The following is a 121,896-nucleotide window of genomic DNA, read 5'->3' as shown; positions in this document are numbered from 1 at the left end:
ATTAAAAGCCCCTTAGAAAAAGTTTGAGAGAAAACTCTTCCATGCGGGTCTGAGGCACACGTGATGCTACAAAGAAGAGGAAGTCCTGCAACTCCCTCACCACGTGGGCACCTCAGGAATGAACAAAACTCAGTGATTTTCCTCAAGGCACGGCTTATGCTTTTTGCTGCTTGCCCCTCTATCCTCTGACTTCCCCTCCCTCTCAGCCTAAACAAGAGAAAGTCATAACGATATGGTCCAAAAACAATCGGCAAGAGGGTTGCGAGTATTTTTCTTTTCACCTGGATGCATGCTCTTAAGAAAGAAAAATTCAGGATTAACAAGTTGCAACCAGAGTCACGCTGCCCAACTACAAGTCTGATTTCATACTTTTCTGATGAATTGATGAAGAGGCTAAAACATACTAAAATTTCATATGGCCCCCCTTCCTGCTTTTTCTGGTATTATTAATTAATTAAAATAAATTTCTAGATATAAAAGGAGAATGGTTAAAAATAATCAAACTTTCTGACATTACCTAAAATATGCTTTCTAACATTATGGCATAGGCATTAAAGTGTTGACAGACCATTCAGAAAAGAATTAACTTGGTTTTCAGCAAGAGTAGAACGTGAGAACTGATGATGAAGCATTGATTTTCTTTTCTTATAAACTTGCACCTTGTGTTTCAAAAGCATTAGCTTTGTTTTGCAGGAGAATTGAATCTTCTCTATGATTTCTCTGTAGTAACGTGGGTAGGATAATGGTGGCTGCTTTGGGCTCAGCCTTGGTGTAAAACACTTCTGCCAGTGCAGAGACTTATAGAGTAAGTGGACGTGGGGTATCTGTACCCTGAATAATTGCTGTATGCAATCTACACTCTCTTAAGTCTAATTGGTAGACTAGAAAGCATTTTTTATAATTATTCCATGTGGAATAGTCTTGCCATAAAGATTTTAAACCTCATAATCCCTTCCTGGAAACTTGTCTGGTATCTAGAACATCAAAGCAATAATTAGACTCTTTACTCTTAATGTAAACAATTTATAAAATGAATGATGAAGCATAATAAAAAAAAGCTTATGTAAAGTTTATGTAATTTAAAAATAAGTAAAATGGGGACCTCCCTGGTGGCACAGTGGTTAAGAATCCGCCTGCCAATATAGGGAACATGGGTTTGAGCCCTAGTCTGGGAAGATCGCACATGCTGCGGAGCAACTAAGCCCATATGCCACAACTACTGAGCCTGCGCTCTAGAGCCCGCGAGCCACAGCTACTGAGCCCGTGAGCCACAACTACTGAAGCCTGGACGCCTAGAGCCCGTGCTCTGCAACAAGAGAAGCCACCGCAATGAGAAGCCCGCACACCTCAACAAAGAGTAGCTCCTGCCTGCCGCAACTAGAGAAAAGCCCGCACGCAGCAACGAAGATCCAGCGCAGCCAAAAATTAATTAATTAATTTAAAAAAAGAAGTAAAATGAATGAACTTATATCTACCACCCAGCTTGAGAAATAGAACAAATAGAGCATTAACAACGTCTTGAAGTCACCTGTGTGTCCATCCCCAATCCCAGCCCCCAGTAGGCACCATCAAACATTACCCTGAGTTTTGTGTTTATCAGTTCCTTGCTTTTCTTTGCAATTTTACCACTTATGTATGTATCTCAAACATGTGTGTAATTCTGTGAGTTTTTAATTTTATATAAAAGAAATCATACTTTTCTCCTGGTGACTTGTTTTCCTTAATGTGTTTATGAGATTCATTCATGTGGGTGTGTGTAGCTCCAGTTAATCTATTTCTGACAGTTCTATAAATAGAAATGTTATTCTTTCTCCTATTGATCAACATTTGGATTATTTCCAAAATTTTGCTGTTATAAATGATGTTATTAACAGCCTTACATATGTATCTTGGACAGTAATTGCCAGGTTATAGGGCATAAATGTCTTAGCTTTGCTAGATAATGCTCCAGTTGTTTTTTAATTTGGTTTCCAGCAGCTTATAGGAGTTTCTGTTCTTCCATAGCCTCACCAAGACTTGATATTGTCATACCCTTTTTTTTCTTTTTTTTTTTTTTTTGCGGTACGCGGGCCTCTCACTGTTGTGGCCTCTCCCGTTGCGGAGCACAGGCTCCGGACGCTCAGGTTCAGCAGCCATGGCTCACGGGCCCAGCCGCTCCGCGGCATGTGGGATCCTCCCGGACCGGGGCACGAACCCGTGTCCCCTGCATCGGCAGGCGGACTCTCAACCACTGCGCCACCAGGGAAGCCCAATATAACATTCTTAACATATATATACCTAATATAGAAGCACCTAAATATTAACAGACATAAAAGGAGAAATTGCCATAAATACATACATATAGACAAATAATTACCATATAGTTTAAGGGCAATAATAGAAGCAGGAACAAGGGTAAAGTCACGTAGAGGAGAGAGTGATTAACTGAGAACTCAGGGTTTTAGGGGAAGGTATCACAGAAGAAGGAAGTGTCCAAACTGGTTTTTAAATGATGAGTAGAAAATTTCCAACCAGAGGAAACAGGCTGGGCAAAAGCCCGGAGGTTACAATGAGTTCAGTGATTCATTATTGCTGGAACTCTAAGCACAAAGGGGAAGCATGAAGAGAGATGAGGCTCCAGAGAAAGTCCAAGGTCAGATCACAAAGGGTACCCTATGGCTTATCAAGGAGTTTGAGCTTTATTCTACAAGCAATAGGAGGCCCTTTAAGTATGGGGACATGATCAAATCTAGGTTTCAGGAATACTACCTTCAAGCTGTTGTGGAATTTAGGTTGCTAGCTGTATAGTGGGTACTAGGGTTGGCTTGATTGATAGTAACCCAAAATGACACTACTTTAAAACGCTATGTCCAGAGATCCAGTTCAAGGCTAGTATGGCATCAAAGTCCCCATGGTGTCAAAGACTCAGACTCTTTTTATATTGTTGCTCTCATGTGTGGCCCCAATCTAATGTCTAAGATGGCAGTATCCACAATACAGGCAGCAAACTTAAGTAGGGACACAGTAAAAGAGGGCAAACCGTGCCCACCAACTGCCTTCTTAAGAAGATTCCCAGAAACTGCCACATGACCCTTCTACTTACCTCGCATTGGCCAGAGCTTAGTCACATGGTCACACCCAGCTGCAAGGTAGTCAGGACAGTGTAGCAGAAAAAAACAGAAATGCAGGCAACTGGCAGGTTTTGCCACTGAGAAATAAGACATGGAAGCAAGGAGTTGGGGGTGGCAATAAAGAGACTACTGCAGTATTGCAGTGAGAAAGAATAGGGACTGTGCTTGTGAAGATGAAGCGTGAAGGCAAGATCCGAGAGCTGTTTGGGGAGCAGATCGTTTAAGAGTTGGTGATCTAGTGAATGGGGTGATGGCTCTTGGTTTCTGGCTTGAGTGATCGAGTAGCTAGAAGTATCACCGTGGGGAATTTTCACCATCATAAAACAGATAGAAGAAGAAATAAAACAAAATGAGAAACAAAAAGCAAAATAGTTTGGATTTGACTTAAAAGCAAAAGGGGAGATACAAGTATCCAAATAACATAGGATGCTGGGCATTTCCTTCCATTCAAGACAGTGGGATAGGAAAACTTCCAGACCTAACTGACACAAGGACTGAGGGCAAGTGAGTTCATCCTCTGGACCTTAATTTTCTCATCTGTAAAATAAGAAAGTTTCACTAGATAATGTCTAAGTTCTCATCAGCTGTAAAACTATTTGATTCACTAATCAAGCCAATCACCTGTGCTAACCATCAGGATGAAGTACACAACCTTGCGTCACTCCAGTCCATGCATTCCTTGCCAATGGAGAAAAGAAACTGAGGCAATATCTTAAAGTTCAAGTAAACACAATTTCCTGTGTAATTGTTTCACATCTCTTTTCAACCTGGCTGTTGGAAACCTAGTTTAGTGCAGTGTGGTAACTTTGGCAAATTTACAAAATCTCTCATTAAGGTGGAGGTGGTTTTGCAAATTTCATTTCAAGATCACTTTAGAAGGTTTTACTTGGGGGAAAAGGATTACTTTTCCTATTATGTGCATAAGTCTACATGTGGTAGCCTAAAATATCTCCCTTGAGTTAAGAAGTATTTTCCCTTTTGGTTGGTCAAGTACACATTGTTCCACCTACTACAAAGGATTAAAATGACTTGTTTCATCACAGAGCAAAGTAATGGCCACAGCATGTTATTTTTGGCAGAAAGAACACTTTGTAATTGCTAATTTCCTATATCCAAATTCAGCTGAAGATTGCAGCCTGAGTCTACGGTACTTTGCAAGTCTTAACAAGCGGGACCCAAGGATGCTACCAGGCTTTGTAAAATGCCAGTGAATCTAGACTAGCAGGGAGTTTGCTAAGGATGAGCCTTTAGAAAGGAATGTTCAAACCCAAGACCCCAAATGCCTTATGGAGATGTGCAAGAGTCTGCAGGACACAACTAGTAGACTCAGATGTTTGCTTTGGCCGGTGTCTCTCTTCTCATCTTCATTGCGTTCTGTGCCTACAGGCAGCTGTCCTCAAGGTCAGACTCTTTTTTAAAAAAATCAGCAACTTAAATGAGAACCAGTAGTGTTTTCAGCAGGTATAATCCATTTTCCTTGGAAAGTGTTTCAACTGCTATTTCTTTTGATACAAAAAAGTTTGGAAATCTGATATAAATATAATATTTTTGAACTCATCTCTTAGCACCAAATTTACATTCCTCGGCCAAAGAAAAATATTCTGTACTGAATAAGTATTAGATCTCAGTCTACTGTGAAAACACACATTTTCTAAGTGGCCAAAAGAAAACAAATGCTAATAAAACTATGATGATATAATCAACTTTGAAGCCACAGTTTTATATCCCTCTGGTTCCCAAATAATCTTCAACCCTGTCAGTTGTATTTTTTAATTAATTATTCTTTGCACTTGAAAAACAGACCTTAAAATGCAAATGTCTTTACTCTTTACCAAAGCACTACATTTAGGCCCATTTTCAGGATATGGGACCTGGAGTTCGGGGTTACAGCTGATACCACCGAAATACTGCATACCTGATTAGGTTTATAAAATATCTTAAATTATGTAAAATCTGTGAATTCTCAAAATCCCAAACACTGTGTAGGACTTTTGCCAACCAAAAACTTGAGATGTGTGCAAGAGCCACTGTGCTATTTGGCAAAAAGAACAGGCTCGTGTAACCACTGAGCAATACTCAAGGCCAGGGGTTCCCAAGCCCCAGGCCACGGACTGATACCAGTTCGTGGCCTGTTAGGAACTGGGCCGCACAGCAGGAGGTGAGCAGCAGGCAAGCAAGCGAAGCTTCACCTGTATTTACAGCCGCTCCCCATTGCTCGCATTAGCGCCTGAGCTCCGCCTCCTGTCAGATCAGCAGCTGCATTAGATTCTCATAGGAGCACGAACCCTGCTGTGAACTGCGCATGCGAGGGATCTAGGTTGCGCGCTCCTTGTGAGAATCTAATGCCTGATGATCTGAGGTGGAGCTGAGGCGGTGATGCTAGCGCTGGGGAGCGGCTGCAAATACAGGTTATCATTAGCAGAGAGGTCTGACTGCACAGAGACCACAATAAATCAACTGCTTGCAGACTCATATCAGAACCCTATCAGTGAGTGGCAGGTGACAGTTAAGCTGCATCTGGTGGCAGGCTTTCAGTCAGAATCTGACACGTATTTCAGTCCGTGCGTGGCCCACCCATTATTTTATTTACTACTTCCATCCGTGCCTCTTTCCCACACTGCGCACTTGTCTCAGTCACAGTTTTGGTAAGCCCACAAGCTAACCCTAGCCAAAATGAGTAAAAAACAAATGTTGCTGGAGAGCTTCTTTGAAAAGGGGAAAGACCTAATGATGAGACAGCAGAAGACTCTAAGACCGCCAACAAAAAGAAAGCTGCATTTAAAAGAAAATACCAAGAGTCCTACTTAAATTACGGGTTCCTTGCAACAGGTGATTCACATTCTCCAAGCCCACTTTGTACAATGTGTGGTGACCCGCTATCCGATGAAGCCAGGAAACATTCAAAACTGCTTCACCACATGGAGACCAAGCACCCTGCATTAAAAGACAAGCCTTTGGAGTTTTTCAAAAGAAAAAAAAATGAACATGAAGAACAGAAGGAATTATTGAAGGCCACCACTTCATCAAATGTGTCTGCACTGAGAGCGTCATTCTTAGTGGCTAACCGCATTGCTAAAGCTAAGAAGCCCTTTACTATTTGATCCTGCCTGCTGCTAAGGACATTTGCCGTGAACTTTTAGGAGAGGCTGCAGTTCAAAAGGTGGCACATGCTCCTCTCTCGGCTAGCACCATAACTAGACAAATTGATGAAATAGCAGAGGATACTGAGCCACAATTTTTAGAGAGGATTCATGAGTCACCGAGGTCCTCAATCCAGGTTGATGAGCCTACCGATGTTGACAACAAGGCAACAATGCTTGTTTTGTGCAATATATTTTTCAGGAGGACGTGCATGAGGATATGTTATGTGCACTGTTGTTGCCAACCAACACTACAGCTGCAGAACTATTCAAGTCTGAATGATACATAACAGGAAAACTGAATTGGTCACTTTGTGTCGGTATATGCACAGACGGAGCGGCTGCCGTGACTGGATGGCTTTCTGGTTTCACTACTCAGGTCAAAGAGGTCGCTTCTGAATGTGAGTCTACGCACTGTGTCATCCGTAGGGAAATTCTGGCTACCCGAAAAATGTCACCTGAACTTAACAGTGTTTTGCAGGATGTGATTAAAATTATCAACCACATTAAAGTACATGCCCTTAACCCACATCTGTTCACGCAGCTCTGTGAGGAGATGGGTGCAGAGCACACACGTCTTGTCTGATACACAGAAGTGAGATGGCTTTCTAAAGGTAGATCACTGGCCAGAGTTTCTGAGTTATGAAAGCCGCTCCAGAGATTTCTTTTAGAAAAACAGTCACCGCTGGAAGCACATTTCAGTGACACAGAATGGGTCGCAAAACTTGCTTACTTGTGTGACATATTCAACCTGCTCAACGAACTCAATCTGTCATTTCAGGGGAGAACGACAACTGTGTTCAAGTCGGCAGATAAAGTGGCTGCATTCAAAGCCAAACTGGAATGATGGGGGCGACGAGTAAATACTGGGATTTTTGACATGTTTCAAACATTAGCAGAGATTTTGAAAGAGACTGAGCCAGGGCCTTCTTTCTCTCAGCTGGTGCATGTTTACCTATCTCAGCTTTCAAAAGAGTTTGAGCATTACTTCTTAACCGCAAAAGACACCCGAACTGGGAAGGAATGGATCCACGACCCATTTGTGAATAATCGACTTTGTCTGTGCTAGAAGAGGATCAACTGCTTGAGATCGCAAATGACGGTGGCCTTAAAGGCATGTCTGAGACAACTTCAAATCTCCATACGTTCTGGATTGAAGTCAAGGTGGAATATCCTGAGATTGCCACAAAAGCACTGAGGAGCCTGCTTCCGTTTCCAACATCCTATCTTTATGAAGCAGGGTTTTCTGCAGTGACGGCGACCAAAGCGAGATCACGGAGTAGACTGAACATAAGCAGCACACTTCGGCTGTCACGGTCTCCCATCCCCCCCAGATGGACCATCTAGTTGAAGGAAAACAAGCTCAGGGCTCCCACTGATTCTGCATGATGGTGAGTTGTATAATTATTTCATTATATATTACAGTGTAATAAGACTAGAAGTAAAGTGCACAATAAATGTAATGCGCTTGAATCATCCCTAAACCATACCCCCACCCCCACCCCCCGCCGTCCGTGGAAAAATTGTCTTCCGTGAAACCGGTCCCTGGTGCCAAAAAGGTTGGGGACCCTTGCTCAAGGCCAAGCTTGTCCGTCCCTAGCAAGATGACCTTGGGTAAACCAGTTAGCCTCTCTCACACAATTAATTTCTGATTGTTTCAGTTCTTTAAGTGAGAAAGATCATGAATATGTTGCATATGTTAGATAGATAGTCTATCTATCCAATCTATATCTATGTATCATCTATCTATCATCTATCTATCATCTATCTATCAAGCGTCTATCTATCAATCAGTAAACTAGCAGCTTAATTCCTGTAGTTGCTGAAGCCTAAATCCCAGGAGCCATCTTGTCTCTTCACCTCTCACAGCTCACTTCAAATCTACCACTGAATTCTGCCAGCATTTCCTTCAGAATGTACCCAGAATCTGACCTTGTCTCATCGCCTTCATTGCACATTGTTGAGCCCAGCACCACGCGCTCTCCTTCGATGATGGCATTCTTTTTTTTTTCTTTTTTTTCTTTTAGCTCCTTCAAGCTATTTTCAATACAGAAGCCAACGTGGGCTTTTTAAAGCAGAAGTCAGATTGTTACCGTGTCTAAGCTTATACTGCTCGTCACGTGACAGGCCAATAATCGAGAGACGAGTTGTTGGGACAAGGAATAGTGACTTTATTTGGAAACCAAGCAAACTGAGAAGATGGCGGGCTCGTGCCCCAAAGAACCACCTTGCCTGAGTTAGTTAGAATTCAGTCTCCTTTTATGCTAAAAGGGGAGGGAGTAAAGTCAAACACTTCCTGGTTCCCATATGGTTCCCGAAGGATGTGTTCATTTCTTCGTTCCTGCAGTCATTCACAGGTGGGCCTGGTGAGGATGTTTCCTGTGAGCTAAACAAAGGTATTTTAGCTTAATGCTCATTACCTGAGAAGTAGGGTTCCCAGAGATGGACCATTAGGTATAATTTAATCTTACAGGCAACATCCCTTTAGTGATTAACTTGTAATAGAATACAAATGTTCTTCCCTATTACAAGATCCTGTCAGTCCTTGGCTCAGTGACCCATCAGACCCTGAGGATCTGGACTCTCCATCAGTCTCACTCCTCTCCCATCACTCTCTAACCCCTCCCCCCCCGCCTCTGGTCCCTCTGCCCCAGCCTCACCAGCCTCTTGCCAGACAGCCCTTGCCTCAGATCTCTGTATTGTTGCTTCCTCTGCCAGCAGAGCCTGGTTTACTAACCCAAGTTTGAGTTAATAAGGACAAAATATTAACATTGAATCACTGGGAATGAAAAAGGTATAGTAAATCTAGAGCACATTTAAGAGTGAGATATTATAAAACTCAGTGACAAATTGAAGCAAGGGGATTAAAAAGGGTAAAAATAAATCTACGTTCCTATATTAACTAAAGATATTTAAAAATATCTTTTTTTATTATTATAAATTATATTATTAAATGTTATATTATTAATTAATTAATGTTATATTATTAAATAACATTATATATTATGTAACATAACGTTTTTCAGGTATGGAATTAGTATGCATTTCAAAGTCAGCATTTCAAAGTATCTTCTAACTCTAAAATTCTATAATTAACCAGTACTAAAAAATAATTATGTAAATCAAATACAGATATGCTTTCCCACATAACTGTGCTTATAGAATATTGATGCAGTCTTAATTAAATACCAGATTTAGGTTACTGTATGTAAGAAAAAAATTTTTCAGCTATGTGGTCTTATGAGAAGTATTTTTCTACTTCCAGAAATAATTTACTGAGAACCAATGAACTTTTAATTTTCTTGCCTAGTGAGATCTCATTTTGAGCATTCCACCTTTCTCTTGAGAGACTGGATGTGTGTGTGTGTGTGTGTGTGTGTGTGTGTGTTTAATGAATTCACTAGTTCATCCACAAGCCAAAAAATTTAAATGGGTCACCAATTTGGGGCAACTCAGCTACCTATTATTTCTTGTATGCATAAAGCAAGACTGGTATTTTTAAAAAAAGGAACTTGTATTTCAACCTACGTGGATCAGATAAAGAAAGGCTCTCCCTGCCTGTCCCATGACCCAATGCCAAGGAAAAAAAAAGTGTTTAAATAGTTCTAACTTCTTAATAGCCTATCCAGAGAGCAAGGCTTCTGCCTTTGCATCATGCTGCAGTTTCTTTAAAGCAGTATGTGCACAGCACGTTAGAGGAGCACTTGTTAAAAATGCAGATGCTTGAGCCTCATCCCAGACCTTCTGAAAGGGATCTCTAATGCTGGAGCAGGAATCTGCTCCCCTAGTTAACTTACATATGTTAAAATTTGAAGATTACTGCATGAGCACCTAATGAGCATTGCTTGAGGATTCTAAGTCAATATATAGAAAATATTCCCTTAACATATTAGGCATATGTTTTGTGCTAGGCACTAGGCACTGTTAAGAGCACTGGGTATACAGCTGTTGTTATATTTATTGTTATTATTATTGTTATATAGCAGCTTTATTCAGAGGTCGTTTATATACAGTACAGTTCACTCATTTAAAGTGTGCTGTTTAACGGTTTGCAGTATATTCAGAGTTGTGCAACCATCCCAACAAATAATTTTAGAACATTTTAATCATTCTCAAAAGAATCTCCATACCCTTTAGCTATAACCCCTCACCTCCCCAGCCCAAGGCAAAAACTAATCTAGCTTCTGTCTCTATGGATATGCGGTAAACATTTGTGTACAAGTTTTTGTGTTGACATATTCTCTTAGGTTCTTACATAGAGTGGAATTGCTGGGTCAAATTGCAACTCTATGTGTAACTTTTAGAGCAACTGCCAAACTGTTTTCCAAGGTAGCTGCACCATTTTACATTCCTACCAGCAATGTTTGAGGATTCTGATTTCTCTACATTCTCACCAACACTTCTTATTATCTGTCTTTTTGATAATAGTCATTCTAATATGTATGAAGTGGTATTGATTTGAATTTCCGCCATGACTATGTCAAGCATCGCTTCATGTGCTTATTGCCCACTTGTATATATTCTTTGGGGAAATGCCTATTCAGATCCTTTGCCAGTTTTTTAAATTGAGTTATTTATCTTTTTGTTATTGAGTTGTAAGTATTCTTCCATATAGTCTAGATAGTCCCTTATCAGATATATGATCTGCAAATATTTCCTACCATTCTGTGGATTTTTTCATTTTCTTGATAATGTCCTTTATTACACAAAAGTTTTTAATTTTGATGAATTCCAATTGATTTTTTCTTTTGTTGCTCATGCTTTTGGTGTCGTATCTAATCATCTGTTTCCAAATCTGAAGTCATGGAGATTTACTCCTGTATTTTCTTCTAAGAGTATTATAGTTTCAGCTCTTACTTAGATTTTTGATCATTTGAACTAATTTTTGTATATGGTTTGAAGTAGGAATCCAACTTTATTCCACTGCATGTGAATGTCCAGTTGTTCCAGCACCATTGGTTGAAAAGATTATTCTTTCCCTCATTGAATAGTTTTAGCACCCTGTAAAAAGTCAATTGACCATAGATGTGAGAGTGTATTTCTGGATTCTCAACTCTATTCCACTGATCTATATATCCATTCGTATGCCAGTACCATACTGCCTTGACTATGGTGGCTTTATAGTAAGTTTTAAAATCAGGAAGTGTGAGTCCTTCAACTTTGTTTTTCTTTTAAAAGATACTTTGGCTATTCTGGGCTCCTTGAGTTTCCACATGAATTTTAAGTCAGCATGTCAATTTCTATAAAGAAGCTAGGTAGGATTCTGATAGAGATTATGCTAAATTTGTAGATCATTTAGGGGAGTATAGCCATCTTAACAATGTTAAGCCTTCCAATCTATAAACATAAGATGTCTTTCTATTTATTGAGATCTTATTTAATTTCTTTCAACAATTTTTTATAGTTTTCTAATGCTATTGTAAATGGAATTTTTCTTAATTTTATTTTTAATTGCTCATACAAGTATATAGGAATAAAATTGACTTTTGCATATTGATTTGTATTGTGCAACCTTGCTGAACTTCTTTATTCTAATATTTTTTTAGCAGATTCTTTAGGATTTTCCATATATAATATCATGTCATTTGCTAATAGAGATAGTTTTACTTCTTCATTTCCAGTTTGGATGCCTTTTATTTCTTTTGCTTGCCTGATTGCCCTGGACAGTACTTCTAGTACAATGTTGAATAGGCAAGAGTGGACATCCTTCTTTTATGGAGATCTGACCTTAGGGGGAAAGCTTTCAGTTTTCCCCATTAAGTATGACTTAAAAACAAAAAACACAAACAAATATAAAAAGAGTCTTACCCTTATGGAGTTTACAGTCTAATAGAGGAAACAGATAAGAATCAAGTATTTGCAAACTCTCTCCTTTTGGGCTTTTGTGGAGGTTTCATTACATATGCATGATTGATTAAATCATTGGCCATTGGAGATTGAACTCAATCTCCAGCCCCTACCACATACCCAGAGGTCTGAGGGGTGGGAATGGGAGTTCTAACCTGCTAATCACACAGATGGCTCCCCTGGCAACCAGCCCCCATCCTTAGGTGGGGTCCAAAAGCCACCTCATTAACATAACAAAAGACATGTTGATCACTATCATAACTTAGGCAATTCCAAGGGTTTTAGGAGTCAGTTCTGATTATACTGCTGAGAAATGACCATATGGCTGGTGTTATGTACTAGGGGTAAATTAAAGGCCAAAGACAGCTTTCTCTTTGTCAAAACAGGAACTACTATTTTTTTGTCCCTAAAGCATCTGGTTTTAAAACATCTGAATTCATCTCCAATGGAGGAATCTCTTTTGCTGATGAAATATGAGGAGCAACTAGGCAGTGCAGTTGGTTAGTCAGTTGTCAAGATTGGTAATGTAATCATAGTTATTTTATTTCTCTGACCCTCTGAACCTATTAGGACTAGGAAGGATCATTCTGAGACAAAGAAAATTTGAATACCTCTAAGTCACAAAATTTAGTAGAAAACAAAAATTGTCCCAAATTTATCACTCTTTTGATTAAATTCTATTATTCTAGGCATCTACTTGTAACATGGAAAATTGACAGATAGGAATAATTGATATTAAAAAGCATTAAATCTAGGTTAGAAAATCTGTTGACTTTTATTTTCCCCTGACCTCTTTCCCTCTCTTGAAGGAGTGGTCTTCTATAATTTAATCCTGATTCAGGACCCTTCCACAGTAAGTAAGATTTACTTTTAAGTCTTCAGATAATGCTACATTTATATACAGCATCTTTTTCAGCTCTGAATTTGGAGAAATTCCAAAGTCTATGTATATCTGTAGATTCCCAAGAGGTAAACCACAAAGCCAAAGGAGCTTAGTTCAAAGAATAAGGAGGGCAAGTAACCTGAGGTCTCTGTGCCAACAATATCCACTACTTTGGCCCAAACTTCTCAATTATAGGACCTAGGTTGGGGCAGGAAGAAGGAGCAAGGACCCTAAGAAATTTTTCAGAATTATGCAGATTTTTCTTTAGTTCATACCTGTTTCTTGCTGAAGCTGACAATGAGATTATTCTTAATTATAGAATCTTTTAAGTAAGTGAGTGTTGTGATTTTTTTATAGGTTCCTGAGCAATAGTGTCATTTGGAGACAGGCCTCCCTAAAGTGAATTATGCCTTTGTATGCAATCTACTGATGAACAGGTATGAAAATAACAGCTGATTTAAGTTAATTGTTAAATTGTAGAATGATAAGTTTGAAAGTAAGCTTTGCACATCAACTTGACCATCTTCTGTTGATACAGATATATAGACTGGGCTATTTAGATCTGAATAAATTGTGAAGCAGACAGTACTTAAAGGTGAAGGGAGGAAACCACCAAGTTTTTTGGCCGCTCTAGCATCCTTATTAAGTCTTGAAAAACGTGGAGCTAACATATAATCTCCTTTTCCTCAGTAAGGAAACATTTCATATTTGTTGGCTACGGGGCCCATGATGCCAGGGTTTTTATATCTTCACATGGACAAGGAGGGATAAAAGTAGGGTAGCCAAAGAGATCGGGGGAAATAAAAATAAACACATTATCCAACCTAGATTTAATCCTTTTTAATATCAATTATTCCTATCTGTCAATTTTCCATGTTAGAAGTAGATGCCTAGGATAATAGAATTTAATCAAAAGAGTTTCGAACAATTTTTGTTTTCTACTAAACTTTGTGACTTAGAGGTATTCAACATTTCTTTGTCTCAGAATCACCCTTCCTAGCTCTAATAGGTTCAGAGGTCAGAGAAATAAAATAACTATGATTACATTACCAACCTTGACAGTTGACTTACCAACTGCACTACCTAGTTGCTCCTCATATTTCATCAGCAAAAGAGATGCCTCCATTGGAAATGAATTCAGATGTTTCAAAACCAGATTCTTTAGGGATAAAAAAAATATATTGTAGTTCCTGTTTTGACAAAGAGAAAGCTGTCTTTGGCCTTTAATTTACCCCTAGTACATAACACCAGCCATATGATTATTTCTCAGCTGCATAATCAGAACTGGGTCAGTAACAGGCATGTCGTCCATCGTGATAGCTTATGTACAGCTTCTCTGGGATGCTACCAGGGAAACTGTACCCCATATGCCTTTTCTTGCTCTTTTTCTGGTTGGAGAGGTTGGTATTCAAAATAGAAAATGTATCTACTAACTTAAATTAGTTCCAAGGAGACCAAAGTTCACTGTTCATGCCGGATTATATCCCATGTCCTTAAATACATGATCTCACTTAGTTCTTGTAACAACTTTGTAAAGGAGGTATCTATTTTCTGTTTTTGAAGAAGAGGAAATAGATCTCGGTTAAGTAGCTAACCAAAGTCACATAGTTTTTGAGAGACAGTTCTCAATTCAGTTTGAGGTTTGTCTGATTCCAAAGGCCAGGCTTTTCCAACCTAGTTTCAAGAAGGAAAAGTCCCGAGGGTACCCAAACCACTTGTTATAACTGGCCCCCGAACATATCAAATCCATAGTGTAACTTCGATCATAAAAGAGGTTGATGATCATTTGGGTATAAATCAGGCAAACTTCATAGTTATTAAGATAAAAGTAATCTATTTTTCAACGAATTACTATAAAGACTAACTGTCTACATATTATTAATCTCACCAAGCATACAGGGCACATCTGTGGTATTATGCCAGTCCCTGGAGATATGAGGATAAATAAGATAGCCCATACCCTTTATATCACAGCGTCATGATAGAGATAGATCTGAAATAATGTCTATAATCAGGAGTGTCATTCAAGATGTTTACTAACTATACTGAAAAAGCACCAAGTAATCAGAATAAACACTGGCTATCTATAGCTAGTATGGCTGAAGTGCATACTTATTGCCTATCAGCTTTGCCTTTAATAATGTAATTGATACTCAAATAGAGAAATGTAGAGCATAGATGGAGAGGGATGGAAGGCAGGGATGAAAGTGGTCATGTACAACTACAAATGATCTGAACCTTGAAGGATAAGTGGGAGTTTCCATTGGACAAAAGAGGACAGGACATTTTAGGCAGAGGAAACAGCTATAATAAACAAAGGCTGCATATGAGGTATCTAAAACAGTGAAATTTATAGAATCAGAGTGGAATAGTGGTTGCCAGGGCTGGGGAGAGGGGGATGGGGAGTTACTAATCAACAAGCATAAAGTTTCAGTTAAACAAAATGGGTGTGCTCTCAAGATCTGCTGTACAACGTTGTACCTATAGTCAACAATTGTTGACTCTATTGTACACTTAATTTGTTAAGAGGGTCGATCTCATGGTAAGTGTTATCACAATAAAATAAAATTAAAGATAAATAAATAAACAAGCAAACAAACCAAGGATGGGCAGCACTGAAAAATATCTAGTAACCTGCTGTGGTTAGATTATGGGGCTTGTGGGGAGTAATGGCTAGAGATGATGGTGGAGAGTCATTTAGGCCAAATCATGAACTAAGCTAAGGATTTTTTTACTTTCTTCCCTGGGCATCAGAGAATTCAAACAATTACATCTCTGCTTCAGACAGTTTTGGTGATATTGTAGAGAATATACTAGAGGGAGACCATTTAGAGGCTATTTCAACAGTTTAGGGGAAATGGGATGTGAGTCTATAATGGTATTGTTGCAAAGAGAAGGGGATGGAGACGAGAGACATTTTTGACTATCTGCAATGGCTGCTTGAGTATATACTGAGGTGGAGAAGAAACAATCAAGGAGCCCAAAGCACTTGGCTTGAGCAATGTTACTGATTTTACTTGCGATAGTACGGGCAGATGGAGATAATATCTCCAGTATGTTTGGAAAGTGAGCAAGATAATTATCTTGGTTCTGTACATAGCATGTCATGTGGAACACCCAGACGGTGAAATGAAATAGGCAATTGGAAATACAGATGACGGACAGTACCTGTTCTACACCACATGGATGGATATCCATATATATCCATATATATGTGCATATGCATATTTTTTTAACTTAATAGATGACTCACAGCCTAAGGAGGAAACACTTTAAAACTAAGATATGTAGCTTTATGGTGTGAGTCAATTTATAAATCGCATATCATAATTTATAAATATCAAAAGTATTCAAAAACTAAGTTTGGCTTATTTGGATATCTCATTGAGCTGACAAGTCCAAGGTTAGATCTTGATTACCTGACAAGTGAGTTTGATTAGCAAATATTCCTGAGACAAGTCTTTGAAAAGCCTTTTTACTATTTTGCTCTAGTGAATTTCAAGATTGCGTGTTGTCATATAGTAACAGATGGCACATAAAACTCCAGTACTAAAAAAAAAAAAAAAACCTCCAGTACTAACTCAGCAAATGACAACCACGGGAATTACTCAATATTGATGCATGGTCTGAATCAGCTCTAGTCTACTCCAATGGTAGTGAGTCTTCATTGGAGTATTAAACAGCTTCCTCCTTTACATGGTTTGGCATTAAACCAATTCACATATACATGTAATAGGTTGTGTGATTAGTATTTCTAGTCATACGGAAAGCGTATTCTATTTGTATTTGGTTACCTGTCCTCACGAGGCTCCCCAAGGAAAAAAACTACAGAGCTGAGTAGTTTGTTTTTGGCACATTCTCACCTACCAGTGTCACTGCTTTCCCAACCTTTAGGCACCTAAGTCCTCAAACTTACTGTGCTTGCCCAAAGGCACCACTAAAGTATTTCACTCAAACCTGCCCTTTCCATGTGCCTGGACCACCTTTCCTCATCCTCTCTGGTGTCATTTAAACTCCCATTTAAGGAAAAATCATGTTTTAGGGATTTAGGTTTATTCACAGTAGTATAAAAATGATCAGCTAATCGTCCCAGTATGTGTGTGTGTGTGTGTGTGTGTGTGTGTACATGCACACATGTACACAGGTGTGGCCCATGCTGTAAAATGTCTGCTTGCATAAATGACCTGCTTCCTGTTGGGCTCTGTGAGATGGGGGAAGGAAGACAACTAAGCAGGTGGACAATCAGGCAGGTGAACAAAGCAAGAAGCCTCTCAGCGGAGTGAAGTTGAGGCCCTAGTGGGTAGAAGGAGTCAGTTCACTGGGACTAGAGAATGGGTTTTCACCATCCCCTCCCCAACCCCAAATAGTCTCCCACCATGGGCTTTATAAGACAGGACAATGAGACCAGCACAGACCCTGAAATGCCCTACCCTCTCGGAATCTATTTTCTGAATGCAGGGGTACTTCCTAATGGGTCTCTGGAAGAGAAGCAATTAGTCCTGGTCAAAATGTCAAAGAAAGAGAGGTTTGGTTTTACTTTCTATCTCCTTCACTGAGTTATTTGCAGACCTTCTCAATACTTAATGGAAACAATGTATTACATCAATTCTACGATGATATTTTTTCACAATTTAACGCCTCTGAAATTGAGATGCATCGTATGATCAATGGCAGTCTATGACATTGGTGTTGCCTGGATTGAATTTCTTATATAATTTACTTCCAACAGTTACCTAGGGCCACTACCAACCTGAGACCACTTTAAATTTAACTATCTTCCTGAGTTCTTTTTACAATACATTGGTGGTGTGAATGCAGACCTCATACCTATGTGAGTAATGGCTATGGTTCAAAATCTCAGGGGAGAGTTTTCTTTTCTCTCTTACCAGGCTAAGTTTGAAAAATTCAAGTTGTCCCTTGGGGATCCCAGCTTTATGCCAGGGTCTTTTATTAGATTCGCTATCTTGGATTTTTTTCTTAGTGGTAGATAAAATAATGGTATATCTTATAGCCAAAAGAATTGAAGAAATTTGATATTGGAATTGAAAAGGTTCACCAGGGACAAACATTCTTCCCAGTTTCTGACCTATGAACAGCAACATTGCCTTCTTCAGATCTTCACTTGTCTTTCAGAGCTGCCAACACCTCCCAGAAAGAACCGGGTAATCACCCTCCGGATGAATGATTCACTGTGCAATTTGTAGGTATAATGGGATTTGTTAATTTGTAATTTCATCAAGATGTAATTTGTGAGTAAAAATGGTGATAAAGCTATAATTACCACTGTGGTGAATCCGTTCATTGCTTTTACAGATATTTATAAGGTATCTATTCTATCCACTGGAGAAGGAGCAAAGATGCCCAAGAAATGGCCCCTGACCTCGGGGAGCTTAGAGCCTATTATGATTGGATAAGGCATGTGCTAAACAACTGTAATGTAATGTAATGTATGTAATGTAATGTAATGTATGTAATGTAATGTAATGTAGAATGTGATAATGCCATGGGGAAGAAATGGAAAACCTATCCCATGGATATTCAGGAGAGAAAGAAATCATTTTTAGTTTGGGAGAATGAAAAAATACTTTATGGAAGATATGGGTAATAAATATTAAGAATAAAAATAATGACCATTTATTATTTTATTAAAAATAATAACCATTTAAAATGCTTTACTTACATTATTTTATGTAGTCGTCTATGAAATAGATGTTAATTCCATTTTACGGCTGAGAAAACTAGTTTTGAAGACTGAACAGATTTTTAGAGGCAGAAGCAGTGTTGGGAAGGGTGATACTTATCAGTGGGAATAGTCAGAACAAAGGTATGGATGGGGGAAAGCCAGGGGCACATACAAAGATACTACATAAATCAATTTGATTGGAGCATCAGATGAGTAAAGGCAAGTGATAAGAGAGATAAAACTGAGTATTTTGTTTTAGCTGGGTAATGGAGGAATCGATGAGAGTTGTCATGGAGGTAGAATAAAATAAACTCATAGGTGATTTATTGAATTCTAACAAAGTAGGAATATTTGTCAAAGATGAGGAAGTGATCCAGAGATTGAGTGTCTGGGTGAAAGTAATACTAGGAGAAGAAACAGTGAGCACAAGAGAATACGGGACATCAAGGTCCTGTCCCAATGAGTTCAATTATAAATGTCCTAATACTGTCTGTGCCAATAGAGTAAGAGCTTAGGGGGGAGGGCTAAGCAAGGTGGGGGATGTAAGCAGTGGTGGTAGGGTTTATAAAGTCCTGAACATCAAGGCTAATGTCCATGGAAGGATAATCTTAACCAGAGTGCTTCAAACTCAAATCCGGTTCAGGGAGGTACCATGATGTACCAAAAGTGATCCTCATAGCATGGACCTTGGTGACTCATGAAGTAGGTGAAGACTGACTCTCATCAGGGAAGACTTTCAGTGCCCAATGAGAGAAGCTGAGAGCAAAACTGAGCCACAAGGAAAAGGACTGATTTATGCTAAAAGGGTTGATTAAAGCCACTTCTGCCCCACTTCTAGTTACCAATTTCCTAGTGTACAAGGTTGACCTTTAACGAGGATACTCTGCATTCTAACATCTGGTAAACTGGCATAAAAATTGGACATCAGAGACCTAAGCAGAAGGACCAGCCAAAAAGCCTTCTGGCTGGGGCTTGTGGTCTTTCAATGAAAGACTGAAATGTTATGCTCTCCACCTATTTACGGATCTGTTAATTTCAAAGCACCCTGACCTCAGGCACGAGGAAGTCAAGAATTACATTATTTCTAGACCTTGTTTGTTCACAGGGAAGGTAGCTGTTTTCTCCTGCCATCCTGAGTTCTCATTAATTCTAGGACTGGGTTGAGCTCTATTTCCATGCGGGAGGTCCTTAAAAATTAGGGACAACTGAGTAGGGTTGGAAAAATCTGAAACTTGCAGTAGGCAGTTGAAATTGCTGGATTAGTTTAAGAGGAGAGCATAAACTAGAGATTTTAGAGTCGTAAAGATACAATGGTTGCAGATATATATAAAAAAAAGGTGAAATTGTTGAAGGAAATAGGAAAGGGAAAAAGCAAAGAGAGGGAGGGCCAAAGACTGACACAAGGTGATCCTCTGAACTTGGAGAAAAAGAGGAGGAAGGGGAGTTGGACAAGAATTTGGAGGAAAAGAGGCCAAGAGAGAATGACATCATATAGAAACAGAGCAGGATTAAAGCCGTTAGATGGGTCTACTAGGAGGTCATTGTGATCCCTAAGAGCAGGCATGATTTATCCATGAAGGAACAAATCATATCACAGTGGATTTAACGTGAGTAAGCAGTAAGGAAATGAAAGCAATATAGCTTTTTCCCCCAAGAGATATTTGGCTGTGGAAGGAAAGAGGGAGGGAGGGAGAAATATGCTAGCATAGTAGCTCAGAGTTGAGAGAAGTTTTTCTTTTTGATTTTCAAATCTTTGAAATTTTGTCTTTGAAAATAATTTTCTCAAATTTTCATTGTCTTACTGCTTCTATTTCATGCCATGGGATTAGATTCATAGGGTCCTGGATTCAGTCCCTGCTGCCATGTACTAGCTTTACCTTTTCCATTAAGCACAAGCTGTATGATTTTGACAAGTTACTTAATCATACATGTTTCATGTGCAGATGAACCGTTTCACTTTGTTTACTTTGTGATCCTTCTTCCCGGGAGAAGATCTGAATAAATCAGTTGTCATCATTCAGTACAGAACAATACTTCTTTGGTGGGCCAAATGGCCCACCAAAACCTTCTCAGAGGCGCTAAAATATGTGTACAAGGTTTTTACAAGAAAAACGATGATGAATCTAGAATAGTAATACCACCTTATACGTGTATTATTCTTTATACATTTACAAAGACCTTTCACAGGTATTTTCTTATTAAATTTGCATAACACACCGTGAAAGAAGGAGGAGAAGAGTGAAGTAGCCATAAAAAAGCTGATAATGAGGCCAAATAAAAATTGCCAAGTAACAAAATAAATTTGAATCTCATCTTAAATTTGTCATAGACCAGGCTATAGGACCAGCTCTTTTGTCTAAGCACAATACTAAAGAGAATATTTCTTTTATTGACTGACGACACCAATATAGCAAATAGATGAACTAAAAGACATAGAAATATTTTATTTAAACAATATGAGGATAAGGATTTAATAAGGGCTGCCCAGGTAATTTGGACTAATTCTCCTACTGAAAACAAATAGAAAAGCTGAGAAAATGTAACAGAACTAAAGACACCAGAAAACTATCAAGTCAGTCAAGCATCATGATTCCAAGACCCAGAAGAATGAAAAGACCCAGAAAGATAACCCATCTTTACAGCCATATTTGCCCTAAATTTGTCAGGTTATTTAGGAAGAATTGGTTCAGAAAATGAACAGAGATTTTACAGATTTATGGATATGGCGGACAAAAGTTGAAGTTCAAGGTCCAACAAAGAGTAGAAGCACTGGTAACACCTCCCTCCAGACTTCTGGTTGGAACCTTGAAAGTCAAACCGTTGGAACCTTAAAAGTCAAACCCTAGGGGTAAGAATAAACCAGACACAGATTGGCCTTCACAGAAACTGAAACCCAGCTTCAAATTGTCTTAACCCCTGACTGAACTGATTTAGTTAATATGGACTTTCTAGTTTCCCTAGCTGCCTAATAGATACTCTCTAAAGGAATGTATCACCTTAGGCCTAAATTACATCTATAATTTTTTCATAAACTATGTTTGTTACTCAATGAAAAATACTCAAGGGCTTCCGTGGTAGCACAGTGGTTAAGAATCCGTCTGCCAATGCAGGGGACACGGGTTTGAGCCCTAGTCCGGGAAGATCCCACATGCCGCGGAGCAAGTAAGCCCACAAGCCACAACTACTGAGCCCGTGTGCCACAACTACTGAAGCCCACCTGCCTAGAGCCCATGCTCCGCAACAAGAGAAGCCACTGCAATGAGAAGACCACGTACCACAACAAAGAGTAGACCCCTCTTGCCGCAGCTAGGAAAAGCCTGCGTGCAGCAACGAAGACCCAATGCAGCCAAAAATAAATAAAATAAATAAATTTATTTAAAAAAAAATAAGTATACTCAAAAATATGAGGAAACAAGACAGGTGCCTGAACACAGCCAGAAATAATAGATATAAGGAACTTATTCTACTCAATAGCAAAAAATATATATATAAAATAATCTGGTAAAAATAATGGACAAAGGACCTGAATAAACATTTTCCCAAAGAAGACATACAGATGGCCAATAGGTACATGAAGAGGTGCTCAACATCACTAATTATCAGACAAATGCAAATCAAAATCACAATGAGATGTCACCTCACACCGGCTAGGATGACTTTCATCAAAAAGACAAGCAATAACAAGTGTTGGTGAAGATGTAGGGAAAAGGGAATCCTTGTGCACTTCTGGTAGAAATGTAAAATACAGACAAAATTTGCAAAAAAATGATGAATTTTCATATACTTCTCTCTGCAATTTTTATAATCAGTAGGGAAAATTGGTAAGGATAAAAATAATTTGAATAACACAATTATTGCAGTTAGTCTAACTGAGACATAAAAAACACTGTACTCAGCAAATTCAAAGCATGCGCTCTTTTCAAAAATACAGAAACATTTCTACAAAAATGGACCGTATCTTGCCATGAGGTAAACTCAACAAAATTTCAAAGAGCTTAAATTATTCAGAGTATGTACTCTGAGCACAGAGGAATTTAGTTAAAAATCACTAACAAAAAAATAACCTGAAAATCTTCATATGTTTGGAAATTAAGCAATAGAGATCTAAAAGATTATGTAAATTTTAAAAATATATTTAAAGAAATGTTAATTAAAATACTACATAGTAAAATTTATGGAATAAAGCTAAAGCCATGCTTAGTGGGAAATGCCATTAAGCCTTAACTGCCTATATTAGAAAATAAAAATAGGCTGTAAAGTAATTCTCTAAATAGCCATCTCAAGTATTCACAAAAATAATAGCAAACTGAACCCAAAGAAAGTTTTAGAACGTATAATAAAAAGGATCAAAAGCCAGTGCTTGGTTCTTTAAAAAGACTGATTAAATTAACAAAGAGGAAAATATATAGAAGAGGCAAATAACCAATATCAGTAATGAAAAGGGAGAAAACATCACAGACTCCTTTTGAAAAAATTTTGGTAAAAGCACAGCCTACCAGAAATCAACAAAGAAGAAACAGAAAATATAATCAGTCCTAAAACTGTAATTGAATTTTTCAAACTAAAATTGAATTTTAAAACTGCCCAGAAAGTAAAGTCCAGAACCAGAATGTTTCACCAGTAAATTCTGCCCCAGATATAAAGAAGTAATAATGCCAATCTTGCACAATTTCTTCCAGATAATGGAAAAAGAGAAAACACTTACCAACTTGTTTTATGAAACCAGCATGATCTTTCATTCTTTCTTTTTTTTTTTTTTACGAGGTAATGGCTATAATTCCCTGTGCTATTCAATATATTTTTGTTGCTTATCTATTTTATACACAGCAGTTTTTATCTCTATATCCCATCCCCCTAACTTGCCCCTTCCTCTTCCCTCTCCCCACCAGTAACCACTAGTTTTTTTCCTGTATCTGTGAGTCTGTTTTCTGTTTTACTACATACATTCATTTGTATTATTTTTTAGATTCCACATATAAATAATATCATACACTATTTGTCTTTCTCTGTCTTTTTTCACTAAGCACAATATTCTCCACATCCATGCATATTGCTGCAAATGACAGAATTTCATTTTTTTATGGCTGAGTAATATTCTATTGTGTATATATACCACATCTTCTTTATCCATTCATCTGTTCCTGGACACTCGAGTTACTTCCATATCTTGGCTATTGTAAATAGTGCTGCTATGAACATTGGGGTGCATATATCCTTAGAAATCAATATTTTCATTTTTTTCCAGATATGTACCCAGGAGTGGAATTGCTGGATCATATGGTAGTTCTATTTTTAGTTTTTTGACCATAACGTTTTCCACAGTGGCTGCACCAATTTACATTCCCACCAACAGTGTACAAGTGTTCCCTTTTCTCCACATCCTTCCCAACATTTCTTATCTGTAAACATTTTGATGATAACCATTCTGACAGGTGTGAGGCAATAGCTCATTGTTGATTTGATTTGCATTTCTCTAATAATTAGCAATGTTGAACATCTTTTCACGGGACTGTTAGCCATCTCTATGTGTTCTTTGGGAAAATATCTATTCAGGTCTTCTGCCCATTCCCTTATTGTGTTATTTGTTTTTTTGACATTGAATTGTATGAGCTGTTTATATATTTTGGATATAAACACCTTGTTGGTTGTCATCTGTGAATATTTTCTCCCATTCTGTAGGTTGTATTTTCATTTTGTTGATGGCTTCCTTTGCTGTGCAAAAGCTTTTAAGTTTAATTAGGTTCCATTTATTTATTTTTGCTTTTATTTCAGAGCCCAGCATAATCTTCATACCCAAACCTGACAAGAATATTACCAGAAAGCAAGATTAGAGATAATCCATTCTTTCCAAATTGATCTGTAGATTCAGTGCAATCCCAAACAAAATATAAGCTGGTATTTTTTTTTAATTGACAAGATGATTCTAAAAATTCACATGGAAATCAAAGAACCTAGAATAGTCATGATAGTATTGAACAAATTTTTTGAAAGACCCATATACTATACTGTAAAATTACCCTAATTATGACAGTACAGTAATGGCACAAGGATAGACAAATAAATTAATAGAACATAATAGAGACCCAAACACATATGGCCACATGATTTACAACTGAGGTACTATTGTCTTTCAATGGGAGGAATGCTGTCTTCTCAGTAAAGAGTGCAGGGTCTACTGGATAACTCTGTGAATAAAAGAACTAAACCTTGAATCCTTCTGCGTATTATGCACAATAATTAATTTAAGGTGGTTCATAAATATTAAAGGTTCAAAAGTAAAACTTGCAGGAGAAAAAATAGTCTAATATTTCCATGGCCTCAATTTAAATAAATATTTCTTACATAGAACACAAAGTCATTAAGAGAAAAGATTGATAAATTGGACTTCATTAAAATCAAGAATCTCTAGTCATAAAATGCACCTTTCAGAGAGTAAAAAGACAAATTACAATCTGAGAGAATATATTTGTAATACATAAATCCAGCAAAGAACTTTGATCTGGATTAAATAAAGAACTCCCATAAATCCAAAAACAAAAGGAAAAGAAAAACATACACACACATTCTTACATACAAATAGAAGCAAGAAACTCCTGAAATATCCAGTAATTAATATAATTATTGAGCCATTAGGAACAAGTAAATGGCTAGATAATGCATACTGAGAATATATTCTACTCCTTGGCCTGGTTCACAGCCCTCCCTGATCTGGTCTCCCCTATCTATCTGACTCTACCTAGGACTGCACACCCAGGCCATCTCTCTGCCTCAGCCATTAATATGCCTACCCCATGTCTACCCCTGGATTTTGATGCTCGCCAGAAAAGTACATTCAACACTGTCTAGTCACAACAGACAATTAATATGTATTTGTTGAGTGAACACCTGCATGAAAATATAAGATAATAAATGCCTTCCTTCCTGTTCTCTGCTTTTCCAAATCCTGTCTATCCTTTGAGGTCCACACATATCTCATCTCTTCTGTGAAGTCTTTTCTAACCACAACAGCAAAAGTACTAATTCTTCCCTGAGTTCTTCTAGTTCTTAACAGAACTATCCTTTGATTTTTATCACATTCTGTCATGCATTATTTTTTCATATTCACAGATACTACTGCCCCATCAAAACAATAAATTTCAGAAGAGCAAGGAACATGGCTGTCACCTATTTATATCATTATAGAGTGTTTGTCCAATAGTCTTTTTTTTTTTTTTGCGGTACGCGGGCCTCTCACTGTTGTGGCCTCTCCCGTTGCGGAGCACAGGCTCCGGACGCGCAGGCTCAGCGGCCACGGCTCACGGGACCAGCCGCTGCGCGGCATGTGGGATCTTGCCGGACCGGGGCACGAACCTGCGTCCCCTGCATCGGCAGGCGGACTCTCAACCACTGCACCACCAGGGTAGCCCTGTCCAATAGTCTTTTAAACAGTGGTGCTCTGTATTTTTCAGAGAATGATGGAGTATAATGATGAAGAATACAATCTCTAGAGTCAGACAGACCTGAACTCTGGCCCCGGTTCTGCCACTTCATAGCTGTGTGACTCTGGGCAGTTATCTGACTCTATAAGTGTCAGTTTCATCATCTGTGAAAGACGGATAATTACACATCCTTAAAAGGATGAAATGAAATAATATACACAGAGTACTTAACACAAATAGGAAATATATGTTAAATGATAGCTAGTAGTAGTAGTATTCACTCTTGATTATGGCTCTGAATTGTAAAAGCATTTACTCAGAAAATAAGGGAGAAACAAACATGAACACAGAACAATAACAACAAAACTAAGGATAATAGAACAGCCAATGAAAATCTCCAGTGTATAAAAATGTCCAGCTTGTCTTTCTTCTCCTACAAACTAATCTACATGTGGCCAAAGGTTAGAGAGTTCCGTTCCCTCACACTGCATGAATTTTCTCGTTCCATCTCAGATGTCTGGTTTCTCGCCTCTTTCTAACAGGCAGGGTCTCAAACAAATGACACAGGGTAACTTCAGGTACAGTATTATCCACCCTGATAATTTATTTTCTGTTCCTAGTGAAGGTTAGAGGTGTCCTTTTCTTGCAAAAGACATAACGTGAACCTCGGGGTCCTTAATATCCTTAGGAGCCTCTCAATTTCTTCTGTTCTCTCATTTGCACATGAGGAGAAAAGCTGCTAGCCAACTTTAATTTACCAGTTTAAATTTGCTTGTACTTCAAACTGTCGGGAGAATAATGAAAGCAGCTTCATTTATGTAGACAGAACTATCAGGGGGGGTCTCAAGAGTAACGAATCCACCCTTAGTGAACTGTACCCCTCATTGCCACCTATTGCCATCATCAGTCATGAATAATGCTGGCAGTAACTACAACTGATCAAATTTGTTACGTGTGCCCTAACCAGGGAAGAAGGGTTGAGGCCCCTCCTTGCCTGGGTGTGCTTCCACAGTGAGCTGAGCCAGGCTCCATTCAGTCTTATATTTGTGCCTGGTGCCATGGGTAGGGCTCACATTCAGGCTTCTAATAACTCTCTTTCATACTCCTTTAATCCACTGCTGCTCGTACTTGTTCCCACGGGGCACTAGTGTTCCATAAGCTGTAGAGAGGGAGCGTTCGACTGTAATATTGAGTAATGATCGCCTTTACCCTGTGTGCAAAAGAAAAAAAGTTAATGGATCGCATGTTCTCAATTGAAATTGTTCTCCAATCCTTTTTTACAAGTCTTTGGCTCCAGACACCACTTTTCTGCTTAAGGTTGCCAGTCGATGAGAGAAGAAACTGAAACTGCAAATTCATATCCATAGGAAAACTCAAAACCAATCGTTTATTCTTGGCTCAACAGTTTGTTGGGTGTTTTATTTTGTTTTAAAATGTGTGAGCCGGTGGTTATGAGTTTACATGGTATCCAAATAATATGAAGTGCATTTCTTGTTGCTAGTAAAAATATATAAAAACGGTGTGTAGATGAAGTAAAAAATATATTGATTTGTATTTTTTTAAGTATTTTACAGGAAAATGGGGTTCTGCAAATAAGAGCGTATGTTCTGGATCTCTGCCTTTCTGAAAAAGTCTGAGATGCCCTGTCTTAGAATAAGTATTTTATTCCTCTAAAGAACATGTGTAGAAATGATTCGTGGATAAAGGCTGAGCCTCAGTACATGTACCCTGTGTGTGAAGTAACCATGCAGTTATTTATGAACCATTGCTAAAACTGGTACGTATGTCTGAGGATTCAAACCACTGTTTGACGTTTAGTATCACGTATGCAGACGTTCTTAGTGCTGTTTGGCAATAGAATTTTGTGATTGGGAAGGGCCATGAAGGTATTTGAGCAAGCAATCTGAAACTCGAACCTCCCAATAAGTGGTCCTTTATCCTCTCTGTGAACACGTCCTGTAGGACCTTCACATGACCCTGACGTCAAGGTGAAATAATAGCATCTCTGTTCAAGGCTGTGTTATTTACACGTGGTTCTGTGTGAAGGAAATGAAGAAATACAGTATATTTTTAGACTAGTAAGATGCTTCACAATAGGAATTTATACTATAATATGGGTGCAAATGTGAAACTGTATTCCTATATATACAAACTCTTTGAATCTTAGTGGAACATGTCATGTTTTAAATTGTAATCTTCAATTGCATATTACTCAGTTTGGAAATTTCCACCCATGGCCTGAGAGAGGAAGAAAATTCTCTTTATATATACAACCTTCATTCACACAAGACATTTTATTTATATTACTGATTTAATTTAAAAAATCCCCTACTGTGCAAATGTTCTCCATATGTGGAGACAGAGGTCCAGGATGCATAAAGCCAGTTCTTTGTGTTTTTCAACTTTTAAAAAATTATGGACATATAATATTTTGGGGTTTTTTTTGATTACTGAATATGTTGGTATTTTGCCACTTTTAATTTTTTCTTAATCAAGGTAAAAGCTCATAATATAAAACTCAGTTTTCATCATCTTATTTTGCCCTATATCTACTCTTATGGGGCTTCAATTTCTCATGCAAAATTCTGGTGTTCTCCCAATAGAGGATAAGGCCAAAGAGAAATGACACAGGGTCCGGAAGTTGGGAGAGAGTGATTTGAGACCAGTGCAAAGAGAAAGAAAGGGACAAAGCTGGTTCGGGAGTAGGTAAATGGTTAGGCAGTTACCATGGAAGGAGCTAGGAAGACATTGGACAGGAATTACAGCAGAGAAACAGGGAGTATAGTGAAGGGGATTTTTTTTTTTTTTTCTTTCGCTACGCGGGCCTCTCACCGCTGCGGCCTCTCCCGTCGCGGAGCACAGGCTCCGGACGCGCAGGCTCAGCGGCCATGGCTCACGGGCCCAGCTGTTCCGCGGCATGTGGGATCCTCCTTGACCGGGGCACGAACCCAGGTGCCCTGACGAACCCGTGTACCCTACATCGACAAGCGGACTCTCAACCACTGCGCCACCCGGGAAGCCCCTTTTTTTTTTTTTGCGGTACGCGGGCCTCTCACTGTCGTGGCATCTCCCGTTGCGGAGCACAGGCTCCGGACGCGCAGGCTCAGCGGCCATGGCTCACGGGCCCAGCCGCTCCGCGGCATGTGGGATCCTCCCTGACCGGGGCATGAGCCCGTGACCCCTGCATCAGCAGGCGGTCTCTCAACCACTGAGCCACCAGGGAAGCCCCCTTTTTTTTGCGGTACGCAGGCTTCTCACTGTCGTGGCATCTCCCGTTGCGGAGCACAGGCTCCGGACGCGCAGGCTCAGCGGCCGTGGCTCACGGGCCCAGCCGCTCCGTGGCATGTGGGATCTTCCCAGACCGGGGCACGAACCCGTGTCCCCTGCATCGGCAGGCGGGCCCTCAACCACTGCGCCACCAGGGAAGCCCGTGAAGGGGATTTTGTAACAAATGGATGTGAGACCAAATCCCGGCTCTGCCATGTATTGACCATATAACCTTGGAAGAGGTATTCACCTCTCTGAACTTCCACTTCCTCATTTGGGAAAATGGGGAGACTCCCATCTTCCAGAGCTGTGGTAAAAGAACCTGTGTGAAGGCTACTGAACCTCATAAACAGTAAGTGTTTCTGCTTTTCTGCTCTCTGCTTTTCTGCTTTCAGCTCTATCTTGTTTTTTTGTTTTTTTTTTTTTTTCTTTAGCAGTACGCAGGCCTCTCACCGCTGCGGCCTCTCCCGTTGCGGAGCACAGACCCGGACGCGCAGGCTCAGCGGCCATGGCTCACGGGCCCAGCCGCTCCGCGGCATGTGGGATCTTCCCGGACCGGGGCACGAACCCGCGTCCCCCGCATCGGCAGGCAGACTCCCAACCACTGCGCCACCAGGGAAGCCCGGGAAGCCCCCTTAGCTCTATCTTAACTCTGTCCTTCCTGAATTAGAGACAGCCATGAAGATGATGCTATCAATGTGTGGAGTCTACACATTCCCAAATGATCCTCCGTTTTTTTTTTTAAAGAAGATGTTGGGGGTAGGAGTTTATTAATTTATTTATTTTTGCTGTGTTGGGTCTTCGTTTCTGTGCGAGGGCTTCCTCTAGTTGTGGCAAGTGGGGGCCACTCCTCATTGCGGTGCGCAGGCCTCTCACTGTCGTGGCCTTTCTTGTTGCAGAGCACAGGCTCCAGACGCGCAGGCTCAGTAGTTGTGGCTCTCGGGCGTACTTGCTCCACGGCATGTAGGATCCTCCCAGACCAGGGCTCGAACCCGCGGCCCTTTGCATCAGCAGGCAGATTCTCACTGCGCCACCAGGGAAGCCCTGATCCTCCCTTTTTACAACAGAGAATTTCAAACATTTATAGAAAAAATAAACATGATGTATAACAAACCTCCAGTACCCATTATCTAGCTTCAACTATTACAAGTCAATTCCATCATTTTTTCATCCACAACTCCATCCACTCCCTACCCTCTGTATTATTTTGAAGCAAATCTAGACATCGTATCATTTTATCTCTAAATGTTTCAGTATGTATTTCTAAACAACAAGGAATCTTGTTTAAAAAATACAATCATAATACCGTAATACACCTTAAATATTTAACATTTATTCCTAATATCATTGAATATCCAGAGTACTTAAATTTCCAATGTCACGCATGTTTTACAGTTTGCTTGAATTAGGTTATAAATTATATCCACAAATGACAAAGGGTGTCTTTTAAATCTCTTGATCTATTAGCTAACGTGCTTTTCTGTTCTCTGTATTTTATGTAAGTTAGAGGATTCATCAGATTCAGGTTGATTTTGTTATTGTTGCTACGGTTATTACCTATATCAGATAAGTTATAACAGCCACATGAATACACCGAGTGGTATTGCCATTGATGATGTAATTTTTCCAAACTGATGAAAAATTATTGGAAAAGGTCTGAACAAACCAATCTATAATCTTCCCTCAATGTAAGTAATTGTGTACAAAATAATTAAAAGTGTACAAAAATATTTTGCATTTATATGTAATATGGAGCTAGGCTTTAGGCTCAAATAATTATAAACTATTTTTCATCTACATGAATGTCTGGCAAGTCATGTGGTATGTGGGAAAATTCTTTGCCAAGTAGGATTATCTGCCACATTTCAGAAAATCTAGCATTTCTGGATCCTGTCTGCTAAATGCCAGTTAGCACCCCAGCAAATCTTTATGACTACTATTAATGTCCCTTCATATTTACAAAATTCCCCCTATGATTCACTTCAACTCCTTTTGAAAACCACTGGCTTAGTTTGAGAAGCAGTAAAAGAGGAAATTGATTTTAATTGCATATATGCTCTAATTTGGAGAAGGGAAATAAGGAAAATATCCTGTGTGGGAAATAACTATTGAAACGTTCACAATTTCAAAGCTTTTCAAAGTTTTTCTCAGTTGACAGAATTTTGTTTCTCCAAACTATGCTGGAAAATATGGATAGGTGCTCTGATAAAACAAATGAGGTCATAATGACATCATGCTAACATATGTGGTTCAAGTACAGAAATTTTTACAGCTAGGAAACCATCCAGACAGGTAGATTTAGGGAAACTGGGACAGTGGCACGAAATAATAAATCCATTTTTAATTCTTTTCTAAACATAAGTATAAATTTATAAATCTCTTTATGCTGTATTTATGCAATTGGCCTATAATACTGATAAGGAATTTCTCTTTATCTCTGAGATGAAGAAAATAGTCAAATGTTTACTCTCCTCTCGTTTACTTGCCTCATTATGTGATATACTTCTTGCCTTTTTCTTTTATTAAAAGTTACTTTATTCATTGTCATTTGTATTTAAATACTGTTCATCATTCCAAGATGGAAGCCATTTTCCTTTTTTTTTAAGATATACATCTATATATTTTATGGGTTTTTTTGAACATCTTTATTGGAGTATAATTGCTTTACAATGGTGTGTTAGTTTCTGCTTTATAACAAAGTGAATCAGCCATACATACACATATATCCCCATATCTCCTCCCTCTTGCGTCTCCCTCCCACCCTGCCTATCCCACCCCTCTAGGTGATCACAAAGCACCGAGCTGATCTCCCTGTGCTACGTGGCTGTTTCCCACTAGCTATCAATTTTACATTTGGTAGTGTATATATGTCCATGCCACTCTCTCACTTCGTCCCGGCTTACCCTTCCCCCTCCCCGTGTCCTCAAGTCCATTCTCTAGTAGGTCTGCGTCTTTACTCCTGTCCTGCCCTTAGGTTCTTCATGACCATTTTTTTTTTTTTTAGATTCCATATATATGTGTTAGCATATGGTATTTGTTTTTCTCTAAGTGACTTACTTCACTCTGTATTACAGACTCTAGGTTCATCCACTTCACTACAAATAACTCGATTTCGTTTCTTTTTATGGCTGAGTAATATTCCATTGTATATGTATGCCACACCTTCTTTATCCATTCATCTGTCGATGGACACTTAGGTTGCTTCCATGTCCTGGCTATTGTAAATATAGCTGCAATGAACATTGTGGTACATGACTCTTTTTGAGTTATGGTTTTCTCAGGGTATATGCCCAGTAGAGGGATTGCTGTGTCATATGGTAGATCTATTTTTAGTTTTTTGGAAGCCATTTTCTAATCTAAATTGGAAGATATTTTATCATTATTCCTTGAAGTGGGAATTATTTGTTCATAGTAACTTGCTGGTTCCTGGTGCACAGTAGATGCTTATTTAAATATTTATTGAATGAACTTACTCATCCAGTAATCATCATCATTCTATATCTTATTACTCTGTACAATCATTTACTTTCATACGGGTTAATTTTATTCCCATGCCATTATTATCATGACACATTGTGTGGATCTTTTACTCAAGATAGAATCTGAATTAAGTGATTTCTTCTAAATCATATTGCTGGTGTAACTAGAAGAATTTAGAACTCCTGGCTTTGATTTCACTGTTTCTACCAATAGGTTTCTTTTCGCCTTAAAATATACAAGTTTTCTGTTCCTGCTGCCTAGCTGTTGCCATGTGCTCAAAGAGCATTTGTCAAAACAAAACAAACAAAAAGACAAAAAACAGTGATTAACTCCCCCAATATTTGCATACTAGCCTTAATCCTAAGAAATCCAAAATAGGATATCAAACATTTTGATGGCACAGTTTGTCTGGTAGGATAAACAGCTCTCTTAAAAGCAAGTTACTCTTATTTGATGTCTGCAAACTGCAAAGCAGGTGCAGCATTAACATAGTAATTGTTCAGAGACTGGAACTTTGTAACTATGGAGACATTACTTCACAGTGTTCTAGCAGGCTGTGTTGGCCAGATGTGAAAGTTGTAATCATAAAGGTAGCATTGCTGGCTTACTGCGCTGCCTCTTGAGTTGCTTCCAGTGAGTGCTACACACCTTCATCTTGATTTGTTTAATATTTTTAGCCAATATCAGTATTGGCTATATCAGTATTGGCTATATCAGTGCTTACATATTCATATTAGATTCCTGGTTCTGGCCCCAGCTTGGTTAAGAAATCATGAAGTCTGGCAGGTGCTTTAAGGTAGTTAGATTAACAAGTGAGGTCACTCAAAAAAGAAAATCTGCCTTGAAACTCAGCTCTATTCACTGACTAATGTCATGATTTGTTTTCCCAGAAAAGAAAAGAGACTTCTCTTCCAGCCAAGATGAAAGACACACAAGCCACTCAGGAAATTTTGGCGGTCCTGCAGAGTGAAGTCCATGAGCAGGAAGATAAAATGGAAAATCAAGCACAGTAAGAAAGGCACAAATGAGTTTTAGAAGTTGAGGTTGGAGTATTTGACCTCTTTGTTTCAAAACAGCTTATAAAAAGTTAGAACTAGAATCGAGTCTACAAATTTCCTAAAATTAATTAATGATAACATACAATTTCCCCAACCACTGTTTTATAAGGTATAGTCTTTGAGTAATGAAAAAATTCACCTAGACAGATCTCCATCATATCAGACCTGGTTGAGATTCCGAAGCTCATATCTAGCATGTTAATTGTTTCTTTAAGGTAATTGGCAGACAGTTTCTTTAAAACTACTTTATTAACCTGGGGACAGAGAACTGCTAGAGAATTTTGGTTTGGGAAATGTCCGTGAGGATGTTAAATAAAAGCTACAACTCTCTTTTTACTACTAATGTAAATCATTCTATCAAATAAAGCATTAGCATTGGTTTTCCAATGTTTTCTAGAAAATGATCTCTAATATTGAATATATACAGTTTAAGGCTAATGTTACTTTAGATCTAGATGCCCTGTGTTTACTGATCAGTTCAAGTCTATTTTTTTTTTTTTTTTTTTTTGCGGTACGCGGGCCTCTCACTGTTGTGGCCTCTCCCGTTGCGGAGCACAGGCTCCGGACGCACAGGTTCAGCGGCCATGGGTCACGGGCCCAGCCGCTCCACGGCATGTGGGATCTTCCCGGACCGGGGCACGAACCTGTGTCCCCTGCATTGGCAGGCGGACTCTCAACCACTGCGCCTCCGGGGAAGCCCTCAAGTCTATTTTTTTTAAGTGTTTTTATTAGTTATCTGTTTTACACATATTAGTGTATATATGTCAATCCCAATCTCCCAATTCATCCCACCACCATCACAATCCCCACCCCCCGCTTTCCCCCCTGGGTGTCCATGCATTTGTTCTCTACATCTGTGTTTCTATTTCTGCCTTGCAAACCAGTTCATCTGTACCATTTTTCTAGATTCCACATATATGCGTTAATATACGATATTTGTTTTTCTCTTTATGACTTACTTCACTCTATATGACAGTCTCTAGGTCCAACCACGTCTCTACAAATGACTGAATTTCATTCCTTTTTATGGCTGAGTAATATTCTATTGTATATGTGTGCCACATCTTCTTTATCCATTCATCTGTCGATGGGCATTTAGGTTGTTTCCATGACCTAACTATTGTAAATAGTTGTGCATTGAACATTGGGGTGCATATGTCTTTTTGAATTATGGTTTTCTCTGGGTATATGCCCAGTAGTGGGATTGCTGGGTCGTATGGTAATTATAATTTTAGTTTTTTAAGGAACCTCCATACTGTTCTCCATAGTGGCTGTATCAGTTTACATTCCCACCAACAGTGCAAGAGTGTTCCCTTTTCTCCACACCCTCTCCAGCATTTGTGGTTTGTAAATTTTCTGGTGATACCCATTCTAACCAGTGTGAGGTGATACCTCATTGTAGTTCTGATTTGCATTTCTCTAATAATTAGTGATGTTGAGCAGCTTTTCATGTGCCTATTGGCCATCTGTATGTCTTCTTTGGAGAAATGTCTATTTAGGCCTTCTGTCCATTTTTTGACTGGGTTGTTTGTTGTTTTTAATATTGGGCTCCATGAGCTGTTTATATATTTTGGAGATTAATCCTCTGTCTGTTGATACGTTTGCAAATATTTTCTCCCACTCTGAGGGTTGGCTTTTCATCTTGTTTATAGTTTCCTTTGCTGTCCAAAAGCTTTTAAGTTTCATTAGGTCCCATTTGTTTATTTTTGTTTTCATTTCCATTACTCTAGGACGTGGGTCAAAAAAGATGTTGGTGTGATTTATGTCAAAGACTGTTCTTCCTATGTTGTCCTCTAAGAGTTTTATAGTGTCTGATCTTACATTTAGGTCTTTAATCCATTTGGAGTTTGTTTTGTGTATGGTGTTAGGGAGTGTTATAACTGCATTCTTTTACATGTAACTGTCCAGTTTTCCCAGCAGCACTTATTGAAGAGACCATCTTTTCTCCATTGTATATCCTTGCCTCTTTGTCATAGATTAGTTGACCATAGGTGTATGGGTTTATCTCTGGGTTTTCTACCCTGTTCTATTGATCTCTATTTGTGTTTTTCTGCCAGTACCATATTGTCTTGATTACTGTAGCTTTGTAGTATAGTCTGAAGTCAGGGAGACTGATACTTCCAGCTCCATTTTTTTTTTTCTCAAGATTGCTTTAGCTATATGGGGTCTTTTGTGTCTAGAAGATGTTTTGTTCTAGTTCTGTAAAAAATGCCAGTGGTAATTTGATAGGGATTGCATTGACTCTGAAGATTGCTTTGGGTAGTATAGTCATTTTCACTATATTGATCCTTCCAATCCACGAACATGGTATATCTCCATATGTTTGTGTAATCTTTGGTTTTATCATCAGTGCCTTATAATTTTCTGAGAACAGGTCTTTTACTGCCTTAGGTAGGTTTATTCCTAGGTATCTTATTCTTTTTGTAGCAATGGTGAATGGGATTGTTTCCTTAATTTCTCTTTCTGATCTTTCGTTGTTAGTGTATAGGAATGCAAGATATTTCTGTGCATTAATTTTGTATCCTGCAACTTTACCAAATTCATTGATTAGCCTAGTAGTTTTCTGGTGGCATCTTTAGGATACTATGTATATAGTATCATGTCATCTGCAAACAGTGACAGTTTTACTTCTTCTTTTCCAGTTTGTATTATTTCCTTTTCCCCTCTGATTTCCATGGCTAGGACTTCCAAAACTATGTTGAATAATAGTGGCAAAAGTGGATGCCCTTGTGTTGTTCCTGATCTTAGAGAAAATGCTTTCAGTTTTTCACCATTGAGAATGATGTTTGCTGTGGGTTTGTCATAAATGGCCTTTATTATATTGAGGTAGGTTCCCTCTATGCAAACTTTCTGGAGAGTTTTTATCATAAATCGGTGTTGAATTTTGTCAAAAGCTTATTCTGCATCTATGGAGATGATCATATGGTTTTTATTCTTCGATTTGTTAATATGGTGTATCACATTGATTCATTTGAGTATATTGAAGGATGCTTGCCTCCCTTGGATAAATACCACTTGACCATGGTGGATGATCCTGTTAATGTGTCATTGGACTCTGTTTGCTACTATTTTGCTGAGGATTTTTGCATCTATATTCATCAGTGATATTGGTCTGTAATTTTCTTTTTTGTAGTATATTTGTCTGGTTTCGGTATCAGAGTGATGGTGGCCTTGTAGAATGAGTTTGGGAGTGTTCCTTCTTCTGCAAATTTTGGAAGAGTTTGAGAAGCATTGGTGTTAGCTCTTCTCTAAATGTTTGACAGAATTCACCTGTGAAGCCATCTGGTACTGGACTTTGGTTTGTTGGAAGATTTTTAATCACAGTTTCAATTTCATTACTTGTGATTTGTCTGTTCATATTTTTTATTTCTTCCTGGTTCAGTCTTGGAAAGTTATACCTTTCTAAGAATTTGTCCGTTTCTTCCAGGTTGTCCATTTTATTGGCATAGAGTTGCTTGTCATAGTCTTGTATGATATTTTGTATTTATGTGGTGTCTGTTGTAACTTCTTATAATTTCTAATTTTATTGGTTTCAGTCCTATCCCTCTGTTTCTTCATGAGTCTGGCTAAAGTTTTATCAATCTTGTTTATCTTCTCAGAGAACCAGCTTTTAGTTTTATTGATCTTTGCTATTGTTTTCTTTGTTTCTATTTCACTTATTTCTGCTCTGATCTTTATGATTTCTTTCCTTCTACTAACTTTGAGTTTTGTTTGTTCTTCTTTCTCTAGTTCCTTTAGGTGTAAGTTCAGATTGTTTATTTGAGATGTTTCTTGTTTCTTGAGGTAGGCTTTTATTGCTATAAACTTCCCTGTTAGAACTGCTTTTGCTGCATCCCATAGGTTTTGGATCATCGTGTTTTCGTTGTCATTTGTCTCTAGGTATTTTTTGATTTCCTTTTTGATTTCTTCAGTGATCTCTTGGTTATTTAGTAATGTATTGTTTAGCCTCCATGTGTTTGTGTTTTTTATGTTTTTTCCCTGTAATTGATTTCTAATCTCATAGCATTTTGGTTGGAAAAGATGCTTGATATGATTTCAATTTTCTTAAATTTACCGAGGCTTGATTTGTGACCCAAGATGTGATTTATCCTGGAGAATGTTCCATGTGCACTTGAGAAGAAAGTGTCATCTGCTGTTTTTGGATGGAATGTCCTATAAATATCAATTAAATCTATCTGGTTTATTGTGTCATTTACAGCTTGTGTTTCCTTATTAAGTTTCTGTTTGGATGATCTGTCCACTGGTGTAATGAGGTGTTAAAGTCCCCCACTATTATTGTGTTACTGTCAATTTCTTCTTTTATAGCTGGTAGAGTTTGCCTTATGTATTAGGGTGCTCCTATGTTGGGTACATATATATTTATAACTTTTATATCTACTTCTTGGATTGATCCCTTGATCATTATGTGTGTCCTTCCTTGTCTCTTGTAACATTCTTTATTTTAAAGTCTATTTTATCTGATACGAGTATTGCTACTCCAGCTTTCTTTTGATTTCCATTTGCATGGAATATCTTTATCCATCCCCTCAATTTCAGTCTGTATGTGTCCCTAGGTCTGAAGTGGGTCTCTTGTAGACAGCATATAGATGGGTCTTGGTTTTGTATCCATTCAGCAAGCCTGTGTCTTTTGGTTGGAACATTTAATCCATTCATATTTAAGGTAATTATCGCTATGTATGTTCCTATTACCATTTTCTTAATTGTTTTGGGTTTCTTTTTGTAGGTCCTTTTCTTCTCTTGTGTTTCCCACTTAGAGAAGTTCCTTTAGCATTTGTTGTAGAGCTGGTTTGGTGGTGCTGAATTCTCTTAGCTTTTGCTTGTTTGTAAAGCTTTTGATTTCTCTATCAAGTCTGAATTGAGATCCTTTCTGGGTATAGTAATCTTGGTTGTAAGTTCTTCCCTTTCATCACCTTAAATATATCATGCCACTCCCTTCTGGCTTGCAGAGTTTCTGCTGATAAATCACCTATTAACCTTATGGGTGTTCCCTTGTATGTTATTTGTCATTTTTCCCTTGTTGCTTTTAATAATTTTTCTTTGTCTTTAAATTTTGTCAGTTTGATTACTATGTGTCTCAGCATGTTTCTCCTTGGCTTTATCCTGCCTCAGACTCTCTGTGCTTCCTGGACTTGGGTGGTTATTTCTTTTCCCATGTTAGGGAAGTTTTCGACTATAATCTCTTCAAGTATTTTCTTGGTTCCTTTCTCTCTCTCTTCTCTTTCTGGGACCCCTATAATGTGAATTTTGGTGCATTTAATGTTGTCCCAGAGGTCTCTTACACTGTCTTCATTTCTTTTCATTCTTTTTTCTTTATTCTGTTCCTCAGCAGTGAATTCCACCATTCTGTCCTCCAGGTCACTTATCCATTTTTCTGCCTCAGTTATTCTGCTATTGTTTACTTCTAGTGTATTTTTCATTTCAGTTATTGTATTGTTCATCTCTCTTTGTTCTTTAATTCTTCTAGGTGTTTGTTCTTTAATTCGTCTAGGTCTTTGTTAAACATTTCTTGCATCTTCTCAATCTTTGCCTCCATTCTTTTCTGAGGTCCTGGATCTTCTCACTATCATTATTCTGAATTGTTTTTCTGCCAGGTTGCCTATCTCCACTTCATTTAGCTGTTTTTCTGGGGTTTTATCTTGTTCCTTCATCTGGTCCATAGCCCTCTGCCTTTTCATCTTGTCTATCTTTCTGTGAATGTGGTTTTTGTTCCACAGGCTGCAGAACTGTAGTTCTTCTTGCTTTTGCTGTCTTCTCTCTGGTGGATGAGGCTATCTAAGAGGCTTGTGCAAGTTTCCTCATGGGAAGGACTGGTGGTGGGTAGAGCTGGGTGTTGCTCTGGTGGGCAGAGCTCAGTAAAATTTTAATCCCCTTGTCTGCTGATGGGTAGGGCTGTTGGTTCCCTTCCTGTTGGTTGTTTGGCCTGAGGCGATCCAGCACTGGAGCCTACCCAGGCTCTTTGGTGTGGCTAATGGTGGACTCTGGGAGGGCTCATGCCAAGGAGTACTTCCCAGAACTTCTGCTGCCAGTGTCCTTGTCCCCACGGTGAGCCACAGCCAACCCCTGCCTCTGCAGTACACCCTCCAACACTAGCAGGTTGGTCTGCTTCAGTCTCCTATGGGGTCACTTCTCCTTCTCCCTGGGCCCTGATGTGTACAGTACTTTGTGTGTGTCCTCCAAGAGTGGAGTCTCTGTTTCCCACAGTCCTGTCCAAGTCCTGCAATCAAATCCCACTAGCCTTCAATGTCTGATTCTCTGGGAATTCCTCCTCCCATTGCCAGACCCCCAGGTTGGGAAGCCTGATTTGGTGCTCAGAGCCTTCACTCCAGTGGATGGACTCCTGTGGTGTAATTGTTCTGCAGTCTGTGAGTCATCCACCCAGCAGTCATGGGATTTGATTTTATTGTGATTGGGCCACTCCTACCATCTCATTGTGGCTTCTCCTTTGTCTTTGGATGTGGGGTATCTTTTTTGTTGAGTTCCAGTGTCTTCCTGTCGATGATTTTTCAGCAGTTAGTTATGATTCCAGTGCTCTCGCAAGAGGGAGTGAGCTCACGTCCTTCTACTCTGCCATCTTGAACCAATCTCCCTCAAGTCTATTTTTTAAATATTTGTTCTTAGAGGTCATCTGAGAAATAACTGTTGTCAGTATTACCAATGCAGCGTTGAAATAACATTGAAATGCTGGAATTGAACTTTTATAACTGCCTCTGGTTTAGTGCTAATCAATTACAGAGGGAGCAAAATACCAAGTAAGGGCTTGGAAAATTCCACATGGGAAAGGGAAACCTCACTAAGCACTAGGAAGAAAATCTCTCGTCTTCCAAAAGGAGTCTAATAGGTGGGTGAGTGCAGGGCTCAGACAATGGGCTACATCACGCTCATCTCTTCCTGAAATGTTTCAGCTCTTCCAACGGTGTGTGCTGCCATTAGAAATTTCTTATTCAACTACAAAAACAAGAATCCCCTGTGGCCCTAAACTGAAGTTCTTTGATCACAGCATTTGCAAAGGCTTATTGGGAATCTTTTGTGGAATTAAATTTATTTGGAAATGCTATTGTTTTACCAGTGGAAGAAAAAAATTCAGAGCTTATAAAATGAACATGCTGAAAAGATGTAGCCAGTTGTCTGTAATGAAACCCAGATGTACGGAACTTTGAAAGAGAAAGGTCCTTTTCCTGCTTATTCTAGACAGTGTCAGGGAAAAATTATGTCATATGATCTGTATCAGTTTAGACAGAGATGAAATATTTGTCCTTTGACAATAGACCTCTGTAGTCTCCTTTTCGTTACCACCACAGTCATTCTCAAGAGCATATCTTCATGGGTTAGAGGTTTTTGACAAAGATGAGTGGTTGGGTAGTCGGTAGAATGGCACGTGCTCAAGCTTGATAAGCTCTGGGCTAATAATAATGCCATTTCCAAAGCCAATGCCATTTAATTATTTTTAAAAATTGCCTGAGATATCTGTGCCTTGTGAGAGGCACACTTAGAGAATTCTGATTTTGAATACAGAGCTCTCCAGATATAATATTTCTGATGGAGGAACTTACAAAGTATAGGACAAAACGATTGTGAATACCTCCTGGTAAACAAAGAGATTGAGAGTAACATCAGCAAGATGGCAGATTAGGAAGCTTCAGGCCCTTGTTCCGTTATGGAAAGATTTGGAAAAACAAAAACAAAGAACAGAAGACTGGCTAAAATAACATTATAGGAACTCTGGAAAACAAAGAGATCAAAATAGAGACAGTGCTTGGAGGCAGAACACTTAGTTCCTGACTTATAGTGGATAGACGTTTGGCCCCCAGGAAGGCAGGGCTTGGGCTGGCCAAGTGTCTGGTTTTTCAGAGAGCTAAAGGGTTGGACCCCAGGACTTTGTTCACAATTCAAGCATTAAACACACACACATTCACACACACATGGATTGCTTTGAAGTTACTGAGAAGAGCCTCAATGTGGCTCATAAAATGCAGTTGTCATAAGCCTTTTCATGAGCTACTCCGTGAGAATATTGTTTTACTTGTAAAATAAGTGTACTGTAGTTTAGGGATTTTGTTTAAATGCTTGCACACTATACTTTTACATTTATAAAAAAGAAAGAAAGGAAAATCTTTATTCATATAGTAGGATTTACTTACAAAAATAATACTTGGAAAGTAAGTCTTTCTTCTCCCTCTTTTGTGCTAGTCCCTTCAGCATTCACACATACACATACACAGATACACACAAACATACACATGTGAGCTGTATTTATAGTTATTAATTTGTAAAGTGCATTTGAAAGCACACATTAACTCTAGAATCTTTATAAATACAGGAAAATTAGTTAAGCAGCAGGAGAAATTAAAGGAAAAAGTATAGTAAACCATTACATATTAAACAGGAATGATAATCATGTTTTTCATGTTAATGGAAAGGGGAAATATAATAAGTGATAAAAGTGGGATATAAATGGTTTATAGAGTCTCAATTTTGAGTGAAAGAAATGCATTAGGGCTTCCCTGGTGGCGCACTGGTTGGGAGTCCTCCTGCCGATGCAGGGGACACGGGTTCGTGCCCCGGTCTGGGAAGATCACACATGCCGCGGAGCGGCTGGGCCCGTGAGCCATGGCCGCTGAGCCTGCGCGTCCAGAGCCTGTGCTCCGCAATGGGAGAGGCCACAACAGTGAGAGGCCCGTGTACTGAAAAAAAAACAAAAACAATGCATTAAAAGGCCTGGAAGGAAAAAATATTGAATCACTATGTTGTATACCTGAAATTAATATAATTTTGTAAATCACTATATTTCAATAAAAAAAATTTATTAAAAAAATTTAATAAAATATAAAAAGCATGGCAGGAAATGGTAAAATTTTTAGTTGGTGGAATATAGTAATTTTTATTTTCTTCTTTCAGCATTTACACTTTTGAAAAACTGTCTGAAGTAGGAGTTTATTGATTTTTAAATAGAAAAGAGAAAAGCATGACTTGACACTAAAGTGTTTTATTTAGATTGTTAAAACTAGAAATATAAGACGTTCTTGCACTTGTGTTAGATGCATAATATCTTTGAAAAGCAAAACCCTGAGTAATAATGATAATTAATGCTTCTTGTGCTCACAGTCTATCATTTTGACTTTCTCACTTTGTTTATTATACTAATTTTTGTACACAGAATTGAAGACACACGTGACAATCTCCCAAAGACACAGCGATCTTTAGTACATTTTTTTCCAACGTCAATGGATTCAGATACCACTACACTGCCATGTTCATGGTCATTATCCAATGAAATACCTCTCAGTTACTATCTGTCCAGCCCTCAGGTTAGTGGAGTAACTTTTTCAACAACTGGACCAAAGCCTCTTAAACCTGATCTAGTGAGCCATTCCCAATCAGAAGACAGCTTGGGTAAGCAAAACATGTACCAAGTTTTTTAGACTACTTTTAAAGCATATAGTTCAATAGAGTCTTTATGTGCCTAGAAGCCAGAATGATGTTTTATTATTTGTCTCCAATAATACTAATTTCTTAATGTCATATGCAGAATAACTTGACTCTGCCCATCATTGATTCTAGCACTGGAGTCATATTCAAGTCACGTAAACATATGTGGCCAAGTACATCATCTCTGTGATTAAAGTATCTTGAGTTATCATAATAATTCATAGGTTGACCACTTAGATGCTCTAGAATTGCTAAATGATTAAAAATACTAATGTATAGCATTAACTGCTCTTCCTCTGAATGCTACCAGAAAGATTAACAATGTCTTATGTATGTTATGCTTTAGGAGACTATGGCTTAAGTAAGGAAAGACGGGTAGATAAGAGAAAGAAGAAACATAAAGTAGGTAATAAAATGGTGGAGAGAAAAGGGAAAAACAATAAAGAATTTGGAGGAGAGGAAAATGAAAACGGCAGTAAAGTTTTGACAGTTGCCAACAATGCACTCAGCAGTGCTCACACTATGAGGTGTATGTTCCTCACCATGTTTAGGGAACTCTGAGGGTATGTTATCAAGGTTTACTGAAAAGACCACTGCCCTTGGAAACAGAGGACCTAGGTTCAAACCCCCTTTCTAGTCCCAATAACATGGGACATTAAGTAAGGTATTTAGCATCTCTGAGTCCCATTTTCCACACCTACAAAATGGGGATTAAAATATCAACTTCACAGGGCTATCCTAAGAATTAAATGAGATATTTATGAAAATCACCTAGCACATAGTAAGTGTGCTCAATAAAATTAGTTGTGAATCCGAATGTATCTGTAAGTACCTTCTCATAGAATGGGCTAGATTTGGGGTCTGTATTACCAGTCAACTAACAAGTTTCAAAATTGTTAACACGAATACACCCATGACTACCTGATGTCTTCATTTTCCTCTACCATTCTGTGGGCATTTACAGCCTTGCTCCTTCCTATCTACATTTCATTTTGTTCCTGGTATTTTCCTAAGCCTTTGACACAGTGTTATATAGGATTTTGATCTACTGCCATTATTGTCATATTCCCTGTGTTTCATTGTTTGTATGCTTAAGATACATTTTTTGAAGAAGCCTCCTAAATTCACAATGACCTTTAGCGATGACCAAAATCTATATGCTTAAAAGTGAAAATACACATTTTATATCTAAGGAGGTAATATTTCTCATCCTTTGGCACTGTATCATCATGGTATATGTTCTATATTTGAGTTGAACTGTGAAAGCTCCTAGTATTTGGGGGGGGGGGTAACAGATATACTGGTTTCGCCTTGCAAGATGAGAGTTGTGCTGGGATGAAGTCTTCTTCAGTTACTGTAGGTTCTGACTCTGTAGATAGATGGCTGAGTCTACCAAGACTTGTTGCATTTGGTTCATTTCATTTCTAGATGAGATAGTAACTGGAACTAAAATCAATGTGTCTTCTTTCCTTTTAGAATACAAAGATTTTCATCCCTCAGGATGAGCTATTAAGGATGCTATACATTCTCGTCCCCCAAAGGAATTTAAAGATTAAGGAAATACTTACTTGAATGGGAATGAACTAACTTAATTCCAAATATTTCTTCTAAACAAAATACTCTGAGGAATCCTCTTTAGGAATTATATGTTTATTTTTTTCCACTTTTCACATTGCTTTGGCTTTGTTAAAGACATAAGAAGATAAAGCACACTCTAGATTGTCTTAATCCTTTGATGATTTTGGATTCAGGGTCACATTGACCAAAGTCCCTGTGCTACAATAATAGCTATCATTTATTGAGTACCTGCTAAATGCCAGATACTGTGCTAGACACTTACCTATATTATCTTCAATTCTCACATCGTCTCACACAAAGTAGTATTATCCTTATTTTATTTTCAGGAAAACTGAGAATTGGAAGGTTTAAATCATTTGGCTTAGTAAGTGACAGAGCTGGGGTACAGATGTGTCTAAATCCAAGACACATTGCTCTATCTATTTCATCATGATGCCTGTCTGTACTGTTACTCTCTCTTTGCAGATACATAATTAGATTTATCCAGCATATTCTTTCTATGCAAAGTCTTGAAACTTATTTTGTATTTGAATCTTACTACTGAGAATTTTAAAAGAGTAAGAGGTTACAAGAATCTGATTAAGCATTATTTTATCTTTTTAATAAAGTATTTTAGTTAATTAGAGGAAATTTAAGTCTTTACCTGGCAAAATACAAACCATTGGTAGGAAAGGACTCATTTGAGACTTTAATTTATGAGTAGCAATTTGGGGAGAAAAGCTAATACAAAATAGAATAAAGTTGTACTTACATATAATGTACCAAATTTGAGAGACTCAAATGTTTTACCTACTCAAAAACTTATGATGCTCGTAGTACAACTTAATCAGTTAAATTGTAATTATGCTGATGATACAATTGATAGTTTAAGATAACTGCAATAATCTCTAGGAATTGAGTGTCACTAAAAATAATCACTTACTGGTTATTTTATAGACTGGTTTAAAGCTTCGAACTATCCTCACTTAGTTTGACTGTGACAGTAAAATGTATAAAGAATATCATTTTGTAGAAGCAAAGAATAAAGATAGTAGCTTTGGTTTCTTTTAATCTTTTATTTACTTCTCTCTCTATTGTTTCCTTCTTTGGTTTCTTCGAAAGGACTCAACAACTTCAGACTTCCAAAGAGACACACTATGCCGGTGCTTGCTTCTCAGCCAGCTGTGACTGGGGAAGGGGAGGATTATTTCCTATCTTTGTTTGGTGATTCAGAGAAACTTGTCGTGCACTCATTCCACACCAAGAAAACTTGGAAGCACTTTTCTATGATTCTTGAAGAAGTGGGCCAATCTAGATCCAGGTAAATACTCTATTTGAATTATTTAATATCTTCTATTGGGGTAGGAGTAATAAATTAGTAGGAAATAAAGTTCTAAACTGTTGTTAGATCCATGATCTCATCTAAAACCCTAAGCAATCCATTAAAATATAACTGTTTCATATTCTGGTCAGTTAAAAGGAATCAATATAACTTTCTAGGGAACCAAACAAGGAAAGTTAATTCTTCAAAGATGCCAGAGAAAACAGCACTACATAAGGCTTACCAATAAAGTTAACTCAGTTATTCAAGAAAATTTTCATTATTGGCAAATCAATCAGATGGATTTAGAATCCTTTTCTATCTGTCTTGAGTTCAAGGCAGAAGGAAAAAATGGACTTATAACTTACTGATCCATTTTTATGGTTATTAGTATCTGTAGAAAGAAAGAATTGATCAGGAAGAAAGTTGATATTAGAACTAAAATAAGAGCTGACACATCTATGCATTTACTTAACCCTGCTTTTCTCGTAGCACAAACAACAGATTAAATTGTGAATTTTTAGTAATAAACACGCATTTTAAAAAATTTTTATTGAAGTATAGTTGATTTGCAATGTCATGTTAATTTCAGGTATACGGCAGAGTGACTCAGTTATACATATATATACTTTCTTTTTCATATTCTTTCCATTATGATTTATCACAGGATACTGAATATAGTTCCCTGTGCTCTACAGTACAACCTTGTTGTTTATCCATCCTATGTATACTAGTTTGCATCTGCTAATCCCAAACTCCCAATCCTTCCCTCCCCCACCCCTCCTCCCCCTTGGCAACCAAAAGTCTGTTCCCTATGTCTGTGAATTCGTTTATGTTTCATAGATACGTTCATTTGTGTCATACTTTAGATTCCACATATAAGTGATACCATATGGTATTTATCTTTCTCTTTCTGACTTACTTCACTTAGTATGATAATCTCTCAGTCCATCCATGTTGCTGCATATGGCATTATTTCATTCTTTTTTTATGGCTGATGTATAGATAGATAGATAGATAAATAGATACCCCACATCTTCTATATCCATTCATCTGTCAATGGACATTTAGGTTGTTTCCATGCCTTGGCTATTGTAAATAGTGCTGCTATGAACATTGGGGTGCATGTTTCTCTTTGAATTATAGTTTTGTCTGGATATATGCCCAGGAGTGGGATTGCTGGATCATATGGCAACTCTATTTTTATTTTTTTGAGGTATCTCCATACTGTTTTCCATAATGGCTGCACCAATTTACATTCCCACCAACAGTGTGTGAGGGTTCCCTTTTCTTCACACCCTCTCCAACATTTATTATTTGTAGACTTTTTAGTTATGGCCATTCTGACCGGTGTGAGGTGGTACCTCACTGCAGTTTTGATTTGCATTTCTCTAATAATTAGTGATGATGAGCATCTTTTCGTGTGCCTTTTGGCATCTATATGTCTTCTTTGGACAAATGTATATTTACGTCTTCTGCCCATTAGTGATAAGCATATGTTGATAGAGGGTGTTTGAGGACTAAAAGAAGTTGTTAGCCAAAGTTAAGGGTCAAACATAAAGGAAACCTTTTCCCCCTTATGTCAGATTTCCTAAAATCAACCACTTTTGCCACTTAATTGTAGTGAATACCCAAGTGTTCTCTCAACCATCTAAAAGCACTTCATCAAATTATTCATACAGTACTTACCATGTTAAAAATGATGACTTATTTTCAGCAAAACTTCAAAAAAAACTTATGAATATGGTTTTAAGAAACTTTACTCAAGCAGATCATGAAGACCTTCAGGTAAGGATCAAGAGAGAAGGAAGTAAAGTGATAAGGCATTCAGAGGATAGCTTTCTTCCCAGCAGAGATGGTCTGGGAAGATTTTGTGAAGGAGTTATCATGGAAAACATCTTGGAAAGATAAGTACATTTTGGATATGCAAATTTGGAGTCTCTGAGAATATTCTAGACCATTGGTTTTCAACTCTACCCACAAAATTGAATCACCTGGGGATTGTCCTGACTCTACACCAGACTCTTTGAATCAAAATTTCTAGTGGAATTGGGCATCGTATTTTGGTTTTTTGGTTTTTGTTTTAAATGCCATGGAAATTCTAATGCACAGCCAGGGCTGAACAAAGGAGCAGCATAAACAAAATGAAGGAGGCAGAAAAGCTAAGATCAGATATGAGTATAAGCATGGCTGTACTGAGCAGTGCATGAAGAGGTATAACAGGGTTGTAGGCGTCAGGGTTGGAGACAGATCACAGTGAGCATTGAACACCAGACTATGTAGACTTCACTATGGGCAATGGGAAGCAATGGGAAAGTTTCAAACAAAGGATTGACAGGATTCTGATTCAGAATACTTGATCTGTGGCAATGAATATATGAATGAATGCTGGATTTTGTCAAATGCCTTTTATACATCTGTTGAGATGATCATATGATTTTTTATTTCTTAAATGTTAAAGTAACCCCGCACTCTTAGAATAAACCTCCCTTGGTCAGAATGTTTATCTTTTTCATATATTGTTGAATTCAATTGGCTAAAATTTTGTTTCAGATTTTTGCATCTATGTTTGTGAAGAATACTGGCCTGTAGTTTTCTTTACCTGTTAATATCTTTGTCTGCCCTGGTATCAGGGTAATACTCAACTCATTAAATGAGTTGGGATATATTCCCTCCTCCTTTACTTTCTAGAAGAGTTTGTGTAGAAGTAATATTATTTTTTCCTTAAATATTTTATAGAATTCATCAGTGAAGCCATCTGGGCCTGGAGTTATTTTGTGAGAAGGTTTTTACCTACAGATTTTACTTCTTTAAAATAGATGTCAAGATAGTCCAGTTACCTATTTCTTCTTGAGTGAACTTGAGTAGTTTGTGTCTTTCAAGGAATTTGTCCATTTCATCTAAGTTGTCAGATTTATTGTTGTAAAATTATACATAATATTCCCTTGTTATCCTTTCATGTATCTATAGAATCTGTAGTGATGTCACATTTCTTATTGCTGATAATGACCATATGTGTCTTCTCTCTTTTTCCTGATAAATCTTGCTGAAGAGTTATCAATTTTGTTGAGCTTCAAAGAATCAGTGTTTCATTTAATTGATTTTCTCTAATTTTTTTGCTTTGGTTTTCTATTCATAGATTTCCATTCTGATCTGTATTCCCTTTCTTCTGCCTACTTCAGGTTTCTTTTTTTTTTTTTTCTAGTTTCTCAAGGTGGAAGTTGAGATCATTGATTTGAAAACATTTTCTCTTCTAATACAAGCATTTAGTACTGTAAAATTTCCCCTAACTACAGCTTTTAGTGGAATCCCACAAATTTTGATGTGTTTTATTTTCATTTTCATTCACTTCAAAATAACTTTTTTTTAAAATTTAAGTAGAGTTGATTTACAATATTTTGTTAGTTTCAGGTGTGTAGCATAGTGATTCATTTTTTATATATTCCATTATAGATTATTACAAGATAGTGAATTCCTTGTGTTATACAGTAAATTTTTGTTGCTTATGTATTTTAGGTGTAGTAGTCTGTATCTGTTAATCCCATACTCCTAACTTGTCCCTCCCCTGCCCTCCCTCTCCCCTTGATAACCATAAGTTTGTTTTCTATATCTGTGAGTCTCTTTCTGTTTTGTATATAGATTCATTTGTATTATTTTTTAGATCCCACATGTGATATATTATTTGTCTTTCTCTGACTTACTTCACTAAGTATAAAATTCTCTTGGTCCATCCATGTTGCTGCCAATGGCAATATTTCATTCATTTTTATGCCTGAGTAATATTCCATTGTGTGTATGTATATATATATATATATATATATATATATATGTGTATATATATATATATATATATATATATACCACATCTTCATTATCCACTCCTCTGTTGATGGACACTTGGGTTGTTTCCATCCCTTGGCTATTGTAAATAGTACTACTGTGAACATTGGGGTGCATGTATCTTTTCAAATTTGAGTTTCCACATTTTCCAGATATATGCCCAGGAGTGGGATTGCTGGATCATATGGTAGCTCTAATTTTAGTTTTGAAGGAACCTCTGTACTGTCTTCCATAGTGGCTGCACCAATTTACATTCCCACCAACAGCAGGAGGGTTTTATTTTCTCCACACCCTCTCCATCATTTATTATTTGTAGACTTTTTAATGATAGCCATTCTGACAGGTGTGAGGTGATTCCCCATTGTGGTTTTGATTTGCATTTCTCTAATAATTAGCAATGTTGAGCATCTTTTCATGTGTCTTCTTTGGAAAAATGTCTGTTTAGGTCTTCGCCCATTTTTGGATGTAGTTTTTTGTTTCTTCACTATTGAGTTGTATGAGCTGCTTATACATTTTGGATATTAACCCCCTGTTGGTTGCATCATTTGCAATTGTTTTCCCCCATTCCATAGGTTGTCTTTTCATTTTGTTGATGGTTTCCTTTGCTGTGTAAAAGCTTTTAAGTTTGGTTATGTCCCATTTGTTTACTTTTGCTTTTATTTCTTTTACCTTGGGCGACTGATCTAAGAAAATATTGCTACAACCTATGTTAAATTATGTTCTGCCTATGTTCTCTTCTAGGAGTTATATGGTGTCATGTCTTACATTTAGGTCTTTAAACAATTTTGACTTTACTTTTGCATATGGTGTGAGGAAATGTTCTAATTTCATTGATTTACATCCAGCTTTAGCTGTCCAGCTTTCCCAACACCACTTGTTGAAGAGATGGTCATTTCTCCATTGTATATTCTTATTTCCTTTGTCGTACATTAATTGATAATAGGTGTGTGGGTTTATTTCTGGGCTCTCTATCTTGTTGCATTGATCCATAAGTCTGTTTTTGTGCCAATACCACAGTGGTTTTTTTGTTGTTTTTTTTTTTGTTTTTTTTTTTTTGTTTTTTTTGCATACGCGGGCCTCTCACTGTTGTGGCCTCTCCCGTTGCGGAGCACAGGCTCCGGACGCGCAGGCTCAGCGGCCATGGCTCACGGACCCAGCCGCTCCGCGGCATGTGGGATCTTCCCAGACCGGGGCACAAACCCGTGTCCCCTGCATCGGCAGGCGGACTCTCAACCACTGCGCCACCAGGGAAGCCCAATACCACAGTTTTGATTACTGCAGTTTTGTAGTACAGTCCAAAGTGTGGAAGAGTTACACTTCCAGCTTTTGTTCTTTTTCCTCAGTATTGCTTTGGCAATTCTGGGTTTTTTGTGATTCCATATAAATTTTAGGATATTTGCTCTGGTTCTGAAAAAAATGTCACAGTATTTTGATAGCAATTGCATTAAATCTGTAAATTGCTTTGGGTACTATGGCCATTTTAACAATATTAATTCTTCCAATCCAAAAACATGATATATCTTTCCATTTCTTTGAACCATCTGCACTTTCCTTTGTCACTGTGTTATAGTTTTCAGCATATAGGTCTTTTACCTCCTTGGTTAAGTTTATTCCTAAGTATTTTATTCTTTTTGATGAGATTTGAAATAAGATTTTTAAATTTCTCTGTTACTTTATTATTAGTGTATAAAAATGCAAGAAATTTCTTTATATTAATCTTGTATCCTGCTACCTTGCTGAATTCATTTATTAGTTCTAATAGTTTTTGTGTGGAGACTCCATATAGAGTATAATGTCATCTGCAATACTGACAGTTTTACCTTCTTCCCTTTCAATTTTTCTTGTCTGATTGCTGTGGTGTTGAACATCACTTGAAGAGGTGTTTTTATGTGGGAACATCCCTGTGTAGACTTTGTGTGTCCAGCATTTTTGGTGTGAGGACTGCTTTTGATATGGACATTTGCCATGTCTTTCCTAAAGGTGTGCTGGCCATTATCCCCTTGATAGGGGTGTGGTTGCTGTTGTAGTGGGTAGAGCCTGTGTAGGTTGTGAGGCTGGACTTACTCTCTGCTCCATGGCTGTTGCTGCCCTGTCAGGAGCAGGGTCTACTTCCCAGTTGTTGGAGCAGAAGCCCTGAGGATCAGGTTCAATCAGACTCTGTTGCCCTTGAGTGCACACCCTGCCCCAAAGGAGGTGATTGCGGAAGCAATGAGGTCTGTGCAGTCACAGAGGACCTATGCACCGCTTGTGTAGGTGTCCACGGTTCTGATCAGAAGCAGCACCAAGGTCACTTACCTTTCTTTGTTGTGTTTGTCCTAAATCTAGTGCAAAGCTGTGATGTGAAGTAGGCTGGGGCTGGGGGTTGAGGTATTGTGGCTGCAGGAATTGAGGTGGTTCAGCTGCTGCCTGAGATCTGGGCTGCCTCTGTGGCAGTCTTCTTCCAGGACCCAGATCTAGTGCTAAGCTGCAGTATGGAGTGGGCAGAGCCCGGGGCACTCTCACTGGGAGAGCTGCTGTGTACTCCTGAGTGTGCTGACAGTGGCCACCGCTGCTCCACCCAGAACACACTCCAGGCTCTCCTTGCTATCTCTGCATAGCTAGATTGAGTCCTCTCCCAGGGACAGTCTGCCCAAGATTCAGCACTTAGCTGTGGCATCAAAATAGTTTCTAGTTTCCATTTTTATTTCTTCTTTGATCCTTGAGTAATAAGAAGTCTATTATTTAGCTCCCAAATATTTTACAGATTTTTCCAGTTCTGGTGATTTTCCAGATATCTTTTGTTATTGATTTCTAAGTCAGTTTCATAGTGGTCAAAGAACATAATTTATATGACTTGAGTCCTTTTAAATGTATTGAGACTTGCTTTATAGCAGATATTGTCTATCCTGGTAAATGTTTTGGTAAATATATTTATTGTTGGGTGGAGTGTTTTGTAAATATTGATCAGGTCAAACTGATTGATGGTGTTAAGTCTATTGTCTTTTTTGTTGATTTTATGTCCATCAATTATTGAAAAAGGGGTGTTAAAATTTCCAACTATAATTGTGGATTTACTGATTTCTTCTTGCAGTTCTATCAGTTTTAGTTTCATGTATTTTGAAGCCCTGTTTTTAGGTGTATAAACATTTAGGATTGTTATATCTTCCAATATAGAATTGATGTCTATATCATTATGAAATAAACTTCTTTATCCATGGCATTATTCTTTGCTCAGAAATCTACTATGTCTAATATCAACATAGGCATTCCAGCTTTCTTTTACTGGTGTTAGCATGGTATATCTTTTTTTATCCTTTTACTTTTAGCCTATTTGTGTCTTTATATTTAATATTATGTTTTGTATCAATAGGTAGCATGCAGTAGGCTTGCTCTTTCATCTTCTGACAATCTCTGTCTTTTAATTTGGGCATTTAAACAATTTAGATTTAAAGTAATTTTTAATATGGTTGATTAATTCTATTATCTTGTTATTCATTTTCTATTTGTCCCAACTGTTCTGTTCTCTTTTTCTTCTTTTTCTGTCTTCTTTGAAATTAATCATTATTTATATTCCATTTTATCTCCATTGTTGGCTGATTAGCTATAACTCTTTTATTTTAGGGGTTCCTTCCAGGTTTATAGGATACATCTTGAGCCTATTACAGACTACCCTCATGTTATATTTTACCACTTCACAAATAGTATAAGAGCCTTAGAATACTATAATTTCATTTCTCTTTTCCCAGCCATTGTGCTTCTGCTGTCACATATTTTATTTCTACATATGGTGTAAATCCCATACTCCATAGTTATTTTGGCTTAAATAATCAATTTCTAAAAGAAATTTAAATGATAAGAAAAATATTATATATTTACCCTTATGTATTTTCACTGCTTTTCTTTGCTTTTTAGTTCTTTTTGTTTGTTTGTTTTGTTTATTTTTTGATCTATAAATTATATTTCCATCCATTTTAATTATGCTAGTACCTGAAAAGAACTTCCTTTAACATTTTTTGTAGTATGGATCTGCTTATAACCATTTCTTCTTTCACTTTTTTTAGACAGTTTTATTGAGATATCATTGACATACTTGCATATATTTAAGGCATACAACTTTTTTTTATCTTTTGGGGGTTTTTATTGAGATATAATTGATAAACAACATTGTGTAACTTACATAATGATGATTTGATACTCATATGTATTGTGAAATGATTACCATAATAAAATTAGTTAACACATCCTTCACATAATTACCTTATTTTTTTTTTCTGGTGAGAACATTTAAGGTCCACTGTCTTAGCAATTTTCAAGTATATAATACCATATTTTTAACTATAGTCACCATGCTGTTCATAAGATTCCCAGAACTTATTCATCTTATAACTGGAAGTTTTTATCCTTTGACCAATATTTCCCCCATTTCCCCTACCTTCTATCCCCTGACAAACACTGTTCTAATTTCTGTTTATATGAATTCAGCTTTTTAAAATTCCACATATAAGTGAGACCATACAGTATTTGTCTTTCTCTGTCTGATTTATTTCACTTAGCATAATGTGCTCAACATCCATCCATGTTGTCACAAATGGCAGGTCGTCCTTCATTTTATGGCTGAATAATACTCCATTATATATGTGTGTGTGTGTGTGTGTGTGTGTGTATATATATATATATATATATATACAGCTGACTCTTGAACAACACAGTTATGAACTGCATGGGTTCACTTATAGGTGGATTTTTTTCAATTAATACTCCAGTACTACATGATCTGTGTTTGGCTGAATCTGTGGATGTGGAATCATGGATATGGAGGGCCAACTATAAAGTTATATGCTGATTTTTCCACTGTGTGGGTGGTCGGCACCCCTAACCCCTGCACTGTTCAATAATCAACTGTATTTATAAAATAAATACCACATTCACTTTATCCATTCACTTGTCAATGGACACTTTGTTTCTGTATCTTGGCTATTGTGAATAATGCTGCAATGAACATGGTGGTGCAGATAACTCAACAAATGGTAATTTTATTTCCTTCAAATACCTGGAAGTGGGATTGCTGGATCATATGGTAGTTCTATTTTTAATTTTTTGAAGAGCCTCCACACTGTTTTCCATAGCACTGCATCAATTTACATTCCCACCAACAGTGCACAGGGTTCCCTTTTCTCTATATCTTCGCCAATACTTATTGTTGTCTCTTTGATAACAGCTATTCTTACAGGTGTGAGGTGATATCTCATTGTGGTTTTGATTGCGTTTCCCTGTGATTAGTGATGTTAAGCCCCTTTTTATGTACCTGTTGGCCATTCACATATCTTCTTTGGGAAAATGTCTATTCAGGTCCTTTCCCATTTTTTATTTGCATTATTTGATATTTTGCTATTGAGTTGTGTGAGTTCCTTATATATTTTAGATATTAACCCCTTATCAAATATATGATTTGCAAATATTTTTTCCCATTTTGTAGGTTGCCTTTTCATTTTGTTGATTGTTTCCTTTGCTGTGCAGGAGCTTTTTAAATTGAGGTAATCCCATTTTTCTATATTTGCTTTTCTCACCTGTGCTTTTGGTGTGTTAGCTAAGAAATTATTGTCAAGACGAATGTCAAGAAGGTTTTCCCCCATATTTTCTTATAGGAGTTTTATGGTTTTGAGTCTTACCTTTAAGTCTTTAACCCACTTTGAGTTGATTTTTGTGTATGGTGTGTGATAGAGGTCCAATTTCATTTTTTGCATGTGGATATCCACTTTTCCAGCATTTATTAAAGAGACCATCCTTTCCCCATCTTGGCACTCCTGTTGAAGAGCAGTAGACCATAAATGTGTGGGTTTGTTTCTGGGTTCTCTATTCTGTTCCATTGGTCTATATGTCTTTTTTAATGCTGGTACCACACTGTTTTAGTTACTTTAGCTTTATAATATAATTTGAAGTCAGGAAGTGTCATACTTCCAGCTTTGTTCTTGCTCAAGAATGCTTTGGCTATTTGGGGTCTTTTGTAGTTTCACATAAATTTTAGGATTTTTTTTTTTTACAGCTTCTGTTTAAAAATGCCATTGGGATTTTGATTGGGATTGCATTGAATCTCTAAAGCACTTTGACTGGTATGAACATTTTGACAACATTACTTCTTCCAATCCATGAACATGGAATGTCTTTCCATTTATTTGTGTCTTTTTAAATTTCCTTCACCAGTGTTTTGTAGTTTTCAGTGTATAAATCTTTCATTTTTTTGGTTAAGTTATTGCCTAAGTATTTTGTTCTTTTGTTGCTAATGTAAATGGGATCGTTTTCTTAATTTCCCTTTTGGTTAGTTCATCGTTAGCGTACAGAAATGCCACTGATTTTTGTATGTTGATTTTCGCATCCTACAATTTACTGAATTTGTTTTGTGGTGTTCTTAGGGTTTTTTACCTATATGATCATGTCATCTGCAAACAGAGATAATTCACTTATTCCCTTCTAATTTGGCACCTTCTATTTCTTTTTCTTTCCTGATTGCTCTGGGTAGGACTTCCAGTACTAAGGTGAATAGCAGTGGTGAGAATAGGCATCCTTGCCTTGTTGTGGATCTTACAGGAAGTTTTTCCTCATTGATTGTGTTAGCTGTGGGCTTTTCATATATGTCCTTTATTGTGCTGAGGTATGTTCTTTCTTTACCTATTTTTTGAGAGTTTTTATAGTGAAAAGATGTTGAATTTTGTCAAATGCTTTTTCTGAATCTGATTAAAAAGTGTGATCATGTGGTCTTTGTCTTTCCTTGTGTTAATGGCAACTATAAACACAGGTGCCAGTTTTCATAGATAATGTTAGGTAGATGCATATTGGAAGAACTGAAATGCTAAAGATAAGTTTAATAAACTTTAGAGTAGCAAAAATCTAAAGTAAGATAAGTAAGGTAGCATGGAGCTATCAAGTAGACTCCAACAACTGGAGAAATCAGAGCTTAAATAATGAAAAATTGTCATTTTTAAAGAAGTGATATAGCCATTTGTCTTTTCAATCTCTATAAATCAAGACCATGCAAAGGCTACTGACAGAATGATTGGTACATCACTCTACACTCTCAGCCAGTCACAACTTAGAGGTTTCAAGTCATTTTCCTACTAAGGAAAAATGGGAAGGCTTACAGGGAAGAAAAAAAAGATGACTACAGAAGGTTGTGTGATAGCAGATTAACAGCCCTGGCTCAGTGAATTTCCATGTATTATGTGAAGTATTTTCCTGTAACTTTTGGCCTTATGTCAAAAGGAAGGCAAATGAAGTGGCTAGCCCTGATATGGACAATGGTATTTTTTCTTTCAGACAAGCTAATTTATTCTACTTATATGCATAAAATAAAAAATTTAACATGAATGAATAAACGTTTCACTTGAATAATGAAATGTTTTTGAAAAGCAACTGTACATATCCAATTACATATATGATAACAAAGAGATAACTGAGCTATTCTAGAGTCTTATCTGGTTAAAAGAAAAACTTAAACTACTGCTCATCTTCCCAGGCAGAAAAAGCAAGTCTCAAAAACAAAAAGGAATTCTGTCAAAAAATAAAAACATCCCACAGAGAATTCAGTAACACTAGAATGAGGATGACATAGAGAAATTCTAGGGCTATTAAATAAGAGTAAAAATGTTATATCTACAATTTAGTAAGAACCATAACAGTAATGTAAAAGAAAGGAACAGGTATATACATTGCTCAAAAGTGAACCTCTCTACAAAACAGCCAACCTCATACAATGTAGTATGGGTATAAAGTGAGGCCACTGAAGGCAGTTTGGTAGTGTAGATCAAGTTTTCATAGATTGGGACTTACCTGGTGGCACAGTGGTTAAGACTCCACACTCCCAATGCAGGGGACCCCAGTTCGATCCCTGGCCAGGGAACTAGATCCCACATGCATGCTGCAACTAAGAGTTCTCATGCCACAACTAAGGAGCCATGTGCCATAACTAAGGAGCCAGTGAGCTGCAACTAAGGAGCCCATGAACCACAACTAAGGAGCCCACTTGCCACAACTAAGATCCAGCACAACCAAAAAAATAAATAAATACATAAAGATTTCATAGATTTTACATCTTATATTCTCACAAGTCCTCTTCTAGGAGAGGAAACTCAGAGTGATAACCTGACATTTGGAGCCACTTTTCTCCTCAAAACAGTTGTCAATTTGAAAGCAGCAGCTAAGAGGCTGAGAAGTTATTCAGAGATTTTGGCAGTCTCACGGGACTGGGTGAATAAAAATTGGCTTGATTCAGGGCCTGTCAAGAAGGAGGGTCACTGATAAACACCCCAGGCTTTCAGTTGTAACTTCAAAGGTACACACAGTATTAAGGCTATCTTCAAAATAAACCAGCCTAATTGGGGCCAAAGCCTAGCATCAAATTATTTCACACCCTGATTGGATTAAAGTGGTTTCTCCCCAATGTAGATGGCTGCCAGAAGTTAAAGTAAATCCTCTCTGGATCAAGAAAAAGTTATACATAGCTTTAAATTACCTCTGCAATGTTTAATCTATCATACTAGGCACTAAGTCAAAAATAACAAGGCATACAAACAATAAAAGTTGACCCAAAACTAAGATTAAAAATGGACAATAAAAACAGGCCTAGGTGATCCAGATATTATGGTTATCTGACAGGGATTTTTAAATAACTTTGACTAAAATAGTCAAGGAATTAAATGACAAGAAAAATTTTTAGCATAGAACTGGAAACTAAAAATAAAAGAATTAGTAGGAAATTCTAGAAAAAAAATCCAATAACAGAAATTACTATTTCAAAAGCAGATGAGTTTAACAATATATTTGATGCAACAGAAGAGAGAATTATTGAACCGGAACATTCTCAGAAGAAAACATCCAGGCTGAATTATAGAGAGCAAAGAGATTAGAAAAAACAAGCGTAAGGAAAAATTAGGGCAAGATTTTTAAAAACCTAAATGCTTGTAATTGAAGTCACTAAGGAGAGTAGAGAAGGACTGAGGTAGAACAGTATTGGTGGAAATACTGGCAGAGAATTTTCCCAAAAATGAAATACATCAAGCCACAGGTACAAACAACACTACCAACTCCCAGCAAGAGAAAACATAGGGGTAAAAAAAAACAAACAAAACCTTAGGTACAATGTAGAAAAACTTCTAAAACAGAAGGAAGGAAAATCTTAGTCAGCCAGAGAAAAAGGACACTTACCTTCAGAGGAACAGCAAAAAGATTGGTAGCTGGTTTATCAACAGAAAAATAGAAAACAGAAAACTCTGGAATAAATCTCCGGTGAGGGCACTGAGACCAAAACTGCAGGCAATATTTTTAGCACTGTGATTCTACAATTCATAAGAAGTGTATGTTAGTTTTCTCTTGCTGTCATAGGAAGTTATTGCCAACATAATAACTTAACATGGATAATACCCACTTATTACCACACAGTTCTTTCAAAGATTTCTGTATATATTTAAATACTATACTATAAATCCATCATAAAAATGTAAAACAACCCTATAGAAATGGACTAAATTATATGAAAGACAATTTTCAAAAGAAAACTGAGTAGCCAATAAGTAGCTTACTCAACTGCACTATAAACAGGGAAAATCAAGTTAAAATAACAATGAGATATTTTGTACCCAAGATATTAAGTATTAAGAAGTCTGAAAATTTCAAGTGTTGTGGAACAAGAAGAAGGAATAGCGCATGCATAGGCAATGGGTGAAGCATGCAATGACATGAATTATCACAAGTCTTGTGAGAAATTCTTGTGGTTTTGCAATTTAAGCAAAGATAGGAAGTAGGGAAAAAAAGAAATTAAAGAGGCTGATAGATTACGTAGGGCCTTGTTTCCATGCTGTGACATTGGTGTTTTCCCTAGAAAGAAATGGTCAGACTTTGAAGGATTTATCCTTGTACAAAGATTGCTCTGGAAGCAAAATCTTGATCGGTTAGGAGGGAGCGAGACTGGAGAAACCAGTTAAGACACTGTTACACTGTGACACAGAGGCGATGAGAGCCTAATGAAGACAGCAGCAATAGGGATGGAGAGAAGGCACTGTATACAGAAGATACTAAAGAGTAATATTAATAGAACATCATCACAGATAAGGCAAGAAGGATAAAAGAGCAGGAAAGTAATAGAAGTTTCAGGCGTGGCCAACAGGATAAATGATGATGAAATTTCCTGGAATAGGTTTTCTGCTTTTCTAAAATGATGAATTCATTTTGGGGCATGTTGATTTAGAGGTATCTTTGGGGTCTTTCTTTCTATGGGGTCAGTTGTTTCTATGGGTCTGGAGCTCAGCAGGAAAAGGATTTAGATTTAGCAGTCATCAGTGTATTAATGGTTGCTGAAAGCCCTATTTGTGGGTGATATCATGTATATAGAGTGTGATGGGAATAAAAGAGGGTTAAGGGCAGAATCCCAGGGATTCACGTCTGAGAAATGGATGAAGGAAGAGAAATCTGAAAAAGAGACTATAAAGGAGCAACCGGACTGGCAGAAGAAAAACAGTGGACTTGGGGAAACAAGGAGAGAAGGACCTATCTGGCAGAGGCAGGTATCACAGAGACATTAAGACAAAGACTGAGTGGTGGGAATGTAAATTGAATCACTATGGAAAACAGTATGGAAGTCCCTCAAAAAATTAAAAACAGAGCTATCATATAATCCAGCAATTCCACTTTTGTGTATTTATCTGAAGAAAGCAAAACCTCTAATTCAAAAAGATATATGCACCACCATATTCATTGCAGCATTATTTACAATAGCCAAGATATGGGAACGACCTAAGTGTCCATCAATGGATGATTGGTAAATAAAATGTGGTATAAATATAAAATGCAATATTATTCAGCCATAAAAAAAGAATTAAATCTTGCCATTTGCAACAACATGGATGGACCTTGAAGGCATTGTGCTAAGTAAAATAAGTCAGAGAAAGACAAATACCATATGATCTCACTTATCAATGAAATCTAAAAAAAAAAAAAAAACTCATCGATACAGAGAACAGATTGGTTGCCAGAAGCAAGAGGTGAGGAGTGGGCAAAATGGGAGAAGGGGGTCAAAAAGTACAGATTTCCATTTATAAAATAAATAAGTCATTGGGATGTAAGGTACAGAATGAAGACCACAGTTACTAATACTGTATTGTATTGAAAGTTGTTACGAGAGTAGATCTTAACAGTTTTCCTCACAAGAAAAAATAATTGTAACTATATATGGTGATCAGTGTTGTTAACTAGATTTATTGTGGTGATCATTTTGCCTTATATACAAATACTGAATCATTATGTTGTACACCCCAAACTAATACAATTGTTATATGTCAGTTATACCTCTATTTAAAAAAAGACAAAGACTGAAAAGTTACCACTCAATTTACTAATTGATGACCAATTTAAGAGGGCCTTAATCATCTTGGTCTAAGGCAGAAATATATGGTCGTGGGTTGAGGGAGTGAATAAGAGATGAAGAACTCATGCCATAGTCTTTCCAAAAGCTCGGTTGTGATGGCAGTAGGAAGTGGAAGCCAGAGGAGGATTGTGTTTTTCTTTTTTAAGGTTATAGCACTTGGAAGATATGTACATATTTGGGGGAAAGAGGCAGTCTAGAGGGAGAGGTTGGTGTGAAAGGAGAATGGGACTGAAACACCAAAGCAGCAGCAGGAGGTGGTAAGCAGAGTTTCACTTTAGATGGGAGAAGGGTTCCTCTTGCACTGAAACGAGGTGGCTAGAACGAAGAGGTCAGTGTGGGCATGGGTGAACGTGCTTCTAAGTGGAAAGCAGGAAAACACACTTCTTTCTGATGGCTCTATTTTCTTAGTGAGATCATTTTCTGACAATAAAACTGGAGATGTGAGGCAGGGATTTGAATGTTGTTGAGGGAATGACAGAAGGTGCTGGCTCAGCTCATGAAGAACACAGTTTGCTGCCAATCACTAAGGGCCCACATGTGGCTGGAGACCACTAATTCACTTGGTGGCAGCAGTCTATACTCTGTGTGTGTGTGTGTGTGTGTGTGTGTGTGTGTGTGTATCTTCTAGCAGTGCTCAACCACCAGGGTGTATACAAAATTTAAACAATTTGAATGGTTGGATCAAACTTCTCTGAGATTTTACTCGTTGAAAAAGAAGAACAGGAACTGACATTTATTGAGAGAACTTGGACATGGCAGTTAATCTCTCTAAACCTCAGTTTCCTTTTCTATAAAGTTGGACTAAAAATAGTACCTGTCTCACTGGGTTGTTGTGAGAATTAAATGGGATAATAGAGTTTTTTTCAAATTTTTTATGGTGAACTTCAATAAGAAATATGTAGCCTTTTGTGAGAATTAAATAAGTAACTACCAGTCCACAATGCCTTTACCAAAACATTTGGAGACTTACATGTTTCCAAATTCAGAATTTGGAGGATTTTAAGAAAGTAATATGGTGACTAGAACACATATTACATAACACCCCGATAGGGCTTGGAGAAGTATCCAAAATCAAACAGTAATCTTTCCACAGCCAAATTTATGAATAGTTACACAAATCATGAATGAAGACAGTAACTAGCCTCTCCTCAGTTTCAGGTCAGGTTTTGCCACCAAAGGAATTCAGGTCAGATTTTGCTTCAAGTGTGTTTTTTTAAGAATCTTTTGGTTTTTCAGATATGTTTGCATTTCGGAATTATAGATATGAAATCATAGATTTATTGATAATATCTTAAAAGTGCCTGGCACATCATAAGTATTGGTTCCTATTATTGGTAGGGGTATATTTCATTTTTAAAATTATGTCCCTAACCCACCAAAGGGATTTCATGGCTTATTGGGTTGGCCAAAAGTTTCATTCGTTTTTTCTCTGTAAGATGACTCTAGTAGCACTTAATTGTCTTTAACTTCATTCAAAACAATTTTGTTAGATTGTATGTGACAGCTGTTAAGCATGCATTTAAAAAAAGACATCAAAATTGGTGAATTTTTGTGTGGCCATTTTAATATTGAAGATGGAAGAAAAAAAGCAACATTTTCGGCATATTATGCTTTATTATTTCAAGAAAAGTAAAAATGCAACCCACACGCAAAAAAAGATTTGTGCAATGTATGGAGAAGTTGCTGTGACTGATCGAATGTGTCAAAAGTGGTTTGCAAAACTTTGTGGTGGAGATTTCTCGCTGGACAATGCTCCATGGTCAGGTAGACCAGTTGAAGTTGATACTGATCAAATCGAGACATTAACTGACAGCAGTCAACGTTATACCATGCGGGAGATAGCCGACATACTCAAAATATCCAAATCAAACATTGAAAATCATTTGCACCAGCTTAGTTATGTCAATCGCTTTGATGTTTGGGTTCCACATAAGTTAAGCAAAAAAAACCTTCTTGACTGTATTTCCACATACGATTCTCTACTGAAATGTAATGAAAACGTTCCGCTTTTTAAACAAATTGTGATGGGCAATGAAAAGTGGATACTGTACAATAATGTGGAATGGAAGAAATCGTGGGGCAAGCGAAATGAACCACCACCAACCACACCAAAGGCGGGTCTTCATCCAAAGAAGGTGATGTTGTGTATATGGTGGGATTGGAGGGGAGTCCTTTATTATGAGCTCCTTCCAGAAAACCAAACGATTAATTCTAACAAGTACTGCTCCCAGTTAGACCAACTGAAAGCAGCACTCAACGAAAAGCGTCCAGAATTAGTCAACAGAAAACACATAAGCTTCCATCAGGATAAGGCAAGACCACATGTTTCTTTGATGACCAGGCAAAAACTGTTACAGCTTGGCTGGGAAGTTCTGATTCATCTGCCATATTCACCAAACATTGCACCTTCGGATTTCCATTTATTTGGGTCTTTACAAAATTCTCTTACTGAAAATTTTCAATTCCCGGAAGACTGTAAAAGGCACCTGGACAAGTTCTTTGCTCAGAAAGATCAAAAGTTTTGGGAAGATGGAATTACGAAGTTGCCTGAAAAATGGCAGAAGGTAGTGGAATAAAAGGATGAATATGCTGTTCAATAAAGTTGTTGGTGCAAATGAAAAATGTGTCTTTTATTTTTACTTAAAAACAGAAGGCACTTTTTGGCCAACCCAATACTTATAGGTTGTGACCCACACTCTGAAAAATGCTGATATATAAATGTTTAACCTGGTCCTTGATACATACTAAGCTCTCGAAATGTTAGAAGGGGAAAAAATACCATCTTATATGTGTATGTTTTAAGTTTGCAGAGTTCTTTTAAGCATATAGTTGCAATTCATGTTCATAGTAACCTTATCAGAAATAAACTAAATAGTTTAACTTTCCTCTTGATCTACTTGAGAGTTTCATGTCTCAGTATTTCTTGTGAAGAACAGTAGGAAATTTAAATAATAATAATAGTACCTCCCAATGGCATTTTTATCTTGATACCTAAAGCATTTTTAAAGTTTATTTTATGTGAAAGATCATTTTGTTGCACAGATAACCAAACAGAACTAAGAAATCAAGCCATTTGCTTAAGGCACAAAATACACTATTTCTACATGGAATTTGTCCAACAGAATATACAGCTTAGGAGCAACTTCCAAAGCATATTTATTATTCAGTCCTTAAAGTGAGCTAAAGACACGCTCAGCTGAAGGCACCTTATAATCTTTGAGTTTTATTTTCTAGTGCTCTTGGAGACATTAAAATAGCTGAAGTGAATGTCAAAGGTTTATGCGTGAAGCTCATTAACTCTTCCCTTGACAAAGAACTGGAAATCGGAAATCATATTCTCCAACAAAATGTGGATGGACAAACAGTCTCTCTGTACCAATTCCTTCCCAATATCATAATGCAGGCCAATTCCACAGTAACAGTGAGTAAAAGATATAAATACTATGAACTAGATTTGTTCAGGAAAAACTCATTTACCCTGTCAGACCATGGCTTAGCACCAGTGGTTTCTTCATCCCTTGATCTCTCTGTTAAATGTGATTTTTTTGGTTGTTGTTGGTTAATTGTGCCACTTCGTCCATCTCTGGATATAAATGAATACCCGTAATTAAATTTCCATAGCTTTCTTCAATTTGGCATACAATACTTTGTGCTTTTATGATTTAACTATCAAAATAAAATACCTAAGTTCCTAAAACTAAGCAAACATAATCTTTAAAGAAAAAACAAAGAGAGGGTTTGTTTAGGCGACACTGGAGAGTTCCCCTCTCTTTCTTGGGCTTTACTCTAAACCACATACAGTAGCTGTTCAGTTACACAGCTTGACATTACATATTATACAGTCATTATATTTTAAAAACCTCACCTGTTTAGAAAGATGTGTTGCAATAACCCTCTGACATTTATAAAACTATGTCGAACTCCAATGGCAATTGTTATTAACAAACTATTTTCTTTCAGGTCTGGGCAGCAGCATCTGAAGCAAAGCACCAGCCACCATCAGATTTTCTTTGGAAGGAACAAAACAGATTTAGGACAAGCCCAAATTGTACAACAATCCTGTGCAAACCTAATGGTGAAGTCAGTGTCCTGTTCTTTTTTTTTTTTTTTTTTTTTGGCTGCGTCGGGTCTTCGTTGCTGCACGCGGGTTTTCTCTAGTTGCGGCAAGCGGGGGCTACTCTTCGTTGTGGTGTGCAGGCTTCTCATTGCGGTGGCTTCTCTTGTTGCAGAGCACTGGCTCTAGGCTCTAGGCATGCGGGCTTCAGTAGTTGTGGCTTGCGGGCTTAGTTGCTCCGCGGCTTGTGGGATCTTCCCGGACCAGGGCTCGAACCCATGTCCCCTGCATTGGCAGGTGGATTCTTAACCACTGAGCCACCAGGGCAGCCCCGAGTCTACTGATTTTTAAACAGGGCTAGATATTTTTCACCAACCACATTGTTGTCCTATATGATTTGCAGCCTCTATATTACGTGTCAAAAATTTAATAGGCATCTTACATGATTCAACGCCTGGGACTTTCCCAATACACTGTTTTCTATTAGAGATTCAGATATGGAACAGACCGCTCCTGTGCCATAGGAACTCAAAGGGCTATTTATATGTACATTATCTCCTTTGATTCTCAGATTATTTAAGCATTTTACAAAGGAAGAAAATGGGGCTTGGAAAGTTAAATGGCTGGCTCAAGGTCACATGATAGGCAAAATGGCAACAGTAAAATAAAACCAGACAAAAGAGCCTACAGGGTTCATATGGTCAACATTCCAGAGGTGAAATTAAAACTTAGCAATTTATCACATTATCACTGTCATTATCATCAGACGTTTTTAAGCCCCCTATAGTACAGGAAGAAATAAAATATTGCCCTTGGCTAGGAAAGGCTTACAATCTAACTGAGAGAGATTGCACTCAAAAGATCATAAACATATTTTCCACGCAAATATCTATGTTTGAGCTGCAAAAAAGGAGAATCCCTAACTGATGAACTGAACCAAAAGTGGAGTTTTCCTGCTGTGAGCCATGAAATTAAACCTTTTAAGAAAGATTGCATCTTTCTCTTTCTTTGCTGTGGGCCTAGCCTAGCTGCACTTGCCTTGTGTTGCTTTTATGTCTGTTTAGCTGGCAAACAAAGGGTTTGGCAATGGTTACAGCATCAACCCAAACCTCTAATTTTATAAACTAAAAACAGATCACGAGAACAAGTAGAATGATAGGGCATACTTCGGTGCCTAACTTTTCTCATGTTGAACAAAAACATAGTTATTAGTCCCTACACGATTTTTCTGAATAATTTTTGTACATATATGTGCACATATATGCCACATATTCAGGAAACCAAAAAAAAAAAAAAAAAAAACCTGCCCACCTAGGATTCTAGCCTGGAGAATGTGGTTTCCTCTCCATGTCTTTAGTTCTAATGCCCATTTCCCCATCTCAAATAAGACTAGATAGATAGATAGATAGATAGAGTCTTAACTATTAAAAATTTAACTTATTAATATTACAACTACTGTTTGCATGGTCCTTTATAGTTACAAAATTCAGTAGCTTAACTGAATCTCACCACACCCGCATAGAACACCCTTACCACCACCCTCCCCATTTTACGTATGAGGACACAGCCCAAGACAGTAGGTGACTAATCTGCCTGAGATTATACAGCTTGTAATTTTCACAACTGGAAACTAAGGCCAGGATGTCTTACTACAGCCTCATCATGTGTTTCACTAATCCTTACACAGGACGTACATGACATTACAGTTTGACTTTGAAATTTTATTGCAATAAGCCTATGTCATTTAAAAAAGAAAAACCTAACTCCAATAGTATTTCATGTCAATAAATCATTTTTGTTAGGCTGTTGCCTGGTACACTCCTGTCCACTGGAAGCAAGCATGGGAGAAATTAGAGACTGACATTGAATGTGACAGATGCTCAGTAGTAAGTCCAGCATCTCAAAGGCACATGTTTCATTGGCCAGCAGCTACAACTACAACTAAAGAAAAACAAGACCAATCTAAGCAAGATATCTCAAAATATCAGGTGGAACGAGTTCAAGCTTCTCTTACAAGGTAAAAGTTGCTTGTTTTCTTTTTTTTTTTAATTAAGTCCTTCCCACAATTAATAAGGGCTGAGCCGGTGGGAGTGACTGGCTGACAAGTAGATATATGATGAATAGGTAAATCAATAAAGACCAAAACACTCCTATTTTGAATAAGACCATAAAAACCATAATAGCTTTTATGTTTTAAAACATAAAAACACAGAACTAGTAGGGTAGACTCGTGGGATGATAAAGGCTGTCAATTTCCACTGGGTGATATCAAGACCCCTCTGGTCATTTCATTCCACAACAGCACTGCTGTTAGAGGTAAGGCCGTGGAGTAGTGCAGAGATGAAGTTATCACCACACCTTTGGCAGTGCTTAGGTGGAAGAAGATTTGCATCGTCTAGAATTTTCATCTTGGATCAAGAGCTGGCTGTGGCTGAAAGAACAGAATTTATGTTATTCATTTGTAGGCAAATGCTTCTGATGTGATAATGGGGCTGCCCACAAAGTCTAGAAAAGCCATATTCTCTGGTCTTGGAACATGCTTTCACTCTAATTGAGCTTTCATTATTAATGCCACTGTATGAAGTGCCTTTGGGGTTCAATTTGGGCTTAATTTTTCTTTTACAGAGAAAAAGAAATCCCACCAACCCTTTTCCCCAATCGCAGCCCCTGGTGCCACAGTCCTCATGTCTCTGCACATCCTTACTGTCCACTGATTGATCCTCACAACACCTACATGACTGAACGCAGCTTAGACAGACAGCCCAGGTCTCAGTCAGCCAAGCCTGATCCAGCCAGGTAAGCCAAAGGGATACTTATTCCAGTGGAGAGTAAGTGGTGAGTGTGTGTGTGTGTGTGTGTGTGTGTGTGTGTGTGTGTAGAACTGGTGGAAAGGTGGTTAAGTTGTAAAAGTCTCTAAGTATTAAAAAGTATTCATATCCTCAAGAACAGATGGCCTCTAAAGCAAGTACCGTGAGCTGTTCACTTATTTGCTCTAGCACAGTATCTGAGTGCATCAACGAATCCAAAGAACAGCATGGCCAGCAAGAGTACATAGGCTTGGGCTTCCCTGGTGGCGCAGTGGTTAAGAGTCTGCCTGCCCATGCAGGGGACACGGATTCGTGTCCCGGTCCGGGAGGATCCCACATGCCGCGGAGCGGCTGGGACCGTGAGCCATGGCCGCTGGACCTGCGTGTCCGGAGCCTGTGCTCCGCAACGGGAGAGGCCACAACAGTGAGAGGCCCGCAAACCGCAAAAAAAAAAAAAAAGAGTACATAGGCTTCTTGAAGTTTGGTCAAAAGTATAATTTGTTTTTCATTCGGCAGGATAAATTGGTCCGATAAGTTAAGCTGTGCTAAAAAATATCCATCTTTTGCAAACACACTCTAATATTATTCCCAAATTCTTACTCTATTTCACCCAGAAATTTCTTATTTAAATCCTCTAAATAAAGCTTTTAGACTTGGTGTTATTAGCCCAGGATCTGTTAATGGACTTCAGGAAGTCCATGAATCTGGCTAAACTTGGAGAAAAAAATGTATGCCTATATGATGCTTTCTGGCAAGAAAGTCCATGAGGTTCACCAGACGCTGCCAAATGATTAAGAAGAACTGATTAGACACAGTGCAGATTCTAAGCTGTGGAGAAAGACTTTCATGGAGCAGCTGTATCCTGGTGAGGTTATAATTTACAAACCTATACTTAGCAGAGGGATGCTTTTTTATTTTATTTATTTTGTTTTTTTGTGTGTGTGTGGTACGCGGGCCTCTCGCTGTTGTGGCCTCTCCCGTTGCGGAGAACAGGCTCCGGACGCGCAGCCTCAGCGGCCATGGCTCACGGGCCCAGCCGCTCCGCGGCATGTGGGATCCTCCCGGACTGGGGCACGAACCCGTGTCCCCTGCATCGGCAGGCGGACTCTCAACCACTACGCCACCAGGGAGGCCAGGGATGCTTTTTTAAATGAAATCTTTGCAGAATCCCAGTATATGAAATGGATAAAAGGAGACCCGTCCAAGATGAAGAGTGATTCCCACTACCCACTACACCCATCTTCTTCTTTCCTCCTTCCCTGTGACCTTTGAGACACCTCTCTGGAATCACAGGATTCTGTACACACAGTATAAGAACCACCATGTTAGTATGCTAACACATGTTGGGAAATAGCACCCTCCAAAATAATACGTTTTAGAAGTGGAATGATGGAAATTCTGTAAATTCCTGAATGTATTCCATTGCATAAAATTAAGTATCCTATATCTTTGTGCCTGAGTTTCTTCATCTGTAAAGTAAGAGACTTGTGTCTGATATTTAAAGAGCTCTTTCAGCAATGTTTTATATACACATATACATTTAATATACATATATATTTTTTATAGACACACATATTTAGTACTTTATGAGTTAGATTTGAGATTTCCAAGAAGTACATTCATGTTTTTTGCCAATTAATGATAGCTTTCACTGTTTTACTTATTTTGAACAACTTGTTTTCCAGAGAAATTTAACTTCAAATTTTCTTGTTGCACCCTTCTATAGTGGTGGCAACTCACCTTGATTATTCAGTAATTTTTCCTATTCAACATAAATTTCACTGTATTTGTATATTTTTTTATTTATTTATTTTTGGCTGCGTTGGGTCTTCATTGCTGCGTGTGGGCTTTTTCTAGTTGCGGCGAGCAGGGGCTACTCTTCGTTGTGGTGCACGAGTTACTCATTGCGGTGGCTTCTCCTGTTGCGGAGCACGGGCTCTAGGCACACGGGCTTCAGTAGTTGTGGCTCACAGGCTCTAGAGCACAGGCTCAGTAGCTGTGGCACACGGGGTTAGTTGCTCCACAGCAAGTGGGATCTTCCCGGACCAGGGCTTGAACCCATGTCCCCTGCATTGGCAGGCGGATTCTTAACCACTGCACCACCAGGGAAGTCCTGTATTTGTATATTATGTAATGATAATTTTATTTATTTATTTTTGCGGTACGCGGGCCTCTCACTGTTTTGGCCTCTCCCGTTGCGGAGCACAGGCTCCGGACGTGCAGGCTCAGCGGCCATGGCGCACGGGCCCAGCCACTCCGCGGCATGTGGGATCCTCCCGGACTGGGGCACGAACCCATGTCCCCTGCATCAGCAGGCGGACTCTCAACCACTGCGCCACCAGGGAAGCCCTGTAATGATAATTTTAAAAGAGAGTTGCTTTGATACCTTCAGGGTCTCTGTTCATCATTACATACTTTTTAAATTTTCTATTCATTAAATTTTCAATATTAACAGATATACATCAGAATTTTAAGAGTTTTTCTTTGATTTCAATTGAGAAAGATGGCCACAAAGAGACAGATGTTATGAATGACTTGTTGATCATTGATTGGGTAACAGCAGTCCCTGAATCAACAGTTCATTTCCTTGAAAAAATATGTAACAGGATTCTTCAAGCGAAAGTTACCTTGTCTGCTAATTAGCCAGTCTCTTTTTAATTTGCTTACCATTGGGCTATTTGCTATCAGTAGCACACTCCTCAATAATTGACAAAGAAAAAAAGAGATAAAACAAAAATTCACCAATTTTACTCAAAATTTCTTCAATCCTGCTTCTTCCCCTCTACAGTGATAAATAGGCTAGTTTGCTGAGTTACAGAAGAAAGAATCTCAGTTGCATGTGACTCTTCTACTGGGAATAGCTGCCTTGTTTTTAACTGCGCCTCTCAAATATATTACAGAAGAGCTTAGAGACTAACAATTAAGATAATTTTAAAGAAACATCTACACATCTCATGCTTACTTTATACCAAGCACATTTTGTTTTTTAAACATGTTAAAATACAGAAAGTATAGAGGATAACGTTAAAAGCACCCATGTACTTATATTTAAAGATTAATGCATGCTAACACTTTGTCATATTGCTTCACATTACCAAAAATCCCATAAATTTGAAATCCCCTTTGATCGTCTTTTGAGTTCTGATATGAAATAGGAATAAGTCATTCTGGTCCTCATTATCACACTTTAATTACATATATATTAATTCATAAAACATGTATAGTATAATTGATGTATTTTTAATTTACATAAATGGCACTAAATACAGCGCATGACACATAATAGTTTAATACATGTTTGATGAAGGACAGACAGAATAGGAGACACTGAAGGTTTTTAAACAGGCATCTTATAGAGTTATATCTGCATTTTAAAGAGAATTTTGGAAGCAGTGTTGAAAATGAAGTGGAGTGGAAAATATTCCAAAATCTAGGAGGAAAGAAGGAAGGAAGGAAAGAATAGAAAAGTAAGAAGAAGATAAAGAAGAACAAAGCAGGTTAGAAAAAGAGACTGGGGACAAGTTGGTCTTGTAGAGTTATAATTTGAGTCCCAAAAGGACAGGAGAGCAAGACTGGGGCAGAAGTAATATTTAAAGAAATAATGACAAAAATCTCAAAAATTGATGAAAGGCATCAAGCCACAGAAACAAGAAAAATAAATTCTAAGCAGCACAAATCCAAAGGAAACTACACCTATATATTATAATAAAACTTCAGAAAACCAAATAATGGAAGTCAGAAGACAATGGAATGAAATCTTCAGTGTGCTATTGTACTAAAAAGAACTATCCTAGAGTTCTATACCAAGCAAAAATCAACTTCAAAAAATGAGGTGAAATAAAGACATTCTCAGGCAAACAAAAGCTGAGAGAATTCGTCAACAGCAAACCCACATTAAGGAAATACTTCAACTAGAAAGAAAATGGTCTTAGAAGGATGCACAGAGATGTTGGAAGAAGTGAAAAAAAATGCAGAGTCAAAACATGGATCAACATAAATGAATATTCACTACACAAAACAATACTAATATTGCCTCATAGGGTTTAAAATATAGAGAGAATCTAAATACATGACAACTGTATTAGTTTCACAGGGCTACCATAACAAAGTACCATAAACTCGGTGGCTTAAAACAACAAATCTATTCTCTCACAGTTCTGGAGACTAGAAGTCAAATCAAGTTGTCACCAGGGCCAAACACTCTCTCTCTGAAGGTTTTAGGGGATTATCCTTGCTTGCCTCTTCTTACCTTCTGTTGGTTGCTGGCATTCCTTGGTATTTCTTGTCTTGTAGATACATCACTCTAACCTCTGCCTCCATCTTCACATGATCTGTGTATCTGTGTCCATACTTCCTTCTTCTTTTAAGGACACGAGTCATTGGATTAAGGCACACTCTAATCTAGTATGACATCATCTTAACAATTTCATCTACAAAGACCCAGTTTCCAATTCACAACCTCAAGGGGTTAGGACTTCAACATACATTTAGGAGGGACAAAATTAACCTATAATAACAACAGCAATAGCACAAAAATTGGGAGGGGAGTAAATGGAGTTAAAGTACTCTAAATCCCATGAGTTGTCCAATAAGTTATAAAAGTAACAATTTATATTAGACTTTAGTAAATCAAGTATGCATGCTGGAATCTGGGATAAACACTGAAAGAATAGTATACGAATGTTGTGTTTCTGACATATATTTCATACTTTCATCATCATTCAGTTCAAAATATATTCTAATTTTCAATGTGACCTTCTTTGAGACATGGGTTATTTGGGGATAATATATCATAAACAAAGTGGATGTATTTCAAAAATGCAAAGTTGGTTCAAGCTTTGAAAATTAATTAGTTAACAGAATAAAGAAGAAAATTATAACCATCTCAATAGATATAGAAAAATCATTTGATAAAATTCAATACCCACCCATGAGGAGAAAACCTTAGAAAATTAGGATTATAAAGAATTTCCTTTATATCTACAAAAATCCTAATGCAAACTATCATACTAAATGGTGAAGTAATTGAAGTTTTCCCCTTGAGATTCAGCTCAAGGCAAGAATTCTCTTTATGATTACTTCTGTTCAGCATTGTACCAGAAGTCCGAGTGCAATAAGGCAAGAAAAATGAATTTACAAATATTCCATAATTCATCAGTTTTATTCCCAGGAATTATATATGCCTAACAAATACATACACATGTGGACCAAATGACAAATACAATAATCATAGCAACTCTATTTGTATTAGCCAAAATGTAGAAGCAATCCAATTGTTCATCAACAATAACATGGATAAATTATGATATATTAATACAATCCCATAAGCAATGAATACTAACTACTGTTACATGCAATAACACCATTGAATCATATGAGCATGATACTGAACAAAAGATGCCATACCGAAAGGAACATATATTATACGATTCCGTTTATATAAAATTCAAAAACATACAAAACTATGCCATGGTGTCAAAGGTCAGAATAGTGTTATCTCTGGAAGAAAGAAAGGACTAGTACTTGAAGGTTACACAAAACTGCCTCTAGAATACTAACAATGTTCCATTTCTTGATCTGAGTGGTGCTTACATGAATCGCTGTTTTCATCGTGCTGTACAGTTATGACTTGTGAACTTTTCTGCATGTATGTTATACTTATAAAAGTTTATTTTTAGAAACTTGATGACAAAGGAAAATTAGAAAGGGAAGAAAGCATAGTTACAGTAATGAGCACTGACAACTTATACCCTGACAAGGAAGGAGAAAGAAAATCTAAAAAAATAGACTGATGAGCTCAAAATAAATGTGAATAATATGAGGCTTATTTAGTGTAGGAGAAAAATAGTCTTAATTTTCTGAAATATGTCTAATCATATCAATATATTGCAATGTGTTCGTCTTATTATAGTTCATCAGAGCGCAGTCATTTCCAGGAACATCTCATGGCAGAGATGGCTAATTACTGCCCCTAAACCATTGTTCCTTTAGACACAAGACCCATAGGTCCAGGGAAACCTAAACTCATGGCCATCAAGAATAAAGCCTGTTTTTCTCAGTCTCTGTATCTAGGCGGAACCATGTGTCTACATTCTGTATGATAGAATGTGGACAGAAATTGTGTGCACAGCATCTGGATCATGCCCTTGGACAGTGTGCTCCTCTGTGTCACCTCTGTGCCATGATTACAGGGTGGAGCTGCCATCTTTCAAGTCAGGGATGAAGCTATGTGTTGAGGATAGAAAAGCCATCCTAAATGCCCTGTACTGGCACATCTCCAGACTAAGAGAGAGAGAAACCATCTTGTGTCAGCCATCGTTAAGTCTAAACGAGATGGCCCACATGGGATCACTACCATTTAGTTTCACTTAACAGACTACTGATCAAAAAGAAAACAAAAATCTCAATCTCAGCTAGAAAGGACATTTTTAAGACAATTAGGTAAATTTAAATATAGAATGAATGTTAGATATTGACAAATCACTGTGCTTTCCTTAGGTGTGTTAATTTTATTGAGGTTATATTCGTTGTTCATAGATCCATTCAGAAATCTTTATTTGATTCCTAAAGGTTTGGTGTGGTATAAGCATAGATAGATAATGCAAATGTGCCAAAATATTAATTAGTGAATCTGGGTGACAGGTATACAGATGTGGTTGTATTATTCCTTCATATTTTCTGTATGTATGGAATCTTCCACAATAAAAATTTAAAAAAAAACAAGAAAGACACTTTTGATAGAATGTAGTATGCACTTGGAGATATTAGAGCAGGAGTCCTCAACCCCTGGGCCATGGACTGGTACTGGTCTGTGGCCTGTTAGGAACTGGGCCACACAGCAGGAGGTGAGCGGCAGGCGAGCAAGCGAAGCTTCATCTGTATTTACAGCCACTCCCCATCGCTCGCATTACCGCCTGAGCTCCGCCTCCTGTCAGATCAGCTGTGGCATTAGATTCTCAAGGGGAAGAACCCTACTGTGAAGTGCGCGTGAGAGGGATCTAGGTTGTGCGCTCCTTATGAGAATCTAATGCCCGATGATCTGACGTGGAGCTGAGGCGGTGATGCTACTAGCGCTGGGGAACGGCTGCAAATACAGGTTATCATTAGCAGAGAGGTCTGACTGCACAGAGACCACAATAAATCAACTGCTTGCAGACTCATATCAGAACCCTATCAGTGAGTGGCAGGTGACAGTTAAGCTGCATCTGGTGGCAGGCTTTCAGTCAGAATCTGACATGTATTTCAGTCCGTGCGTGGCCCACCCATTATTTTATTTACCTCTTCCATCCGCGCCTCTTTCCCACACTGCGCACTTCTCTCAGTCACAGTTTTGGTAAGCCCACAAGCTAACCCTAGTCAAAGTGAGTAAAACACAAATGTCGCTGGAGAGCTTCTTTGAAAAGGGGGAAAGACCCAATGATGAGACAGCAGAAGACTCTAAGACTGCCAACAAAATGAAAGCTGTATTTAAAAGAAAATACCAAGAGTCCTATTTAAATACGGGTTCATTGCAACAGGTGTTTCACATTCTCCAAGCCCATTTTGTGTAATATGTGGTGACCCGCTATCCAACGAAGCCATGAAACGCTTCGCCACATAGAGACCAAGCACCCTGCATTAAAAGACAAGCCTTTGGAGTTTCTCAAAAGAAAAAAACATGAACACGAAGAACAGAAGCAATTATTGAAGGCCACAACTTCCTCAAATGAGTCTGCACTGAGAGGATCATTCTTAGTGGCTAACCGCATTGCTAAAGCTGAGAAGCCCTTAGTATTGGTGAAGAGTTGATCCTGCCTGCTGCTAAGGACATTTGTCATGAACTTTTAGGAGAGGCTAGCACCATAATTAGACGAATTGATGAAATAGCAGAGGATACTGAGGCGCAGTTGTTGGAGAGGATTAATGAGTCACTGTGGTACTCAGTCCAGGTTGACGAGTCTACTGATGTTGACAAGGCAACAATGCTTGTTTTTGTGCGATATATTTTTCAGGAGGATGTGCATGAGGATATGTTACGTGCACTTTTGTTGCCAGCCAACACCACAGCTGCAGAACTATTCAGGTCTTTGAATGATTGATTACATATCAGGAAAACTGAATTGGTCACTTTGTGTCGGTATATGCACAGACGGAGCGGCTGCCATGACTGGATGGCTTTCTGGTTTCACTACTCAGGTCAAAGAGGTCGCTTCTGAATGTGAGTCTATGCACTGTGTCATCCATAGAGAAATGCTGGCTACCCGAAAAATGTCACCTGAACTTAACAGTGTTTTGCAGGATGTGATTAAAATTATCAACCACATTAAAGTACATGCCCTTAACCCACGTCTGTTCACGCAGCTCTGTGAGGAGATGGGTGCAGAGCACACACGTCTTGTCTGATACACAGAAGTGAGATGGCTTTCTAAAGGTAGATCACTGGCCAGAGTTTTTGAGTTATGAAAGCCGCTCCAGAGATTTCTTTTAGAAAAACCGTCACCACTGGCAGCACATTTCAGTGACACAGAATGGGTCGTAAAACTTGCTTACTTGTGTCACGTATTCAACCTGCTCAACGAACTCAATCTGTCATCTCAGGGGAGAATGACAACTGTGTTCAGGTCGGCAGATAAAGTGGCTGCCTTCAAAGCCAAACTGGAATTATGGGGGCGACAAGTGAACATTGGGATTTTTGACATGTTTCAAACATTAACAGAGATTTTGAAAGAGACTGAGCCAGGGCCTTCTTTCTCCCAGCTGGGGCATGATCACCTGTCTCAGCTTTCAGAAGAGTTTGAGCATTACTTCTTAAGCACAGAAGACCCCTGAATTGGGAAGGAATGGATCTGCGACCCATTTGTGAATAATCGACTTTGTCCATGCTAGAAGAGGATCAACTGCTTGAGACTGCAAATGACGGTGGCCTTAAAAGTATGTGTGAGACAACTTCAAATCTCCATACGTTCTGGATTAAAGTCAAGCCGGAATATCCTGAGATTGCCGCAAAAGCATGAGGAGTCTGCTTCCATTTCCAACATCCTATCTTTGTGAAGCAGGGTTTTCTGCAGTGACGGTGACCAAAGCGAGATCACGGAGTAGACTGAACGTAAGTAACACACTTGGGTGTCACTGTCTCTCATCCCCCCCAGATGGGACCATCTAGTTGCAAGAAAACAAGCTCAGGGCTCCCACTGATTCTGCATGATGTGAGTTGTATAATTATTTCACTATATATTACAGTGTAATAAGAATAGAAATAAAGTGCACAATAAATGTAATGCGCTTGAATCATCCTGACACCATCCCCCCACCCCACCCCCCGCCGTCCGTGGAAAAATTGTCTTCCACGAAACTGGTCCCTGGTGGCAAAAAGGTTGGGGACCGCTGTATTAGAGCACAGAGGCAAGGCACTGACCACAGCATAACAGAGTCCCACTTGGAAAGGCTATGGACCCTTTAACAAAGCAGATGTGTTTGCATTATTCTGCCGCCATTGTTCCCAGTCCAAGCATGCGCTTTCTTCTTGCTGAAAATAGCTGACAGACTGTGGACAACTTTGTCAGATTCCTTCTGTAACTCGAATCAAATGGCAGAAACTAGCCGGCAGAGATTATCCTACAGACATTGCTTTAAGCTAACAGTGTGGGGGTGTGCCCTGTTTAAGGCACTGTATTTGCACACTAATATGCTTGCCTATCATCTGTCATCCATGTTACACACTGCAGTGGCATTCATTTTAATTGTGGACTCGACAGCTGCTACCGTCTTCCATAAAAATGTTATTATAGTAATAATAACAATAATGTTCCTTAGTTTCTGAGGGTTGCAGAGCCACACTTTAAAAGTCAATCTGTTAGAAAACAAATGAAACTTGAACATAGATAACAGTATACAGGAATGGAACAGTTAAAATCTCATCAGGGGCTTCCCTGGTGGCGCAGTGGTTGAGAGTCCGCCTGCCGATGCAGGGGACACGGGTTCGTGCCCCTGTCCGGGAAGATCCCACATGCCGCGGAGCAGCTGGGCCCGTGAGCCATGGCCGCTGAGCCTGCGCGTCCGGAGCCTGTGCTCCGCAACGGGAGAGGCCACAACAGTGAGAGGCCCGCGTACCGCAAAAAAAAAAAAAAAAAATCTCATCAGTGTAAGCTCTATAGTAAGATCACATTAATGGAATTTTACTTTAGTTAAACTGTGGGTCTGACTCACTGCATTTCAATAGATCCAGTCTATCTGTTCTGGGATCAAAGTATTTTTTTCCCATAAGAATATACTTCCAGAGCTTCGCTGGTGGCACAGTGGTTGAGCATCCGCCTGCCACTGCAGGGGACACGGTTTCGAGCCCTGGTCCAGGAAGATCCCACATGCCGCAGAGCAACTAAGCCCGTGCGACACAACTACTGAGCCTGCGCTCTGGAGCCAGTGAGCCATGGCTTCTGAGCCCACACACCACAACTACTGAAGCCCGCGCACCAAGAGCCTGTGCTCTGTAACAAGAGAAGCCACCGCGATGAGAAGCCCGCGCACCACAATGAAGAGTAGCCCCGTTCACCGCAACTAGGGAGAAGCCCTCACGCAGCAATGAAGACCCAAAACAGCCAAAACTAAATAAATAAAATAAATAAAAATTAAAAAAATATATATATACTTCCAATCCATGATGGTAACAAAGCAAAACAAATACAAGTTTGAAATTTTCTTTATGCATTCTTCATATTAGTATCTGTTCTGTTTACTCGTGTTTAGACCTGTATTGCATTGTTTACATTTCGCAGATTAAGAATTTGGAACGTCGAAGGTCACTTATATGACTGGCCAGATTTTCAGTTAATATATGTGTGTGTATGTATGTATATATATATATATATGTACGTATATATATATATGTATATATATACACACATATGTCAGTATTAGTCAACAATATAACTAGAAATTGTATGAATTGATATATAGAAATTTTAAAACAAAATACCTGACTATCCTCTGGAATATAGAAGGCCAAATACTTGGACCTCTTACAATCACACTAAATAGAAAATAATTACTTGTAAGAACACTACAAAATGCCAAGGGTTTCAGTTCATTTTTTATTATAAAATAATAACATCAAAAAAGTAGGAACTCTTTTATAAAGGAAAATCATATTAAATCATGTATTTAAAAGTAAAGATTTTTCTCTTCTGTTGCTTGATTTCAGAAAATTCCGATTGCAATATCACAATACTTCTGTAGGAGTTTCTTTTTTTAAAAAATAGACAAGTGAGGGCTTCCGTGGTGGCGCAGTGGTTGAGAGTCCGCCTGCCGATGCAGGGGACACGGGTTCATGCCGGGGTCCGGGAAGATCCCACATGCCGCGGAACGGCTGGGCCCGTGAGCCATGGCCGCTGAGCCTGCGCTCCACAACGGGAGAGGCCACAGCAGTGAGAGGCCCGCGTACCGCGAAAAAAAAAAGACAAGTGAGAACCATTTATATGTCTCTTCTTAGAGCTGAAATAAAGGTTTCTTTAATGACGCTATAAAGAATTCCAAGATATTAGTCTTTTTTTGAAAATATTTTGTTATAAGCTTAACTTTTTTTTTTAACATCTTTATTGGAGTATAATTGCTTTACAATGCTGTGTTAGTTTCTGCTTTATAACAGTGAATCAGTTATACATATACATATGTTCCCATATCTCTTCCCTCTTGCAGTCTCCCTCCCTCCCACCCTCCCTATCCCACCCCTCTAGGTGGTCACAAACCACCAAGCTGATCTCCCTGTGCTATGAGGCTGCTTCCCACTAGCTATCTATTTTATGTTTGGTAGTGTATATATGTCCATGACACTCTCTCACTTTGTCACAGCTTACCCTTCCCCCTCCCCATATCCTCAAGTCCATTCTCCAGTAGGTCTGTGTCTTTATTCCCGTCTTACCCCTAGGTTCTTCATGACCTTTTTTCTTTTTCTTAGATTCCATATATATGTGTTAGCATACGGTATTTGTTTTTCTCTTTCTGACTTACTTCACTCTACATGACAGACTCTACGTCCATCAACCTCCCTACAAATATCTCAATTTCATTTCCTTTTATGGCTGAGTAATATTCCATTGTATATATGTGCCACATCTTCTTTATCTATTCATCCGATGATGGACACTTAGGTTGCTTCCATGTCCTGGCTATTGTAAATAAGCTGCAATGAACATTTTGGTACATGACTTTTTTTGAATTATGGTTTTCTCAGGGTATATGCCCAATAGTGGGATTGCTGGGTCATATGGTAGTTCTGTTTTTGAAGGAACCTCCATACTGTTCTCCATAATGGCTGTACCAATTCACATTCCCACCAACAGTGCAAGAGTGTTCCCTTTTCTCTACACCCTCTCCAGCATTTATTGTTTGTAGATTTTTTGATGATGGCCATTCTGACTGGTGTGAGATTATATCTCATTGTAGTTTTGATTTGCATTTCTCTAATGATTAATGAAGTTAAGCATTCTTTCATGTGTTTGTTGGCAATCTGTATATCTTCTTTGGAGAAATGTCTGTTTAGGTCTTCTGCCCATTTTTGGATTGGGTTTTTTTGTTGTTGTTATTGAGCTACATGAGCTTCTTGTAAATCTTGGAGATTAATCCTTTGTCAGTTGCTTCATTTGCAAATATTTTCTCCCATTCTGAGGGTTGTCTTTTGGTCTTGTTTATGGTTTCCTTTGCTGTGCAAAAGCTTTGAAGTTTCATTAGGTCCCATTTGTTTATTTTTGTTTTTATTTCCATTTCTCTAGGAGTTGGGTCAAAAAGGATCTTGCTGTGATTTATGTCATAGAGTGTTCTGCCTATGTTTTCCTCTAAGAGTTTGATAGTGTCTGGCCTTACATTTAGGTCTTTAATCCATTTTGAGCTTATTTTTGTGTATGGTGTTAGGGAGTGATCTAATCTCATACTTTTACATGTACCTGTCCAGTTTTCCCAGCACCACTTACTGAAGAGGCTGTGTTTTCTCCACTGTATATTCTTGCCTCCTTTATCAAAGATAAGGTGACCATATGTGTGTGGGTTTATCTCTGGGCTTTCTATCCTGTTGCATTGACAAGATATTAGTCTTAATGACAGAATGATTGTGTAACTTCATGACTAGGTCTTTTATTTCAAAACATTTCAACATTACAAAACAAAAGTATTTTAAAGTTATGAAAGAGTATCTCATTTATGGAAATATGTCGTTAATGATCCATTTCTTCACACAAGTAAAAAAAATACTATTTTAGGAAGTCCAAGTATTCAGATTAAAGTTACTAAGTGTTAAATATTTGGGGCTCAATAACCCCAAGAAATTACCATCACACTCTGAAATGGAAACAAACACCACTACCAGTGATAATCCCATCATTAAACTTAAAGAAATTATAGATGGGAATTTTCTATAAGTGTTTTTAGCTCTAAAATATAGTACTTTGCTGAAGAACTCACTTTCAGGGTGCAATTCAAAACCTTCATCCTCAGGCTAGTCAGCCTGGAAGGACACACATAAAATATTTAATCTGTTTCAGGCCAACAAATTGCTCCAGAAGATGAGAAGTGATGACCAGATTGTTCTATCTAAACCACTGCCTGTGTAAGGAAAATATCTTAGAAGCCTGTTTATATTCCAGGTCCATAACTCACTATTCAGAACGTTTACCCTGTGATGTGCCAAACAGCATCCTGATTCATTGGATTTAGAACCCTATTAGTGGCTGAGAGAAACACTGTGTTAACTAGAAACACCCTGCATTTTTGTTACTCTTCCTTGCCAATCACATTTTCACATCCAGCTTCTGGATATTGTTTCTTTGTAATCAAATACTAGCAATTTCACTTGATAGTTCTTCTTTTGAGCTCACAGAGAAGAAGAAAGGGTTGGGTATAATTGAAGAGCTTTCCTGTAGTGTTTTTTTCCAGAGGAGCTCATTGTTGTCTGTACCTAGAATATTATTTTTCTTTCCTTTCATATTTTACAAGAATAAAATAACATCTCATCGCTGGGTTGGAAGTAATTTGTACTTGGGGTCATCCATCCAGCACTATTTCAGTGTGATACACTTTTTTTTTTTAATGTAGAATTATATTTCAACAAAGTGACTTTCAATCCCTGTCTAAATATATGGAAGTGAGGGAAGCCACCACTCTACCCTGGTGATGAATCAGTCACCTCATTCATCACCAGAGTAGAGCCGCCTAAATTGGCCGGCTAGGCGGTGTCTGCTTCTTTCCACACATCTTGTATATCCCTCCGGATGAAGCCTTATTCCTGTACCTCCCTTCACTAGCTACTTCATCATTGCGGCTGCTGGAATTGTAGAAAGCATTTGAGGAATTTTACAGGCTGGTAAAATTATTCTGCAACTTCAGTTTTAAAGAATATATCTTCCAGATATTTCTTCTCTCAAAGTTTTAATTAATTATATCTTGAAATTTATGTTTCCTTTTAAAATGACTCATTGAAAACTTGGACTTAATAATCAAATAATACTTTTCAAGTGGTATTTAAACCCTTTAGTTCAAGTTACCATTATATACTGTCCTTAAACCTTAGATTTCTTCTTCAAATGAAAGATAATCCTTTTGTTGTTAGTTTATTCCATGGTTTGTTTCAATGCGAAAAATCAGTGCTTGGCATATAGGACTGGATCCTGCCCATCCCCCTAACCGCCCCCCACCCTCCTTTTTGGGTTTGCAGAGATCAAGGAAAAACAGGACGTCTGAGTTACAGAAGCAGTAGGCAGTCAATTCAACTTTTAAAGGTAAGTATATAAAGATATTGCAAATTTGCCTTCTTTGCAGAAAACTAATGACTAAAATAATTTGTAGCTACATCTTTAAGAGCCATCAGAACATGGATTGTTCTCATATATCCTGTAGTGGTTAGTTTTCTGTTAAATATTTATGTTGCTTTTGGAACCATCAGTTTTTGTCGTCTCTGTTGTATGACAAACTTTTTAAGAATGGGAAACGAAGAAATATCCCATCTTTACTTTTTGCCCTCTATCCTCATCCTATCCTTGTTGATGGACAAGTAAGAGTGACTGAAATCCAGAGTCAGTTCAAATACTAAAAAATCAATTTTACAACTGTACCAGTACATTTTAATTCCTATGAGCAACAGATTATTAATAGCATAACAGAAGTTATTCTGGTTAAAGAGACTGCAGAAGCTCTCTAGTTGTGTGTCTTTTAAATGGCGATGAAAGGGAAGATTAAGAACTCTGGCCTCAGCTACTCAGTTGATAAATGACTTTGCATCATTTAATCAGTCACTTCTTGCATTGCCTCATCTTTTTCGTGCTGATAACATCTAAGTAACTGAGGAAGATTTCAATGGCTTTCTGTTTTGTAAGTGGTTGTGTTTAACTCTTCCCCAAAGTGCTGATGACAAGGTGTTTTTTGGTCAAGGAATCCTTTTGGTCAGTGCTCTTCTCTAGTTGACATCCTTTGTTGCCCTAGTCCATGACTAATCTACTTATATGTCTCCTTGCTCTTTTTTTTTCTGACTAAGCTTTAGATTCACTCCTTGATTTAAGAATAAAGTTACAGCCACCCGATCACCAACTTCTTAGTATTCTAAACTCTGCTGGCAGAAGTGACTTTACTTCTCTACACAGCCTGCTGGCCTTGCATGGTCCCACTAGCTACCCACATCTGTGTACCAACCTTTCCAGTTTTCTCTGATTGCTCAGCTGTTCAATTTCTTTCAGCTTGTCTCTTCCTAGGTTTTTCCTAATCAACATCTATTTTTCTGAAGGTTACCTACTTTTTTACAAGCCCACTCTCTCCATTTCTATAGCCTCATTATCCTTGAGCTTCCAAACTCTTAAACATGTGATGGCTACCTCTTCCTATTCTTCCGAGAACCTTTCTTCTCAGACACTTCTTGTAGAACATTGGGACTGTAAAGGGGTTTATTACAGCCACTTCATTTTAGAGCGAAAGAAACAGAAGTCTGTAGAGACAAGTTACCAAAATTCACCTAGTAATCAACCACAGGGTCAAAATTAAACTAAAGATTTTTTAATTGCAAAAAGCTGAAGAATCCCGCCTTGGCCTCCACTGACATAACCTCTGCTCCCAGAAGTCTTAGAGTTTTATCTGTACCGAGATCCATTTCTTCCAGTTGGCAGAGCCCTAAGCAGCATGTCATTGAAATGCAAAGGATGGGATCTGAAATCTGCCATAGACATTAGCAACCAGCCCTTCTACAATTCAATTACCCTTCACTTCTGTAGCCAGAAGGGAATTATACTGAATACTGAATGTGCAGTTGAGTTTTATTATATACAAAATCAAGGATTTTTTGTTGTTGTTGGTTTTGGTTGGAAAAAAATGTTCTGAATCCTCTCATGGGATATTGAATAACATAATTTTGGCAAAAGTTTTTAGCCTCTGTTGGTCTTCCTCAGTCATTATTCTGCTTAACTACCATGGTCACAGATTTGTTCACTGAACCTCTCTGTGGGAGATTCTTTGGTAGTTCTGATTTTTTTTTTTTTACCCACTCTGTTTTGAAAAGTTCTAGGTTCCTTGGATGCCTTACTGTTGTCTTCTCTGAGCCTCCATCCCCATCTGGTGACATCTTTAGGATGGACCATCAGTGTGCTCTCAGAATATTTCTGAGGTCTTTACTAGGAGCAAAGTTTTACTTCATTTGTCAGTGAATAATTTCTGTATTACAGTCAGCTCCTGAGTCTGGTATATCTATTCATGGAAAACTGTTTAGAGACAAAGTCATTATTCAGTTCTCAATGATATTCACGACCATTCCTTGGTGACTCGTATTGTTACACATTTGTACATGATTTCACGGTTTTCACATTATCTTGTTTGAACCTATGAGGTAGGTAGGGCTGATATTATCTCCCTTTTATGGCTGAAGAAACTTCAGCTCGGTGAGATTCAGTGACTTTCCTAAAGTCACTTAGATAGGAACTGGCAAAGTGAAGACTAGAATCTTAGCCTAATGCCAACGCTCTTCCACATCACTCTGCTAATCAAGCATTAAGATTGTCTTGATTGGGACTTCCCTGGTGGTGCAGTGGTTAAAAATCCTCCTGCCAATGCAGGGGGCATGGGTTCGAGCCCTGGTCCGGGAAGATCCCACATGCTGCACAGCGGCTAAGCCTGTGCACCACAACTACTGAGCCTGCACTCTAGAGCCCACGTGCCACAACTACTGAGCCCACTTGCCACAACTAGTGAAGCCCATGCACCTAGAGCCCGCGCTCCACAACAAGACAAGGCACCACAATAAGAAGCTCGCACAATGAAGAGTAGCCCCCGCTCGCTGCAATTGGAGAAAGCCCGCTTGCAGCAATGAAGACCCAATGCAGCCATAAATAAATAAATAAAGATTGTCTTGAGCTACAAAAAAGGAGTTGGCTACCGTGAGAATCTTAAGACTTCTCCATACACCAAAAAAGATTCAAGTCCTATTTCCAAAATTGCTAAGTTAAGAGTGTCAATTATTGGTACAAACACAGAAAATTAAAGTTCAATCTCTAGATTCTTTAACTGCTAATCACATGTCTAGGCTACAACTGAATAACTCCATGCCATTGCACTTGGAGTCACAGCTCTCAAAAGCTCTCTTTGCTTAGTTCTTTGCGAGGAATGTGTGAGAGTTCTGCTGCCTGACTAATGGGCAGTGCAGATGGGTAATGCCACAGAATGCTGCAGAAACAGAACTTTCCACAGGTTAGAGACGAGAACTCTAGCAAGGCCACATCATGTCCCACCTGCCACATGAACTCTCAGATCGCTAGGAGACATGACAATCTAGGATAGAGAATAAAGAGGGAAGAAGGATCGGGGCAGAAGTGGGACTTGTTACATATCATCACCAGCACTGTCCTCAAGAGTATGCAGTTGATTAGGACCTGGGAAGACAGCACCAAAATTGCAAGCATGGGATATTGAGTTCACAATTGGCAAAAGTTCTTACAGTTACGAGATACCCTCGTGTATTGTATTAGGACTCCTAATAAAGTACCAGTGATAGCGTCCTTCCATGAACTGATATGTGTTCACACAATACTTATTGTTCTAAATGGACCAAACTGGACAACTCAAACATGGGGTGTCCTTCTAGCCCTTCACTGAAACTTCCTTAGGACCCTGACAAGAACCTTCCATAACAATTTCTCCTCCTGGGGACAGTTTTTATGAGTGAGTATTTAACTCATAAATAGTGAGTTTTAAGAGTCAGTATTTAACAGCATAGAAAGGAGGACTAATATTTAATACTTTTAATATGAAACCTTGCTAAAGGAGTTTTGAAAGTCTAATGATTAAATTTTCTGATGTCAGTGTTTTCTAACTGTATTTTGTTATATATTCCTTCCATATATGTACTAATATCTTTCTCCTCTCTGCCCTCAAAGTGGTCTATTTCCAAAATTCTTCAGTCAGTTGAAATTTCATGAATATTTGTTTCCTATAACTTCTTTCCTTCAAAGTCTGTCAGCTACCCTGTTATCTGTCTCCCCAGCCTCACCTTACTGTACCATGGCTAGGCCGTACGGGAGGAATAAAAAGACCTGCAGTCTAGACTTTTCACCATGCTGGGTCAGAGGTATTCCATAGTTTAAAGGAAACTACATGCCCATGCAGATGTGTCCAGCTCCATTTCCACAGAGGAGGGTAGAACATAAACATCTCAGGCTGAGGAGTCTCCTGCTAAGTCTCCTAGAGAAGACTCAAGCAATTGCAAACAGAGAAACAAAACCTCTTCCTTATTACATTTGTGTGCATGTTACCTGGTATATTTTAAATCTGGGGCACATCTTAGATATTTAATGGCAAAGATAATTAGGTACTACTTAAGTACCAAGAAGGAAATGAAGGGTGTGAACATTTAGAAACAAGTCATTAAGCTGGTTGTCTCAGAATCATTTTGATCTTCGTATTTAAGACCAGAAGTAAATAGTATCCATGACCAGTTAGTGAAATAGCTACACTGCTTAGGAGTCAAAAAACCCTGCACGTCACAAATCAGCCTAAGAACTGTCACCTGAACAAAGCACACAAGTTACAGAGTTGAGTTAGAAGGAGACCAAAATGAATAATCCTTTCACCCTGGCAAAAGGTGAGGCATCAGCGAATAATTTCCTCCCTCCTGTTATCGTCCCCCATCCATGAGTATGATCTAGATCTGCCATTTCCTGGTCTTAATTTAAGATTAATGAGAAGGAAAGACTAATCATCTCTACTTTATATTGCTATGACAATTTCAACATACTTCCAGTTTGTATTATATTTCATCACGCATTGCCATTTTATCTTTTGTTCAGGACAATACTATCCAAGCCTAGAGAACGACACAAGGATGCCTGACATGGCGCAGCCTGCCTTCCACACAGGAGAGGAAACCAGCAGCAAGTGAGAACACGGTTTCTTTTAGAAAAGATAATTCCTCAGGACTTGCCTGTAACCATTTCTTAAAGCAGGAGAGAGAGTTTGTGGACAAGTTAAAACATTTGTTTTCTAGGCTGTCATGAAGAAAAACATTGGTCAAAAGCAAAACCATCACTGTTTTCATTTTATGCACATGAAGTTTCCCAGTCACTAATTTCAGTCTTTTATACCCTGCCCAGCTGTTAGCGCTACAACTTCTGCCGTTTCTGCAGATGCATTTTCCAAAAGCACGTGTTTCAGGAACTCTGCATCTTGTGGTCTGATTCTCTACACTTGGAATCTGTCTCCCCAAAGCATGCGTTAATCCGGCTTCTTAATGGCTGGAAGTAATAGATGAAGTTGCTATGGAGTAACTAGTTGGGGCTTTTTAAACCTGCCTACATGCAACTCAAATGCCAAAGTAATGTCTTCCACCTCGTGATACTAGGTACAAAATCCCACAGATAGGAAATGCCAAGAGTGTTTTAATTAAGTAATCTGATAGAGCTACTTTTTTTTTTATATACAATTCTCACTTCTTAGTCTTTGGAGATCTTATTCTATACCCATCAAGAGTATAGAAGCTGAAAAACGAATGAACTTGCTCATTTTTAATGTTGACCCTCTTTATAGGCAGAAGGTATGATTGCTTCAGTTTCTGAGAACAAATCCTGTCTATACCTGGTAGCCCAGCTTCATTTAATTTAATTTCTGTTTAGTTATATAACATATGCAGGAAGATGGGGCATATACGTCTTGGAAGGTGAGACAGAGCAAGCAAAGTGAGGACCTTCGCCCCGATATACTCTGTTTAAAAAAATCAACGTAAAATAACCCAAAAAATGATCATTAGTGGTGATCATTGAGTTTTGTTTTACTATATCCAAATATCAAGGGCTAAAAATACTTTATTTTTAAAAAGTCATGCGCCAAGGAACTCAAACATATACGTATAACAATATTAATAGCAGCATTATTCATAAGAGACAAAAGGTGGAAACAACCCAAGTGTCCATCAGCAGATGAATGGATTTTTTAAATAGGGTATATGCTCACAATAGAATGTTATTCATCCAGTAAAAAAATAAAATGCTAATATGTGCTACAACATGGGTAAACCTCGAAAATATTATGCTAAGTGAAATAAGCCAGACACAAAAGGACAAATATCCGGGTTCCATTTTTCTGAGGTACTTAGAATAGGCAAATTCATAGAAGTGGAAAGTACAATAGCTCTTACCAGGCGTGAGCAAGAGGAGAGTGGGCAGTTGTTGAAGGGGCGCAGGGTCTCTGTGCAGGACGATGAAGAAGTTCTGGAAATAGTGCACAGGACTGTGAATGCACCTAAAAATAGTGAAAATGGTAAATAAACAAAACTCCAGTAAAATCAGATGAGTATTTCCAAGATGGAAGAAAAGCCATATGCCAGTCTAAAGCATCTGAGAAGAGTCATATTTCTTGACAAAATCATTTGTCATATGCTTTTTGGTTGGAGATAAAAAGGATTCACGTTTAACCCATGCATAATGATGAAGCACAAATATTTTCTAGTCACCAAGCCACAATGATCACATTATTTCTTTAGTCTTTGGACACTTAGGAGTAGACTTCTACCTTTTCAGACAACTCTCAATAACACCTTATGCCACTTTGAACCATTATGTATGATCTTTGAATCACACATTGGCTAAATTGTGTAGGCTCTTCTTTTTCATAGTTACCATAGAAACTGTGTAGTCACGGTATCTGAGGAGACAATAAGAGCATCCGAGAGTGTACAATCGAAGTTAACATTTCATGGTTCATAATCTCTTCCAGCTGCCTCCATTTGTGATTATCATGTTCAAGTTGGGAGTATAAATGTACAACCCAAAGGGCTCTGGAAACTAAAGCCAATAAGCGACCTCACCCGTGCAGGCATCCCTCCCAACCTCCTTCCCTCAAAGATTTGCGATAGAAACACATAAAAGAAATGGCATGTGAGCCTCAGGTGTTTCCAATTATTTCCCTCGAATGAGGAGAGGTTTCCTAATCCAAAACATATTTCAGCTCAAATAGTCTTCCTTATATTTGAAATTGTGTAGCTTCAGAAGAATTTCACCTACATATCTGATTCATTGACACTTCATCAACAACAATATCCCCTCTGAGCTCTTGTGTAAGAACACTTCCTCTCTGGGTGGTCAAAAATACGGTGCATTTAAGTATTGCTTGTTTTTGTGAAGTGAACTCTCAGAAAGTGTATAACCTTTCGCTCTTGCAAGAAAAAGAGAAATAAATGCTCAGTGTGGTAGATTTCTTGTCAGTGACATCACCATGGAGTGTTCTAGCACAAGCCTCCACTATCTTCCTGCTCAAGGGCTATCAGTCTCTCTAGAACAGTATAGGAAGGGGAAGAATGACCTACCTCTGTTGGTACAAATCATTAACTACCTAAGTGGTAATACTCAGGCAAGACTATTCAGGGATTACAAAGAAAGAATGTGGGTTTGGAGCATTTTGTTTTCCTAAGTTTCTGAATGAAAGGTATAAGATTGATCATTTAGGCTTCAGCAGCCTTAGCAGTGAGCTTTATCTCATGGTCCCAGAAATTTGCTACTTCATTGTTGCCTCTGCAATATGGCGGCAGCACTCTGCTTATAATCATCTTACAGGAGCAGTGAGGATTATTTCATAAAACATCCGAGTAATGATCATTGTTAAATAATATTCACTTGGTTCTGAAGAACCTAGGGGGCAGGACAGGAATAAAGACGCAGATGTAGAGAATGGACTTGAGCACACGGGGAAGGGGAAGGGTGAGCTGGGACAATGTGAGAGAGTGACATGGACATATATACACTACCAAATGTAAGATAGATAGAGATAGTGGGAAGCGGCCGTATAGCACAGGGAGATCAGCTTGGTGCTTTGTGACCACCTAGAGGGTTGGAATGGGGAGAGTGGGAGGGAGACGCGGGAGGGAGGAGATATGGGGATGTATGTGTATGTATAGTTGATTCACTTTGTTGTAGAGCAGAAACTAACACACCATTGTGGGGCGGTTGTACTCCAACTAAGATGTTTAAAATAATAATAATATTCACTGTTTAGGGAAACAAATTCATCTACAGATGGACGAACTACATGAATTACAATGAAAATAAACCCAAAACTTTACCTACCTCTGAATACGCCCCAAAATAGGTGAACATTTTGAGCTGTACCCCAGCACTTTTCCTCTCTCTCTCTCTCTCTCTCTCTCTCACACACACACACACACACACACACACTCTTTATTATTTTGGCATGAAATAGTGAAAGAAATTGTGAAAGGATAAACACTGTTCAGATGATGAAGTATTTTTGGTTAATTGCCAAAGAGCTTTGCAGAGGAATCCAAATTTTCAGATCAGTATCAGGGCTAGAGTTCTTTTCGGGGATAAACTCCTACCCTTGGCACTTAATGCCAAGTCCAAGTAGAGGAGGCTTTAGAATCTAGCCATCTGAGTAAGTTTTAAAATGTGTGGTAGCAATACAACTTTGTGCTCAGATAATATAAATGGTTACCACTCAGTTATCTCTGTTTACAAAAATAATGACTTGAAATATATCTATATAGACATATCCATAACATAGCCATATTCTTTGGAATACATTACAAGACAAAACAGATGCAATAGAAACTTTATTTTGAGAGGAGTTTTCTTTTTCCTAGTATTTTCTTTTTCTTAGGCTGAAGACAGTCTCAGCGTGTTGAATACCGTGAAATTTCATATAAGCCTGTTGCTTATATGTTACCACAGCATGAGAAATGTAAAACTTTAGGAATCGTTTGAAAACAGTATTGTCTGTTCTAAATAGGTTGTGTTTGTGTCTGTACTGTGGTCCTGAGAAAGAGGGGAAAAGGTTCTCTAAGTAAGAGGCCAACAGGATCGCCAGGCAGTCAAAGTTTGCCTTAATATCCACAGGTTGCAAAGGTGACTAATAATACTACCTTCTGCCTGAATTACACATTATATTTATATTAGTCAACCAATAATAATTTTAGGTCTAGAAGGAGGAACATTGTAACCATGAGCAGAAGTACCATAGGAACTGCTTTCCAAGCTTGTGTCTCATACTTCCTGCTCTGCTGAAAACAGGGGAACCACAAGGGGCTCGGGGACTGGGGTGGGATGGGGAAGACATCCGTTCCCAAGATGGTTCATTCACATGGCAGGAAAATTGGTGCTGACTGCTCTCCACAAGGCAGCTTGGGCTTCCTCACACAAGTTACTTAGGTTCCAAGAGTGAGTGTCCTAAGAAACAGGAAGTGGGAGCTACCAATTTCTCAAGATCTGGATGCAGAAAGTGACACAGCATCCTTCTGCCATGTTCTCTTAGTCAAGCAGTTATAGAGCCCATACTCAAGGGGAGGGGGCATAGACACCACGTCTCTATAGGAGGCCTTATTTTAAAACAACCACTATGAACATTCTCAGGATAGATCATATCTTGGGTCGCAAATCAAGCCTTGGTAAATTTAAGAAAATTGAAATCGTATCAAGTATCTTTTCTGACCACAACGCCTGTATGCAGAAAACTATAAGACACTGATGAAAGAAATTAAAGATGATACAAACAGACGGAGAGATATACCATGTTCCTGGATTGGAAGAATGAACACACAGGGAGATCAGCTTGGTGCTTTGTGACCACCTAGGAGGCTGGGGTAGGGAGGGTGGGAGGGAGACGCAAGAGGGAGGAGATATGGGAATGTATGTATACATATAGCTGATTCACTTTGTTATACAGCAGAAACTAACACACCATTGTAAAGCAATTATACTCCAATAAAGATGTTAAAAAAAAAACAACACTATGTATAAATCACCAAGAAAAAAAAGATACTTCTTTTTAACTTGATCTTTCCCTTTTAATCTTAACTGAGCATGTCTGCCCCAATCTTGGAAAATTAAGACATCCCCAATTCACCAGCATTCAGCTGGTGAATCCTGATGTTCAAAGAATCCCAACACAACAGGCAAGAAACTGTGACCTTACCTTTATTGGGGGTATATTGTCAGCTTACCTGAAACAAGGGAAATCTGAAATATTGCCCTGAAGCAATAAGTAGCTCTAGAGATTATAATTTTCCTCTTAATTTATAGAACCACCTTTCAGGAACCCCTTAACCTTTTCTCCTCTTCCTTAAATCACTAAAATCTATGTGGATTAGCTGGAGACATGTCTTGAAGGGCTTGTAGTTGTCTGTTGAGTTTGTATTTTGCAAACTTATTTTTCCCTGTCATGCATTCTTAATCACTATTTTTTTTGAGCGTCTATTATATGCTAAGCACTGGAATTTTTCAAAATATAATTTGTGCTTTTATGGGAGTCATAGACCAGTGGAAAAGACACTTGTAATAAAATAATCAAAGAAGTACTACAATAAAGAATCAAAGAATCAAAGAAATCAACACTAAATATAAAATCTTGTGTGTTCTTTGGAGAATGAATACCAGATAGGTGCCATGGAGCTGACTTTAAGAAACAAGTGAAGATGGTTCAAGCAAATGGAGAAAAGGAAGCTGATCACATACAGAAAATAAATGGAAGCCTCTGGGTGGCTCTGAAAAATGGTCATTCATATTGGTGTGCATTTAGAAGATGGAATAAAAGAAGGAACAAGGAAATGAGGCAAGAAAAGGAGAGTGAACCAAATCATGAGCTTTGTGTTCTGGGGCCAAGTGTTTGAACTTGCTCCCATATGTTATAGAAGGGAAATAGCAATTCCAGATTCTCCGTTGGAATCTGGCAGTACATTGGACGGTGACATATAGAGATAGAATTTATCCCACTATAATACGGCAGTTATTTTTCTAAGAAACCTCAACTTTTCCAAATTTGCTTTTGGTAAGACTGGCTTTAAAAAAAAAAAAACTTTTCAATGAGAAAAAAAATATGGAGTAGAGCATTTCTAGCTATACATGTACATTATAAAACCTAAAAATCGGGCTTCCCCGGTGGCACAGTGGTTGAGAGTCCGCCTGCCGATGCAGGGGACACAGGTTCGTGCCCTGGCTCGGGAAGATCCCACATGCCTCGGAGCGGCTGGGCCCGTGAGCCATGGCCGCTGAGCCTGCGTGTCCGGAGCCTGTGCTCCGCAACGGGAGAGGCCACAACAGTGAGAGGCCTGCGTACCGCAAAAAAAAAAAAAAACAACCTAAAAATCATTAAGCGAATATGGTGGTTGATTACACTGAGCTTTGGCTTGAGTAAAGGTCTGTCTCTGTGGTCAGCATGGGCCTCTTAAAATGCTTCTCACCTGCATCACCTACTGTTAGAACAAAGCATACAAATACTCAGAGAAGGCAGCCATGGTCTGTGTAACAGTTCCCCCCGCCCCTACCCCAAAATTCAGTGTTAAGGCAATTATCAACCTGTACAATGTAATTCATGTTCCCTAGCTAATAAATGGCATATTGTCAATCTTCATTATGAAAATATGCTATTGGGAAATTGTTCAAGGAGCTGTCTTAGGAAGTGAGGAAGGTATCTTATTAAGGGAAAGGATGGGAGGTATGAACCTAAATTGGAAAGTTGGCTTGAGCTATTCTAAACCTATGTTTTATAAAATTTTCAGGTAAAAACTTCATGGGGGATAGGGAGATATTCTAATTTTAAAGACTTTTGGAAAGTGTCCTAATCAGATTGACCAATATGCTTTTCTAAAGCTGTCCTATTAGTTTTGCCAAAGTGAAAATCTACGAAGTGAAAATTAAACACATTACAGTTCAAGATCCCACGATGGCTCTTACTCCCCTATAGTTTGAAATCTCAAGTGAAATCTAAGGTGTGTTAAGTCTTCTAGTTGATTTCTGGTCACATGATGTCTCTCCATTCCATATTTTTGTGCACCTTACTGCTTCAATTAACACCTTATTTTTATGTAAATTGTCAACTCCCTAAATGTTCTCAAAGACTCATTATCCTGCTCCCAACATGTGAAACTCCCATCTCCCCAATATCTCTGGGGATTGTTGATTGTTTAGGGAGTTAAGTCCCTGATGACCTCCTGCTGAATTCAACATGGGCTATTCTTGTCTTGCCTTCTGCTGTCCTTTCCCACAGGCTGAACACAACCATCAGGCTGGACATGACCAGAATCCTCCACACCCCAAAGTGCTTCCTACACAAGGCTGTATGTGTCCAGGACATATTGCCTCGGGGCAATAGAGAGGATTTGTGTCATTTAGCCTACAGCATAGCAAGTAACTTAGAACTGAATGTCTAACATCTCTGTTCTGAAGTCTTTTGAGCATTCCCATATAAGACTCTGCACCCAATTGCAAAGTGTGGGGTTTTTCCCCACACCAAGCAATTCTCAGACACCAGCTGGGTGTCCAACAATTTAACTCAATTCTGACACTGTCTTCCTGGAGATATCATCAGATCGCACAGGTTAAGGGCTTGGTCCTATACGATGCCCTCTCTCACCACCACTTCAGACGCCCATCCCAAGTCCAGGTTGTCACCTGTGCTCCTGACAAACCGGCTATAGATTAGAGGTTCCAGTGACCCCCTCCTTGGGTGATTAATCTGCCAGAGTGGCTCACAGAACTCGGAGAAACATTTTGCTTACTAGATTATTGGTTTATTATAAAAGGACATAACACAGGACCGGCCAGATGAAAGAGGTGCATAGGGCAAGGTACGGGGAAGGGGCTAAGAGCTTCCATGACCTCCCCCAGAGCACACCACTCCCCTCGAATCTCCGTGCGTTCACCAACCAGAAATTCTCCAAACCCCATCCTTCTGGCGTTTTGTGGAGGCTTCACTACAGAGGCATGATTGATTAAATCATTGGCTGACGGTGATTAATTCAGCCTGTCTTCCCTCCTTGGAAGTCAGGGGGGTGAAACTGAAAGGTCCAACCCTATAATCACATGGTTGGTTCCCCTGGCAACCAGCCTGCATCCTCAGACGGTTTCCAAAAGTCACTTATTAACATGACAAAAGACACCTCTGCTCTCATCACAGGAAATTCCAAGGGTTTGGGGAACTCTGTGCCAGGAACAGAAAACCAAATATATATTTCTTATTGTAAATCACAAAATCACACCATCTCCCGGAACTTCTCAAGGACATTCCACCTATAAAGGCATATTGCTCCATCAACCTTCCTTCTTAGCCCCATTTCCTTAGCTTCCTAGTCCATTTCTAACTCTCCACCCACCCACCACATCCACAGATGACTTCCCTCTTACTTCTCTTATGGAAAGTCACTTTTTCCAGCTTTTTTTGCTAAATAAAGCCAGTCATCTTCCAAAAGCGACACTGATTTCAAGTATATTAAGTAATGTCTTCTGCACACTACGTGACACCCACTGGCCCATTCTCTAATCAGCATTGGATTTTATCAGTATAAAATGCTGAAATGTTATTAGGTTGTGTTCCCTAACGGTTTCATTTGGTAATTATTTTTATAGAAAGAAGAGGAAAATACAGTTATCTACCTGGAACCAGCCACTGAACTAGATACTTTAAGCTCTCATTTCATCCTCAGACAACATCAGCCCCCGACACCAGCAGTCGGCTGGAGTCTGGTCGCAGCTGCTTTACTTACATCTGGCCAAGTGCGCGAGGGTTTACTTCTGCCAATTGTCTACTGTATTGCACTTTCTCAAAGGCGTGCAAATTTGCCTTTTGGTGTTCTGTGGTACTAGTCAAATGTTAGTCTCTAGAGCAGTTGCGTTGAATTACCTGGGAGCTTATTAGAAATCCATCACCTCAGAATCCACCCTAGACCCACCGGATTAGAATCCACATTTTAATTCTATCCCTAGGTTGTCCGTATGCACATGGAAGTTAGAGAAGCACTAATTAGAGTACTCAGTATACTTCTAGGATCACAGAAACTTCACAAATCCTTGTGCTTTAAGCTCTGTATTCAACTAGGACTGCTGGCTCAATGTTAAGAGGATGTCGATGGCCCTATATCTGCTCCCCACCACTAAAAAGCAAAACGGTTTAATAGTGCAAAAGTAAAGAGAAAGGAAAGGCTTTAGTTCTAAACTGAAGCTATTCGCAAAAACTTAAAAAGTGATTTTCGTATTTCTAGTTCCCTTCCATAGCCCCATAAAATAAGGTTTCCTTTTTCCCGTACCTTTGTAAATGCTTCATTTTTAAATTTTGTGAATTTATCTTCTCCTTCTAGATAATAAATTTGTTACTCTTGTTTGTTGGCAACTAAAGAATATACACCTCGTTAAGATCTGTAATTGCCACATGTTTTAGAAATGACGTCCTTGAAGGACGTATTACAGTTTAAAATTCACTTATGTTAGGAACACTTTATGAACATAAGTAAATGCTCTTTGAAATTGCCAAATGGAGCTTTTGCTAGTTCTTTTGCAGCTAACAAAAAACATGGTAGATGTCCATCATTATCCAGTGTTTCTTTGCTAACTGTGGGTTTATTTGCTTATTTTGCTATCTTTTTAAAAGGAGAGATTAGAAAAAATACGGATAGCATTACAGAAGAATAAATTACACATTACAGGCTTATTCAAAACCTTTAAATGTTGAACAAGTGTCGGGGGGAGGTGGAGCAGGAAGCTCAAGAGGAGATTTGCTGGCTTCCCTGGCGGCGCAGTGGTTGAGAGTCCGCCTGCCGATGCAGGGGACGCGGGTTCGTGCCCCGGTCCGGGAAGATCCCACATGCCGCGGAGCGGCTGGGCCCGTTGAGCCGTGGCCGCTGAGCCTGCGCGTCCGGAGCCTGTGCTCCGCAATGGGAGAGGCCACAGCAGTGAGAGGCCCGCGTACCGCAAAAAAAAAAAAAGGAGATTCGCTGAACTGGTTTTTAATTAAAACTCAAATAGTTTTTTCAAAAACTAAATTTTCTGGTTTCCTTTAGATTTTATCAGCGAGGTTTTCACAGACTCTCTTTGGTATAAAAATAAGTCTAATATATTACTTTGAATTAAATAATAAATTTATAGCCATATCATAAAGATTTTGAAAGCTACAGAAACAGGTACACTTGAAATCAGTACATAACAATCTTTATATCCTGTTTTTTCCTTCTTTTTGTTTTTCAATAATATAATTTTCTTGTGTAATTTTATCATAAGCATAGTACATGTTGCTCCATGGTCTTCATAATAAACTAAAATGGCCATTGGGTCGAATCTCATAATTTATTTATCTATTCACCTATAGGACATTTAAATCACTTCCCAAATGTTTCCTATTATAAACAATGCTTCAGGAAACATATTCATGCATGTTGCTTTTCTACATGTTGGATTTTTTGAGGGGTGTCCAAAAATGCTAAAATAAAATAAACTAAAATAGGGAGAAGAATTTAACTTTAATTGAAAACTCTAATTGGATAAAATATTTTCTAAATATTTTAGAAATGACTCCCCCATTTTCAAAATTAAAAAATTAAATAAAAAAACCAGAAGAAGAACTCAAAAGTAACTACCCAGGTAATTTAAACACACTTGCTTTTTTCTCAATAATTACCTGGCGAGTTTGAGGTTAATTCCCTTCCTGACTGAACTTTGCTTTATGTGAACATACACAGTCTTTAGGGTTAGTCAGTACAGTTAAAGCTCTGGGTCCTCCAAGTCTTAGTTAGCTCTTCAGATTACTTACGTCAGCAAAGAAAAGTTTTAACCAAGAGTTAAATGGTTAGAATTCTGATTCGTAAATTTCACAGGGTTACTACCAAGGAACTTCAGCTTCATCTATTAAGTATTCATTCTTAGAGGACCACACTGATATTTCTTATACCCACTTTATTCTCTGCTGTTGGTCTTCCATTTTGAAGTGGTGTGTCAAAATCCAAGGGAAATAAAATCTCAAATGATGAGCAAATGCTCTAAAGTTAAGAGAAAAAGATTAGTGGAGTGTGTGACAATAGTTTTACAAAGATACTGTCACTGCTTTGAAAACCTTAAAGCTGCCTTCCCAAACTAGATGGGTGATGTAAGTGCAGGCACATTCTGAAGAGCACCGTGGCCTGGCAGCAGTTCTCTTCTGTGAACACAGAATTTCTGAGCTCAGAATGCTGTTGACAAATGATAATTAATTTAATTGTGAACAGCTGTTTCCTAAGCCTGTGCCTTTTCAAGTGAGGGGCCTAAACATAAAAGTCACCAGGCAGGCGCTGGGAGGATAGGACTTCAGAGAACACACTGAGCTTGCTCTGGAGACATGAGAGGTACGTCTTCTGAAAACCATGGAAATGAGATAGATTCCACTTTACTTCCTGTCTCTTCATTTTAGGAGGAGCCATTTGCCCGTACCTCTTGAGTTTCAATACTGATTGTCACTTGGGAACATTAGCAAAGGATCTATCCAAAATGTAACTGATTTTGTCCATAAGGAAAAGAGATAAACCCAGATTATTCTCAAAAAGTATAACGAGTCAACAGATAAGTATTAATAATTCCTTATCATGGCAGTTAGACTTGTGTTAAGTCCTGGGCTTTAATTATTTTTTTCTCATGAAAGTAGACTGTCTTAGAACTTCAAGATTAATGATCTCTGACAACCGTAAAAAATATAATTAGTGGGAAATGTATAGTTAAGGATGCTGGGGACTTATTGAGGCTAGTGTGGTTCTGGGCTCAATATGCAATGGTAAGTTATTGGGTCCCAATGTTATCTCCTGTTGAGACTCAGCCAATTCATCACTTTACCTCATAACTCAAATGTGTACTGCTGACAACAGCCATTATACAGCCTGAAGTTTAGAGAATGTGGATTCTTCATTGTTGGTTGTTTGTTTTTTCCTCCATTTTACTCTCAAACTTACTCTGAACTGTTTTCCAAATTACTTCACTTCCATCTAATCATCTACAATCAGCTATCTTCCATTACCACAAAGGAAAATACCGCTGAAGAGATTTGGGTTTCAAAAAAAAAGTATTGCTTGACTTGGGGTGTTTAAATGGAACCCCAGAGGAATTTATTTTCAGTCATATACATACAGTATAACACATATATCAGAATATATATATATATAAGAATGTATATAATCAGAAGAAGAAATAATGTATGAATATATGTTGGTGACTTAAGTACATACCCACTGACCTAACTTATTATGTAAACTAAGTGGTTACTTAAGTTTTGAATTGAAAGAAGTCTTGGGAGATGTGGCTGCTGAAGAATCTCTCTACTGTCAACAACATTTACACCAGATACCCTTTTAGGGTTTAAAGGATTTCTACTAGGACTTAGCTATTGTCTATCCAGGCACAGTTTAGCCATGATAAGTTCTAGATTTTACAGGGCCATCCTGATTTCAAATCACTATTCCATTGTCTTTGAATCATCAACATTTCTCCAAAAAAAAAAACCCCAGAATGCAGCATTTGTGCCCAAACCCTACAATTTGTGATTTACAAATGTCAGACCAATTTTTAATTTAGAAAATACTTTGGTCATTGTATATATGATTTAGAAAAGTAATATATGAAACTATTTTCAAGCAATGTATTCAACATAGAATGACTGAGTGCCGGCTCTGTTCTCATGGGCTGTTCACCATGCTGGGGGGTATCCTGGATCACAGCGGAGGCAGGAAACAGACAAAATCTCTGCCTTCACGGAGCTTATATTTTAGTGGTGGGAGACTAACAATGAACAGAATATGTAAGTACATCAACGCAGCAAGTTAGAAGGTACTTTTAGGCTGGAAAACAGAACAGGGAAGGGTGATAAGAGTGGAGTGGGTTTATTGCAATTTTAAATAGGTTGGACAGGGAAGGTGTCCCTAAGAAGGTAACATGTCAGCTGATGCTGTGAAGATGGGGGAACAAGCCAAGTGGAGACATGGAGGAGTTTCAGCAGGAGGGATGGCAAGCACAGGGACTCTGGGGTGTGAGTGGGCCTGGTGTGCGTGAGGAACAGGAGGGAGGCATGACTGGAACTGGGGAGCATGGAGGAGAGTAGAGGAAGGTCAGATCAGAGATGCAAGGGGTGAGTGGGTCTTGTAGAGCCTTATGGAACAAGGTACCTTGAGGCCTAAGGATTCCTGATTTGATTTGATCTGATTTGATTTGATTTGATTTGACTTGATTTGATTTGACTTTCCACGCTGATTTTTTTTTTTTTTTTTTTTTTGCGGTATGCGGGCCTCTCACTGTTGTGGCATCTCCCGTTGCAGAGCACAGGCTCCGGACGCGCAGGCTCAGCGGCCATGGCTCACGGGCTTAGTTGCTCCGCGGCATGTGGGATCCTCCCGGACCGGGTCACGAACCCGTGTCCCCTGCATCGGCAGGCGGACTCTCAACCACTGCACCACCAGGGAAGCCCATTGATTTTCCATGCCGATCTTAGTTTCCCAAACAGGGATCGAACTCGGGCCCCTTACAGTGGAAGCACGGAGTCCTAACCACTGACCGCCAGGGAATTCCCGGATTCCTGATTTTAAAGAATGTCACAAGCCTCATATCTTCAGGCAACAAGGGGGACAGACTGCCTGAAGAGGAAGGGGCTCTCTAGCCCATGACTGACCATCATGGACCAATATGGCACCTTAGTGGCTCCACTATAACTCTGTCATATTCAGATTTCAAATCATTTCAGGATTATGAAGACAAATATATCTAATAATATAGTAATAAAATATATATAGTAATAAACACAGTGCCTTGTGAGTAGCAGACAAGGTGCTGGCAAATAGACTTCGGCAGAAAAGAAAATCAGGTATTGAACTCAGGAGAGGATTTAGGAGGAAGGGAGAATGGGGCTAGGTTTTCAGCAATCCGCGGTATTTGCAGAAGAGCGGCACGAACTAGGACAATTGTGCATTAGCTGAGGCAGAAGAGCACAGGTCTGTTCTGCAGAGGCCTGATTTTTTTGACTTGCATCTTAGCACCCACCACATTACTTCTCCTAGCCCTCTACACTCAGAGCCGCTGCTAGACCACAGAGCACCTTTCTGCCAATTTGAGAAAGGCTCCCCCTCTTCAAGACACTTTGTTTCCATTGGTTAGAAAGTTGGAGCCTACTGATTTTGTGAGAAAAAGATGCTTTACCGCCATCTGCCAGAACGCCAGGATAAAACACACGCACTGCGTGTACAGTGGGAGCGTATCCTCCTGAGTTGCACAGTGCACAAGCTGTACGGCTGCTTGTGGCAGCTGTGCAGGTAGAAGGAGTGAATAAGGCGGGGCAGCAGCACTTTAATCTGGGGCTGCCCAGAGTGACTGGGGAAAACCTCATGACTATGTTCACTGGTTCCAAAACAAATCCATGTTTTTCCATTCCAGCTGGGCCTCCGTGCTGGTTGCATCCCCCAAGGCAGCTTTTCCAAACTCATGTACTTTTCTCCCAATCCTAGTCTTAACCCTGACCTCTGACTTTTAACCGGTAACTTATCTTTCAACTTTTCTTCCTTCCAACTCATTATTCCCTGTCTTCCCCATCCGCCTCTCTCCTCTCCAGAGAAGAAGTTGCCCCTGCTGCTTTCTTCCACAATCTGTGGTCTTGATTTTGTCCCTACCCATCCCCATTAGAACAATGCTCTACTGGTCATTCTTCGCTGTGTCCTCAATCTTTTCCCCTCTGTTGCTTTCTTCCACTGAGCTGAAAGACGTGCCAGGCTCCTTCATGTATTAAAATAGACTTATGCCTCCTCTCTCCCTTCAAGATATCTTTACCATCCAACTTTCTCTTTGATGCCAAACTTCTTGGCAAAAAACAAAGGTCATGTTTCCCCATAGGAAAGCTATGGATTTTCTCCTCAGAAAAAAATGTTCGTATCACCTACATACAAAATTTTCACCTGACTTCAGGAGGTTAATGAATCTCCTGAAGCCCCTCCACGGACTCCAGGGTTCTGGAGATGGGGGCAGAGGGCATGTAAGTTGCACTGACTTAGGTCACTCACCTTAGTACAGTGGTGATGGCACCGGATGAGTTTGGCCACCAGTAGTAGCTGCACCTCAGCTACTTTTCAGATTAGCACTGGAAATCCTGAGAGAGTCCCAAAATATCATTTATGTGAATCAGTCCAGTAAATTGACACTGAGGACCATCGTCCATTACTCAGCCATCCAGGGGTGTGTCTCCTGCTTTCAGTCAGGAATGCTGCCCACCACGCTCACAGACGACTTTCCAATGTGGTTTTAATATCCATGTAAATGAAATATAGAGTCCAAGGAGGTCAGAACAAGGAGAAGCCCTAGAAATATCTAGTCTAGATCTCTTAGTTCTACCAGGTCAACCCTACAGCATCCATGTGACCTTGGGCCAGTTTTTAACCTCTTTATTCCTTGGTTTTCTTACCTGTAAAGTGGAGAGAGTAAACATACCTACCTCGTAGAGCTGTAGAGCTAATGCATTAAATTACTTGAGACGGAATGTGAAGAATTTAGTGCAGTGACACATGGAGCTCAATAAGAGGTCCCTCTGCTTTTTGTTTGATTCTTACTAATCTGGTCCACCCCCGCCCATTACTAGCAAAGTAAGAAAACTCAGGTCCACAAGGCCTATTCCAGTACCCTCCCCACTGTACCACGAGAAGGGAGAAATATCACATGTTTATATATAAGAGGGATCCAAAACTTTGTAGTACTGTATAAAATTGGTGTGTGATAGATACTTGATGAAATGGAGAGTTCTGCCACATTTGCCTTCCAAACTCCTGAGGAGAACAAGCTTATATAGCATTGTTAAATGAATAAAATTATTTGCCCTAGATTTCTCTTTTTAGTCAAGTTATTTTGGGTACAAAGCTCACAAAAGGAGAGCATGTGCAATTGCTTAGCCATTTTACACTGAAGTATGTATCTTCCCTCATAACTGTGCCACATTTCATTAACTATTCAGTGGAGGCTTTGATTCCTCCATGGGATCCCTGCCTAACCACACAACTGAGTGAGTAATACTCTTCCCTGATTTTCAAGATTATTCTTAGCCTACGTGCCCATTTTATTTAAATGATAATATTAAACTCGCATGGTTTCATCATACTTATTATTGTTGTTGCTGCTGTCGTTATTATTATTATTATTTTATTTTTATTTTATTTTATTATTATTTTATTATTATTTATTATTTATTTATTATTATTATTTTATTATTATTATTTTTTATTTTATTTTATTTATTTTATTTTATTATTTTATTATTATTTATTATTATTATTGTTGTTGTTGCTGCTGTCGTTATTATTATTATTTTTTTTATTTTATTTTATTTATTTTATTTTATTATTTTATTATTATTTATTATTATTATTATTGTTGTTGCTGCTGTCGTTATTATTATTATTTTATTTTTATTTTATTTTATTATTTTATTATTATTATTGTTGTTGCTGCTGTCGTTATTATTATTATTTTATTTTATTATTTTATTATTATTTATTATTATTATTGTTGTTGCTGCTGTCGTTATTATTATTATTATTTTATTTTTATTTTATTTTATTATTTTTTTATTATTATTTATTATTTATTTATTATTATTTTATTATTATTTTATTTTATTTATTTTATTATTTTATTATTATTTATTATTATTATTGTTGTTGTTGCTGCTGTCGTTATTATTATTATTACAAACACACCAGACAGGTTCAGAGAATGAGTAGTACAGAATCCGAGTCACTTGTCAAAGACTAAGAAACAGTGAGAACTGTATTTCAAAAAAATTTGAATGTTTTAAAGTTTTAAAAATGTGAGTATGCTATATGCTGTAATAGTTATAGTTATTAACTATGTAATATTTAAATAATAGTCATTTGGTAAATATAAAGTAAATCCAATAAGAGCCATTTAAACTTTTGTTTATTTTCCATTAGTAATTTTAAAAATCTATTAAAATGTAATTGGTTCATCCTCCTACTTTCGGGCAGGACCACACTTAGAAAAACTTGGCCAGACTTTCTTTCCTTTATCAGTGAAAATCCCCAGAGGAGGCTCTGTCATCTTCCTTTCTTTGCCTCACCAACAAAAATAAAACCAGCCAACAAACCAAACACACTGTCTCTTCATGCTCTTAATGAAAGTTAAGGACTTATTTTTCCTATCTTTATCTTTTACATTTTGCAAAAACATACTGCTAAATAAAGTGCTCCCGAGAAAATAAGGAATTTGTCAAGTCACGCAGGTCTGATGCCGGCTTTTCACGGGTACAGTTTTATGTTTAGGGTCCTCCGTGCCCTTCTCTGCTGTCTACCACATTGCTGCACCACCTCTGAGCAAACCCAGCATTTGCCTAAGATCTTGAAAGTGTTGCAAACACTTTAAATGCCTACCTCTACCCAACACCCTTTTTTCTCCTCTTCCTTAACAAAGCCCCAATTTATACGCAGCAGCAATATGACTAGATAAGGACCATACTTCCCAATGACATTCTGGCTTTGAGAATGTAATGGAAGTGCTTGTGACTTTCAGGAACTATTTCTAGACAGAAGGCATGCCTTTTTTCTCCCTCTCCCTCCCCCTCCCCCTCTGTCTCCTCCTCCCCCCTCCCTACCTCCTTTTCTCCTCCTTCTCTCCTGCTTCCAGCCTATAACATAGACATGCTATCAGCTGGATCACTAGCAGCCGTAGTGAACCATGGGGTAAGTATAAGAATGGAAGTCATGTGCTTAGGACAACAGACAAGGGAAACAAAAGCTAGGATCACTGATGCTATCTTAAAGATATCATCTTATATCCCCAGACTGCTTACGGGAGAAATAAACCATATCAAGTTTAAGTCCCTGTTATTTCGTCTTGTCTCATATTGTTGTTTTGTCATGTGGAGCTAAACCTGATCCTAACAGCTACGTAGAGGCAACATGGACGTTACAGAACATGCAGAGGGAACAGCAGTGAGATAGCGCCCATGCACCCCATGCACCATGCCCTCCTCAGGACAACACCAGAATTAGAACACACTCATGGGGAAACAACACTTTTAAATGAAACTTTAATTGAGGGTTATAAGATATCATGAATTGGTTTAAGGATTTCCTATCATGAAAAGATCATCCAGATTATGGACTATAATGAAATACAGAAAACTACATTATAAATTTCTCTTGTCAACCTAAGTGTCCATTGACAGACGAATGGATAAAGAAGATGTGGTACATATATACAATGGACTATCAATCAGCCATAAAAAAAGAATGAAATAATGCCATTTGCAGCAACATGGATGGACCTAGAGATGATCATACTAAGTGAAGTAAATCAGACAAATATCATATGATATAACTTATATGTGGAATCTAAGATAGGATACAAATGAACTTATTTACAGAACAGAAACAGACTCATAGACATAGAAAACAAATTTATGGTTACCAAAGAGGAGGTAGAGAGACAGATAAATTAGGAGTTTGAGACTAAAATATACATACTACTATATATAAAATAGATAACTAATAATGAGCTATTATACAGCACAGGGAACTAACTATACTCAATATCTTGTAATAACCTATAATGGAAGAGAATGTAAAAGAGAATATATATATTATACATATATAACTGAATCACTTTACTGTACACCTGAAACTAACACAACATTGTAAATCAACTCTACTCCAATAGAAATTTTTTAAATAAATAAATTTCTCTCCTCAACCAAAGGAGCCTCGCCCATAAATGTAATTTTCTTGATACTTAATACTTTCTCAATCCTCTAATCATGTGTTTACAGTTTTCTCCCACTATTCAAAAAGTCAAGGAGAAGACTGTGATGAGTACCATTGATAATATGCATACTAATATTTTACTGTTATATGAAAAGAAAATGGCAGTGCTGAAGTGTAACTTAGATCCCAGAAAATATTTTGCCATGCATTCATTATGTTCTTCTAAAAGAAAAATAGTTGAATTTTTTGTAATAATATAAAGATAATAATAAATAAAGATTTTTTTTGAATTTTATTTCATTTTTTTAAACAGCAGGTTCTTATTAGTTATCCATTTTATACATATTAGTGTATATATATCAATCCCAATCTCCCAGTTCATCACGCCACCACCACCACCCCACCACTTTCCCCTCTTGGTGTCCATACGTTTGTTCTCTACATCTGTGTCTCAATTTCTGCCCTGCAAACTGGTTCATCTGTACCATTTTTCTAGGTTCCATATATATGCGTTAATATATTTGTTTTACTCTTTCTGACTTACTTCTGTATGACAGTCTCTAGATCCATCCACGTCTCTACAAATGACCCAGTTTCGTTCCTTTTTATGGCTGAGTAATATTCCATTGTATATATATATGTACCACATCTTCTCTATCCATTCGTCTGTCGATGAGCATTTAGGTTGCTTCCGTGACCTGGCTATTGTAAATAGTGCTGCAATGAATGTTGGGGTGCATGTGTCTTTTTGAATTGTGGTTTTCTCTGGGTATATGCCTGGTAGTGGGATTGCTAGGTCAGATGGTAATTCTATTTTTACTTTTTAAGGAACCTCCATACTGTTCTCCATAGTGGCTGTATCAAGTTACATTCCCACCAACAGTGCAAGAGTGTTCCCTTTTCTCCACACCCTCTCCAGCATTTGTTGTTTGTAGATTTTCTGATGATGCCCATTCTAATTGGTGTGAGGTGATACCTCATTGTAGTTTTGATTTGCATTTCTCTAATAATCAGTGATGTTGAGCAGCTTTTCATGTGCTTCTTGGCCATCTGTATGTCTTCTTTGGAGAAATGTCTATTTAGGTCTTCTGCCCATTATTTGATTGGGTTCTTTGTTTTACTAATATTGAGCTGCATGTGCTGTTTATGTATTTTGGAGGTTAATCCTTTGTCCATTGATTTCTTTGCAAATATTTTCTCCCATTCTGAGGGTTGTCTTTTTCTCTTGTTTGTAGTTTCCTTTGCTTTGCAAAAGCTTTTAAGTTTCGTTAGGTCCCATTTGTTTCTTTTTGTTTTTGTTTTCATTACTCTAGGAGGTGGATCAAAAAAGATCTTGCTGTGATTTATGTCAAAGTGTGTTCTTCCTATGTTTTCCTCTAAGAGTTTTATAGTGTCCTGTTTTACATTTAGGTCTCTAATCGATTTTGAGTTTATTTTTGTGTATGGTGTTAGGGAGTGCTCTAATTTCATTCTTTTACATGTAGCTGTCCAGTTTTCCCAGCACCACTTATTGAAGAGACTGTCTTTTCTCCACTGTATATCCTTGCCTCCTCTGTCATAGATTAGTTGACCATAGGTCTGTGGGTTTATCTCTGGGCTTTCTATACTGTTCCATTGATCTATATTTCTGTTTTTGAGCCAGTACCATATTGTCTTGATTACTGTAGCTTTGCAGTATAGTCTGAAGTCAGGGAGTCTGATTCCTCCAGCTCCGTTTTTTTCCCTCAAGACTGCTTTGACTATTCAGGGTCTTTTGTGTCTCCATACAAATTTTCAGATTTTTTGTTCCAGTTCTGTAAAAAATGCCATTGGTAATTTGATAGGGATTGCATTGGATCTGTAGATTGCTTTGGGTAGTAGAGTCATTTTCACAATATTGATTCTTCCAATCCAAGAACATGGTATATCTCTCCATCTGTTTGTGTCATCTTTAATTTCTTTCACCAGTGTCTTATAGTTTTCTGCATACAGGTCTTTTGTCTCCTTAGATAGGTTTATTCCTAGGTATTTTATTCTTTTCATTGCAATGGTATATGGGAGTGTTTCCTTAATTTCTCTTTCAGATTTTTCATCATTAGTGTACAGGAAAGCAAGAGATTTCTGTGCATTAATTTTGTATCCTGCAACTTTACCAAATTCATTGATTAGCTCTAGTAGTTTTCTGGTGGCATCTTTAGGATTCTCTGTATATAGTACCATGTCATCTGCAAAGAGTGACAGTTTTATTTCTTCTTTTCCAGTTTGTATTCTTTTTATTTCCTTTTGCTCTCTGATCTCCGTGGCTAGGACTTCCAAAACACTGTTGAATAATAGTGGCAAGAGTGGATGTCCTTGTGTTGTTCCTGATCTCAGAGAAAATGCTTTCAGTTTTTCACCATTAAGAATGATGTTTGCTGTGGGTTTGTCATATATGGCCTTTATTATGTTGAAGTAGGTTCCCTCTATGCCCACTTTCTGGAGAGTTTTTATCATAAATTGGTGTTGAATTTTGTCAAAAGCTTATTCTGCATCTATTGAGATGATCATATGTTTTTTATTCTTCAGTTTGTTAATATGGTGTGTTGCATTGATTGATTTGAGTATACTGAAGGATCCCTGCATCCCTGGGATAAATCCCACTTGATCATGGTGTATGATCCTTTTAATCTGTTGTTGGATTCTGTTTCTTAGTATTTTGTTGAGGATTTTTGCATCTATATTCATCAGTGATATTACAGTGATCTGCAATTTTCTTTTTCTGTAGTATCTTTGTATGGTTTTGGTATCAGGGTAATGGTGGCCTCATAGAATGAGTTTGGGAGTGTTCCTTCCCCTGCAATTCTCTGGAAGAGTTTGAGAAGGATGGGTGTTAGCTCTTCTCTAAATGTTTGATAGAATTCACCTGTGAAGCCATCTGGTCCTGGACTTTTGCTTGTTGCAAGATTTTTAATCACAGTTTCAATTTCATTGCTTGTGATTGGTCTGTTCATATTTTCTGTTTCTTCCTGGTTCAGTCCTAGAAGGTTATACATTTCTAAGAATTTGTCCATTTCTTCCAGGTTGTCCATTTTATTGGCATAGAGTTGCTTGTAGTCATGTCTTAGGATGCTTTGTATTTCTGTCGTGTCTGTTGTAACTTCTCCTTTTTCATTTCTAATTTTATTGATTTGAGTCCTCTCCCTCTTTTTCTTGATGAGTCTGGCTAATGCTTTATCAATTTTGTTTATCTTCTCCAAGAACCAGCTTTTAGTTTTATTGATCTTTGCTATTGTTTTCTTTGTTTCTATTTCATTTATTTCTGCTCTGATCTTTATGATTTCTTTCCTTCTACTAACTTTGGTTTTTGTTTGTTCTTCTCTCGCCAGTTCCTTTAGGTGTAAGGTTAGATTGTTTCTTTGAGATTTTTCTTGTTTCTTGAGGTAGGATTTTATTGCTATAAACTTCCCTCTTAGGACTGCTTTTGCTGTATCCCATAGGTTTTGGATCGTTGTGTTTTCATTGTAATTTGTCTCTAGGTATTTTTTGGTTTCCTCTTTGATTTCTTCAGTGATCTCTTGGTTATTTAGTCACGTATTGTTTAGCCTCCATGTGTTTCTGTTTTTAACGTTTTTTTTTCCCCTGTAATTGATTTCTAATCTCATAGTGCTGTGGTCAGAAAAGATGCTTGATATGATTTCAATTTTCTTAAATTTACTGAGGCTTGATTTGTGATCCAAGTATGATCTATCCTGGAGAATGTTCCATGTGCACTTGAGAAGAAAGTGTCATCTGCTATTTTTGGATGGAATGTCCTATAAATATCAATTAAATCTATCTGGTCTATTGTGTCATTTAAAGCTTGTGTTTCCTTATTAAGTTTCTGTTTGGATGATCTTTCCATTGGTGTAAGTGAGGTGTTAAAGTCCCCCACTATTATTGTGTTACTGTCAATTTCCTCTTTTATAGCCATTAGCAGTTGCCTTATGTATTGAGGTGCTCCTATGTTGGGTGCATATATAATTCTTATATCTTCTTCTTGGATTGATCCCTTGATCATTATGTAGTGTCTTTCCTTGTCTCTTGTAACATTCTTTATTTTAAAGTCTATTTTATTTGATATGAGTATTGCTACTCCAGCTTTCTTTTGATTTCTATTTGCATGGAATATCTTTTTCCATCCCCTCACTTTCATCTGTAGTTGTCCCTAGGTCTGAAGTGGGTCTCTTGTAGGCAGCATATACATGGGTCCTGTTTTTGTATCCATTCAGCGAGCCTGTGTCTTTTGGTTGGAGCATTTAATCCATTTATGTTTAAGGTAATTATCTATATCTATGTTCCTATTATCATTTTCTTAATTGTTATGGGTTTGTTTTTGTAGGTCCTTTTCTTCTCTTGTGTTTCCCACTTAGAGAAGTTCCTTTAGCATTTGTTGTAGAGCTGGTTTGGTGGTGCTGAATTCTCTTAGCTTTTGCTTGTTTGTAAAGCTTTTGATTTCTCCATCGAATCTGAATGAGATCCTTTCTGGGTAGAGTAATCTTGGTTGTAGGTTCTTCCCTTTCATCACTTAAAGTATATCATGCCACTCCCTTCTGGCTTGCAGAGTTTCTGCTGAGAAATCAGCTGTTGACCTTATGGGAGTTCCCTTGTATGTTATTTGTCATTTTTGCCTTGTTGCTTTCAATAATTTGTCTTTAAATTTTGCAAATTTGATTACTATGTGTCTCGGCGTGTTTCTCCTTGGGTTTATCCTGCCTGGGACTCTCTGCACTTCCTGGACTTGCGTGGCTATTTCCTTTCCCATGTTAGGGAAGTTTTCAACTATAATCTCTTCAAATATTTTCTCGGGTCCTTTCTCTCTCTCTTCTCCTTCTGGGACCCCTATAATGCGAATGATGTTGTGTTTAATGTTGTCCCAGAGGTCTCTTAGGCTGTCTTCATTTCTTTTCATTCTTTTTTCTTTATTCGGTTCAGTGGCAGTGAATTCCACCATTCTGTCTTCCGGGTCACTTATCCATTCTTCTGCTCAGTTATTCTGCTATTGATTACTTCTAGTGTAGTTTTCATTTCAGTTATTGTATTGTTCATCTCTGTTTGTTTGGTCTTTAATTCTTCTAGGTGTTTGTTCTTTAATTCTTCTAGGTCTTTGTTAACCATTTCTTGCATCTTTTCGATCTTTGCCTCCACTATTTTTCCGAGGTCCTGGATCATCTTCACTATAATTATTCTGAATTCTTTTTTGGAAGCTTGCCTTCCACTTCGTTTAGTTTTTTTTCTTGGGTTTTTTCTTGTTCCTTCATCTGGTACATAGCCCTCTGCCTTTTCATCTTGTCTATCTTTCTGTGAATGTAGTTTTTGTTCCACAAGCTGCAAGACTGTAGTTCTTATTGCTTCTGCTGTCTGCCCTCTGGTGGATGAGGCTCTCTAAGAGATTTGTGCAAGTTTCTTGATGGGAGGGACTGGTGGTGGGTAGAGCTGGCTGTTGCTCTGGTGGGCAGAGCTCAGTAAAACTTTAATCCGCTTGTCAGCTGATGGGTGGGGCCGGGTTCCCTCCCTGTTGGTTGTTTGGCCTGAAGTAACCCAGCACTGGAGCCTACCCAGGCTCTTTGGTGTGGCTAATGGTGGACTCTGGGAGGGCTCATGCCAAGGAGTACTTCCCAGAACTTCTGCTGCCAGTGTACTTGTCCCCATGGTGAGCCACAGCCACCCCCTGACTCTGCAGGAGACCCTCCAACACTAGCAGATAGGTCTGCTTCAGTCTCCTATGGGGTCACTGCTCCTTCCCTGGGGTCTTGATGCACACACTACTTTGTGTGTGCCCTCCAATAGTGGAGTCTCTGTTTCCCCCAGTCCTGTCAAAGTTCTGCAATCAAATCCCACTAGTCTTCAAAGTCTGATTCTCCAGGAATTCCTCCTCCCATCGCCGTACCCCCAGTTTGGGAAGCCTGACATGGGGCTCCAAACCTTCACTACAGTGGGTGGACTTCTGTGGTATAAGTGCTCTCCAGTTTGTGAGCTATCCACCCAGCAGTTATGGGATTTGATTTTATTGTGATTGTGCCCCTCCTCCTATCTCACTGTGGCTTCTCCCTTGTCTTTGGATGTGGGGTATCTTTTTTGGTGAGTTCCAGTGTCTTCCTGTCGATGATTGTTCAGCAGTTAGTTATGATTCCAGTGCTCTCGCAAGAGGGAGTGAGCATACATTCTTCTATTCCACCATCTTGAACCCCGTCACCCAAGATTATTTTAAAATAATCCACTCAAACAAGTTCATAGCAGCAGTGCTTGTAACAGCAAAGAGCTGAAGATAACCTAAATGGCCTGACAACAGAACAGAGAATCTGTGGTACATCCATAGGAAGAAACATGATACAGTCAAAAAAATGAGCAGCTACACACATACATACACACACACACACACACACACACACGTAGGTGAACTCACAAACATAGTGCAGCGCAAAAGAAGGCAGATACAAAAGAGTACAGGCTGTATGAGTCCATTTATGTAAGTTCAAAAGTAGGCAAATCCCCCATGTTTGTAGTTAGGATAGTGGTTTCCTTCATGGGAGCCAGTGATTAGGAGGAAGCAGGATGTTGCATCCAGGGAACCGTTAATGTTCTACCTCTTCATCCTGCACCCACTTTATATAAGGGTTAAGTTCACTTTGTAAAAATTCACCTAACTATCAATTTATGATTTTGTACTTTTATGTATGTAAGACATACATCAATAAGAAGTTTACTTTGATAAAAGCAAATTGAAATAAACAAACAGCACCTGATTTGATTTTTCCATCCTTGCTTCCCGAATCTAGCTGAGAAGTTAGAACGTTCACCATCTTACCCTGCAGTCAGCACAAGGATTTTGAGTGACACAGTAATTACCTCTTCTCCATCTTTGTTTTTCTGGATAGTTCTATTTTTGAACATAAATCATCTGGTCCCTACAAGTTCCTTTTGTATCTTGTCTAACTTCTCCTCCAGTATCACATTCAAAGGATTATTTTGGGGGCACTCAAATTCTAGCTTTCTTTCCATCCTGGTTCTTCTTTTTCCATTTTTTTCCATTTACTCCCATTGGCAGACAGGGAGCCTCAACTGTACTTTCATCCCACTAAGCGGCAGCCCTAAATGAAAAGGTCTGCCTGGTCACTGGTGCTGGCTCCAGCAGTACATATTCTAGATGTTACCAGTCAATGGCTCATACATTATCCTAGCAGGTATTACACTTGGAATACTCACTTTAAATTAGCTCATTTGAAGAGGTTAATAGACTATTTGTCTGTTATAGCCTTGGCTTTTAAAGTTCTTTTTTATTATTATTAGTATTGTAAATGTTCTCTGCACTCTTGCTATGCTTTTAATAATTGGGAACAGAGCTCTAAACGCCTCCAAGCCAGGCCCAGAGGACTCTCTAGTCAGAAGGGCATAAGCTAATCCATGGCAGAATCTCTTGGGAGCCTCAGGAGGCCTGCGGATGCAGGCATGATGCTAGAAAGCACAGAGCAACAGTGTCATAGCTGCACCGTCTCTTCTTCAGGGAATGAAGAGAGGACTTTGGCCGGCAAAGCTCTTGCCAGGGGTATCCTCATCCTCACATAAATTCCTCTGTGGATAAAATAAATGACAGAGCAAAGGATGTGGCTGATAATGGTTGATACTATGGAATTGAGAGCGGTTTGCTAAACTCTCTTGACCTTGGAATACTTTATGCAAGTCCATTTAGGTAGAAGGGGGTCTGTCTGCCTGAATGAAGGACAGGAGAGGTGCCTTACCACCTAAGCTGCTCCTCTTCCATCAACAGCTTCTAAGTGGGCTCCACTGGGTCACTTGGACACCACTGCACTGAATCATTGTTCTTATAAAGTGATATACTTCACAGGCCACTGGCAGAGCACTTCTAATCCTCCGATGTCAAATCTAATCCTCCAGTGGATGCCTGACTGATTGCATAATAATCCCTGGGAGAGTTGGTCAACATTCAGATTGCCAGACCTGATCAAATTCAGTAGTAGGTCCTGGAAATCTGTGTATTTAACAAGGCCCCTAGGTAGTTCTGATGCACAGACAAGCTTGGGAAGCATGGTCATGGCCTGGACAAAAATCTACACCCATGTTTTTGAAAGCGAGGACCAAGGACTCTCTGCACCAGAATCACCCTCATGTCTAAGATGTGCACTTTAGGACTTGGGAGGCTACGCTGACACATGGAGCATGGGGAGCTACTTTGGTTGAATTGAATGAGGGTTCAGGCCTTCACTGTACTGAAAGCAGGATGCTCTTGGATCTGGAAACCTTTACATGTGGATCCAAGTTCCAGTCCACAGTTTCTCTGATAGAGTTTGTCAACTTAGGGTTGGGTCTTCTAGGAGACCCAGTGATGTCTTTGCTCGATTTGCTTACTTTCTTCTCTCCTCTTCCCCCATCCAAGAATCCTTTATCTAGGCTTAGGGTTAAAAAAAAATTGGCTCAAATTGATTCATGTTCTTCTAAATCTCTCATCTTCTTGGATCTCTGTCAGAAAGTCAAGTCCCTTTTCTCTGTGATCTGAAGATGCCTCCTTTACCCAAGACATGAAGTTGGAAAACTCTACCTACTTGTGGTAGAGAAAGGACCTCAGCGTACAGGTAAACGCAGAGGGAATGCACACCGGTTCATGGAAATATCCATTTCTTCAGTTACCTGTTAGGCACCCAGGTATGTTCAGCTTATTAAAAACACACCAATGCACATATGGACACCTTATCTTTGATAAAGGTGGCAGGAATGTACAGTGGAGAAAGGACAGCCTCTTCAATAAGTGGTGCTGGGAAAACTGGACAGGTACATGTAAAAGTATGAGATTAGATCACTCCCTAATACCATACACAAAAATAAGCTCAAAATGGATTAAAGACCTAAATGTAAGGCCAGAAACTATCAAACTCTTAGAGGAAAACATAGGCAGAACACTCTATGACATAAATCACAGCAAGATCCTTTCTGACCCACCTCCTAGAGAAATGGAAATAAAAACAAAAATAAACAAATGGGACCTAATGAAACTTCAAAGCTTTTGCACAGCAAAGGAAACCATAAACAAGGCCAAAAGACAACCCTCAGAATGGGAGAAAATATTTGCAAATGAAGCAACTGACAAAGGATTAATCTCCAAAATTTACAAGCAGCTCATGCAGCTCAATAACAAAAAAACAAACAACCCAATCCAAAAATGGGCAGAAGACCTAAATAGATATTTCTCCAAAGAACATATACAGGTTGCCAACAACACATGAAAGGATGCTCAACATCACTAATCATTAGAGAAATGCAAATCAAAACTACAATGAGATGTAATCTCACACTGGTCAGAATGGCCATCATCAAAAAATCTAGAAACAATAAATGCTGGAGAGGGTGTGGAGAAAAGGGAACACTCTTGCACTGCTGGTGGGAATGTGAATTGGTACAGCCACTATGGAGAACAGTATGGAGGTTCCTTAAAAAACTACAAATAGAACTACCATATGACCCAGCCATCCCACTACTGGGCATATACCCTGAAAAAACCATAATTCACAAAGAGTCATGTACCAAAATGTTCATTGCAGCTCTATTTACAATAGCCCGGAGATGGAAACAACCTAAGTGCCCATCATCGGATGAATGGATAAAGAAGATGCGGCACATATATACAATGGAATATTACTCAGCCATAAAAAGAAACGAAATTGAGCTATTTGTAATGAGGTGGATAGCCCTAGAGTCTATCATACAGAGTGAAGTAAGTCAGAAAGAAAAAGACAAATACCGTATGCTAACACATATATATGGAATTTAAGAAAAAAAAAATGTCATGAAGAACCTAGGGGTAAGACAGGAATAAAGGCACAGACCTACTGGAGAATGGACTTGAGGATATGGGGAGGGGGAAGGGTGAGCTGTGACAGGGCGAGAGAGAGGCATGGACATATATACACTACCAAATGTAAGGTAGATAGCTAGTGGGAAGCAGCCGCATGGCACAGGGATATCGGCTCGGTGCTTTGTGACCGCCTGGAGGGGTGGGATAGGGAGGATGGGAGGGAGGGAGACGCAAGAGGGAAGAGATATGGGAACATATGTATATGTATAACTGATTCACTTTGTTATAAAGCAGAAACTAACACACCAATGTAAAGTAATTATACCCCAATAAAGATGTTAAAAAAAAACAAAACACCAATTTGTCCAAAAGTACACTTATAATCTGTGCATTTTTCTGTCTGTATATTATACTTTGATAAAATTTACAATAAAAATTGGTTAATATCTCAAAACATTATTATGGCCATAGATAGATTGGTAGATCAGTACAGACAAAGATAGAGATACAGATATATTCTGAGCAAAGATCGTTAATGGAAGTCGTCTCAGTATTGTAATCACAAGTGATTTTTATTTTCTTCAATTCATTTATCCATATCCTTCAAATTGACTATCATGAACACTTTAAATTTTTTTTAGCTCGCAAAGTTTCCAGTCTAAACGTGGACAATAATTAACAGCAAAAGCAACTTCCCCATCACGTTACCTGGAGGTGACCTTTGGGGGCTGCCCCAACAGGGAATTGTGAGCATATTGTCTTTCCCATCACTTCGTGGTTGTGGAGTTCATTTGCACAGGAACACTTTCCATCTCTGGATATATCTGTACACACTTGCTGGAGCCAAAATGAAACTTCAAAGAATTTATAAGAAATAGAATGCTTTTCAGAGGCCCTTGCAAAGTCAGCAAGTATTTGTATAAGAAGCCACTTATGTCTACTTGACTGATGGGAACTTCAGTTGCAATAAGGCAGCTGCTGAATAGAAAGGAAAGTGTTCCTAAAGATGAAAGAGACAATACTCCTGTCTGCTCTCTCCCAAGGGTCAGAGCGATACATCCATGCCAAAGACTCGCATGAAGTCCTCCTGAATGACGTTTAAGGCCAGCGTAACAGAAATTGGAAGCAGGCAGCACCGGCTCTGGTGCCCTAGCAATTTCCCCCTCAGAGCCCCTCTCCTCCCCGCCGCATCCCTTCTCCCACCCAACCACACATCACGTAGTTTCCTATTCTGTTTCCATTCTTTTGCCCTCAGCTGGAGGACATTACATGCAATCTTTTCGACAAACACACGTGAAGCAGGAACTCCAAGGATGAACACTGATCAGTGTTACCTGAAGACAGTTAACGTGGTCCCTGTGCCCTTCCCTTTGTAAACAGGGAATTCTAGAAACAGAGGCGTTTTCAGACAGGTGGTAGGATGGATATTTCTAGGCATAAAGGAGCCATCTCCGCCTCACCTCAGTGTTGAACGAAGAGGCCTGTCTCCCCACGAAGCCAGCTCCATCCCTCTCTCTTGCTTTTAATCAGTTCACAGGAACGCCAGGCACCCACCTCCTCCGCTAACAGGCTCAGCATCGAGGTGGCCTCTTGTGGCAGTGGCTTCCGGGGAAGGGTAAGGAACGTGTCCCGCTCCCTCTCCACCACCACACACATTCCCCGCTCTGCGAACAGGTAGGTGAATTTGCAGAGGCTTAGGGTGCATCCCATCCCTCCCAGACCAGGCAGCTGCCTCCTGAATCACAGTCCAGCCTGCAGCACGTGAACGCGATGGTCGAGGGAGCTCTGCACTCCAGCCCACAGCCATACGGCCCTTCAGCATCAGTCCTGCTTACTGCTCAGAGCAATGGGTATTTCACTTCTCTGGACCTCTGTTTTCTCATCTGTAAAATGGGAAGAACGACAGCGCCTATCTTATGGCATTATTAGAGATTAAATAAGTTAAAACAGGTAAAGTGCTCAGCACAGCATCTTGCAAATTGTACTCAACAAGCTAGCTGTTTAAGCATCCAAAAATCATTCCTTTCAGAAAGTGCTCCACACGACAGGGGTTAGAACTCCTGGTTGACACCTTATTAGCATTTTGTATTAGGATCTACGTCCCACAGTCCTCTACTCGAATGCTGTTCACCAGCATGTCATAACTCCATTCACTAGTGCTCCCTACATGCCCGGCAGGCTTCACCTGCACTGTCTCCCTTAATCCTCATGACAATCCTCTGAGGCCAGTGCTGCTGTTCTCCCCATTTTACAGATGACAAACTGAGGTGCAGGGAGGTTAACTAAATGCCCATGGTTGCACAGCTACTAAATGCCAGGACTGGGATTTGAATCCAGGCAATCTGGCGCCACACGTCTTGGCCACTGAACTGTTCCACGCCCTGCACTGCCTACTGTGTGCATCTGGGCCACAAGATGCAAATACACGCCTAGCTTTAACACACCTGCCTCCTGCACTAGCCAGGGCTTGAACTCACATGATGGCCCAGTGATGGAATGTTTAATGTTCTGAGTGCTTTGAAAATTTCAAATATGTTTAACACCCATAGTCTGTAAACTCTTCCCTCGGACAGTCGGGAATAAAAATAGCATAGCTTTTTTTTTTTTTTTTGCGGTACGCGGGCCTCTCACCGCTGTGGCCTCTCCCGTTGCGGAGCACTGGCTCCGGACGCACAGGCTCAGCGGCCATGGCTCACGGGCCCAGCCGCTCCGCGGCATGTAGGGATCCTCCCAGACCGGGGCACGAACCCGTGTCCCCTGCATCGGCAGGTGGACGCTCAACCACTGCGCCACCAGGGAAGCCCAAAAATAGCATAGCTTTTAAACAACAAATGTTTTTAGCAGTTATAGGGGAGGGAACATAATTTTGCCTCTAGCCGCCTACGTTCTTTGGTTGAGACCCCCCGTAATAAAAGACAGATTAACAGGAAAAAAAAAAAAAAACAATTTTAAGTATGTACGTACAGGAGTCCCACAAAAAATATGAGATAGCAAAAGTGGCCAGAAATTGAGGCTTATATACCATCCCGAGCTAGGAAAAGCATCGGGAACTGGGACTTCAAAGAGAAGTAAACAAAGGCTTCCCTGTTATGCTCAGGCAAAAACCCTTATCTCTGCTGGTAGCTCTCTTCCTGGTACAGGCCCCCTTTCTAATGTAAATTTCCCTTCTACTCTGTTTTCAGAGTTTCTCCTGTGTCTGCAGTTCTTCAAAATAATCCTTATGCCAAAGAGGCATATTTTGGGGTGGCATATTCTGTTCCCCTTCACAGTTAATGCATTCTAGGAATTGGGCTGAGTGCTTTACATTGATCCTATCACTTAATTTTCACAAAAACGCTCTGAAATAGGTACTGGTGGCTCCACTCATTTCACAGATGGGATTCAGAAAGGGTAAGTAACTTGTCAGAAGTCACATAGCCAGTGATAGCACCCACCTTGTAGGGCTGTTTTGGGGATTAAAGGAGATAACGCATGTAAACAAGTGCTGAGAATAGAGCCTGGTGTGTCATCTGTGTTGTTCCCAAGCTGTTTGAGGAGTATTAGTAGGATCCTTTGTCTCACTCTCTTAGGCGAGACCATTCTGATTCATTCAATGTGGAAAGAGATCTTTACCAACTAAAACAACCGCACTAGTCACCAGCTAGCAGAAAGGTTTTTCAACCAGCAGCCTATGAAGAATATCCTGATTCAACAAATTCTCCTTTCAACTCAAACTAACTTTTGGATCCCCAACTTATTCAATTTAATAAATCTAACAGTAGGCATTTTCAGGGAGAATAAAGTATAGTCACATATCATATATTTCTCTTTTCTCATTTAATTGTATTCTTGTTATTTAAAAATTCAGGATGTTTTATATCCTGAAATATGTGAGTTCCAACAGAACAGACACTTTACTGGTACTTCTTTCTTTTCTACCCCTTTTCCCACTCAAAGGCTCTGGCTCATCCTTCCCACCCACCACCTCTCCAGAGCCAACTCAACTATTGCTCCTGGTTCCAATTGGGATATAACTGGCTCCCAACCTCTCCAGTGGGATCCTTGACCAAAGAGGTTATTAGGCAGGCAAACCTTCCTCCTCCTAATATGGACCACCTCTCACAGCATAACTTGGATACGTAATCAGATTAAAAGCCTCCTTCCCATCGGGGTGAGGATGAAAGGAAGAAGAGAGCAGAGAAAGAACACCCTGTCCTGCCACACTCTGTGTTACCTTCTCCCAGTGTGTGGGAGGGCCAGCACTCAGACCCAGAGAAGGAGAAGCCGGGGTTGGCTCCTTAGTCCCCCTCTTGACCTCTTCCAGGAACCTGTGTCTTTAAGTTCCCAGAGTTTTCCAGAAACAGACTCACAGACATAGAGAACAGACTTATGGTTGCCAAGGGGGAGGGGGGAGGGAGAGGGATGGATTGGGAATTCGGGGTTAGTAGATGCACACCATTACATTTAGAATGAATAAACAACAAGGTCCTACTGTATAGCACAGGGAACTATATCCAATCTCTTGGGATAAACCATAATGGAAAAGAGTGTTAAAAAAAGAATGTATATATGTGTATAATTGAGTCACTTTGCCATATAGCAGAAATTAGCACAACCTTCACCCTACTGTCCAGGGAAAGATTCCTGTCCCAGGGTTCTGAGGGGACGACCAAACACATGACACCCAATCCTGGACAGATGGGATGAACAGTACTAGTCATATAGGCTCACAGCTCAGGGGAAGAAGACACAGCACCCACACAGGGCCACACGAAGTTTGCAGTCAGGGGCAAGTGAACAACCAGGGGGGTGGGAAGCAGGCTTTGTAGTATCAAGAGGTCGGGGTGCCCCCTGGTTCCCACAGGAGAATGAGATTGGTTTGTTTGAATAATCCCACAGTCTGGCAGGAAACTAAAACCCATCCCTTGAGGATAAGCTGAAACTGCGCCTGGTCCCCTTGATAAGGACGGTTGTTTGGCTAGAGGGCCTTATCCGTGAGAGCACAATGGGAAGGGCGACATGCATTAGGCCACTCAAGGCCCTCCCAAATTTATCAGCCGTCAAGGTAACACATAATATTAATCATAGGCTTTACATCACAGAAGGCGGGCACAAAGGGGGGTCTGTGAAGACAGCTTTTGGCATAAACAACCAGGTGAAGAGCAGGTTAAAAGCTTGAGAGACAAAGTCTATCATGCAAGCCTGGATGTTCTTCTTCAAAGCCCCAGATAGAGTGTGATGTTCAAAAGCAAGGCTCTGCTCTCAAGTCTTCAAATGCTTGTCTTATTTTTTTCTTCTTTCATAAGATTCTTGGGACTTTAACCTTAGGTAATTATTCGGGAGAAAATATATTGTTAGGATTATATATGACACATATATGGAAAGCACATGAATTATAAAGCCTTATATCAATATAGGGTTACTACTTAAGCAGGCCAAGAACAATAGCAAGTGTTCCCATCTCACTCAGAACTCACTGTGTGCTTCTTGTACACCACCTCTCAGTTAATTCTCACCCCTGTCCTGCAAGGTACATGTTGTCCTCAGAAGGGAAAAGGCCACAGGGTCAGACGGTTACTAGGTAAGAGCAGGGATTTTACCTCAAGCCTGCATACATCTAAACATAATTTTTTGAAGTTTTACTATTAAGTGTCTAGTCTGGGGAAATGAAAAATACTACTGTACCTTTAACTATATAGTATTCATTCATTTCGTCTTTCAACAGATAATATTTGAACAGCTGCTATGTGCCAGGCAGTATCTCAGTGATGAGAAGTCAAGACCCTCAACTACCTGATTCAAAGAAGTGTGTGGAGGTCTGGACATCCACTTGTGACCATGACAGAGTAACAGGCTGGATTTACCCTCC

The 121,896-nt window shown here is 38.7% G+C and overlaps 1 protein-coding gene across 1 annotated transcript; it reads left to right on the top strand.

Moving 5' to 3' along the window:
* The first annotated feature begins 22,752 nt into the window (after positions 1–22,752).
* Positions 22,753–91,811, top strand: LMNTD1 (lamin tail domain containing 1). The gene is made up of 9 exons (XM_089920397.1): positions 22,753–33,837; positions 43,041–43,276; positions 45,992–46,190; positions 64,657–64,843; positions 65,383–65,502; positions 67,279–67,493; positions 68,102–68,272; positions 82,961–83,024; positions 87,564–91,811. The coding sequence occupies exons 1-9, from the start codon at positions 33,749–33,751 to the stop codon at positions 87,582–87,584; spliced, it is 1,302 nt and encodes a 433-aa protein (XP_089776523.1). The 5' UTR covers positions 22,753–33,748; the 3' UTR covers positions 87,585–91,811.
* Positions 91,812–121,896: the final 30,085 nt, after the last annotated feature.

This window comes from Delphinapterus leucas, chromosome 11, assembly GCF_059928025.1.
Source record: "Delphinapterus leucas isolate spDelLeu-1000000601 "Yukka" chromosome 11, BTC_Dleu_Yukka2, whole genome shotgun sequence".
Classification (NCBI taxonomy): domain Eukaryota; kingdom Metazoa; phylum Chordata; class Mammalia; order Artiodactyla; family Monodontidae; genus Delphinapterus; species Delphinapterus leucas.
The sequence above is the reverse complement of the archived record's forward strand: the minus strand, read 5'-3'. Positions and strand labels throughout refer to the sequence as shown.

Coding starts and splice junctions, on each gene's coding strand:
- LMNTD1 (XM_089920397.1), top strand. CDS start 33,749: ATGAAAGACACACAAGCCACTCAGGAAATTTTGGCGGTCCTGCAGAGT. Junction 43,277..45,991: donor CCAATCAGAAGACAGCTTGG/GTAAGCAAAACA, acceptor TTTCTTCGAAAG/GACTCAACAACTTCAGACTT. Junction 67,494..68,101: donor GTTCAAGCTTCTCTTACAAG/GTAAAAGTTGCT, acceptor TTTCTTTTACAG/AGAAAAAGAAATCCCACCAA.